The 144,179-nt window shown below is 47.3% G+C and overlaps 1 protein-coding gene across 1 annotated transcript; it reads right to left on the reverse strand.

Moving 5' to 3' along the window:
- Positions 1-4,904: 4,904 nt before the first annotated feature.
- LOC140429417 (CMP-N-acetylneuraminate-poly-alpha-2,8-sialyltransferase-like) lies at positions 4,905-108,078 on the reverse strand. Its single transcript, XM_072516368.1, has 6 exons — positions 107,820-108,078; positions 106,233-106,364; positions 96,172-96,429; positions 48,682-48,975; positions 8,486-8,830; positions 4,905-5,666 (listed from the first exon to the last, which is right to left on the reverse strand). Exons 1-5 carry the CDS (start codon positions 107,924-107,926, stop codon positions 8,554-8,556), a joined length of 1,068 nt encoding a protein of 355 aa, XP_072372469.1. The 5' UTR covers positions 107,927-108,078; the 3' UTR covers positions 4,905-5,666; positions 8,486-8,553.
- Between the last annotated feature and the right edge of the window lie 36,101 nt (positions 108,079-144,179).

Raw genomic sequence — 144,179 nt, forward strand, 5'->3', positions numbered from 1 at the left:
CGCCTCCCGGGGCGGCCCTTGACCCTGAGTCCCAAGTGATTGGATTATGTCCCCAGTCTCTGGGGTCGATGTGTCCAATGGCGAGGCGATTCCTTGATCGGGGGGTGGTCGCTCACCTGTCTTTGTTTCGGCCACTGCAGGCGCCGACAGGTCTGGCCCGGTATTCAATTGCTAATATGTTGCAATTGTTCCCGGGGATAGCCGATTTAGCTGTGGATGTCTGAGTTGATTAGGTGTAAACAGTCCTGAGTATCGATCTGGGCTACGTTCCCAGAGCTGAAATATGCAAACCTGCCTGCAGCTGCCTGCTTGTGTCTTCTTGGCTGCTTTTCCCAGCAGTCTTTCGGGTTAGCCATTTTAAACGGGGTTTTGGCCAGATTAAACGGAACGCAGCCATTTTACATGGCTACAGTGACCAATTATAAAGGGAATAATTGGCACCAAAGGACAGACACACTAGCCTCCCAGATATTAAACAAAGATAGTTACAGACACTATGCTTGTTTCTACAGAACTCCAGAAGCTCCAGGACCGGAGAAAATAAAGAGAACACAAAGAAAGAAAAGGACCAAGAACAGCCATGAGGACTTCCTTCAAGTGGATCACCCTTGTGCTTCTGGACATTTGGTTGCGCGTGACCGCGAACCTCATGACTTCAAACCCCCCAGCCGTTAATGTTTCACTGCCCCGCAGTACCCAGAGCCCAGTCACCAGCGACACTGCATCTTCCTGGTGTGCCAGGTTCATAACCTGGTACTCCCTGTCCTACGTGATCGAAACACTACTAGCGTTGGCGATACTCTGCTGTGTAATGCAGACTATGCGCCTACGTAAATGGAGGAGAGCCTACCGCGCTCGAACCCCGGTATATAGGATCAGATCCCCTATATTCGGTTACGACCAGACCACCGACCCCCGCGATCTATAATAAAATAATAAAGTGCATTCACTTGCGTTTATTGTTGTAAATAAAGAGATGTAAAAAACTTTTTCATGAACAAAAAAAACAATTTTTTTGATCCTGAGCTTGACTGCCAAGCCAGGACTGTATGAAATGTTGTGATTTTTGTTGTATGATTGAGGAAGGTAGGATAATGGAGTGTTTAGCCAGTGTAGTATATTAAGGAAAAATTAGAGGTTCCAAGTTTGTTATTTTGTAATGCATGTCCCTGTCTGACATAGCGCCCTTAGAATTGTTAGTTAAATTTTTTGTGCACAGCTATGATCAGTGCAGAGGCCATGTAGGAGGTGTCCCCCCCCCCCGGTCAGGGAATGGAAAGTAACAAACATGATGTGATCCTTCACGCTTCGCGTTAGGATCACAAGGAGGGAATGTAGCCATGTAAAATGGCTGACTCCCGATTAGAATGGCCAAACCCCGATTTAAAATGGCAAACGGAAGAGGCTTATGGGAAAATCAGCCAACAGGACTCAAACAGATAGCTGCAGGTAAAACAGTGTATTCGCCTCTGGGGAAGCCAGACCGAATTGACACCTGCAGCCATCAACATAACAACACCCCAGCCATCTGCATATTAATCAGCAATCCTCGGGAACAATTGATACAAAATAGACACACAAAGCCAACCCAGACCTTTCGCGCCAGCAGGAGCTGACACAAAGTGAGGTAAACGACCACCCCTCGATCAAGGAATCGCTCCAGCATTGGAGAAAATCGAACCAAGCGATTGGGACCAAGTCCAATCACTTGGAACCAGGTTCAAGGTCCGCCCCGAGAGGCGGGAAGCCCCTGCGGACTATAAGAATAGGGGCCAAGTTCAAATCGACCCTTCTTCTCCTCTCCGCACCCTTCGAGACCCTTCTGCAAGAGAGCGTAAGTTTTACTCCAACGATCGCTCCAGATAGACACTCCTGACTATCGACCTGAACCAGCTTTGAATCCCGCAGGCTCAGAACCCATACGAAAGGCCATTCGTTTCCCTGACCTGGTGGGCCATTTCCAAAGTTAAGTAGTGGCCTGTTGTAGGAAGTAGCTTAGAGGTAGAATTAATGTGTAAGTATTAATTGCTGTATATAATAAATGAGCGTTGATTTAACTCTTACTAAGCGGTGTGTTGGATTATTAATCATTACTCGGACTTGAACCACGTGGCGGTATCAGAAAGATACCTGGCGACTCAAGAGCAAATGTGACAGAATAAGAGCAATTAAACTGAGGCTAAAACGAGCAACACTGTTTAAAGGTGCAGCTGCAGGAGCTCCAAGACCAGGGTATAATCTCTAAAGTGACGGAACCGACTGAATGGGTCAGCTTGATGGTCTGTGTGAAGAAGCCCTCAGGAGAGTTGCGCATATGTATAGATCCCAAGGATCTTAACAGAAACATAATACGGCAACACTACCCGATCCTGAAGCGGGAGGAGCTAACCAGTGAGATGGCACATGCCAAATTCTTCACGAAGCTAGATGCATCACGTGGCTTCTGGCAGATACAAGTGGACGAGTCCAGCAGGAAGCTCTGCACGTTTAATACACCTTTCCCAGGATCATGGAACAGATGCTGGAGGGCATTGAGGGTGTACGGGTTTATGTTGTCATTATATGGTCCACGACCCCAGAGGAACACATATCTCGTCTCCAACAAGTCTTTAGACGCATACATGCCAATGGCCTCAAGTTGAACAAGGCCAAATGGTCCTTTGGCATATCATCAATCAAGTTTTTGGGTGATCAAATATCCCAGCAGGGTGTGCAACCAGACTCGGACAAAGTCAAGGCCATCAACACCATGAAGAGCCCAGAAGACAAAAAGGCGGTACTACGCTTGCTGCGTATGGTTAACTTCTTGGGAAAGTTCATTCCCAACATCGCATCACACACCACGGCTCTCAGGCATCTGGAGAAGAAGTCCACTGCCTTTCAGTGGCTACCCAGAGTGGCTCGAGTTAAAGGCAATGCTCACCACTGCTCCGGTACCAGCGTTTTTTGACCAAGAGCGGGACTCCAGCCAAGACGGCATTGTTGCCGTGCTCCTCCAGAGGGATGACTCCTCGTCCTGGGCTCCAGTGGCCTTTACGTCCAGGGCCATGACTCCCACTGAGCAGAGGTATGCTCAGACCCCGAGTCCATTTCATTCACAAGGACTTGGAATGACATGACGCCCAGGCTTCAGCGCATTCTTCTTCGACTCCGCAGGTATGATTTCGAATTGGTTTACACACTGGGTAAGGAGTTAATCATTGCGGATGCCCTGTCTCGCGCCATCACCCCACCCTGTGAACAAGTCGACTTCATCCGCCAAATTGAGGCACAGGTGCAACTGTGTGCCAGCAACCTCCTGGCTGCAGGCGAACGAGTCATCAACATTCGAGAAGAGACTGCCAAGGACACTCCTCTGCAGCGGGTCATACATCACCTTGCAAATGGTTGGCAGAAAGGGCAATGCCCCCAGTTCTTTAATGTCAAGGATGACCTAACAGTTGCCGAGGGGATCCTCCTCAAGCTGGATCGTATCATTATTCCTCGCAGCCTCCAGAGCTTAGTGCTCAAACAGATCTACAAGGGACTCCTCGGTATCGAGAAATGCAGGCGCAGGGCCCGGCAGGGTTGTTTATTGGCCTGGCATCAACGAGGACATATCCAACATGGTCCTCAATTGTGTGACTTGCCAGCGTTTCCAGCCTGCTCAGCCCAAAGTTCATCTGCATCCTGTTGCAGTCCGTGTTGCCCCAGGGTGAATAACACAACAGTATTGAGGAAGCAGGGGGCTGCAGAAGGACTTGTAAAGGCTAGGAGAGTGGGCAACAAAGTGGCAGATGGAATACAATGTGGAAAAGTGAAATGAAATGAAAGTCACTTGTCACAAGTAGGCTTCAAATGAAGTTACTGTGAAAAGCCGCTAGTCGCCACATTCCGGCGCCTGAGGTTATGCACTTTGATAGGAAGAATAGAGGCATATTTTCTAAATGGGAAAAAGCTTTCGAAATCAGAAGCACAAACGGTCTTAGGAGTCTCTTAAGGTTAACATGTAGGGTCAGTTGCAGTTAGGAAGGTAAATGCAATGTTAGCATTTATGTCGAGAGGGCTAGAATACAAGAGCAGGAATGTGCTGTTGAGGCTGTACAGGGCTCTGCTCAGACCCGATTTGGAATATTGTGAGCAGTTTTGGGCCCTGTATCTAAGGAAAGATGTGCTGGCCTTGGAAAGGGTCCAGAGGAGGTTCACAAGAATGATCCCTGGAATGAAGGACTTCTTTGAGGAGCAGTTGAGGTCTCTGGCTCTGTACTCAATGGAGTTTAGAAATATCAGGGGGACCTCACTGAAACTTACAGAATGCTGAGAGGCCTAGAGAGAGCGAACGTGGAGAGGATGTTTCCACTAGCAGGAGAAACTAGAACCCAAGGGCACAGCCTCAGACTGAAGGGACAATACTTTAAAACAATGAGGAATTTCTTCAGCCAGAGGGTGTTGAATCAGTGGAACTCTTTGCCGCAGAAGGTTGTGGAGTCCAAGTCACTGAGTGTCTTTAAGACAGAAATAGATAGGTTCTTGATTTAATCAAGGGAGCAGGAGTTATGGAGAGAAAGCAGGAGAATGGGGATGAGAAACATGATTGAATGGCAGAGCAGACTCGATGGGCTGAATGGCCTAATTCTGCTCCTATGTCTTATAGTCTGTGGTCTAAGATACTGGATAGTATCTTGAAAATGGAATTGTTTTTCAGCAAGGAGCAAATAGATGTTGCCCTCATTTTTGTCATGGTTGTAAATTCGGTGACTGTAGATTGGTTGCTTATTAAGAAAGTCTCATCGAGCACAATATACTTGTGGTGAATCCATAACTACTCATTTTCCATCCACACCAGTGAAAATCATTCCTGACCACTCTGGAAGGGAGAGAGGGAGAGAGGAAATTTGAAAGACAAATGCTGAACATTTGAGATGTTTGATAGTAAACCCTCATAAACCTTTATTTACTTTATTACAGAGTTGCAAACAAATGTAATAAAACTTCCAGGAATCATGAATGAAACATCGGTAAAAAAGGACATGAACCTGCAAAGATGAAGAATTTCTCACAGTTAGGTCACTCGCATTGCAGAAGGCAGTACACAACTGTGGAACAAGCCATGTTTGTCCTTTTAGCTGGACTAAGTACTTTCCTCAACATTTTCAAGTATGGTCATTACCAATGTATCGGTAACGAACTACAAGAATCTATGAGAATGCTTCTTACTCTATGATATTAAATTTATCCCACATTTGGTCACTTTGACAGTATAGGTCACAACCAACCTTTTTCATTGACTCATTTCTGATTTCTTCCAGAAACTTCCATGTCCAGCTGCTGAAGGTGGAAGCAAGAAGTTCCTGACACAAAACAGCCTGGAGATCTCGGAATATAGATTTCTGCAGGCAGAACATTTTTTTTTTTACAGCAGCTTGTTTGAGGGTCCGAGTTATTGGAAGTGGTTAGCTGCACATGCTGTACAGAAGACTCATATGACTGATGGCCTTCATGCCAGCTTGGCAGTACCTCCTATGTTCCATTGGTGTAATGCTACGAGGGATTAGCTGGAGATCTGCTATGTGCTGTTGTCCTGAGGAATTGCAATACTCTGCAGTTCTGACTGCTAGTTGGCTTGCTCCTCATCCTCTTCCCATCATCTTCCTCTTCTACCTCCTGTGTCCATTGCTGTTGTGGATCTGCAGGAAAGGAGGACAGAAGCTAAGAATATGTGAGCACCACCCTCTTGGGATTTAGACAGAGAATGTTGTGGAAGCTGGTGCTTCAGTGTGATGGCATGGTGACTGCTGAGTGGAACATTTGCTAATTTTCTGCCATAAGGCCTGATGCTAAAAGAGGTCAATGGCTAACATTGGGCCGTGAAGCAAGATGGTGAAGATGCCAACAGACTTGTCTGTGTGAAACTAATTGCTTCTCATCAGAACAACCTTTCTGGGAACGGGTTGAACAACTAGGATGAATGAGGCCTATGTGTGCTCCGGGATGTTTATATGAATTAAATATAAACTAAGAACTGAAACCTTATAATACATAGCACCACCGAGATTTTGTTAGTGATAGCCCCAGGGATCAACCATCATACAATCAGACCTGATTTTGAAGGCTCACAACGCACACCTCCTGAGAAAACTGGCCAAGTGCTCTCCATTGGGGGAGTATATTTTTCAAGTCGTGAGTCTTGAAACTTTTGTAACTGTTTAAATAAGCACATAGCTATAATAAACTTGTATTAATTCAACTGGCAGTGAGTATTCAATTTTGTCTGCATTCGTCAATTGGTGCTCCACATTGGGCACCAACATGACAGTGCAAGGTGCTCAGTGACCTGGTGTCAGTTAGATGCAGCCATGCTGAACATTTTGCAAGGCAAGAACTGCATGTCTTCTCCTTGAAGGTCATGATGTACCACAATTAAGAGAAGTACATTCTCTCCTCTCCCCTCTCTGTCCCAGTGCCCTATGATAGAGAGTGAGTGCCGAAAAAAGGCTAGCAATTGAACATCGTGCGGCATGCAGTATGGAAAAGGTGAAGTAAGAAATTTGGGAATATGAGGCTGTTAAAGTTGAGGGAGCGGTTTGAAAGTTTGACATGCAATTCCAGTGAGAGGAGCTGGATAGCCATAGTACAAGCTGAAGCCCCTTAACAAGACAGCAGTGTGAAGGATTCATTGGGCAAATGCTGTATTAAGAGGGTGATAGGAAAAGGGGGCGGTTTGAAACAGTTTTTTTTCCTGACTAGTTAAGGTTGTGGAATTTGTGTGGCACTGCTCCGTGGTCTGGGGATGAAAGAGTTGATAAACAGTGTCAATGCCACTTCTCATCAGTTAGTGGCATTCATACTTTGGGGCCTGTTCACCTTGCTGAATGGCTCAAGAGGCCTGAATGGCATAAAACTGTACATTCCTAGTCTCTGGTTTGATTCTCCATCCTGCTGCCTTCTCTGTACAGATGGTTTTAAAATAGTCAATATTCTGTTCAAGGAAAAAAAATTGCTAAGACAGACAGTGAAATTATTTGAAAGTGAAAAGAGCCAAGCATCATTCCTCACTTGTCTGTTCATCGTCCAGTCTGTTCAAATTTGTTTTTAAAAGCTGTGCAGAAGTTTCCAGGCAGTTCAGTTGCTTACAACTCTTTTGTATTTTCACATCAACCAGTGGGAATGTAAACGACTCAGCTAATGTATGTATAACTGTCTCTAGAAGTTTCCAGTGTACATATTTTCAAAGGAGCAACAGCAGTGTAGCTCAGTGGCATTCCAAGAGACCAGATACTGTGGTTCTATTCCAACATTTGCAGAAGACAATCTACAGAAATAAAATTAAATGTTGTAGGGCTCCAAGTCTGGGAAGGTCCTGAGTCACTCCTGCCATTTCCCAGGTCTGCAGGCAGGGCTTTGTGGCAACCGCAGTTCTGTTTGGTATTGTGCAGTCAGGAAACCAACTTCAACATTAGGAACTGGAATGAATCAGGCACAATTAACCTGGGATCCTCCTGGGTAGATTTTAAAGAATTGCATGAACAAATAATTTAAAAGGAAGCAGAACATTTACAATGTTACCTCAGAATATACATTACATAATATTTACAGAAAGGAGAAATGGTGCTGATGCAGGCTGCGTGGTGAATGGGAAATTGCAAGGTAAGAAGTATGATTTTTCCACTCAGCTTGGATTCAGAACATTTAGTAGAGGAACGTGTTAGTGAGTGAACTTTTCAAATGTACCAATTTTATTTAAAAAAATTAGAGTAGAATTCCCCGTGTTTTAAGGACCTGGTAATCTGTGCTTTTATTTAAATAAGACTTGTGCTTTTTACTCTGTCCAATCTTCCTTTTTCTCCAGATTCCTCCTGCTGAAACCACAAATGTAGTAATTGCACAAAACACTTTACCCTATAATTTCCAAAATGTCAGTCCTTACAAGCAACTTCTAACATGGTCAGTATATAAAGATCTTTGGTACCAGCAGAAAGGGCACCTTTAACTTTTTACAGTTCACATTCAGCACACCACATAAGACAACTTCTTTACATTCATTGAGCTATAAAACTACCAACAACACCGAGCTGGGGTGCTATCAGACCTTCAGTCCTCTCATGGCCTTTTAATTTTTATAACTGATAACCCTTGGCTGATTCACATATGCAGACAATAACAGTGTATCTATGACTCAGTCGTGTTACACTCAGAAAGCACTTTGGCATTGATTGCTTGCTGAGATAGCTTCTCAAGACAAATACTGACCTCGAGTTAACACCAAGTCTGATTAGTCCTCAGGACTTCGGCGGCTACAATAAATGCAGATCCCTACTGATGGTGACAGTGCTCACAGACCTGAACCATTCTGTCAATCAATATTTAATCATTTTTAACACATCACTGTTTGATCTTTGCTCCTAACAGTGAGATTATATTATTTCATCACAACAATCTGAGGCTGTAAAAGTAACTGGGCAATGGGTACTTTACAGCACTGTTGCAATTATCACCAAGGAGTTACCTTTTCACATAAAATCTACAGTGTGCAAATATCGCACCAACTCTGCTTTTCAGCTTTGGAGTCTAGGGTTACACACATTTCCCTGTTGTTAGTTTCAGAGCTCCTTTGTCGTGTAAAGATTTTAATGTTTTGAACTCCAGTGGCATTCGGTGTGGTCCAGCATTAGAAAAATATCTGTACTTTAAGTTGTCATAGTAGTGATATTTAACTGGTGTCCCCTTTGAATCTTTTGGGAAAGGCCAGTATCCGTAAAGGTGGATCTCATCACAGAATCGAGTTGAAAGTGTATACATCAGTAAGCCTGTGCTTGGTCGCTTGATGTAAATCTTGTTTGTCAGCCAGTATCTGGAAGAAAAACATGCAGTGGTATTGATAAGTTCAGAGTAACCTCCTTTGTATTACAATTTCAAAACGGCAAGTAGATTCCAAACAAAAACATAATAGCATACAACAGTGACATGCTGAACTCCACCTACCCATCTATGGTAACCACTAAGTTATAATGACGCAATCAAATACCTCCAGATATTGACTGCATTTACATGGCACATCCTGGGATTGACCTTGGTTTCTGGGAGGCTAAACCAGCATATTGCCTGGGAGGCTGCCTTTTCCAGCTGCAATATTGAGGCTACCGCAATGAACCCTACAACCAAACTTCAGACACTGAATGGGTGTTACATCATAGTTCACTAGTTTGGGTCACAGCAGTACCAGCTGGTTGGGACATCAGTTCTATGTGCTGGTATAAACCCTTGGAAGGGGGGAAGAGTTGGCGAGCGTGCCCAGCCCAGGCCAGCAGCAGACCTTTTTGTGGGGACCAAAAGGGCAACCCTGCTCCAGCTGGCCCATGGAAGCGATTTAAATCTCCCATTACCAGGATCTCTTTGGCTGCATTGCTAGCTGATACTGTACAGAGTGACTGTCCTCAGCGTCAAGCTTCAACATTCAGTCTGCTAAATCCACCAACACTTCCTAAAATGAGTTGCCATGACGTGGAGATGCCGGCGTTGGACTGGGGTGAGCACAGTAAGAAATTTATATATATAGATTAAATCTGTAAAGATTTAATCACCTGCTGATGCTCGTATTCCAAGCATTGTCTGGCAACTTTGATTCTGTCTACATATGTTTCTGGAACATACCTCTTCATTCACCTGAGGAAGGAGCAGCGCTCCGTAAGCTAGTGACATCGAAACAAACCTGTTGGACTTTAACCTGGTGTTGTAAGACTTCTTAAAATGAGTTGCACACAGATCATGTGGTAAGGTTTACTTATTCTCTGTGCTCAATATTCTCTGGGAAAGCTATGGAAATCTACAGGGTTAACTTCTTCACAAGGTGATCAAATTGAATATGAAGACTGTACAGAAAGATGAACAATATTTAGCAGGTAAGATAAAAGACAGTCAGATTTGATTTTTGGGATGGTTTTGCCTACAGTAACATGCAGTTTTGTTAACTTTTAATTAAGTGCAGTAGTGAGACCCCTGCAGAGATCAGTTAGCTAAACAGTTGATGATTCATATGATTTCAAGGGTGTCAGTGTTTTCTATTTTATTTAACTGTAGTCATGGCCTTAGAGATGATTAATTTTCTTAACCTGAGATAGATGAAGCTCAATGTAAATATCTGGTTCCACCATTTTATTTTATTGAGATTCACAGGGTGTTTACACTCACCAACAATGGTGTTTCAGACTTGATAATGATTCTTCATCACACACTGCATCCACCAATTATATCACAGTCTTGATCTCTATAGATTGCTTTATTTACAATATATTTACATAGATTAATGTGCATTATAAGATCTATTTAATTTGAACCAAACAAATCCATTATTTACTAATTAGAAAGAAAGTAATTAAACCATTAAATCTCGGCATTTAGATACATGATCATAATACAGGATGAGAGTTACTGAAGAGAATTAAGGACAATTACGATTAAACTGTCAGACTTCAGAAAATTAAATGTTAATACTGCGACAAGAAATCACAAAGGATTAATTGGAAAAATACATTGGATGATAATGTAATTGAAGAGAAATTGCTTTTAGAATGAAATGCGGAAAGATGCAATTAAAATACACACCACTGAGAAACAAAAGAATAAATAGGATTTTGTGAAAATCTGTAATAGACACAGGGCCTTGCTAGCATCAAGCATGGGTCAAGGGAGTTGGGTTCATACTGTTCTAACTCTACATTTGACCTGTGCTAGCAGTGGACTCTTGCAAACAGCCCCTAATATTTATACTTAAACCACAGCAGTTGAACAAAAAGTAACCGAGATGCCAACATGCACTCGCGTCATAGAACTGGGCCCACAAATTTTTCAAATTTTGAAACAAAGTTGAAAAGGTAAGGAATAATTAAATCAGTGTAAAGAATAAGCAGTATTTCTGCTGCTAACCTGCTGTTAGTGACAGGGACAGGATACTCGGCCTGCAAAATGATCCAAAGTCATTTTTGTGCCATTAAAAGGCAGAGGAAAAAGTGATATGTGGCTCCTCTCGTCCTCAAAAAGATCCAATAGAAAGAAACAGCGGGATGGTAAATTAGTAAAAGAGTTGTCTTCAGTTACCAGTATCTGCTGTCGTGCACCATTCTGGCTGCCTGCAGATATCAATAGGAAGCTGCCCAACAAGTAACAAAGGAAGGACACTTAACTGGCAGGAACAGATTACCTCCTTGGCATTCTCTTCTGTGAATGCAGCACTAATTATTCAAATCTCTCATTATAATCGTAACCTCTCACCAAATCATTCAAATGAATATAATTTGCACCTATTCCTTTGCCTCAATACCCCTTCTGTTAGGGTACTTTAAACTACAAATAATACCCTACTGGTGCCCAACAAGCTTGTCAATGAAAAGGAAAACTGGGCATGGTGCCAACCGATCTACAATCACCAGCTTTCCACCCGTGCCACAAATCAACATGATCCCAAATCTTTTGTACAGATATATCATCAGTTCCTTACCTTTGTGCTCAATGTCCTTCTTTAAAAAGGCAGAATTTGATTTGCTTTTTGTTTTCATCTGCAATCGCCCTTCAATTTCAGTCATCCTTAAATTTCTCTCCTCTTCCAGCCGACTGAGAATTTGACTATTTTGAGCATATTTCACTCTCTGTTATTCTCACTCAAGTGTACTTCATGGGCGAGAGCTTCCAAAATGTGGCAATCACAGTCGGATTTGCCCTCTGCTCCCTCTTCACTACCTTAGTCGGGGACTGCACCTTTGTTGTCTGACCTTCCAACTTTGGCCGGATGAGAAAAGTGTAGCACAACGGGTTCCCAAGGCCTTCAGTCAAGGACAGCAGAGTTGGATGAATGGAAACCACGCTCCCTTTCTTACTGTATTAGCTGCTATAAAGTAGGTAGGTATAAAGGTCCCAGCAACTTTCAGAAGTCAAAATTCTCCATTTACTGTTTTGAACACACCATCCCCACCCTCCCCATCCCCACCTTCCACTCATGGCCTTAACTATGAGATGGCTGCAGCTGTGGCCACAATATCCCCTTCTTAGAAACAGCCTGACAGATGTGCCCTCTTTTTACTTTCAATTTTTTACGAAGACTTCAGAGAGCACCTCCATCCTGAGGTATATGGGAACTGCCAGCTCTGATGGTGCGCCTGCCAACCTTTCAATGCTGGAGGGCCTCCAACGGGTCCTCCAACCTCAGTAGTCTGCCTAACATCCTTAATTGGACAGTAAGCATCCAGACTGACCACTAATTGACCTGCATGTTACAAATGGCACCAGGCATCACATGATGTGGGTACAGAACCCTGATATGCATCCAATGCCGGGGTCCCAACCCCAGAACAAACATGCAACCTATGGTGCCAGGCATTTCTTTCATTTAGGGAGCCCACAGACTTTCAGTGGGGTCTAGCACTGGAACTTGAGACCACAAAGGGTCTGAACCAGGCAGTGTAAATAAGAGCAATGCAAAATGTTGCTGACTGATTACACTTAAACAATAGATTCATAGAGTTTTACACCAAAAAAGTAGTAAGTAGTTTTACACCTACTTACTCTTAACAGTTTACAAATCTCTAATTCAATTTTCCAGCACTTGGCCCATAGCCTTGTATGTTATGGAGTTTCAAGGGCACATCTAAATGCTTCTTAAATGTTGTGAGCGTTCCCGCCTCTACCACCCTTTCAGACAGAGAGTTCCAGATTCCCACCACCCTCTAGGTGAAAAAGATACTTCTCAACTCCCCTCTAAATCTCCTGCCCCTTACCTTAAATCTTTGCCTGGTTATTGACCCCTCCACTAAGGGGAAAAGTTCCTTCCTATCTATGCCCTCATCGTTTGATACACCTCGATCATGTCCGCCATCAGCCTTCTCTGCTTGAAGCAAAACAACCCCAGCCCAGCTAGTCTCTCTCTTCATAACGATAACGTTCCAGCCCAGGCAACATCCTGGTGAATCTCCCTTGCACCCTTTCTAGAGCAATCACATTTTTCCAATAGAGTGGACCAGAACTGCACACAGGGCTGCAGCTGTGGCATAATCAGCATTCAATACAGTTCAAAAATAACCTGACGACAATTATATTCTATGCCTCAGTCAATAAAGGCAAGTGTCCCAAATGCCTTCTTAACAACCTTATTTACCTGTCCTGCTGTCTTTGGACACGCAAATAATGGGCAATGCTGTTAGCTACATCTACAGTGAAATCCAACCCACTATGTTTTCTTATGGGGTAGAGAGGAAATTGCCAATTGAGTCCTATAAGCTTTTATTTCCAATGGATAGGTAGAAATTGTGCATGTAAGTATACAATCAAAGAACCAAGAAAACTAAATCTTCATCAAGGTCTCCACTAATTGAGTTTTGATTTCAGCTCTGTGGAATCAGTTGTATTCTTTCCATCACATCTGAATAATTTCCAGACTTCTTCATGAATACTGGGGAAGATTTTCTTACAGACTTCGGGACCCCAAAGTCATCAAGTGAGACAGATCAGGGAACGATTTGCCCAGAGGCAGCCTCCTGTTTGGCTGCTGCTGAGCTTTCCATTTAATTAAGGATGGCGGGTGAGCTCATGATGCAGCTGGCCCAATCTGAGGCCTGTCAGCTCGGACGAACTACTAGGAGAGTTGAGCATTGCTGAGGCAGTGTGAGAATGCAAGGGTATTTTCATATGGAGGCGCCCTTTTGACGGTTGATAATTAATATATGTTTTCGGAGGGCCAAGCAGGCTGGCTCCTCCACTCATTCGGGAATCCCCTCCGGTCACAGCGATTGGCCATAGAACGCAGCCGTTGTTGCCAGCGCTTCCAGCTTTGGAGGTCGAAGCTGCCGACTGTGATGATCCCATACCCAGACTGCTGCAGTAGTGCCAACGTCAATTAGGTTGGCAGGCTGATGGTGCCAGATGATCAACATGACGGTCTGACTCCAGGAAAATGCCGTCTTTCTGGCCCCCACCACTTCAGGATCGGGAAATGTTACCCTCTGCTTCTGAGGAAAGTGGTGTTATTTGCAATGCTCACTTTTGTGGTTAAGCTGAGTTAGCAACAAATGAAACAATATTGAAGACAATTTAAAATGAATTCTTGGAGGAAAAAATAAAAGCCAATATTGGATGGATCAAAACAGCTCTTTACTGTCTGCCGAGCAGCCTGTTAGTAAGACTCCTGGAGTCTCACTGGTTCAACAACTACCAGTTCAATGATTCCATGAGCACTTTGCTGCTGTTGTATTTTAATGGCCTTAATAGAGCATGAAGGGAAATGTATCTCCTTCTAACTCTGCCACGCTTCTTTCATTAATGACAGTGAAACGGTACAATCAATGTTTAGTCTGCCCAGCTTGCTGTTGATCAAATCTCCAATTAACACTAAATGAATTTGAGCTACCACACATAATCATTTTTGTATCTGTCCACATCATCCCTCTGACAAACCTGAGTTTATATTGATTCATAATTACAGAAAGATGAAATTATTAGTCTACAGTAACTGCTGCTGAAACATTATTTCAGTGGCTCTTAAGAACTCTGAAATTATCTCACTTTGATCTCCTACATTCTTCATGCGAATGAAAACTTTTTCTGATGGATGAAAAGGAGGCTTGGCTGGGTTTCATTGCAAGTGCATTGATCAGTGATGAGGCCATTATTCCTTGCTTCGAGTGAGGAAGGAAAATTGTTTCCTGAAGACCCTGTGTGGATGTAGCCTCCTGTTGAGAGCACTTCCCTCCCAACTCCCTTTGGGCAGCTTGTCCTCCGCTGAACAACCATTCATCAATGGTTGTATACTAGTGTCAGGAGTCTGAGTTAGGAGAAAAGATAAAGAAACCGGGGGCTTTGATGGGTGATTTCCTAAACAATATGCAGGATTTCTAAAGAGTATAGAAAAAGTTAACTTAGAATACTGCATTTCTTCAAATTAAAATATAGGAGGAGGATAAGGAGGCATTTTAGTGACAGTTTAAGACTAACATCAGGAAATTCCTGCAGATGTAAAGAGTGATTTTAGCTACAAGTTTAGGTCGGAGACGTTTGTTCTCCTTGGAGCAAATGAGATCGAAGGGAAATTTGGGCCGAAATTCTCTGACGTTTGGAAGTCCCTGAATATTCTGGCAGTGCACCCCTGCCTGCAGATTCCCTGGTGGCGTTGGGTTGCTTCAATGGGAAATCCCATTGCGTCCGAGCTGACAGGCCTCAGATTGGGCCAGCTGCATCATGAGAAATAGCGGCTGGGGGACTGGAGAGTTCAGTCCCTGATAGAGGTCTACAAGATAAGTTTGGGTATAGTAGTCAAGGAAAAACAGTTCCTATTAGCATATGGAACAAGGACTAGGGGACACAAGCTCAAAATTTGGGACAAGAATCGAAGGGATTGTGAGGAAGAATATTGCGAGTGGTAATGGAACTCTCTTCCCATAAGGGTGGTAGAAGCAGAGATAATCAATAATTTCAAAAGGAAATTGGATGTGCATATGTAGGAATTAAACTTTACGGCGCAAAGGGGACCAGGCAGGTGAGTGGGACTGACTGGATCACTCATCAAAACTGACATAGGCATGGTGAATGGCCTCCTTCTGTGCCATAAATGATTCTATGATCAATGTTGTATAAATGTTCAGAAAGAGCCATGAAAGTAAAATTGTGGGAGTTATTTAAGGAACAATTCAATGCAGTATGGAAGGGTGATAGGAACTCCCTGATTAATAAATTAATATGGACTAAACAGTGTTCTTCCTCAGCAAGTATCTAAGATCCTGCAAGCATATGCTTCCAGAGGCTAGCTTGCAACATGGTCTTGTTTCCTACCAGTGTCATACAGGGATGAACACTGCGTTTGCCTTTTCATTCCAACCATGTGTCAGTCCACTCAAGGCAACAATGCGATTTTCAGAAATTTGCCTCCATTGGCTTTCCCAGTCACTGGAGACGCTCAGCAAGAGGAATGGTAACATTTCTAAAGTGACTTTAAGGCAATATTAAATGCAAACCCTTTCCTTGCAGAGTTATTCTGACATTGCCACTGATGTTCTGATTCTCCCCATGCTATAAACATCAAAACATTGAAGAACAGGAAGACGATATTGCAAATCTCTTCCACTTGAACAACTTATGCTACAATGAGCCTGGTTCACTAAATAAAAGCACGAAGCAGTTGATAAATACTTGATATCAAGGTTTGCAGTTACACATTTTATATTAACATGCGTGTTCACCTTTTCCGTGTTAAAAGTATGCATCAACTTATTCATTTTTTAAAAATAAATTTAGAGTACCCAATTCATTTTGTTTCCAATTAAGGGGCAATTTAGCGTGGCCAATCCACCTAGACTGCACATCTTTGGGTTGTGGGGGCGAAACCCACGCAAACACGGGGAGAATGTGCAAACTCCACGCAGACAGTGACCCATAGCTGGGATCGACCCTGGGACCTTGGCGCCGTGAGGCAGCAGGGCTAATCCACTGCGCCACCATGCTGCCCTCCACTTATTCATTTTAAATCCTGACTTAATTTGGCCGACTCAATTCATTGACCCAGGCGATATCCTTGTTAATTTTGGTTTTGGTCACTGGCTATTTAATGGAGAAACAAGTTGTATTTGCGGAACATTATGAGAACGAAACCGATATAGAAGATTGCATCAGTGAAGGAGTCCCAGAAACATAACAATAAAATACTTATTCTGTGTTATGAAGCAATTCTTTTTTCAGTTAAGAAATATTTAAAACCTCTGATCAAGGGACTCAAAATACAAAACTGATTAGAATTAATTGTTTGTGTGCTGAACACTTAACATTTGTCATCTGTACAGCTGAAACCTATGTGGCATTATTTATACTGACTTTATTGGTTAGTGAAGGTTTTATTTTCCTCAAATCCTGTATTTTCTACAGTAATAGCTGAGCTATCAGACTTGAAATGATGTGCTTGCCACAGGATCTCATAAGATAGCAGAACTCTTGAAATTATGCCTCAGGTTGGAAGATTTATAATGTTTTATCTTTTAAGATAGAGTAGCCTTTGAGAGGGAATTGCAAACAAAAAATCAGTATGAACTATCTGTCCTGTCAGCATCCTACCATCTAAAAAAGATGATGGACAAGCAGCAAGCATTCCATTTTAGATAGGGTGTCTTCATATGCTGCACCATTGCTGACGGCTGAAGAGGCAAACCCTTGAGCAGCAAGTTCTGCCAAAAGTGCCACACATGAAATTCCTATAAGTGTTGTTGTGGGTTGTTGTTTTTGATGCTGGCATCTGCTGCCAAGTCTGTAGCCACTGGCCATCGTGATGGTGCATGTCAGCCTACTGGAGGTGTTGCCATTTTGCTCTGTCATCAGTCAGTGAATCCCAGGAATGATAATTGATATGATGTAGGGCCTTCATGGCATGCTTGCTAGAGTCCTTGAAGTCCATGGCATTGGGTGTAGTGCTGATCAGTCAGCTCTGGCTACCTCACCGTATAGAAGGTCCAGAGTACACTATCATCTTCCATGCTGCAGCTGTGACTGAGCCAACAAAGCTGCCTCTATTTGATAAATGCTAACAAATGTGAGGGCTCTGCCTTTGAGAGAATTGCCCCATTCATGGAGAAGAAGATGTCAAACAGAGTGGGGGCGAGGACACAGCCCTGTTTCACTCCATTCTTCACTCTGAAACTGTTGGAAGTGGAGCCATCAAGCTGGACAGTGCAATGTATATTGTCATGGAAAGAGGGATGAGACTGAGGAGCTTTGCTGGATGGCCAATTTTCCCCCAAAACATTGTTGTAATAACCCTCACAAGACCCAAGGAGATGAACCAATTGATCTCCTCGTGGATCTCATGGAATACGAGTTCCCTCACTAATGGGCGGAGGCCTATTCTCGGGTCTCCTAAAGATTTTATACTGGCGATGAGGAAAACAGCTGCGATTCTGGACATCCAGACCACATTTAAATTCCTCAGCGCGAGGGCGAGGTCAGAGAGAATTTAAAAATACCGCTTTTTGGCAGGCTTGAGGCCTTTGATGTAGGCGTGGAAGATTGGGCGTAGTATACTGAATGGATGTGGTATTTCCTCCAGTCGAATGCTATTGTAGGAGACAACCGGCAAAAGGTAATACTCCTGAATGCCTGCGGAGTCCCAACCTCAAGTGTGGTCAAAAGTCTTACCTACCCGGCAGCCCCAGATTCGAAGACCTTTAATGAGCTGGCAGCGCTTGTTCGAGACCATTAAATCCCAAAATATCGGTGATCGTGCAGAGGTAGCAGTTCAATATGGCCGGGGGCATCGGTCACAGAATTCCTGGCACGCCTTTGCAAACTGTCCAAGCATGCGGCCATCCCTCCCAGCAGAGATGTTGCGAGACCACCTAGTGTGAGGCATTAACAACATGGCGCCCAAACGTAAGTTGTTGGCAGATCCTTCCTTGGACCTAAAAAGGGCCATAGAACTATATCTCTTGTGTGAAAATACAGAAATGGGAGTCCAGGAACTCCAGGGCTCCATGTAGATGGTTATACATAGCATTAGCTGCCCCACATTCCGGCTTATGGGACTCAATCATCACTTGAGCAATGTTGTGGTCGGACCCATTGGCCAAGAGCTACCGTAGCCCAATGACAGTCGCTACGGTGCTGCACTTGTGCTCGCAGGATCCACAGGGGGCCAGGAATGGCAAAATCAACAGCGAGTGCATTGCCCTGGTCGGATAACACAACTGCCCTGGGCCAGAGCTCTACACTTAGCCCAGCCCGATGAGGATGATTGTATTCAACTAAGTTGAATTACGGCTCCGAAAGCAGCTCCATCAGGGTAACCATTCAGGTGAATGGCCACCCCCTGGATATGGAAATAGATCCAGGGACTGATGTCTCAGTCATTGAACAACAAACGCACCGGAAAATTTCCACGGGGATCCAGCACCTGAGCCTAAGGATTACCAAAGCACAGCGAATATTGGAGAACCATTAATCAGTATGAGAACAATGATACTCTGGTCAACTATGTGCTATTAAATCTTCAGGAGGCCCGAGAAGGTGAACTAAACATAGGTTTATTTTCTAGTCTAAAGAAATGGCCGTAATGTGGCATACAGCACAAAATTCCAACCAGAACGACAAGCCATGCCGCCCCAATCCAGGCTGGCTTTTTAGTGTTGGTTTCACGAGCCCCAGCTGATAGGCCCCCGCCAATCAGTGGAGGGAGCACGTATTCTATGAGCCCCATGGGGAGATCAATTGGGTCGGCCCCATGGGTCTTGTGAAGGTTATTAGACTTGTAGAGACCTGCTCTGCTGACAATGTTGAACACCTCAGTGAGATTTATGAAAGTAAGGTAAAGAGATAAACCCTGTTACCTACACTTCTCTTGTAGCTAGTATGTGGAGAAGATTATGTTGACGGTCAATCTATCAGCTCAGAATATGTGAGGCTTGGTTCCTTTGCCTTTCTCTGCTCTGGCCTCTTTGTCCTGACTCGGAGCATACTCCAGTAGAGTGTCAATAAGTTTAATGTTGGTCAGGTATGGATTCCAAAGAACAGACTTAGCTATAATAATAATTTTTATTGTCACAATTAAGCTTACATTAACACTGCAATGAAGTTACTGTACAAAGCCCCCAGTCGCCACATTCCGTCGCCTGTTTGGGTACACAGAGGGAGGATACAGAATGTTCAAATTACCTAACATCACGTCTTCTGGGACTTGTGGGAAGAAACCGGAGCACCCGGAGTAAACCCACGCAGACACAGGGAGAACGTGTAGACTCAGCACAGACAGTGACCCAAGCCAGCAATCGAACCTGGGACCCTGGAGCTGTGAAGCAACAGTGCTACCCACTGTGCTATCGTGCTGCCCTTGTGTTTTGTCACCTTGCTATTGGGCTGCCCTTAATAAGATTGACTGATTGATATACATCTATAGATAGCTACTCAAATTTAATGCTAGATTGCTAACAAGATGGCAAGAATTCTAACTGCTTTAGGACTCAACTTTCAACGAATAGTAACACCTGTGGCCCCGCATCTCAACTTTAAATGAAATAGCAAATTCAGCATTCTCCAGGTGCAGTGATGTTATCCATTCGAGGAGCACAGCACAAAGGTCTCTATTTAAACTAATGAGCATTAAAACTAACATTACAAATATTTTTTTAAAAATATAGAGTGCCCATTTCATTTTTTCCAATTAAGGGGCAATTTAGTGTGGCCAATCCACCTACCCTGCACATCTTTGGGTTGTGGGGGTGAATGTGCAAACTCCACACGGACAGTGACCCAGAGACAGGATCAAACATGGGACCTCGGCGCCGTGAGGCAGCAGTGCTATCCACTGAGCCACTGTGCTAGTTTACAAAAATTATGACATTCTGATGTCTGGCCTGTGCATTCCTGCTCTTGAAATCTGAAGTCTTCCATTATTTATGCTAATAAGTGGCAATTGATTATCTTTGAGTTTTCCTTTGCTCTGCCTTCTCTAGATACGTGACACCGATCAATTGCAGCGATTCAACAAACGCTATACTTTTTCTTTGATCACAGATGTCAAATGAAGCAGCAGTGCTTAATCTTGAAAACAGAAATTGGGAACGCAACCAAATCTGGAATTCCAGGAATAGGTGAAAAAGATGGGAATCTCAATTACCAACAATATTTAAGTAAACAACAGTTATAACAAACTGCCTTGTAGTATAGTTGCTTAAGACAGATTTAGAAGGAGGGTTTTAGACAAGGGAACCTGTACAGGAGCATTTTTGTAGGAATAGACATTGCATAAACCCGAATGTGTGTAATATATTCTAAGAATCGCTATATGATCAGAAAGGCTCCACTATGTTAACAGCCATGTTGACAAGAACCCAGTTACTAAAAACACAAAATGGCTGTTAGCTGAGTTAGCCACATTCCTGAACATAATTAGCTGGGTAAGTCGCAAGCTGGTAAAAACAACAGAAACAATTACAAGCAGAAGGAATGATCAGTGAGATAATAGTAGCAGATATTAGCAGATGGTCCAGAGTCTTAAATGGAAAAAAGACATGTGGGATTAAGGGATGCATTCACAAAGAAGTGATAACAAGGCCCCAGAACAAGGAGCATTGTAAACCCTGTCGACTCAAGGGCCAGGATTCTCCGAGTCCGCGCCGGGTTGAAGAATCGCCGAGGGGGGGGGGGGGCGTGCGAGAATCCCGACACCAGGCCATCGATTCTCCGGCGACCGGAGAATCGGCGGCAATCGCTCCCAAGCGGTCGGCGTGGCACCCGTTGAAAGTTGGCCCCGCGGTGATTCTCTGCTCTCGACGGGCCAAGTGCCTGCCGAGTTTCGCCGGCGTGGTTTACATATGGTCCTACCCGGCAGGACCTCGGCGTTTTCACTGTGGGGGCCGTCCTGGGGGGGGGGGGGGGCCTCCACGGTGGCCAGGCCCGTGATCGGGGGCTACCGATCGGCGGGCGTGCTCATTCCGGGGAGGGGGGTCCTATGTTCCTCCGCGCCGGCCCCTGTAGGGCTCCGCCATGTTGCCCGGGGGCCAGTGCGGAGACGACAACCACGTGCATGCGTCAGCGCGGACCCGCGCCTTCTGTGGCGCGAATGTGCGGACCCGCGCCGGCCGTGTAGGACCGGCTTTTGGTGCTGGAGCAGCACACAGCACTCCGGCGCCGTTCTAGCCCCCAAAGAAGAGGAGGATTTTCTGGGCCTGGAGGCCCGTTGACGACGGCGTCGCTCGCGCCGGTTTTGATGCCGGTGTCAATGTTTGGCCGCGATATCGGTGAATCCCGGCCAAGGACTCCAGATGGAGACAGCGAAGATAATTTTCACATGGTACCATGACTCATGTTCCTGGGGTCATGGGCTGATCATGTACCAACTCACTTTACGTAATTCAAATTTCATTGGGTATATAACTGATGTATGTAATCTATAATTGATATTATTAGACAAGGTCCAGCCGTAATGGGCTGTCTAGATGTTTTGAAAAATGTATAAGAACGGATGTTTTTCCTTTGTTCGGTGGAGTCAGTGGTTTTAACAGACGGCATCTCCCCACCGGCGTAATAAACCATTTGATGGGAGTACCAGTCCTGAGCGTTGAATGATTTCTTTGAGATTCTCTCCCACTAACAAAAGTGATTCAGGTACTCCTTGTACATCATTTTTTTTGCGAGTGTCAGTCAACAGTAAATAAGATTGTTCAAAGAAACGAAAATACTGGTGTTTCTTCAATGCCGTGTTTCACTTTAATGAAAAATGGTATTAGGCCAACCAGTACAAGGCAGAGAGCTGATGCCAAAACTATGCAGCTCAAGTTGACTGGATTCAAATAAAACTGCAACAATATACAATGTATATTTCCCTAGAGGTGTTTTTGTGCAGTAAACATACCAAGGGATATGGATGGATCAGCCATGACTTAATTGAATGGCAGAGCAGGCTCAAAAGGCTGAATGGCATGCTGCTGTCTCTAGGTTCCTAAATGCTTCATTTATTGCAGCACCAGAACAACAAGACACTCTCAGTTCAATCTTTATTCTGTGCTGAGTTAGTAACATCACAGTCAGTCAACTGGCAGGGTACTGCCAATGCAAATTGGAGGAACAGCGCCTCATTTTCCGATGAGGCATGTTACAGCCTTCGGACTTAACACTGAATTCAACAACGCCAGAATGTGAACTCCCTCCTCCACCGTCACCGCATTTTTATTTCTATCAATTTATTTTCATTTCTTCCATTGATACGTTTTTCCCATCACCATTGTCTCCCCTCTCCCCACCCACCCTACTGGGTCCATCTGTTCCCTGTTCCAGGTTGTCCTTTGACACACTGCTTACCTTTGTTTTGCCACTAACACATTCTAATCTCTTAATGTGCCACTATCAGCACCCTTCTTAGCCATGATCCCCGCCATTTAAATTTCCATTGTCTTTTTGTCCAGAATATCTTTGTCAATCTCTACCTATCGCAGGCCCGCTATTCAGCCCCAACACTGCACGCTCCCCCCCCTCACCCCCAACAGCAGCATAAATCTGACCCTATTTCCAGTTCTCTGCAGCTCTGAGAGTCATCCAGACTCGTAAAGTCAGCACCCTTCTCTCTCCAGATGCTGTCAGACTTGCTGAGATTGTCCAGTATTTTCTGTTTTTGCTTCAGATTACAACATCTGCAGTCATTTGCTTTTATACTATGGCAGGGTAAGAGTGTGGAGTAACTGCCTTTAGCACTCTGAGGTAAGAAGAAAGACTGGCCAGGTTTACCAGTCCTCAACATTATCCTGGAAACTTAGAACATAGAACATAGAAAATACAGCACAGAACAGGCCCTTCGGCCCACGATGTTGTGCCGAACCTTTGTCCTCGATTAATCATAGATTATCATTGAATTTACAGTGCAGAAGGAGGCCATTCGGCCCTTTGAGTCTGCACCAGCTCTTGGAAAGAGCACCCAAACTCAACACCTCCACCCAACACCAAGGGCAATTTTGGACACTAAGGGCAATTTATCATGGCCAATCCACCTAACCTGCACATCTTTGGACTGTGGGAGGAAACCGGAGCACCCGGAGGAAACCCACGCAGACACGGGGAGGATGTGCAGACTCCGCACAGACAGTGATCCAAGCCGGAATCGAACCTGGGACCCTGGAGCTGTGAAGCAATTGTGCTATCCACAATGCTACCGTGCTGCCTTTAAGAACAAATAAATCTACACTATATCATTTTACCGTAATCCATGTACCTATCCAATAGCTGCTTGAAGGTCCCTAATGATTCCGACTCAACTACTTCCACAGGCAGTGCATTCCATGCCCCCACTACTCTCTGGGTAAATAACCTACCTCTGATATCCCTCCTATATCTTCCACCTTTCACCTTCAATTTATGTCCCCTTGTAATGGTTTGTTCCACCTGGGGAAAATGTCTCTGACTGTCTACTCTATCTATTCCCCTGATCATCTTATAAACCTCTATCAAGTCGGCCCTCATCCTTCTCCGTTCTAATGAGAAAAGGCCGAGCACCCTCAACCTTTCATCGTAAGACCTACTCTCCATTCCAGAGGTAGCTAAACAAATGAAATGGCCACAGGACATGTGGGTGTTACTGATTCAAACAAAGCTGGTAGGAAGGGCTGGCGAAGTGTTTGCATCACTACCGGAGGAGGTATCTGGAACGTATGAGGAGGTGAAGAAATCCATCTCAAGTGCATATGAGCTAGTGCCTGAAGCTTACAGACAAAGTTTAGAAGTTTAAGGAAAGAAATTGGTCAAACATACATGGAGTTTGAAAGGCTCAAACAGAGTAATTTTGATAGGTGGATAAGGGCTTAGATAATAAACCAAACGTATGAAGCTCTCTGAAAAATTATACTTTTGGAGGAGTTTAAAAATTCAATTCCTGATGTAGTGAGAACTCATGTGGAAGAACAGAGGGTTAAAACTGCGAGATTAGTAGCGGAAATGGTAGATGATTATGAATTAGTTCATAAATCAAAAATTGGTTTCCGACATCAGTTTCAGCCTGTGAGGGATACAGACTGGGGACAGAGAAATACTCAAGTGGTAAAGGTAAAGGTGATCTGATGGGAGACAATAAAGAGAGTGTACCGCAGATTAAAAAAGAAATCCAGGAGAGTGGAAAAGAAATGAAAACTTTCAAATGTTTTCACTGTATTAAACTAGGCCATGTAAAGTCACAGTGTTGGTGGTTGAAGAAAAGCACTGGGAAGGCTGATGTGGTAAAACAGGATAAGACAGTGGGGTTTGTTAGAGTGGTAAAGGAAAGCCCAAGGGAAGCGAAGGCGGTGCAAACGATTGTACAGCCTGTTCAAGACGTAATTGTTAAGAAGGTGCCAGATGTATTTAAAGAATTTACTTGTGTGGGTAAAGTTTGCTCATGTGTATCAGGAGGAGCAGGTAAAGAAGTCACAATTTTAAGAGATACAGGGGCTCGTCAATCTTTAATGGTAAGAGATGAGAAATTATGTAGTTTGGGAAGAATGTTGCCAGAAAAGGTGGTGATATGTGGAATTCAGGGTGAGAGGAGTAGTGTTCCATTATATGAGGTAAGGTTGGAAAGTCCAGTGAAGAGTGGTAGTAGGAGTAATAGATAAACTATCTTGTCCAGGAATACAGTTTATCTTGGGTAATGATACAGCTGGATCGCAGGTGGGAGTGATGCCTACTGTGGTTGATAAGCCAGTGGAATATCAGACAACTGAAGTGTTGAAGGACGAATATCCTGGGATTTTTCCGGATTGTGTAGTAACAAGGTCGCAAAGTCACAGGTTAAGACAAGAGGAGAAATCAAAGAGTAAAGATGAAGTTGAAGTGCAATTATCAGAAACGATTTTTGATCAGATGGTTGAAAAAGAACAAGAACATGTGGAGTATGAGGCGGACATTTTTAGTTCAGGAAAATTGGTGGAGTTACAACAGAAAGATGTAGAAATAAAACGGATATATCAGAAAGCATATATGGAAGAGGAATCTGAGAGTATACCAGAGTGTTAATACCGTAAAAGTGATGTCTTGATGAGAAAATGGAGAACTGTACATATGCAGGCGGATGAAAAGTGGGCAGAAGTTCATCAAGTAGTATTGCCGGGAGGGTATAGAAAGGAGGTGTTGCGAGTTGCACATGAGGTACCAGTGGGAGGTCATTTGGGAATAAGGAAAACTCAAGCTACAATCCAGAATCATTTTTATTGGCCTGGAATACATAAAGATGTAGTTAAATTTTGTCAATCATGTCACACATGTCAAGTGATAGGGAAATCTCAAGCACTGATAAAACCAGCACCCTTAATACCCATTCCAGCATTTGAGGAACCTTTTACAAGGGTCCTAATCGATTGTGTAGGACCGCTTCCTAAAACAAAAAGTGGGAATCAATATCTTTTGACTGTAATGGATATGTCTACTAGGTTTCCAGAGGCCATTCCAGTACGTTATATTACAGCTAAAAGGATTGTGGGGGAGTTACTTAAATTCTTTACTAGACATGGACTATCCACAGAAATTCAATCAGATCAAGGAACAAATTTTACTTCAAAGTTATTCAAAGAAGTTATGGATAGCTTAGGAATAAAACAATTTAAATCAACTGCGTACCATCCAGAATCGCAGGGAGCGTTAGAAAGGTGGCATCAGACATTAAAGACAATGTTGAGGGCGTATTGTCAAGATTATCCAGAGGATTGGGATAAAGGAATCCCATTCGTATTGTTTGCAATTAGGGATGCAGCTAATGAGTCTACCAAATTTAGTCCTTTTGAACTAATTTTTGGTCATGAGGTAAGAGGATCACTTAAATTGATTAATGAAAAATTGGTGGGTGAGAAGTCGGAAATTACACTATTGTTGGAAGTTGGAAGGGACTGGTTTAGCACAGTGGGCTAAACAGCTGGCTTGTAATGCAGAACAAGGCCAGCAGTGCGGGTTCAATTCCCCCACCGGCCTCCCCGAACAGGCACTGGAATGTGGCGACTAGGGGCTTTTCACAGTAATTTCATTGAAGCTTACTTGTGACAATAAGCAATTATTATTATGAGTCATGATGTGGAGATGCCGGCATTGGACTGGAGTGAGCACAGTAAGAAGTCTTACAACACCAGGTTAATTCACCTGAGGAAGGAGCAGTGCTCCGAAGGCTAGTGATTCGAAACAAACCTGTTGGACTTTAACCTGATGCTGTAAGACTTCTTACTTGTTGGAAGTGGCAATGAGGACTGCTTCAGGTCTGACTGTGATGACTTCCGCTCACCACGGCCAGACCTGAGTATCTGAGTAGGTTCCTGCTGTCTGTGGAACCATAGAACTACCATGTGTGCTTCAGAGCAAAACAGAAATGAGAAGATCAGGAAGAAGAGAACACTAGGCTAACACATGAAATAGTTTGCACAGTCAAATCGATTAGTTTAGAATTCATTTTGTTCAAGAAGAATTCAAATGATCAGTGAGTTCAAGTTAAGCATTTTTTATAAGCTAACCCAGTCAAATGTGAAAGAAACTTTACAGGAAATTTAATACACGTAATAAAACATCAAAAAAGCGATTGAGATGTGCATGATAAAATTCTGAGTGCCATACAAAATATACAAGGTACAGTACAGTCATTTCAGAACAGGCTATGTGATTGTGGCTTGCTTCCTGTCAACATTTCATCCATAATACTATCAATTATGTCTAGCTGAGAGAAATGCAGTGAGATTGATAATCCTCTTGCCAAAGACAACATTTCTGTCTCAGTGGTTAGCCATTTCCTCTTTAATTGTACAGAATTACAATCTATGGCGATGGAGGTGGCGGCTGGTGGAGGGGGAGAGTACGTGGGACTCAGTTCCTTTGCCTTCATCTGTTTTGGCCTCTTCTTTAATCTGCCGAGCAGCATTCTTCAGCACAACATCAATAATTTCTTTGTCGGTCAGCTACCTGGAATGAGGACTTCAGTATTTCCAGCATTTTGGGGTTTTATTTCAGATTTCCAGCATCCGCAATATTTTGCTTTTATTTCACCAGGGAAGGTGGATTAAAAACTCAAGGTTCCAAGACAACCCACTGTAGAAAGCTCTCAAAATCAGCTGTAGGTGCCCCTGTAAGGTCCGCAACTATGTCAGATGAGGCTGCTTCCTCTGTTGGTGGTCTGAATTTGCACTGCTCTTAGCAATGGATTCTGTTCTCACTTGTTGCAACAAGTTCCACGACTCCTGTTCATACTAGTCTTTCTAGTTCTAGTTCAACTTTTAGCCTGATGGCGTATGGTATGGTTAAAACATTGAGGCATTTGGGTATGCTTTCCAGCTTGATTTTTAGATGTACCTCAGAATGTAACAAACCTTCAAACACCTTTCCATACTTCATTAGATGTTGTTATTTGAATCCATTAGTTGATATATTGTTTCCAAGTTCAGCCTAATCTTTGCTAACTATGCTTTGGCAAATAGAGCATGAAAATTTCCAGGTACAACATGAAGAGGCAACTTCGCCGTCTGTACATTTGTTTCTAATTTTACCATAATGTATCCTTTTAATGTTATAACCTCTTCAGTGTATATCCTCAGGATCACGTTTGAGGTTGCAAAGGCAGATGCTTCACCTTTTGATGATAAATTGCCTCAGGTATTAGCGATACTGCTGTGCTCGTACGCACTTCCATTTTAATTTCATGACCTTTGAGTTTTGGATATGCCCAAATTGGATATGCGAAATGTTCCCATTTCACACAACTCAGTAAGTTTTAAAACTGGTTGATTGACACAACTAGTCTGTTTGGACGTGTTTTTCTTCCAAATTCCTAGTATAGAAATTTTCTGAGCCCAACATGCCTTGGTGAGATGGCCCTTCGTGGCACAGTTCTTTCATGAATTTGTTTTACTCCAGCATTCCCCACCGAATGTCCAACCTCGTACATTGGTGACATGGTTGCACCTTGCAGTCTTATTCCTTATGGTAACCATTTTGTGGATCTTTACACCAGCCTCGATCTGTGAAGCTTCTTTTATTACTAGCTAGGTTTCACAGCAACTTCTAGAGTTAAATAAATTACAGTAAGCAGCTTTGTCTAAATAGCTCCACGACAGAGTCCACAAACCAACCTATCATGAAGAGTATCATCAAGTCTTGCATCAAATTCAATATTTTGCTAACATTCTTAAAGTCGCTATGAATTGTAAAATCTTCTTCCTGACAATGGCTGTGTAAACAAAAACCTTCTGCAATCAGTAATGGTCTAGGATAAAAAGTCCCTCCAAGATTTTCATTAATTCAATGTAGGACTTAACTCCTGGTTTTACAGTGTGAACTACATTTTTCAGCAACATAAAATTTCACACCCTACGAGTTGAGAAATGTTGTAACCTTTAAGTCCTCCAGAGTTTGATTCACTATGAGATATCATTGGAATCTTTCCTCTTATGAGTTCCAAGTCTCATAGTTTTTATCAAATGGACCCATGCCGTTCGTTTTTCTCGCCATTTGAGATCCCGGCTTCGAGGGTTTATATTCAACCAACTTCTTCCCTTCCGATTCTTATGGAAAGTATGGCATTAATGATTCCCTTTATTACAAGCAAATAGAATTTTTTTCCATTTTGTCTGACTGTAGTTCGACTTTTTTCCCCGCTTAATGGCCCATGCAGAGTCAGCAGACTTCAAAATCTGGCAGCCCCTGCTCTCAGACCCCACTCACGTCAACGCAAGCACGTTTTTCCCGGCTGTCAGTCTTCTTACTCACAGTTTCAGTCAAATTTTTTAAAATCTTCAACATCGGCCGCAGTGCTTTACTCGCATGTGTGTGTGTCCAGACCAGAGAATCTTCCTTTGTGCCCAATGTTTCCACTGTTTAGTCAACAAAATCCAAAGATTTTTCCTGCCTCAAACCTCATCGCCAGTTTCTCTTCTGTAATATTTCTATGTTGCCGCAAAGAGAAAGGGTATGGAGGTGCCCATACTCTGGATTCTTTCAAAACACGATGAGGCGTTTTGATAAGAGGTGTTGCTCATACAATTGTTGTATTGTTGTTGTTGCTATTATTACAGAGACCTTGTTGAAGGAAGGACAGGATTGGCAGCTGAACGTTCCAGCATTTAGATGTTTCAGGCGGGATAGAGGGGGATGTAAAAGGGATGGAGGAGTTGCGCTACTGGTTAGGGAGAATATCACAGCTGTTCTGCGGGAGGACACCTTAGAGGGCAGCGAGGCTACATAGGTAGAGATCAGGAATAAGAAGGGTGCAGTCACAATGTTGGGGGTTTACTACAGGCCACCCAACAGCCAGCGGGAGACAGAGGAGCAGATAGGTAGACAGATTTTGGAAAGGAGTAAAAGCAACAGAGTTCTTGTGATGGGAGACTTTAACTTCCCCAATATTGACTGGGACTCACTTAGTGCTAGGGGCTTGGACGGGGCAGAGTTTGTAAGGAGCATCCAGGAGGGCTTCTTAAAACAATATGTAGATAGTCCAACTAGGGAAGAGGCTGTACTGGACCTGGTATTGGGGAATGAGCCCGGCCAGGTGGTAGAAGTTTCAGTAGGGAGCATTTCGGGAACAGTGACCACAATTCAGTAAGTTTTAACGTGCTGGTGGACAAGGATAAGAGTGGTCCTAGGGTGAATGTGCTAAATTGGGGGAAGGCTAATTATAACAATATTAGGCGGGAACTGAAGAACCCAGATTGGGGGTGGATGTTTGAGGATAAATCAACATCTGACATGTGGGAGGCTTTCAAATGTCAGTTGAAAGGAATTCAGGACCAGCATGTTCCTGTGAGAAAGAAGGATAAATACGGCAAATTTCGGGAACCTTGGATAACGAGAGATATTGTAGGCCACGTCAAAAAGAAAAAGTAGGCATTTGTCAGAGCTAGAAGGCTGGAAACAGACGAAGCCTGTGTGGAATATAAGGAAATGTGGAAAGAACTTAAGCAATGAGTCAGGAGGGTTAAAAGGGGTCACAAAATGTCATTGGCAAATAGGGTTAAGGAAAATCCTAAGGCTATTTACACGTACGTAAAAAGCAAGAGGTTAGCCAGGGAAAGGGTTGGCCCACTGAAGAACAGGTGAGGAAATCTATGTGTGGAGCCAGAGAAAATGGGCGAGGTACTAAATGAATACTTTGCATCAGTATTCACCAAAGAGAAGGAATTGGTGGATGTTGAGTCTGGAGAAGGGTGTGTAGATAGCCTGGGTCACATTGAGATCCAAAAAGAAGAGGTGTTGGGCGTCTTGAAAAATATTAAGGTAGGTAAGTCCCCAGGGCCTGATGGGATCCAACCCAGAATACCGAAGGAGGAAATTGCTGAGGCCTTGACAGAAATCTTTGGATCCTCACTGTCTTCAGGCTCGGAGGACTGGAGAATAGCCAATGTTGTTCCTTTGTTTAAGAAGAGTAGCAAGGATAATCCAGGGAACTACAGCCTGACGTCATTGGTAGAGAAATTACTGGAGAGAATTCTTCGAGACAGGATCTACTCCCATTTGGAAGCAAATGGACGTATTAGCGAGAGGCAGCACGGTTTTGCGAAGGGGAGGTCGTGTCTCATTAACTTGAAAGGGTTTTTCGAGGAGGTCACAAAGATGATTGATGCAGGTAGGGCAGTGGATGTTGTCTATATGGACTTCAGTAAGGCCTTTGACAAGGTCCCTCATGGCAGACTGGTACAAAAGGTGAAGCCACACGGGATCAGAGGTGAACTGGCAAGATGGATACAGAACTAGCTAGATCATAGAAGGTAGAGAGTAACAATGGAAGTGTGCTTTTCTGATTGGAGAGCTGTGACTAGCGGTGTTCCACAGGGATCAGTGCTGAGACCTTTGCTGTTCGTAGTATATATAAATGATTTGGAGGAAAATATAACTGGTCTGATTAGTAAGTTTGTGGACGAGGACATAGGTTGGTGGAATTGCAGATAGCAATGAGGACTGTCAAAGGATACAGCAGGATTAAGATCGTTTGGAGACCTGGGACGAAATTCTCCGATCCCCCGCCGGGTCGGAGAATCGCCGGGGGCTGGCGTGAATCCTGCCCCCGCCGGTTGCCGAAGTCTCCGGCACCGGATATTCGGCGGGGGCGGGAATCGGGCCGCGCCGGTTGGCAGGCCCCCCCGCGCGATTCTCCGGCCCGGATGGATCGAAGTCCCATCGCTAAAATGCCTGTCCCGCCGGCGTAGATTAAACCACCTACCTTACCGGCGGGACAAGGCGGCGCGGGCAGGCTCCGGGATCCTGGGGGGGGGGTCGCGGGGCGATCTGGCCCCGGGCAGTGCCCCCACGGTGGCCTGGCCCGCGATCGGGGCCCACCGATCCGCAGGCGGGACTGTGCCGTGGGGGCACTCTTTCCCTTCTGCCTCCGCCACGGTCTCCACCATGGCGGAGGCGGAAGAGACTCCCTCCACTGCGCATGCGTGGGAATGCTGTCAGCGGCCGCTGACGCTCCCGCGCATGCGCCGCCCGGAGATGTCATTTCCGCGCCAGCTGGCGGGGCACCAAAGGCCTTTTCCGCCAGCTGGCGGGGCGGAAATTCGTCCGCCGCCGGCCTAGCCCCTCAATGTTGGGGCTCGGCCCCCAAAGATGTGGAGCATTCCCCACCTTTGGGGCGGCGCGATGCCCGTCTGATTTGCGCCGTTTTGGGCGCCAGTCGGCAAATATTGCGCCGTTTCCAGAGAATTTCGCCCCTGGGCAGAGAGTTGGCAGATGGAGTTTAATCCGGAGAAATGTGAGGTAATGCATTTTGGAAGGTCAAATGTAGGTAGGGAGTATACAGTGAATGGTAGAACCCTCAAGAGTATTGACAGTCAGAGAGATCAAGGTGTACAGGTCCACAGATCACTGAAAGGGGCAACACAGGTGGAGAAGGCAGTCAAGAAGGCATACGGCATGCTTGCCTTTATTGGCCGGGGCATTGAGTATAAAAATTGGCAAGTCATGTTGCAGCGATCTATAGAATCTATATGTATAGAACCTTAGTTAGGCCACACTTGGAGTATAGTGTTCAATTCTGGTCACCCCACTACCAGAAGGATGTGGATGCTTTAGAGAGGGTGCAGACGAGATTTTCCAGGATGTTGCCTGGTATGGAGGGCATTAGCTATGAGGAGCTGTTGAATAAATTTGGTTTGTTCTCACTGGAATGACGGAGGTTGAGGGCCGACCTGATAGAGGTCTACAAAATTATGAGGGGCATAGACAGGGTGGATAGTCAGAGACTTTTTCCCAGGGTAGAGGAGTCAACTACTCAGGGGCATAGGTTTAAGGTGTGAGGAGCAAGGTTTAGAGGAGATGTACGAGGCAAGTTTTTTACACAGAGTGTACTGGGTGCCTGAAACTCGTTGCCTGGAGAGGTGGTGGAAGCAGGGACGATAGTGACGTTTAAGGGGCATTTTGACAATACTTGACTAGGATGGGAATAGAGGGGTACAGACCGCGGAAGTGTAGAAGATTTTAGTTTAGACGTGCAGCCTGGTCGGCACAGGCTTGGAGGGCCGAAGGGCCTGTTCCTGTGCTGTACTTTTCTTTGTTCTTTCTTTATTCTTTGTTCAATCTAAGATGGAAAACTGAAAAGCCCGCATACTTTGCTGCTGTCACCACACATCACATGATACTTAACCAGCAGTGATTTATTTTGAGATTTAACAGCCGTTTATGGGAGGTTCTACCCTCAACAGTAGTGAGTTCCTTACAGTGAAGCCTATCCCTCACTCAGTTCTTCCTCTGAACTCTTCCCTGGCCAAATGTTTTTCTTTCAGTGATACGCTCTTGGTCAGCCTCTCTTGTAGGAAGCTATGTTGGTGTTCAGCCTATCAAGTTCCATATCTTGTGCATGTTATTGACCAGCTATCAATCCTGTGCAAATGGTCCCTAAATCTATTCATGTCTCTAACTCTTTTTTTCTCCTTCAATCAACTTCTTCAAACAGTTTGACCAAGCTTTTGGTCATTTGACCTAATATTTCCGCTTGTGGGTCAAGTCAAATGTTTTGAAAACAATACTTGTATTGCACTTTTAACATATTATATCAAAGGAGAAAAGGTTACACAGTACAACAATACCAACACATATATCAGAAAAAATAAGCAACGGTAACATGAACCCCAACACCCATAATACTGCCCAGAATAATGACCCCCCTCTCCCCTACCTCCCACGAACAGCTAACAGTGACAAAATCTTTAAAGTGCAAAATCAACTGCCGCCATCTACGATAGAACCTGTCAATTGACCCCTTATCGTGAGATACAAAAGCCTTCTTCAGGTACAAAACTTCCATTTAATCATCCAGCCATGCTTGGGTGGCGTCGCCTGCCTCCAGCTCAGCAGAATTTGTCACCCCGTGCCACCAGCGATGCAAATGCCAGAGCACCCATCCTCCCCCCCGCCCCCAGTCCTCAGCGCTGGTTGGTCTGACACTCCAAATATAGCGACAAACGGGCATCTCGAAGTTAATATTCAGGATTGCTGAAATAGTGCGGAACAAGGACCTCCAACAGCACACCAATTTAGAAAGGACCAGAACATGTGCGTATGATGAGCAGGCCCTTTCGAGCATTGGTCACACTTATTCTCGACCCCCTTAAAGAATCGACTCATCCTGGCCCTGGTGAGGCAAGTCCGAAATACTACCTTTAGCTGAATCAGGCTCAACCTCACACAGGATGATATAGCATTTATCCTGCAAAGGGACTCACTCCACACCTCCTCCTCCAAAATGGGTCTTCACTCCTCCTCCCACCTGGCCTCCATCTCATCCTCCAGAACTTGCTCTTCTCCCATAATCCATCTATAAATCCCAGACATGCAGCCCTCCTTTCACCATACACACGAGAGTAACCTTTCCAGCAAAGTGGACGGCAGTGCCTCCGGGAAAGTCTGAAATGCTCACCTGACAAAGTCCCGCACTGAAAATATCTGAACCTATCTGATCTCCCAAGCTCTGCTTTCTTCTTCAAATTCTCCCAACTCGCAAACCGCCCATCTAAAAACAATCCCTACTCTCCTCTCCAGCCCCTTATGTTTCCATCCCGATTGCAGCATCCAACCTAGTTGGCTCAAATAAGTGACTCCTAGAGATTGGGGCCCACCTTGCGAAGAAAGTGCCTCCGTGGTTTGGGGATCAAGAAGTTAGTTGGGTATAGATGGAGTCTGGGTCATGTAGAGGAATGGGTATGGAGGTCCTGGTGATGGCATCCTTGCCTTTTTTGCCGGCGAAATATTCTGTGAATTGGTAGTAGTCTCCACGTTAAAAGTATGGCGGCAACTACGTCAATGCCAAATTTAAAGAAGAATTGAAGACCAACGTTCAATTTTCTCAGTAAATTAACTTCTTTTTCCCTGCAAGACAAGGTCAGGTAGGCCTGAAAGATTAGCTGTTCTGGCCTATTTAAAGGAGGCAGCATAGGTTTAACAAGTTGGATGGTAAATTGTTGTTTTTCAGCTGGAAAGATTTTGCTATTAACCCGCAATGATTCCATTCTTTTTTAGAGAAGCAGAGGGAGGGATGTTATGTTTCTATGTCATAACGTTCTTCATCTCTCCATGGTGCTCCACAACATGTTTAATTAACTTGGCTTGGAAGTTTCAGCAGCAGCATTGCATGGACATGTGACAGAGTGAAAGGTCTACTGGGTCTGGTCTTACATAGAACATACAGTGCAGAAGGAGGCTATTCGGCCCATCGAGTCTGCACCGACCCACATAAGCCCTCACTTCCGCCCTATCCCCATGTGGTAGTAGAGGTATTATGGTACCTGGTAATGCTGGAACACCATCGGTAGAAATTGTATGCTTCCTATTGGTCAAGCTGCATGGTAGCTCCACCCTGCTAGGCGGGGTATAAGAGCTTGTGCTGGCCCAGCAGCCTTCATTCTGTACCTGAGCTTTTTGGACACCAAGGGCAATTTAGCATGGCCAATCCACTTAACCTACATGTCTTTGGGCTGTAGGTGGAAACTGGAGCACCCGGTGGAACCCACGCAGACACGGCGGGAACGACTTTGGTCCTGTTCCAAATCCTAGTGAGATTTCAGTGCAACACCTTTCCGTTCCATCCAGTTAACAGTGTTGGGGATGAGGTTGACCTGCCTAAAGATTGAAGACCTCACAACCACTTTCTTGATGCTCCTATTTAAATTGCCATCTATCCCTCTTGAATTGACTGCCAATTTTTGAAATGGGAATTGTGCAGCTCAGGTATTTTATGAAGATGTACAGTTGGTGGAATTTCTGGGGAATTCTATCAATCATCCCTGAAAGAAGGGTGCTGGGACCGTGAAATTGGGCAGGCGGGTTTCCCTTGGGAAAACATTATGATGTCTGTGATCCAGCTAAAGGAGTGTTGCTGTCAAGGTTTATGTGAGAAAATGCTGCAAGAAATGCAAGGGCAGCACGGTAGCATTGTGGATAGCACAATTGCGTCACAGCTCCAGGGTCCCAGGTTCGATTCCGGCTTGGGTCACTGTCTGTGCGGAGTCTGCACATCCTCCCCGTGTGTGCGTTGGTTTCCTCCGGGTGCTCCGGTTTCCTCACACAGTCCAAAGATGTGCAGGTTAAGTGGATTGGCCATGATAAATTGCCCTTCGTGTCCAAAATTGCCCTTAGTGTTGGGTGGGGTTACTGGGTTATGGGGATAGGGTGGAGGTGTTGACCTTGGGTAGAGTGCTCTTTCTAAGAGCCGGTGCAGACTCGATGGGCCGAATGGCCTCCTTCTGCACTGTAAATTCTATGATAATCTATGAAAAAGTTTGACGCTGAAAGTGATGACTAAGCATGTTATATTTGGATGCTTTACAGAGAAAACACTTGATCTGATTCTCATAAGAAGAACAGAGAGCAGAATCCATTGCAAACAACAAAGTACAAATTCAGACCACCAACAAAGGAAGTGGTTTTATCTGACACAGTAGACACCAATCTGTCTCTCTCCCCCCCCTTTAACACAGTCCCTGAAACCTATCCCTCAAACAAACTTTTAGTCACTTCTCCAAATGTGTTCTTACATGGTTCAATGTCAAATTTAATTTGATAACACTCGAGTTTATCACCTTAGGATGTCAATTACATTAATGACATTACAATAAATAGAACTTATTGTTTGTTCATCTGAAGAAGCAAATGCTTTCCATTGTATGCACTTCAACTGTTGAGATCAACAGTGATAATTAGGAGCTAGCACGTGGATAGCCATCGTAATCCTGGAGGGATCAATGACAGTGTTGTTTGCATATTAGTACTGATACTTTTTTAAAATTTAGAGTACCCAATTATTTTCTTTTCCAATTAAGGGGCAATTTAGCTTGGCCAATCCACCTAACCTGCACACCTTTGTGTTGTGGGGGTGAAACCTGTCATAGTATACACACAAGTCTATGGTGGTGCACAGACAGATAGTGAGTGACACAAAGGATGACCAATGAACATACAGAACACAGCAGCCAATCAGCAGACAGAACATGGCCACTATATATTCAGGGGGCACTAGTTTTCCCTCTCTCTTGGGATGCAGCCTCTGAGACAGTCAGAGCCTGTGAGCAACAACTCGAACATCCACCATGTGGTCGTAAGATAGTCTGGTCAGGTTAGCCTCAGGTCTCCAGTCAACTCAGCATAGTGTCAACCCACAGTTCAAGCATGTTTAATAGTTAAGAGTTTAATAAAATATAGTTGCATTTCTTCTTTGGAAGCCTGTCTCTCTCTCTGCTACAGTAAATGCAGTCCTCGCAGACCCAGCTTACCCAACACATCATGGCAGTGAGTTATGTTTGAGTTTGACGGACCCACCTTGAGATAGTCTACCCTTGACCAGCGACCAGCCATCCGGTAACATGGACAGCGTCCGCCCTCCCCCGCCGCTCCGCATCGCCGGCAACCTCGGTGCGAACTGGAAGATTTTTAAGCAGAAATTTCAGCTATACCTTGAAGCCATCAACCTCGAGGCCGCATCAGATAGCAGAAAGATTGCCCTCTTCCTCTCTACAGCTGGCGACCACGCTATCCACATTTTTAACTCCCTCACCTTTGCTCAAGGTGAGGACAAGACAAAGTTCAAAACAATCCTGCTGAAGTTCGACAGCCACTGTGACATCGAAGTCAACAAGAGCTTTGAACGCTGTGTGTTCCAGCAGAGGCTTCAGGGTAAGGATGAACCTCTTCAGTTCTTCTTAACCGATCTCCGTATCCTCGCGCAATCATGCAACTACGGCTCCACTTCCGACTCCATGATCCGCGACCAGATCGTTTTCGGGGTCCATTCTGATCCCCTTCGCCAGCAACTCCTCAAAGTTAAGCAGCTCACCCTCACCATCGCCATCGAAACCTGCGTCCTACATGAGCATGCTAATGACCGGTACTCCCATATCAAGACGGCAGAGACGGCGCGCGGCAAGGCCCCAACGATGCGGAGCGGGTGCAGGCCGTAAATCAGCTCCAGGACATGAGTCTGGATGAGGGCAGCCATTTCGCGCGCTTTTCCCGGGCTCCTGCGCATGCGCACAATGACCGAGGGGACGGCGAGGCCGAGGATCGAACTGCGCATGTGCGCACATCTTTCAACCGCACCGCGCATGCGTGGTGGCGCATGGAACGTCCCGACGTTGGCGTCATGATGTGCAACAACTGTGGCTCCGCCCACTTAAAGCGTCAATGTCCCGCGAAATCTCGACACTGTCTCCAGTGTGGCACGCTTGGCCACTACGCAGCCCTGTGCAGATCTGCTCAACTGCCCACCACACAGCGATCCCAGTCGCAGCGCAGGAACGTCCGGTCAGTACAGCAACCCATTGCAGACTCCGACAGGGGTCCAGATCCCGACACCGAGGATCTTACATCCCCATTCCGGGTGAGCATCATCACCAAGCATACGATGCTTTCCAAAAAAAAGGCTAATCCACTCCCAGTGCTGAGCACTGATCCGGACGACGAGTGGTGTGCCACCCTTACGGTCAATGAATCTCGCATACGCTTCAGGCTGGACACCAGCGCTTCAGCGAACCTCATTTTGAAGTCTGACCTGGATACCATCCACGTCAAGTCGAGCATTCTTCCATCGGCCTGCCAGCTTATCGACAACAATGGCAATGCCATTGCTGCCAGTGGCTCATGCCATCACGTGGTTTCTAATTGTTCCTCAAGAGTCCAACAAAGCTTCCTTGCTCGGTGCTCAGGCCTGCAAAATCCTGAATCTTGTGCAGCGGGTTCACTCCATGTCGCCCGCTGAGTCAGCAGCCTCGCCAGGTGCCAACTTTCAAACCCAATTAGATGACATCATAGCACGATACCACAGCGTCTTCGAGGGTATGGGCACACTCCCCTACACATACAAGATACTTCTGAAACCGAATGCCATACCCGTGGTTCATGCACCGCGTCGGGTGCCGGCACCCTTTAAGGACCGCCTCAAGCAGCAGCTGCAAGACCTCCAGGACCAGGGTGTAATTTCTAAGGTCACGGAACCCACGGACTGGGTTAGCTCCATGGTTTGTGTCAAAAAACCTGACGGTGGCTGGTCTGCCACAGCTGTGGTGGTCAAGCAAGTGGCCCCCAGATCATTTCTCGTTCGCATGCATGATGGCTCTTTTCTTCACCGTAATAGGCGGGCACTGCGGCTGCTTCCACGCTCGCCATCTGAACGTGATGTCCCGCCTCGTCTGCTGATTCCTCAGGACACACCCTTCCAAGAGGTCACCGATCTGCCGCTTCTTTTGCCACCGTCTACATTGGACACAGCTCCGCCCATTCCAGTGAAGGCGGCCCCTGACCCACCCTTGAGGCGGTCAACCAGAATTTGTCGCCCGCCACAGAGACTGAACGTATAGACTGAATGTTGATTGCCTTGTGCTTCGTTTACACATCTGTACATATTGTTTCTTCCTAATTTGTTGTATGCACTCTGTCTGCACCAGACACCTTCCCATGTAAATATGTTCACGTATTTTGTATATAGGTCAGCTCCTACTCATGTAAATAAGCTCACATACTTTGTACATAGTCAGGCTCATACACACACCCACTATTTATTGACACATACATACATTTTCTGAAAGGGGGGAGATGTCATAATATACACACAAGTATATGATGGGGCACAGACAGATAGTGAGTGACACAAAGGATGACCAATGAATATACAGAACACAGCAGCCAATCACCAGACAGGACACGGCCACTATATAACCAGGGAGCACTAGTTTTCCCTCTCTCTTGGGATGCAGCCTCTGAGACAGTCAGAGCCTGTGAGCAACAACTCGAACATCCACCATGTGGGAGTAAGATAGTCTGGTCAGGTTAGCCTCAGGTCTCCAGTCAACTCAGCATAGTGTCAACCCACAGTTCAAGCATGTTTAATAATTAAGAGTTTAATAAAATATAGTTGCATTTCTTCAAGTGTTGGAAGTCTGTCTCTCTCTCTGCTACAGTAAACGCAGTCCTCACAGACCCAGCCCCACGCAGACGTGGGGAGAATGTGCAAACTCCACACGGACAGTGACCCAGGGCCGGGATTTGAACCCGGGTCCTCAGCGCCGCAGTCCCAGTGCTGTCCACTGTGCCACATGCCACTCTAGTACTGATACTTTTAGTGAGAATCACGCCTAGCACAAAAAAGACTGTGGTTGAGGGGGTCAATCATTTCATTCCTGGGTGGAGATCTTCAGGGTACCGCCCTAGGCGCAACCATCTTCAGCTGCTTCTTCAATGATCTTCTATCCATCATAAGGTCAGAAGTGGGAATGTTAGCCGAAGATTGCACAATGTTTGGCACCATTTGTCACTCCTCAGATACTGAAGCGAATGCAGTAACACCTGGGCAACATTCAGTGTTGGGCTGCTCAGAGGCAAGTAACATTAGCACCACACAGGTGCCAAGCAATGACCATCTCCAACAAGAACAAATCTACCCATTTTTTCTTAACATTCAATGACATTACCATCACTGAATCCCCCACTATCAACATCCGAGGGGTTACTGCTGACCAGAAACGGAGCAAGATAAGCCTTACAAATACTGTGGCTGCAACAGCAGGTCAAAGGGTGGGAATCCTGCAGAGGGTAACACACCTCCAGACTCCCCAAAGCCTCTCCATCGTCGACAAGACATAGGAAAGGAGTGTGATGGAATACTCTCCACTTGCCTGGTTAAATGCAGTTCCAGAAACAATCAAGGAATGAGACACCACTCACGACAAAGCCATACACCTGATTGGCACCCGATCCAATATTCACTCACTCCACCACTGATGTACAGTGGCAGAAGTGTGTAGATGCACTGCAGCAGCACACCAAGGCTCCTCAGAGAGCACCTTCCTCTGCCATCCAGAAAGACAGGGTCAGCAGGTGCATGGGAACACCACCACCTGCAAGTTTGCCTCCAAGCCACACACCATCCTGACTTGTAACCATATCACCGTTCCTTCACTGCGCTGGGTCAAAATCCTGGAACTTCTTCCCTCACAGAACTGTGGGTGTTCCTACAAAACATAGACTATAGCGATTCAAAAATGCAGCTCCTTCCCAACGGCAATCAGGAATGGGCAATGCTTGTGCAGAATCCGTACAAAGTAGCACACATAAACGGCAGGTAGAGAATATTGAACATATGTTTATTAGCAATATAACACGTCTCCACTCCCCCAAGGGTCTCCTTCTCCAACCTGCACCCAGGTCGGGAGTTTTTTACAAGTACAGGCTCTCCTTGTTAAAGGGGAAGCCGTGCCCCGTTACCGGGGAAGTGTATATTCTATAGAGGTCACAGGAAACTGGATGGTCCTTATCCCTTGACCTCCATGGGGGTTATAACACCTAGTCTAGCCTGTGACACCCACATCCCATAAATGACTAAATAAAAAATTGCTATAATCTTTTAATTTTTAATGTGGTTGTGTTTGAAGTTTGAATGTTGTTGAATTGTTCTTGAACACACATTCAGTGGTTTGGTAATCTTTTTTGCTTTGTGCTTTTTCACGCTTAAATATTATTGGGGAAAGGTTTTCCAACATAACTTATTTTAGTTTCTTGGTATCCTTCAGGCTTCCTGTGAAACTTGCAAATAAGCTATGGCTGTAATATGATATTTGTTGTGCATTGTTGTTAAGAATTCAAAACTACATGTGTTTCGGAACTATTGATGTGAACAGCTAAATTATTAATGTGCCACTTTATCTCCCAAAGAATGTTTTTATGAGCAATATCTTTCATTCCCCAGTATTCCATTTTAGTAGGTCTGTCTGTCATGGTGTTGCTCATGGGCAGTCAGTAACCTGGATTGTGGTTTCATATGTTTACTGTAGTTATTCCGAAGCCAAAACACATTAGTGGTTTGTTCTAATGTAACAGTTCCACTGAAGCAATATATCCTGACTGGCATGAAGATATTACTTGTATATTGGTAGCATCATGTCCAAGTTATTAGACTTGTAATCCTGAGATCTGGGCTAATAAGTCAGAGAAAGTGAGCATGCAGATGCATCCACAGCAGTTTAAGAATGCAATCACGAAAGAAAGTCTGAAGATAATAAGTGACCGTGAAGCTGTTGGATTGTCACAAAGGATAGCTGATTCACTGTTTTTTTAAAATAAATTTAGAGTGCCCAATTCATTTTTTCCCATTAAGGGGCAATTTAGCATGGCCAATCCACCTACCCTGCACATCTTTGGGTTGTGGGGGTGAAACCCACGCAAACAAGGGGATAATGTGCAAACTCCACACGGAGAGTGACCCAAAGCCGGGATCGAACCTGGGACCTCGGCGCCATGAGGCAGCAGTGCTAACCACTGCGTCACCATGCTGCCCTCGATTCACTGTTTGTTTTAGGGAAAGGAAACCTGCTGCCCTAAGCTGGTCTGGCCTATGCCTGATTCGAGTCTAACATCAATGTGCTTGACAACTACAAAGCCAAATACTGTGGATGCTGTAAAGCTGAAACAAAGGAGAAAATGCTGGAAATATTCAGCAGGTCAGGCAGCATCTGTGGAAAGAGTTAACTTTCAGGTAAATTACTTTCATCAGTAGTCTTGATGGAAGTTCTGATGAGAGGTCTTGGAAGTTAAAAGTTAACTCTCTCCTTCCAGAGATGCTGACAATTCGGCCAAGTATTTCCAGCATTCATGACTGTCCTCTGAAATGTTGTGTCAACATCATCTCAAGAGCACTTGCTGAACATTCCTGATAGATTAGTATTGATAGATCCACCAACAATAAATTTCAGATAATCAACAAAGTTTTTAACATGTGTCATATAAGCTTGCTACAAGTGACATACATTCATATGCAGGGACCCCTTTGCCTTGTTTGAATTATCCAGTAGCATGTGGACCCTATAGTTAGTTCCCTGTTTTTTTTTAACATGGCAATGCATTGGCCAATCAGAATCAACTTGCTAACTGAGGAGTTCCTCAGGGTAGTGTCCTCGTTCCAACCACCTTCACCTGCTTCATCAATGACCTTCCTTGCATCGTAAGGTCAGAAGTGGTGATGTTTTCTGATGACTGCACAGTGTTCAGCACCATTAGGCAATTGAAACTAAAGCAGTCCGTGTCCATATGCAGCAAGATGTGGACAATATCCAGGCTTGGGCTGACAAGTGGCAAGTAACTTTCACGCCTCACAAACCAGAAAGTGACCATCTCCAACAAGAGAATTTAACCACTGCCTCACAACATTCAACGGCATTACCATCACTGAATTCCCCACTATCAACATTTCGAAGGATTACCATTGACCAGAAACTGAACTGGACCAGCCAATTAAATACTGTGGCTACCAGAGCAGGTCAGAGGCTGGGAATTCTGCAGCAAATAACTCACTTCCTGACTTCCCAAAGCCTGTTTATTACCTGCAAGGCACAAGTCGGGCATGTGATGAATACTCTCCACTTGTCTGGATGAGTGTAGCTCCAAAAACACTCAAGGAGCTTGACACCATCCACGACAAAGCAGCCTGCTTGATTGGCACTCCAACCACCACCTTCAACATTCACTCCTTCCACCAATAATGCACAGCGGAAGCAGTGTGTACCTTTTACAAGATGCACTGCTGCAACTCACCAAGGCTCTTTTGACAACAGCACTGAAACCAGCAACCTTTACCACCAAGAAGGACAATGGCATCAGATGCGTAGGAACAGCATCAACTTCCCCTCGGAGTTCCCCTCCAAGCCACATATCATCCTGACTTGCAACTATATCACCTTCAATGTCACTGGATAAAAATCCTGGAAATCCCTCCCTAACAACACTGTTCATGGTCCTACAACTGGACTGCTGCAGTTCATGAAGGTGACTCACCATCACCTTCTCAAGGAAAATTAGGGATAGGCAACAAATGCAGCATAGCCAGCAACGCCCACATCCCATGAACAATTGAACTTTTGCAAAGCACCCTCACCTCTTGCAACATAAATTGTTGTGATTGTTGGAAATTTGGCATTCTTACATTTGTCCTGATGTGACATGGCAAAAAGCTTTGGCAGCATGTTTGTCTTTTCAGCAACATTCAACTTCTGTGGTGTTGGATGAGACCTACCGACAGTTCACGCAGGCTGGATCTTCCGGTGCCGCCGATGGCACCCCCCCACTGTGGGGTGGATTCAATGGGAAATACCATTGACAGTGGTAGGAGTTCTTGGCCAGGATTCTCCGAGCCTGCGACCGTTTGGAGAATCACTGGCGGGGGGGGGGGGGGGGGGGGGGAACACGAAAATCCTGCCATGCCACTCCGATGCCGGGCCGCCGATTCTTCAGGGCCTCCACGGGGTCCAGGCCCGTGATCGGAGGCTTCCGGTCGGCAGGCGGCCGTGATCTGGAGCGGGCCTACCTCCTTCCGTGCGGGTCCACTCCGGTGTTTATGCCAGCGTCAACACTTGCCCGGGATTTCGGAGAATCCCGGCCCAGGGCGCGATTCTCCGAAATGGAGACAAAGTGCCGATGCCGGAGTGAAAACCGGAGTTTTTCAATCCGGCGTCGGAGCCCGCTCCCAGCACCCTATTCTCCCGCCCCCAGGGGGGGCTAGGAGTGGTGTCGCGTCGCTAGGCGGCCACCCCGCAAGAAGATGGCGGATGGATCTTGCGGGGCAGCGGAGGAAAGGAGGTCCTCCGTAAGAGAGGCCGGCCCGCCAGACCCCATCGGAGGCCCCCCCTCCGGGTGCAGGAACCCCCCTCCTCCCCCCCCCCCCCCACCACAGGTCGACCCCCCCCCCCCCCAGCGTTCCCGCGCAGTTCTCGCCGGCAGCGACCAGGGGCGTCATTCTCCGACCCCCCAGCGGGTCAGAGAATGGCCTTTGGCCGCCGTGAATCCCGCCCACGTCGGTTGCCAAAATCTCCGGTACCGGATATTCGGCGGGGGCGGGAATTGGGCCGCGCCGGTTGGCGGGCCCCCCCGCTGGATTCTCCGGCCCGGATGGGCCGAAGTCCCGCCGATAAATTGCCTGTCCCGCCGGCGTAAATTAGAGTACCTATTTACCGGCGGGACAGGGCGGCGTGGGCAGGCTCCGGGGTCCTGGGGGGGGCGCGGGGCGATCTGACCCCGGGGGGTGTCCCCACGGTGGCCTGGCCCGCGATCGGGGCCCACCGATCCGCGGGCGGGCCTGTGCCGTCGGGGCACTCTTTCCCATGGTCTCCACCATGGCGGAGGCGGAAGAGACTCTCCCCACTGCGCATGCGCGGGAAACTGTCAGCGGCGGCTGACGGTCCCGCGCATGCGCCGCCCCGACATGTCATTTCCGCGCCAGCTGGCGGGGCAACAAAGGCTGTTTCCGCCAGCTGGCGGGGCGGAAATCCCTCCGGCGCCGGCCCCCAAAGATGCGGCCCCCGTTTTGGGCGCCAGTCGGCGGACATCGCGCCGTTTGGGGCGAATTTCACCCCAGATGTGGACAGTGCCAGTGGGAACCTGTCATGTCGGAGCGGCCGCTCGGCCCAACCGGGCCGGAGAATCGCCGCTCGCCGTTTGCAAAAGGCGAACGGCGATTCTCCGAGCGGCCAGGCGTGATTCTCGCGGCGCTGGTTTGGGGGGGTGGGAGAATCGCGTGCAGGTGTCGGGGCTGCGTGGTGGGACTTGCGCGGCGCCCCGCCAATTCTCTCACCCAGCGTGGGGGGGGGAGAATTCCGCCCCATGCCTCTTTTTTATAAAGCTGAGGAATGCCTATGAGGAAAGATTAAGAAGCCTGGGGCTGTTTTCCATAGAGCAGAGGAGGCTGATGGGTGACTTGATTGAAGTGTACAAAATTAGGAGGAGCCTAGATAGAGCATACAGGGAAGGCTTGCTTTCTCAGCAGAGAGGTTGCCAGATGGCACCGATTTAAAGCGACTGGTAGAAAGATTAGAGGGGATATCAAGAAAAACCTTTTCACTCGAAGGGTGGCAGATGTCTGGAATTTGCTGCCTGGATTGATGGTTGAAGCAGAAACCCTCAACTCATTTAAAAGGTACATGGATCTGCATCTGAAATGCTGTAACCTGCAAAGCTATGGATCAGATGCTGGAAGGTGAGATTTGAATAGTTGGCTCCTTTTTCCTGTGCCGTAGCCTTTCTATGGTTCCATGATTCCGGGATCTCTCATATCATATGACTTCCTTTCTCAACATTCCCTACCACCTTCGATGGCTTGTGTATATATTCCCCTCTGCTCCTTTTCGAATTGTGCCTTTTATTGTCCCACTTTTTTCATCCCACCAAAATGTATCACTTCTCAGTTTTCTCTGTATTAAATCTGCCGCGTGTCCACCCAATTTGCCAGCCAGAGTATGTCCTCATGAAGTCTATCACTATCCACCTCACAGTTCAGAATACTTCCAAGTTTTGTGTCATCTTCAAATTTTGACATTTCCAGCTTTGTATCTTTGCTGCCATTGTCCTTTTTATCTCATTAGCTTTGACTTTGTGACAAAGTTGTGATGTGAAATTTTATCAAACGCTTTTTGGAAGTCTATGCATACCATATCAACCGTGGGCGTGATTCTCTGCTAACAGGCGGGGCGGGCCGTACCTGGTGCCGAGGAGTGGCATGAACCACTCCGGCGTTGAGGCGCCCGGAAGGTGCGGAATCCTCCACACCTTCAGGGGCTAGGCTGGCGCCGGCGGGGTTGGCACCGTGCCAACTGGCGCCGAAGGGCCTCACCTGGCCGGCGCGAGTTGGCGCATGCATGGGAGTGCCAGTATGTTCCGGCGTGATCCCAGCGCTTGCGCAGGGGGGTACTTCTCCGCGCCAGCCATGGCGGACCGTTACAGCGGCCTGCGCGTATTGAAAGAGTGCCCCCACAGCACAGGCCCGCCCGTAGATCGGTGGGCCCTGATCGTGGGCCAGGCCACCGTGGGGGCCCCCCGGGGCCAGATCCCACCGCGCACACCACCACCCCCCCCCCCCCACCACCACCACCCCCACCCCCGAGGCTGCCCGCAGAGCCAGGTCCCGCCGGTAAGGACCTTGTTTGATTTACGCCGGTGGGACTGGGCGAAAACGGGCGGCCACTCGGCCCATCGCGGAGCGGAGAATCGCCGGGAGGGCCACTGCCAACTGCCCCTGACCAGCGCGACGCGATTCCCGCCCCCGCAGAAAAACCGGCGCCGGAGAATCCGGCAGCAGGGTCGGGGCGGGATTTACGCCGCCCCCGGCGATTCTCCGGCCCGACGGGGGGAGGGGGGTGGGGGGGGGGGGGGTCAGAGAATCCCGCCCCACATTACTATATCCCACTGTTACCTCATCAGTAAACTCAATTAATTCGATTAAAACAAATTTTGCCTTTGTCTGATCAATAGTTGAACAACCTGGATCATGATCACATCTATATTATTTGGAAAATACATACAATGATTACGTTGCACCATTTATAGTACATACAGCAGAATTAAATTTTGGAATTGTGTCTAATTTGTCAAACATTACAAATGCTTCTGCTTCACTATAGTGGTCTGATGTTCAACCTGCATCTGAGCTGTCAACATGTTCTAGTACCTAGTTCATTCATCAATACCATTGCTGTATCCTTATAAATAAGCAGTTAAACGGGAAACTGCATTCCACTGAGTTGCCTCACTGTCCCTCAAGATTGTAAAAGGAAGACTTTTGCCTATTTTCTGGATTCTCTCTGGTCACGTATTACAGTGTTTTATGTTTTAGAGGCAGTATGGGAATGGAAACTTTGTACAGAAGTTCCCCTCATCAAACATCATGACTCCCCAAAGAGTGGAATGAAAACTGTGGGTTGAATGACGGAAACCTGCTGCTACTCAGCAATTTTAAAGTATAAAGAGTATAAAGATAACGAGTCATCGCTGAGAAAAAGTACGCAAGTATCTTCCCTCATCTCATTTAGGGACTTTGAGGGAATTTTATCCAACATACTTCCTCTTTGAACCAAATAACTTTCTGAAAAACATTTTAAAATATAAATACAGGCAGATTGACAAAATAATTATCAGGAACCATGCGGCCTATGAAACCCAATTATGTATAAAACATTATTTATTTATATTATTTGAGATAGGGATATGATATTTATTACTCATACCACAACTATTTTTAATGCCAATTAGGATTATATGCAGACTAAGTTCATTACTAGTCCATACATCTTCATGGAGGCAGACATTCATCAGACATAATGGAGTATGTATGGCGGAGTGGTGTATGGCTATTAACTTTTCATAGTAATCTTCCAATTTTCACAGCCTCTGAACATAGTTGATAAATGAGTTTATGGTCAGGAAAGTTTCCAATTGCAGAAAATTTAAATTATGTTATCAATCATAAGCCCTTTGCCCACTATTTCACTGAGAATGGATTAGTTTTTGTGCATTATTCAAAATAATGCCAGGTTCCAATCAGAGTTTCCTTAACGTCGTCTATTCTTTATCTCATTTGATGTTGGGAATGCTACTGATCGACCCTTTTCAATTCAAGCACTATATATAGAGGATGATTGGTTTGAATGGAGGTGATATATTATTTATACTTCACAGGTCAAGCAGGCCTCATGTGGTAAAACTTTTCAAGATCCCAGCACTTATTAATCCAAACATTAAAAAAAGAAATTGCCCGGATTATACAAATTGGGGCAGATCTGAGGAAATGTTTAAATACTTTTTTATACCCTAATCATTTGTCTTAAAATTGAATTCATATTGATAGCTGAGTGTTTAAAGTTTATGGATCAAAGTTATACATCCCTGCCAGCGTATGTTCAAGATGCTGTCTGTTTCATGGTCCAAAGCATACAGCTAACCTAGTCTGAACCATGGAATGATACTTACCCTCGGACAGCATGTATGAGTCGTAAGGATGGATAGGCTGTCTGAATGTTCAGTCGGTTCTTCAAGATCAACTCGTTTACATATTCAACATGTTTTTCTCCACCTTTAACCATGAACGCTGGGATCCACAGAACACTGTCATTCAACACCGCTAGTCTGTCGACAAATTTCTCCCTGTCTGTCTCACTTCGAAGACTTCCAAAAGCTCTTTGCACGACTGATGGATTCATTGTGACAAAATCAGATTTGAGTCCCACATCATCAGCGTATTCCACAAGGGGTGCGAGATTACACCTACAATATACAAAACAATTTTTAGCAGAAGATTTTGTTCCCAATCAACATATTTATTTTTATTCAGGAATAAATTACAGATTTAAACAACCAATATTCTTTCATATGAGTTCTATCATATTTTGTGTCAAAATTAATAGTCTGCAGAAAACAATGGACTAGAAATACATTTGTGCCGATATTTAGGTACAAAGGTCATGATTTGCGATCTATCCATGCTGGTTTGATTCGAGGTGAGTAGTAGGTTGAATTTGCATACCCAACTTATTTCTCTGATTATAACATGGCCACAAGTGGCTTCACGCTGGTTTGGTCTGCTGCTGGCAGTCTCTGCACAGGGCAAGCGACTGAGTATTATCATTATCATCATAGAATTTACAGTGCAGAAGGAGGCCATTCGGCCCATCGAGTCTGCACCGGCTCTTGGAAAGAGCACCCTACCCAAGGTCAACACCTCCACCTATTCCCATAACCCAGTAACCCCTCCCAACACTAAGGGCAATTTTGGACACTAAGGGCAATTTTGGACACTATGGGCAATTTAGCATGGCCAATCCACCTAACCCGCACATCTTTGGACTGTGGGAGGAAACCGGAGCACCCGGAGGAAACCCACGCACACACGGGGAGGATGTGCAGACTCCGCACAGACAGTGACCCAAGCCGGAATCGAACCTGGGACCCTGGAGCTGTGAAGCATTTGTGCTAACCACCATGCTACCGTGCTCTGGAGAGACCAGGCCAGCAAGCAGTCTTTCTGTTTTAAAATTGCAGAGTTCCCTAACTATGGAAAGCTGTGGTGCGCTACAGACATTGAAGCATTGAGGGAGAAGGAGGATGTCACACCAGGCCTTTGAAACAGCTCCCTACTTTAATGACTCTGCCCTGGATGCCAGGGTCAGAGAGCTGGAAGCAACAAAGAAGGCCATGTTTCCAGAGGGAATGATGTGGAGATGCCGGCGTTGGACTGGAGTGAGCTCAGTAAGAAGTCTTACAACACCAGGTTAAAGTCCAACAGGTTTGTTTCGATATCACTAACTTGCGGAGCACTGCTCCTTTCAGGTGAGTGTCTTATTTTCCTATTCCAGAGAGAATAGGAACACAAGATGAGGGGGTTTAATGCCTGGAGTGTGACACCCAAGACATAGGAGCAGTACAACTAAAAGTTTAAATACCTCATCCAGGTGGCTAAGGTGAGCAACTGTATCTGCATCTACACATCACATCTCACATTGCCCAAATCATCTTCCTGTTACACTGTCCAAAGCACCATATCCCCATCACTCACCCAGTCGCACACCCCTTAACCAGACACTCGAGAGTCACTCCCAGCATTCTTACACAGCTCAATGCTGTCCATCACATTGTTGTCCCATTCAATGCTGTCCCTTACAATTCTGTCCCTAACAATGCTGTCCCTCACACTGCTGTCCCTCCAACGCTGTCCCTCCAACGCTGTCCCTCACAATGCTGTCCCTCCAATGCTGTCCCTCCAATGCGGTCCCTCACAATGCTGTCCCTAACAATACTCACACTGCAGTCCCTCACAATGCTGTCCCTCCAATGCTGTCCCTCACAATGTTGCCGCTGTCTGTGGCCCCTCACAATGCTATCTCTCACAATGCTGTCCCTAATACTCACAATGCTGTCCCTCACAATGCTGTCCCTCTCAATGTTGTCCCTCCCAATGCGGTCGATTTATGTGCTGTCCCTCAAGATGCTGTTCCTCACAACGCTGTCCCTCTCAGTGCTGTCCCTCTCAATGCTGTCCCTCACAACGCTGTCCCTCTCAACGTTCTCCCTCACAACACTGTCCCTCACAACGCTGTCCCTCAAGATGCTGTTCCTCACAACGCTGTCCCTCTCAATGCTGTCCCTCTCAATGCTCTCCCTCACAATGCTGTCCCTCTCAAAGCTGTCCCTCACAACGCTGTCCCTCTCAACGCTCTCCCTCACAACACTGTCCCTCACAACGCTGTCCCTCAAGATGCTGTTCCTCACAACGCTGTCCCTCTCAATGCTGTCCCTCTCAATGCAGTCCCTCACAACGCTGTCCTCTCAACGCTGTCCCTCTCAACGCTGTCCCGCTCAATGCTGTCCCTCTCAATGCTGTCCCTCTCAACGCTGTCCCTCACAACGCTGTCCCGCTCAATGCTGTCCCACTCAATGCAGTCCCTCTCAACGCTGTCCCTCACAACACTGTCCTCTCAATGCTGTCCCTCACAACGCTGTCCCTCTCAACGCTCTCCCTCACAACGCTGTCCCTCACAACGCTGTCCCTGAAGATGCTGTTCCTCAAAACGCTGTCCCTCTCAATGCTGTCCCTCACAATGCTATCCCTCTCAATGCTGCCCCTCACAACGCTGTCCCTCTCAATGCTGTCCCTCACAATGCTGTCCCTCACAACACTGTCTCTCAAGATGCTGTTGCTCACAACGCTGTCCCTCTCAATGCTCTCCCTCACAACGCTGTCCCTCACAATTCTGTCCCTCAAGATGCTGTTCCTCACAACGCTGTCCCTCACAAGGTTGTCCCTCACAACGCTGTCCCTCACAATGCTGTCCCTCACAACGCTGTCCCTCTCAATGCTGTCCCTCACAACACTGTCCCTCTCAATGCTGTCCCTCACAACGCTGTCCCTCACAACGCTGTCCCTCACAACGCTGTCCCTCAAGATGCTGTTCCTCACAACGCTGTCCCTCTCAATGCTGTCCCTCACAACGCTGTCCATCTCAATGCTGTCCCTCACAACACTGTCCCTCACAACGCTGTCCCTCTCAACGCTGTCCCTCACAACGCTGTCCCTCTCAATGCTGTCCCTCTCAACGCTGTCCCTCACAATGCTGTTCCTCACAACGCTGTCCTTCTCAACGCTCTCCCTCACAACACTGTCCCTCACAACGCTGTCCCTCTCAACGCAGTCCCTCACAACACTGTCCCTCACAACGCTGTCCCTCACAACACTGTCCCTCACAAAGCTCTTCCTCACAACGTTGTCCCTCACAACGCTGTCCCTCAAGATGCTGTTCCTCACAACGCTCTCCCTCACAACGCTGTCCCTGTCAACGCTCTCCCTCACAACGCTGTCCCTCACAACGCTGTCCCTCAAGATGCTGTTCCTCACAACGCTGTCCCTCTCAATGCGGTCCCTCTCAATGCTGTCCCTCACAACACTGTCCCTCTCAATGCTGTCCCTCACAACGCTGTCCCTCTCAACGCTGTCCCTCTCAACGCTGTCCCGCTCAATGCTGTCCCTCTCAATGCTGTCCCTCTCAATGCTGTCCCTCACAACGCTGTCCCTCTCAATGCTGTCCCTCTCAATGCTGTCCCTCACCACACTGTCCCTCTCAATGCTGTCCCTCACAACGCTGTCCCTCTCAACGCTCTCCCTCACAACGCTGTCCCTCACAACGCTGTCCCTCAAGATGCTGTTCCTCACAATGCTGTCCCTCTCAATGCTGTCCCTCACAACGCTGTCCCTCACAATGCTGTCCCTCACAACGCTGTTCCTCAAGATGCTGTTCCTCACAACGCTGTCCCTCTCAATGCTCTCCCTCACAACGCTGTCCCTCACAATGCTGTCCCTCAAGATGCTGTTCCTCACAACGCTGTCCCTCACAACGCTGTCCCTCACAATGCTGTCCCTCACAATGCTGTCCCTCTCAATGCTGTCCCTCTCAATGCTGTCCCTCACAATGCTGTCCCTGACAACGCTGTCCCTCTCAATGCTGTCCATCACAACACTGTCCCTCACAACGCTGTCCCTCTCAACGCTGTCCCTCACAAAGCTGTCCCTCACAACGCTGTCCCTCACAACGCTGTCCCTCTCAATGCTGTCCCTCACAACGCTGTCCCTCTCAATGCTGTCCCTCTCAACGCTGTCCCTCACAATGCTGTCCCTCACAACGCTGTCCGTCTCAACGCTCTCCCTCACAACACTGTCCCTCACAACGCTGTCCCTCTCAACGCTGTCCCTCACAACACTGTCCCTCACAACACTGTCCCTCACAACGCTGTCCCTCACAACACTGTCCCTCACAACGCTGTCCCTCACAACACTGTCCCTCACAACGCTCTCCCTCACAACGCTGTCCCTCACAACGCTGTCCCTCAAGATGCTGTTCCTCACAATGCTCTCCCTCACAACGCTGTCCCTCTCAACGCTGTCCCTCTCAATGCGATCCCTCACAACGCTGTCCCTCAAGATGCTGTTCCTCACAACGCTGTCCCTCACAATGCTCTCCCTCACAACGCTGTCCCTCTCAACGCTGTCCCTCTCAATGCTGTCCCTCACAACGCTGTCCCTCTCAACGCTGTCCCTCTCAACGCTGTCCCTCTCAATGCTGTACCTCACAACGCTGTCCCTCTCAACGCTGTCCCTCTCAACGCTGTTCCTCACAACGCTGTCCCTCAAGATGCTGTTCCTCACAATGCTGTCCCTCTCAACGCTGTCCCTCTCAACGCTCTCCCTCACAACGCTCTCCCTCACAACGCTCTCCCTCTCAATGCTGTCCCTCACAACGCTGTCCCTCACAGCGCTGTCCCTCTCAATGCTGTCCCTCACAACACTGTCCCTCACAACGCTGTCCCTCACAACGCTCTCCCTCACAACGCTGTCCCTCACAACGCTCTCCCTCACAATGCTGTCCCTCACAACGCTCTCCCTCTCAATGCTGTCCCTCACAATGCTGTCCCTCAGAACACTGTCCCTCACAACGCTGTCCCTCACAACGCTATCCCTCACAACGCTCTCCCTCACAATGCTGTCCCTCACAACGCTCTCCCTCTCAACGCTGTCCCTCACAATGCTCTCCCTCACAATGCTGTCCCTCGCAACGCTCTCCCTCAAGATGCTGTTCCTCAAGATGCTGTTCCTCAAAATGCTGTCCCTCACAACGCTCTCCCTCACAATGCTGTCCCTCACAACGCTGTCCCTCAAGATGCTGTTCCTCACAACGCTGTCCCTCTCAACGCTGTCACTCTCAACGCTGTCCCTCACAACGCTGTCCCTCTCAACGCTGTCCCTCTCAACGCTCTCCCTCACAACGCTGTCCCTCACAACGCTCTCCCTCTCAATGCTGTCTCTCACAACGCTGTCCCTCTCAATGCTGTTCCTCACAACGCTGTCCCTCTCAACACTCTCCCTCTCAACGCTCTCCCTCACAACATTGTCCCTCACAACGCTCTCCCTCTCAATGCTGTCCCTCACAACGCTGTCCCTCACAACGCTGTCCCTCACAACGCTGTCCCTCACAATGCTCTCCCTCCTAATGCTGTCCCTCACAACGCTGTCCCTCACAACGCTGTCCCTCACAACGCTGTCCCTCTCAATGCTGTACCTCAAGATGCTGTTCCTCACAACGCTGTCCCTCACAACGCTGTCCCTCACAATGCTGTCCCTCTCAATGCTGTCCCTCAAGATGCTGTTCCTCACAACGCTGTCCCTCACAATGCTGTCCCTCTCAATGCTGTCCCTCTCAATGCTGTCCCGCTCAATGCTGTCCCTCACAACGCTGTCCCGCTCAATGCTGTCCCTCTCAACGCTGTCCCTCACAATGCTGTCCCGCTCAATGCTGTCCCTCACAACGCTGTCCCTCATAACGCTGTCCCTCACAATGCTGTCCCTCTCAATGCTGTCCCTCAAGATGCTGTTCCTCACAACGCTGTCCCTCACAATGCTGTCCCTCTCAATGCTGTCCCTCTCAATGCTGTCCCGCTCAATGCTGTCCCTCACAACGCTGTCCCGCTCAATGCTCTCCCTCTCAATGCTGTCCCTCTCAACGCTGTCCCTCACAACACTGTCCTCTCAATGCTGTCCCTCACAACGCTGTCCCTCTCAACGCTCTCCCTCACAACGCTGTCCCTCACAACGCTGTCCCTGAAGATGCTGTTCCTCAAAACGCTGTCCCTCTCAATGCTGTCCCTCACAACGCTGTCCCTCTCAATGCTGCCCCTCACAACGCTGTCCCTCTCAATGCTGTCCCTCACAATGCTGTCCCTCACAACACTGTCTCTCAAGATGCTGTTCCTCACAACGCTGTCCCTCTCAATGCTCTCCCGCACAACGCTGTCCCTCACAATTCTGTCCCTCAAGATGCTGTTCCTCACAACGCTGTCCCTCACACGGCTGTCCCTCACAACGCTGTCCCTCACAATGCTGTCCCTCACAACGCTGTCCCTCTCAATGCTGTCCCTCACAACGCTGTCCCTCACAACGCTGTCCCTCACAACGCTGTCCCTCAAGATGCTGTTCCTCACAACGCTGTCCCTCTCAATGCTGTCCCTCACAACGCTGTCCATCTCAATGCTGTCCCTCACAACACTGTCCCTCACAACGCTGTCCCTCTCAACGCTTTCCCTCACAACGCTGTCCCTCACAACGCTGTCCCTCAAGATGCTGTTCCTCACAATGCTGTCCCTCTCAATGCTGTCCCTCACAACGCTGTCCCTCACAATGCTGTCCCTCACAACGCTGTTCCTCAAGATGCTGTTCCTCACAACGCTGTCCCTCTCAATGCTCTCCCTCACAACGCTGTCCCTCACAATGCTGTCCCTCAAGATGCTGTTCCTCACAACGCTGTCCCTCACAACGCTGTCCCTCACAATGCTGTCCCTCACAATGCTGTCCCTCTCAATGCTGTCCCTCTCAATGCTGTCCCTCACAATGCTGTCCCTGACAACGCTGTCCCTCTCAATGCTGTCCATCACAACACTGTCCCTCACAACGCTGTCCCTCTCAACGCTGTCCCTCTCAATGCTGTCCCTCTCAACGCTGTCCATCACAATGCTGTCCCTCACAACGCTGTCCGTCTCAACGCTCTCCCTCACAACACTGTCCCTCACAACGCTGTCCCTCTCAACGCTGTCCCTCACAACACTGTCCCTCACAACACTGTCCCTCACAACGCTGTCCCTCACAACACTGTCCCTCACAACGCTGTCCCTCACAACACTGTCCCTCACAACGCTCTCCCTCACAACGCTGTCCCTCACAACGCTGTCCCTCAAGATGCTGTTCCTCACAATGCTCTCCCTCACAACGCTGTCCCTCTCAACGCTGTCCCTCTCAATGCGATCCCTCACAACGCTGTCCCTCAAGATGCTGTTCCTCACAACGCTGTCCCTCACAATGCTCTCCCTCACAACGCTGTCCCTCTCAACGCTGTCCCTCTCAATGCTGTCCCTCACAACGCTGTCCCTCTCAACGCTGTCCCTCTCAATGCTGTCCCTCTCAACGCTGTCCCTCTCAATGCTGTCCCTCACAACGCTGTCCCTCTCAACGCTGTCCCTCTCAACGCTGTTCCTCACAACGCTGTCCCTCAAGATGCTGTTCCTCACAATGCTGTCCTTCTCAACGCTGTCCCTCTCAACGCTCTCCCTCACAACGCTCTCCCTCACAACGCTCTCCCTCTCAATGCTGTCCCTCACAACGCTGTCCCTCACAGCGCTGTCCCTCTCAATGCTGTCCCTCACAACACTGTCCCTCACAACGCTGTCCCTCACAACGCTGTCCCTCACAACGCTCTCCCTCACAACGCTGTCCCTCACAACGCTCTCCCTCACAATGCTGTCCCTCACAACGCTCTCCCTCTCAATGCTGTCCCTCACAATGCTGTCCCTCAGAACACTGTCCCTCACAACGCTGTCCCTCACAACGCTATCCCTCACAACGCTCTCCCTCACAATGCTGTCCCTCACAACGCTCTCCCTCTCAACGCTGTCCCTCACAATGCTCTCCCTCACAATGCTGTCCCTCACAACGCTCTCCCTCAAGATGCTGTCCCTCAAGATGCTGTTCCTCAAAATGCTGTCCCTCACAACGCTCTCCCTCACAATGCTGTCCCTCACAACGCTGTCCCTCAAGATGCTGTTCCTCACAACGCTGTCCCTCTCAACGCTGTCACTCTCAACGCTGTCCCTCACAACGCTGTCCCTCTCAACGCTGTCCCTCTCAACGCTGTCCCTCTCAACGCTCTCCCTCACAACGCTGTCCCTCACAACGCTCTCCCTCTCAATGCTGTCTCTCACAACGCTGTCCCTCACAACGCTGTCCCTCACAATGCTGTCCCTCTCAATGCGGTCCCTCTCAACGCTGTCCCTCTCAATGCTGTTCCTCACAACGCTGTCCCTCTCAACACTCTCCCTCTCAACGCTCTCCCTCACAACATTGTCCCTCACAACGCTCTCCCTCTCAATGCTGTCCCTCACAACGCTGTCCCTCACAACGCTGTCCCTCACAATGCTGTCCCTCACAATGCTGTCCCTCTCAATGCTGTCCCTCTCAATGCTGTCCCTCACAATGCTGTCCCTGACAACGCTGTCCCTCTCAATGCTGTCCATCACAACACTGTCCCTCACAACGCTGTCCCTCTCAACGCTGTCCCTCTCAATGCTGTCCCTCTCAACGCTGTCCATCACAATGCTGTCCCTCACAACGCTGTCCGTCTCAACGCTCTCCCTCACAACACTGTCCCTCACAACGCTGTCCCTCTCAACGCTGTCCCTCACAACACTGTCCCTCACAACACTGTCCCTCACAACGCTGTCCCTCACAACACTGTCCCTCACAACGCTGTCCCTCACAACACTGTCCCTCACAACGCTCTCCCTCACAACGCTGTCCCTCACAACGCTGTCCCTCAAGATGCTGTTCCTCACAATGCTCTCCCTCACAACGCTGTCCCTCTCAACGCTGTCCCTCTCAATGCGATCCCTCACAACGCTGTCCCTCAAGATGCTGTTCCTCACAACGCTGTCCCTCACAATGCTCTCCCTCACAACGCTGTCCCTCTCAACGCTGTCCCTCTCAATGCTGTCCCTCACAACGCTGTCCCTCTCAACGCTGTCCCTCTCAATGCTGTCCCTCTCAACGCTGTCCCTCTCAATGCTGTCCCTCACAACGCTGTCCCTCTCAACGCTGTCCCTCTCAACGCTGTTCCTCACAACGCTGTCCCTCAAGATGCTGTTCCTCACAATGCTGTCCTTCTCAACGCTGTCCCTCTCAACGCTCTCCCTCACAACGCTCTCCCTCACAACGCTCTCCCTCTCAATGCTGTCCCTCACAACGCTGTCCCTCACAGCGCTGTCCCTCTCAATGCTGTCCCTCACAACACTGTCCCTCACAACGCTGTCCCTCACAATGCTGTCCCTCACAACGCTCTCCCTCACAACGCTGTCCCTCACAACGCTCTCCCTCACAATGCTGTCCCTCACAACGCTCTCCCTCTCAATGCTGTCCCTCACAATGCTGTCCCTCAGAACACTGTCCCTCACAACGCTGTCCCTCACAACGCTATCCCTCACAACGCTCTCCCTCACAATGCTGTCCCTCACAACGCTCTCCCTCTCAACGCTGTCCCTCACAATGCTCTCCCTCACAATGCTGTCCCTCACAACGCTCTCCCTCAAGATGCTGTCCCTCAAGATGCTGTTCCTCAAAATGCTGTCCCTCACAACGCTCTCCCTCACAATGCTGTCCCTCACAACGCTGTCCCTCAAGATGCTGTTCCTCACAACGCTGTCCCTCTCAACGCTGTCACTCTCAACGCTGTCCCTCACAACGCTGTCCCTCTCAACGCTGTCCCTCTCAACGCTGTCCCTCTCAACGCTCTCCCTCACAACGCTGTCCCTCACAACGCTCTCCCTCTCAATGCTGTCTCTCACAACGCTGTCCCTCACAACGCTGTCCCTCACAATGCTGTCCCTCTCAATGCGGTCCCTCTCAACGCTGTCCCTCTCAATGCTGTTCCTCACAACGCTGTCCCTCTCAACACTCTCCCTCTCAACGCTCTCCCTCACAACATTGTCCCTCACAACGCTCTCCCTCTCAATGCTGTCCCTCACAACGCTGTCCCTCACAACGCTGTCCCTCACAATGCTCTCCCTCTCAATGCTGTCCCTCACAACGCTGTCCCTCACAACGCTGTCCCTCACAACGCTGTCCCTCTCAATGCTGTACCTCAAGATGCTGTTCCTCACAACGCTGTCCCTCACAACGCTGTCCCTCACAATGCTGTCCTTGTCAATGCTGTCCCTCAAGATGCTGTTCCTCACAACGCTGTCCCTCACAATGCTGTCCCTCTCAATGCTGTCCCTCTCAATGCTGTCCCGCTCAATGCTGTCCCTCACAACGCTGTCCCGCTCAATGCTGTCCCTCTCAACGCTGTCCCTCACAACGCTGTCCCGCTCAATGCTGTCCCTCACAACGCTGTCCCTCACAACGCTGTCCCTCACAATGCTGTCCCTCTCAATGCTGTCCCTCAAGATGCTGTTCCTCACAACGCTGTCCCTCACAATGCTGCCCCTCTCAATGCTGTCCCTCTCAATGCTGTCCCGCTCAATGCTGTCCCTCACAACGCTGTCCCGCTCAATGCTGTCCCTCTCAACGCTGTCCCTCACAACGCTGTCCCGCTCAATGCTCTCCCTCTCAATGCTGTCCCTCTCAACGCTGTCCCTCACAACGCTGTCCCGCTCAATGCTGTCCCTCTCAATGCAGTCCCTCTCAACGCTGTCCCTCACAACACTGTCCTCTCAATGCTGTCCCTCACAACGCTGTCCCTCTCAACGCTCTCCCTCACAACGCTGTCCCTCACAACGCTGTCCCTGAAGATGCTGTTCCTCAAAACGCTGTCCCTCTCAATGCTGTCCCTCACAACGCTGTCCCTCTCAATGCTGCCCCTCACAACGCTGTCCCTCTCAATGCTGTCCCTCACAATGCTGTCCCTCACAACACTGTCTCTCAAGATGCTGTTCCTCACAACGCTGTCCCTCTCAATGCTCTCCCTCACAACGCTGTCCCTCACAATTCTGTCCCTCAAGATGCTGTTCCTCACAACGCTGTCCCTCACAAGGCTGTCCCTCACAACGCTGTCCCTCACAATGCTGTCCCTCACAACGCTTTCCCGCTCAATGCTGTCCCTCTCAACGCTGTCCCTCACAATGCTGTCCCGCTCAATGCTGTCCCTCACAACGCTGTCCCTCATAACGCTGTCCCTCACAATGCTGTCCCTCTCAATGCTGTCCCTCAAGATGCTGTTCCTCACAACGCTGTCCCTCACAATGCTGTCCCTCTCAATGCTGTCCCTCTCAATGCTGTCCCGCTCAATGCTGTCCCTCACAACGCTGTCCCGCTCAATGCTCTCCCTCTCAATGCTGTCCCTCTCAACGCTGTCCCTCACAACACTGTCCTCTCAATGCTGTCCCTCACAACGCTGTCCCTCTCAACGCTCTCCCTCACAACGCTGTCCCTCACAACGCTGTCCCTGAAGATGCTGTTCCTCAAAACGCTGTCCCTCTCAATGCTGTCCCTCACAACGCTGTCCCTCTCAATGCTGCCCCTCACAACGCTGTCCCTCTCAATGCTGTCCCTCACAATGCTGTCCCTCACAACACTGTCTCTCAAGATGCTGTTCCTCACAACGCTGTCCCTCTCAATGCTCTCCCGCACAACGCTGTCCCTCACAATTCTGTCCCTCAAGATGCTGTTCCTCACAACGCTGTCCCTCACACGGCTGTCCCTCACAACGCTGTCCCTCACAATGCTGTCCCTCACAACGCTGTCCCTCTCAATGCTGTCCCTCACAACGCTGTCCCTCACAACGCTGTCCCTCACAACGCTGTCCCTCAAGATGCTGTTCCTCACAACGCTGTCCCTCTCAATGCTGTCCCTCACAACGCTGTCCATCTCAATGCTGTCCCTCACAACACTGTCCCTCACAACGCTGTCCCTCTCAACGCTTTCCCTCACAACGCTGTCCCTCACAACGCTGTCCCTCAAGATGCTGTTCCTCACAATGCTGTCCCTCTCAATGCTGTCCCTCACAACGCTGTCCCTCACAATGCTGTCCCTCACAACGCTGTTCCTCAAGATGCTGTTCCTCACAACGCTGTCCCTCTCAATGCTCTCCCTCACAACGCTGTCCCTCACAATGCTGTCCCTCAAGATGCTGTTCCTCACAACGCTGTCCCTCACAACGCTGTCCCTCACAATGCTGTCCCTCACAATGCTGTCCCTCTCAATGCTGTCCCTCTCAATGCTGTCCCTCACAATGCTGTCCCTGACAACGCTGTCCCTCTCAATGCTGTCCATCACAACACTGTCCCTCACAACGCTGTCCCTCTCAACGCTGTCCCTCTCAATGCTGTCCCTCTCAACGCTGTCCCTCACAATGCTGTCCCTCACAACGCTGTCCGTCTCAACGCTCTCCCTCACAACACTGTCCCTCACAACGCTGTCCCTCTCAACGCTGTCCCTCACAACACTGTCCCTCACAACACTGTCCCTCACAACGCTGTCCCTCACAACACTGTCCCTCACAACGCTGTCCCTCACAACACTGTCCCTCACAACGCTCTCCCTCACAACGCTGTCCCTCACAACGCTGTCCCTCAAGATGCTGTTCCTCACAATGCTCTCCCTCACAACGCTGTCCCTCTCAACGCTGTCCCTCTCAATGCGATCCCTCACAACGCTGTCCCTCAAGATGCTGTTCCTCACAACGCTGTCCCTCACAACGCTCTCCCTCACAACGCTCTCCCTCACAACGCTCTCCCTCTCAATGCTGTCCCTCACAACGCTGTCCCTCACAGCGCTGTCCCTCTCAATGCTGTCCCTCACAACGCTGTCCCTCACAACGCTGTCCCTCACAACGCTCTCCCTCACAACGCTGTCCCTCACAACGCTCTCCCTCACAATGCTGTCCCTCACAACGCTCTCCCTCTCAATGCTGTCCCTCACAATGCTGTCCCTCAGAACACTGTCCCTCACAACGCTGTCCCTCACAACGCTATCCCTCACAACGCTCTCCCTCACAATGCTGTCCCTCACAACGCTCTCCCTCTCAACGCTGTCCCTCACAATGCTCTCCCTCACAATGCTGTCCCTCACAACGCTCTCCCTCAAGATGCTGTCCCTCAAGATGCTGTTCCTCAAAATGCTGTCCCTCACAACGCTCTCCCTCACAATGCTGTCCCTCACAACGCTGTCCCTCAAGATGCTGTTCCTCACAACGCTGTCCCTCTCAACGCTGTCACTCTCAATGCTGTCTCTCACAACGCTGTCCCTCACAACGCTGTCCCTCACAATGCTGTCCCTCTCAATGCGGTCCCTCTCAACGCTGTCCCTCTCAATGCTGTTCCTCACAACGCTGTCCCTCTCAACACTCTCCCTCTCAACGCTCTCCCTCACAACATTGTCCCTCACAACGCTCTCCCTCTCAATGCTGTCCCTCACAACGCTGTCCCTCACAACGCTGTCCCTCACAATGCTCTCCCTCTCAATGCTGTCCCTCACAACGCTGTCCCTCACAACGCTGTCCCTCACAACGCTGTCCCTCTCAATGCTGTACCTCAAGATGCTGTTCCTCACAACGCTGTCCCTCACAACGCTGTCCCTCACAATGCTGTCCTTGTCAATGCTGTCCCTCAAGATGCTGTTCCTCACAACGCTGTCCCTCACAATGCTGTCCCTCTCAATGCTGTCCCTCTCAATGCTGTCCCGCTCAATGCTGTCCCTCACAACGCTGTCCCGCTCAATGCTGTCCCTCTCAACGCTGTCCCTCACAACGCTGTCCCGCTCAATGCTGTCCCTCACAACGCTGTCCCTCACAACGCTGTCCCTCACAATGCTGTCCCTCTCAATGCTGTCCCTCAAGATGCTGCTCCTCACAACGCTGTCCCTCACAATGCTGCCCCTCTCAATGCTGTCCCTCTCAATGCTGTCCCGCTCAATGCTGTCCCTCACAACGCTGTCCCGCTCAATGCTGTCCCTCTCAACGCTGTCCCTCACAACGCTGTCCCGCTCAATGCTCTCCCTCTCAATGCTGTCCCTCTCAACGCTGTCCCTCACAACGCTGTCCCGCTCAATGCTGTCCCTCTCAATGCAGTCCCTCTCAACGCTGTCCCTCACAACACTGTCCTCTCAATGCTGTCCCTCACAACGCTGTCCCTCTCAACGCTCTCCCTCACAACGCTGTCCCTCACAACGCTGTCCCTGAAGATGCTGTTCCTCAAAACGCTGTCCCTCTCAATGCTGTCCCTCACAACGCTGTCCCTCTCAATGCTGCCCCTCACAACGCTGTCCCTCTCAATGCTGTCCCTCACAATGCTGTCCCTCACAACACTGTCTCTCAAGATGCTGTTCCTCACAACGCTGTCCCTCTCAATGCTCTCCCTCACAACGCTGTCCCTCACAATTCTGTCCCTCAAGATGCTGTTCCTCACAACGCTGTCCCTCACAAGGCTGTCCCTCACAACGCTGTCCCTCACAATGCTGTCCCTCACAACGCTTTCCCTCTCAATGCTGTCCCTCACAACGCTGTCCCTCACAACGCTGTCCCTCACAACGCTGTCCCTCAAGATGCTGTTCCTCACAACGCTGTCCCTCTCAATGCTGTCCCTCACAACGCTGTCCATCTCAATGCTGTCCCTCACAACACTGTCCCTCACAACGCTGTCCCTCTCAACGCTGTCCCTCACAACGCTGTCCCTCTCAATGCTGTCCCTCACAACGCTGTCCCTCTCAATGCTGTCCCTCACAACGCTGTCCCTCTCAATGCTGTCCCTCTCAATGCTGTCCCTCTCAACGCTGTCCCTCACAACGCTGTCCCTCTCAACGCAGTCCCTCACAACACTGTCCCTCACAACGCTGTCCCTCACAACACTGTCCCTCACAACGCTCTTCTTCACAACGTTGTCCCTCACAACGCTGTCCCTCAAGATGCTGTTCCTCACAACGCTCTCCCTCACAACGCTGTCCCTGTCAACGCTCTCCCTCACAACGCTGTCCCTCACAACGCTGTCCCTCACAACGCTGTCCCTCACAACGCTGTCCCTCAAGATGCTGTTCCTCACAACGCTGTCTCTCTCAATGCGGTCCCTCTCAATGCTGTCCCTCACAACACTGTCCCTCTCAATGCTGTCCCTCACAACGCTGTCCCTCTCAACGCTGTCCCTCTCAACGCTGTCCCGCTCAATGCTGTCCCTCTCAATGCTGTCCCTCTCAACGCTGTCCCTCACAACGCTGTCCCGCTCAATGCTGTCCCTCTTAATGCTGTCCCTCTCAATGCTGTCCCTCTCAATGCTGTCCCTCACCACACTGTCCCTCTCAATGCTGTCCCTCACAACGCTGTCCCTCTCAACGCTCTCCCTCACAACGCTGTCCCTCACAACGCTGTCCCTCAAGATGCTGTTCCTCACAATGCTGTCCCTCTCAATGCTGTCCCTCACAACGCTGTCCCTCTCAATGCTGTCCCTCTCAACGCTGTCCCTCACAATGCTGTCCCTCACAACGCTGTTCCTCAAGATGCTGTTCCTCACAACGCTGTCCCTCTCAATGCTCTCATTCACAACGCTGTCCCTCACAATGCTGTCCCTCAAGATGCTGTTCCTCACAACGCTGTCCCTCACAACGCTGTCCCTCACAATGCTGTCCCTCACAATGCTGTCCCTCTCAATGCTGTCCCTCTCAATGCTGTCCCTCACAATGCTGTCCCTGACAACGCTGTCCCTCTCAATGCTGTCCCTCACAACACTGTCCCTCACAACGCTGTCCCTCTCAACGCTGTCCCTCACAATGCTGTCCCTCACAACACTGTCCCTCTCAATGCTGTCCCTCACAACGCTGTCCCTCTCAATGCTGTCCCTCTCAACGCTGTCCCTCACAATGCTGTCCCTCACAACGCTGTCCGTCTCAACGCTCTCCCTCACAACACTGTCCCTCACAACGCTGTCCCTCTCAACGCTGTCCCTCACAACACTGTCCCTCACAACACTGTCCCTCACAACGCTGTCCCTCACAACACTGTCCCTCACAACGCTGTCCCTCACAACACTGTCCCTCACAACGCTCTCCCTCACAACGCTGTCCCTCACAACGCTGTCCCTCAAGATGCTGTTCCTCACAATGCTCTCCCTCACAACGCTGTCCCTCTCAACGCTGTCCCTCTCAATGCGATCCCTCACAACGCTGTCCCTCAAGATGCTGTTCCTCACAACGCTGTCCCTCACAATGCTCTCCCTCACAACGCTGTCCCTCTCAACGCTGTCCCTCTCAATGCTGTCCCTCACAACGCTGTCCCTCTCAACGCTGTCCCTCTCAATGCTGTCCCTCTCAACGCTGTCCCTCTCAATGCTGTCCCTCACAACGCTGTCCCTCTCAACGCTGTCCCTCTCAACGCTGTTCCTCACAACGCTGTCCCTCAAGATGCTGTTCCTCTCAATGCTGTCCCTCACAACGCTGTCCCTCACAGCGCTGTCCCTCTCAATGCTGTCCCTCACAACACTGTCCCTCACAACGCTGTCCCTCACAACGCTGTCCCTCACAACGCTCTCCCTCACAACGCTGTCCCTCACAACGCTCTCCCTCACAATGCTGTCCCTCACAACGCTGTCCCTCACAATGCTGTCCCTCAGAACACTGTCCCTCACAACGCTGTCCCTCACAACGCTATCCCTCACAACGCTCTCCCTCACAATGCTGTCCCTCACAACGCTCTCCCTCTCAACGCTGTCCCTCACAATGCTCTCCCTCACAATGCTGTCCCTCACAACGCTCTCCCTCAAGATGCTGTCCCTCAAGATGCTGTTCCTCAAAATGCTGTCCCTCACAACGCTCTCCCTCACAATGCTGTCCCTCACAACGCTGTCCCTCAAGATGCTGTTCCTCACAACACTGTCCCTCTCAACGCTGTCACTCTCAACGCTGTCCCTCACAACGCTGTCCCTCTCAACGCTGTCCCTCTCAACGCTCTCCCTCACAACGCTGTCCCTCACAACGCTCTCCCTCTCAATGCTGTCTCTCACAACGCTGTCCCTCACAACGCTGTCCCTCACAATGCTGTCCCTCTCAACGCTCTCCCTCACAACATTGTCCCTCACAACGCTCTCCCTCTCAATGCTGTCCCTCACAATGCTGTCCCTCACAACGCTGTCCCTCAAGATGCTGTTCCTCACAACACTGTCCCTCTCAACGTTGTCCCTCTCAATGCTGTTCCTCACAACGCTGTCCCTCTCAACGCTCTCCCTCTCAACGCTCTCCCTCACAACATTGTCCCTCACAACGCTCTCCCTCTCAATGCTGTCCCTCACAACGCTGTCCCTCACAACGCTGTCCCTCACAATGCTCTCCCTCTCAATGCTGTCCCTCACAACGCTGTCCCTCACAACGCTGTCCCTCACAACGCTGTCCCTCTCAATGCTGTACCTCAAGATGCTGTTCCTCACAACGCTGTCCCTCACAACGCTGTCCCTCACAATGCTGTCCCTCTCAATGCTGTCCCTCAAGATGCTGTTCCTCACAACGCTGTCCTTCACAACGCTGTCCCTCTCAATGCTGTCCCTCAAGATGCTGTTCCTCTCAATGCTGTCTCTCTTAATGCTGTCCCTCTCAATGCTGTCCCTCTCAATGCTGTCCCTCACAACGCTGTCCCTCACAACGCTGTCCCTCACAACGCTGTCCCTCTCAATGCTGTCCCTCTCAATGCTGTTCCTCACAACGCTGTCCCTCTCAACGCTGTCCCTCTCAACGCTCTCCCTCACAATGCTGTCCCTCTCAACGCTGTCCCTCGCAATGCGGTCCCTCACAATGCTGTCCCTCACAATGCTGTCCCTCACAATGCTGTTCCTCACAACACTGTCCCTCACAATGCTGTCCCTCTCAACGCTGTCCCTCTCAACGCTGTCCCTCACAATGCTGTCCCTCACAATGCTGTTCCTCAAGATGCTGTTCCTCACAACGCTGTCCCTCTCAATGCTCTCCCTCACAACGCTGTCCCTCACAATGCTGTCCCTCAAGATGCTGTCCCTCACAATGCTGTCCCTCACAATGCTGTCCCTCTCAATGCTGTCCCTCACAATGCTGTCCCTCACAACGCTGTCCCTCACAATGCTGTCCCTCTCAACGCTGTCCCTCTCAAAGCTCTCCCTCACAATGTTGTCCCTCTCAAAGCTCTCCCTCACATTGCTGTCCCTCACAACGCTGTCCCTCTCAATGCTGTCCCTCAAGATGCTGTTCCTCACAACGCTGTCCCTCACAACGCTGTCCCTCACAATGCTGTCCCTCTCAATGCTGTCCCTCAAGATGCTGTTCCTCACAACGCTGTCCTTCACAATGCTGTCCCTCTCAATGCTGTCCCTCAAGATGCTGTTCCTCTCAATGCTGTCTCTCTTAATGCTGTCCCTCTCAATGCTGTCCCTCTCAATGCTGTCTCTCTTAATGCTGTCCCTCACAACGCTGTCCCTCTCAATGCTGTCCCTCTCAATGCTGTTCCTCACAACGCTGTCCCTCACAACGCTGTCCCTCTCAACGCTGTCCCTCACAACGCTGTCCCTCACAACGCTGTCCCTCTCAATGCTGTCCCTCTCAACGCTGTCCCTCGCAATGCGGTCCCTCACAATGCTGTCCCTCACAATGCCGTTCCTCACAACACTGTCCCTCTCAACGCTGTCCCTCTCAAAGCTCTCCCTCACAATGCTGTCCCTCTCGAAGCTCTCCCTCACATTGCTGTCCCTCTCAACGCTGTCCCTCTCAAAGCTCTCCCTCACAATGCTGTCCCTCTCAAAACTGTCCCTCACAACGCTGTCCCTCTCAATGCTGTCCCTCTCAATGCTGTTCCTCACAACGCTGTCCCTCACAACGCTGTCCCTCTCAACGCTCTCCCTCACAACGCTGTCCCTCTCAACGCTGTCCCTCGCAATGCGGTCCCTCACAATGCTGTCCCTCACAATGCTGTTCCTCACAACACTGTCCCTCACAATGCTGTCCCTCTCAACGCTGTCCCTCTCAAAGCTCTCCCTCACAATGCTGTCCCTCTCAAAGCTCTCCCTCACATTGCTGTCCCTCTCAACGCTGTCCCTCTCAAAGCTCTCCCTCACAATGCTGTCCCTCTCAAAACTGTCCCTTACAATGCTGTCCCTCACAATGCTGTCATTCACAATGCTGTTCCTCACAACACTGTCCCCCTCAAAGCTGACCCTCTCATGTCCCTCTCATGTCCGCACTGATTCTTACCAACTTTTACAGATGCACCACAGAAAGCATCCTATCTGCTGCATCACAGCCTGGTATGGCAACTGCTCGGTCCAAGACCTCAAGAAACTTCAGAGAGTCGTGAACACAGCCCAGTCCATCACACAAACCTGCCTCCCATCCATTGACTCTATCTACACCTCCATCTGCCTGGGAAAAGTGGGCAGCATAATCAAATAACTCTCTCACCCGGCTTACTCACTCTTCCAACTTTTTCCATCGTGCAGGAGATACAAATGTCTGAGAACACGCACAGACAGATTCAAAAACAGTTTCTTCCCCGCTGATACCAGACTCCTAAACGGCCCGCTTATGGACTGACCTAATTAATACTACACTCATGTATGCTTCACCCGATGCCAGTGTTTATGTATTTACATTGTGGACCTTGAATTGCCCTATTATGTATTTTCTCTTTATTTTATTTTCTTTCTTGTGTACGAAATGATATGTTTGAGCTGCTCGCAGAAAAATACTTTTCACTGTACCTTGGTACACGTAACAATAAACAAATCCATCCATCCAATGCTGTCTCTCACAATGCTGTCTCTCATAATGCTGTCTCTCACAAAATTGTCCCTCTCAATACTGTCCCTCACAATGCTGTCCCTCACAATGCTGTCCCTCTCAATGCTGTCCCACTCAATGCTTTCCCTCGCAACGTTCTCCCACTCAATGCTGTCCCTCACAATGCTGTCCCTCTCAATGCTGTCCCTCTCAACGCTGTCCCTCACAACGCTGTCCCTCTCAATGCTGTCCCTCAAGATGCTGTTCCTCACAACGCTGTCCCTCACAACGCTGTCCCTCACAATGCTGTCCCTCTCAATGCTGTCCCTCAAGATGCTGTTCCTCACAACGCTGTCCTTCACAACGCTGTCCCTCTCAATGCTGTCCCTCAAGATGCTGTTCCTCTCAATGCTGTCTCTCTTAATGCTGTCCCTCTCAATGCTGTCCCTCTCAATGCTGTCTCTCTTAATGCTGTCCCTCGCAACGCTGTCCCTCACAACGCTGTCCCTCACAACGCTGTCCCTCACAAGGCTCTCCCTCACAACGCTGTCCCTCTCAATGCTGTCCCTCTCAATGCTGTTCCTCACAACGCTGTCCCTCACAACGCTGTCCCTCTCAACGCTCTCCCTCACAACGCTGTCCCTCTCAACGCTGTCCCTCGCTATGCGGTCCCTCACAATGCTGTTCCTCACAACACTGTCCCTCACAATGCTGTCCCTCTCAACGCTGTCCCTCTCAAAGCTCTCCCTCACAATGCTGTCCCTCTCAAAGCTCTCCCTCATAATGCTGTCCCTCTCAACGCGGTCCCTCTCAAAGCTCTCCCTCACAATGCTGTCCCTCTCAAAACTGTCCCTCACAATGCTGTCCGTCACAATGCTGTCATTCACAATGCTGTTCCTCACAACACTGTCCCCCTCAAAGATGACCCTCTCCTGTCCCTCTCATGTCCACACTGATTCTTACCAACTTTTACAGATGCACCACAGAAAGCATCCTATCTGCTGCATCACAGCCTGGTATGGCAACTGCTCGGTCCAAGACCTCAAGAAACTTCAGAGAGTCGTGAACACAGCCCAGTCCATCACACAAACCTGCCTCCCATCCATTGACTCTATCTACATCTCCATCTGCCTGGGAAAAGTGGGCAGCATAATCAAATACCTCTCTCACCCGGCTTACTCACTCTTCCAACTTTTTCCATCGTGCAGGAGATACAAATGTCTGAGAACACGCACAGACAGATTCAAAAACAGCTTCTTCCCCGCTGATACCAGACTCCTAAACGGCCCGCTTATGGACTGACCTAATTAATACTACACTCATGTATGCTTCACCCGATGCCAGTGTTTATGTATTTACATTGTGGACCTTGTATTGCCCTATTATGTATTTTCTCTTTATTTTATTTTCTTTCTTGTGTACGAAATGATATGTTTGAGCTGCTCGCAGAAAAATACTTTTCACTGTACCTTGGTACACGTAACAATAAACAAATCCATCCATCCAATGCTGTCTCTCACAATGCTGTCTCTCATAATGCTGTCTCTCACAAAATTGTCCCTTTCAATACTGTCCTTCACAATGCTGTCCCTCTCAATGCTGTCCCTCTCAATGCTTTCCCTCGCAACGTTCTCCCACTCAATGCTGTCCCTCACAATGCTGTCCCTCTCAATGCTGTCCCTCTCAATGCTTTCCCTCGCAACGTTCTCCCACTCAATGCTGTCCCTCACAATGCTGTCCCTCACAACATTGTCTCTCTCAACGCTGCCTCTCTCAATGCTGTCCCTCACAATGTGTCGCTCTAAATGCTGTCCCTCAGAATGCTGTCCCCCTCAATGCTGTCCCTCTCACTGCTGTGCCTCTCAATGCTGTCCCTCTCAACATGAAGTAAACTAAACTATGGCCTCAGACCAAGTGATGGATAGATAGCAGGTGATTAACCTGACATCTTAGATGCCTGTGCTGTATTCATTGGTAAGAAAGTTTCAAACAAGTGATTGACACAGAGTAAACTGCCTGCCCTTAGAAATAAAGTACATTAATGAGTGCTCGGGCACAGGGGACTGTCCTTGTCAAATGGCTGTCCTCGTCAGGCAACCATCTTCTTCATATGGAAGAGCAGGGATGATGGAGGGGGGGCTCTGAGGAAAGAGTTCCCCAATACTTTGGCTGGAGCAGAATGCTGCCACCACAAGCTACAGTGATCAACTGTGCCAACCGTCTGTACGTCCTCTGAGATCAGCGAACCGCTCTCATATCTGCCAAGGATCATTTGTTTTTCCTGTCTATTTAGTAATGCATTGGGGAGACAGTGGCGTAGTGGTATTGGCACTGCACTAGTAATCCAGAGACCCAGGGCAAGACCTGGGCATGGCTTGTGGTGGAACTTGAATTTAGTAAAGAAAATCTGGCAGTAAAAGTCTAATGATGACCATGAAATCATGTTAATTGTCATAAAACCCCATCAGGTTCCCTAATGTCCTTCGGGGAAGGAAACCTCCCATCCTTAACTGCTCTGGCCAGATGTGACTCCAGATCAACAGCAATGTGGTTGACTCTCAAATGCCCTCGAAAATGAAGGGCAGTTGGGAATGGGCAATAAATGCTGGCCCAGTTCTATGTTTCTATGTTCAAAAATAGCAGGGATCAAAAGGGTTGAGATGAATCTTTGCTGCCGAGGTTGTAGTCTTTGTAATCGGCGATCTTGAAATCATCGGTTGGCTTGGATCTTTTAGAATCTGGCTTCAGTTAGACCTCATAGTCTTCAAGAATTCTCTGGAGAGTCACCTTCACTTGGACAAGATCGACTCTTAGTCTCACTCAGATAGCACTCGAATTCTCTACCTGAGAGTTTAAAGGAGGGGGTTTCTGTCCACTCTGCCTCCGCTCTTTGTACAGAGTTTCCGGTTGTGGTATAGGGAGAGAGAAAAGGACCTGGATGGCAGGACTCTTTTTAGATTTTAAGGAGAGATATCAGCCTGAGATTTTCCCAGCCTTTCTCACAGAGGTTTAACTTGCACAGGGCTGGCTGGAAAGAATGATTGTAGCATTTAAATCAAGTGTTCAGCCTTCCCAGGTCTGGCTGGATAGAGAATGCTTACAGTATTTAAATCAGGAGTTAAACCGTCACAGGACTGATGATGTGTCCAAACCTGGTCACTCCAGCCGAGATATCAGAGAGAGAAATTCCAGCCTTTCCGGAAGAAATATTTAACAGGCTTCTGCCCAGTACCTTCTTAGAATTAAACTGAAAGCAAAAATGGAACCTGCCTTTTACTCTAGAATTTTCTGAAAAGTTCTACCAATCCCAATGGAAAACAGAAAATGTCCCAGAGTTCAGGAGAGGCCAAGTCCATCAAAATGACACCACAAGCTATGCCACGGAGAAATTGTATTAAGGGGTGTGCTTGGGCCAGTACAAATTGCAGCCTGCAGCAGGGGGCGGGGGTGGGGGGGGGGGGGGGGGGGCGACTTCTGTTTAAAAACAGAAGTCTGTCGTTTTAAAAACAGCCAGCAGGACAGGCGTTAAAAGGAAGCCATATTCAGACGAGGATTTAAAAGAGGTTCCTTACAATATCAAAATGGTTGCTTCTAATCAACTACCTTAAAATTATGTAAGAATATGCGACTGCATAGGTATCTATGGCTCCCAAACTCAAAATCTTAAAATTGGCATGAGAAGTGAGATCTACAGTGGTCGAGGTATCATTGGTTCAAATATTGTCTACTTTCTTAGCCCCTGCTTTTAATACAATGAACCCCATCTAATACAATTAACCATAAATCACTCTGAGATAAGCTGTAACTCTCTAGAAAAGTTGTTACAAATGACAAAGCCATTCTGCATTTTAAACAGTATAGTAAAATTCACTTATCAACCTTAATATCAGCAAGTACAAGTACTTGTATTTGTCTGTGGATTCAAAATCCTGGACGAGCCCCTAAAATATGTTAAGAACCTTGACCAGATCATCAGGGTTTTTGGTGCAAACGAATTACAGACCAATAACATTTTGGTTAAAGTAGATAAGGTTTGAGGTTCAAGACACTTGCTAAGTGAAAAAAGCCACATGATTCCACAGGTTTTGAACAAACAAAAATGAACTTTACTTTACAAGGTCAGGAGGATAAAACAAATTACCAGATCTATCTTATACATTAATATTCAGGGTTAACATGAGGTACTTGTAAATTAAAAAGCAAACTATATTCGAACACACCACACTGCAAAATAAATTGCAAATACAACCAAGACAGATCCCACGGATTTCTCAACAGCATACGCAGAAGTCAACCAATCAGGTTGGGCCTCTGATTCGCTCACAAAGGATTCCAATTTTTGTCTAAAGTATCTCACTTTGGAATTCTCTCCAAAAGGCGCCTCAACTCAGACTGCTTCAATTGAGACTCCATTCCCCTAGATTTCCGAGCAAAGCAAATGTCCACGAACTTCAACAGGACTGGAAGATCTCGCCGTGTGGCCAATGGCAAGCTGCATCTTGTCGCCGGAAAACATGCCATGGGGGGGACCCTCAAAATTCCAGCCCTCATCCCCAATTCTCCAACTAAGTAAACCAGCCTGCTTGTTTTACAATCTTACCTTTCCAGCTGTTAACCCTTGCTCATGGTCCAACCTTTTAGTTTAATACTTTTGAAGCTGCCTTAGTTACCTTTATCCCAATTTTTATGCTTAAACTTTATTCTTAAGTTTCCCAGAACTTAAATTTGCCTCCAAAATATTACTATGAACCAGGAACTAGTTATTTATATCAGCTGTATTTAAATGCAGGTGGAGTAGTTGTCAAGCGAGGCCAAGAGTCACAATGCCCTGTATAAGCTAGGGAACGATAGAGGGTCTAAGAAAACAGACGTGTTTAGATGGAGGGGTATCCTGAAAGCTATAGAAGAGGGCAGCGGCGATTATGGGGCGAAATTCTCCGGAAACGGCGCGATGTCCGCCGACTGGCGCCCAGAGCGGCGCAAATCAGTCGGGCATCGCGCCGCCCCAAAGGTGCGGAATGCTCCGCATCTTTGGGGGCCGAGCCCCAACCTTAAGGGGCTAGGTCGACGCCGGAGGAATTTCCGCCCCGCCAGCTGGCGGAAACGGCCTTTGGTGCCCCGCCAGCTGGCGCGGAAATGACATCTCCGGGCGGCGCATGCACGGGAGCGTTAGCGGCCGCTGACGGCATTCCCGCGCATGCGCAGTGGAGGGAGTCTCTTCCACCTCCCCCATGGTGGAGACCGTGGCGGAGGCGGAAGGGAAAGAGTGCCCCCACGGCACAGGCCCGCCTGCGGATCGGTGGGCCCCGATCGCGGGCCAGGCCACCGTGGGGGCACCCCCCCGGGGCCAGATCGCCCCGCGCCCGCCCCAGGACCCCGGAGCCCGCCCGCGCCGCCTTGTCCCGCCGGTAAGGTAGGTGGTTTAATCTACGCCGGCGGGACAGGCATTTTAGCGGCGGGACTTCGGCCCATCCAGGCCGGAGAATCACGGGGGGGGGGCCCCCCAACTGGCGCGGCGCGATTCCCGCCCCCGCCGAATCTCCGGTGCCGGAGAATTCGGCAACCGGCGGGGGCGGGATTCACGCCAGCCCCCGGCGATTCTCCGACCTGGCGGGGGGGGTCGGAGAATTTTGCCCTATGTGTGGGTTGTTGAGAGACTTTCGAAAGAGATTTAGAAAGGCAAGGTTAAGTTAAAGAGGGTGAGGAACAAGTTAGCCTAAGGTGCATATTGACATTTTGGCATGTTCAGTCGGCCTCAAGAAAAGGTTCAGAGTCTTATATGGTCGAACATTTAAGTATTTGTTGACAACACACAGCTACATACATATGAGCAAGCAGTAAGCTAACTCCATGCTTGCTTCGACACAGTACTCTTACCCAGCTGAGAGTATACCAATATTTGAAACCACAGAAAGTCATTGTTAAAGCGGTTTTCTTCATAAACATAGTGTTACTGGGTGAAAGAAAGAATTAAAATTTACTTCTACAGCTATGAAAAGGCTCCAGTTTGTTTTGCAAAACAGAAAGATAAATCTTGAAGAAGTTTGAAAGAAATCCACTTTGGACTTTCAAAATATTTGCAGCAAAAATTAAAGAGAAAATATTAAAATTTAAATTAAAGACACAATTTAATGACTTTTTTTTTCAAATTTGGTTAAGTGGCAAGCATCAAAAATTGAAATTATCTGAAAGGAAAAAAAGGATAAACAAGGCATAAATGGGAAAGATTGCGGCCGCATTTGGAGTATTGCGTGCAATTCTGGTCGCCGCTTTATAGGAAGGATGTGGAAGCATTGGAAAGGGTGCAGAGGAGATTTACCAGAATGTTGCCTGGTATGGAGGGAAGATCTTATGAGGAAAGGCTGAGGGACTTGAGGCTGTTTTCGTTAGAGAGAAGAAGGTTAAGAGGTGACTTAATTGAGGCATACAAGATGATCAGAGGATTGGATAGGGTGCACAGTGAGAGCCTTTTTCCTCGGATGGTGATGTCTAGCACGTGGGGACATACCTTTAAATTGAGGGGAGATAGATATAAGACAGATGTCAGAGATAGGTTCTTTACTCAGAGAGTAGGAAGGGCGTGGAATGCCCTGCCTGCAACAGTAGTGGACTCGCCAACACTAGGGCATTCAAATGGTCATTGGATAGACATATGGACAATAAGGGAATAGTGTAGATGGGCTTTAGAGTGGTTTCACAGGTCGGTGCAACACCGAGGGCCGAAGGGCCTGTACTGCGCTGTAATGTTCTATGTTCTATTCTCTTCTGCAGTTAGTTTGTATGATTGTCATGTTATCTTTTAAAGAAGCTGGGGTGAAATTCTCCGCAATTGGCGCGATGTCCGCCGACCGGCACCAAAAACCGCGCCAATCAGTCCCGCATCGCGCCGCCCCAAAGGTACGGAATCCTCCGCATCTTGAGCAGCTGAGCCCTAACCTTGAGGGGCTAGGCCCGCGCCGGACTGATTTCCGCCCCGCCAGCTGGCGGGAAAGGCCTTTGGTGCCCCGCCAGCTGGCACGGAAATGACTTTGCCGGGCGGCGCATGCGCGGGAGCATCAGGGGTCGCTCACGGCATCCCCGTCCGTGCGCAGAGGAGGGGTGTCTCTTCCACCTCCGCCATGGTGGAGACCGTGGTGAAGACGGAAGGAAAAGAGTGCCCCCACGGCACAGGCCCGCCCGCGGATCGGTGGGCCACGATCGCGGGCCAGGCCACCGTGGGGGCACCCCCCGGGGCCAGATCGCCCCGCGCCCCCCCCAGGACCCCAGAGCCCACCCGCGCCGCCTTGTCCCGCCGGTAAGAGAGGTGGTTTAATCCACGCCGGCGGGACAGGCATTCCAGCAGCGGGACTTCGGCCCATCCGGGCCGGAGAATCGCCGGGGGGTGTCCCGCCAACCGGTGCGGCACGATTCCCGCCCCTGCCGAATATCCGGTGCCGGAGAATTCGGCAACCGGCGGGGGCGGGATTCACGCCAGCCCCCGGCGATTCTCCGACCTGGCGGGGGGTCGGAGAATCCCGCCCCTGGTGTCTCTCTTTAACTCCTTTGGTTTCAAAATCCTGGGTGTACCAAAAATAAATCTTATAGAATATCATAGAATTTACAGTGCCGAAGGAGGCCATTCGGCCCATCGAGTCTGCACCGGCTCTTGGAAAGAGCAACCTACCCAAGGTACAACCGCCACTCTATCCCCATAACCCAGCAACCCCACCCAACACTATGGGCAATTTTGGACACTAAGGGCAATTTATCATGGCCAATCCACCTAACCTGCACATCTTTAGACTGTGGGAGGAAACCGGAGCACCCGGAGGAAACCCACGCACACACGGAGAGGATGTGCAGACTCCGCACAGACAGTGACCCAAGCCGGAATCAAACCTGGGACCCTGGAGCTGTGAAGCAATTGCGCTATCCACAATGCTACCATGCTGCCCTCATCTTGGGTGAGAAACGTCTTACAAACTCTAAAAGGTTTTGAAACAATTAGAATCTAAAATTGGACAAAGTTGAAGACAGAGTTCAAAATGAAATTTGCTTCTTTTGATTGGAAGTTTTTATTGTGTTATGCTGCTTCGGATAACACAGGCTGCTACTTGATGCAGTCTTATCTAAAGGATACTCCAGACTCTGAAATGAGTTCAACGTGTTTATTGAACTATTAACACAATTCTCAAATGAGTTCGACTCTCTGCTAATCTAATTGTAGTAACTCAGTCTAACTCTACCAGCTTGCTCTAAGCCACGTGCTGGGGTGTGATGCTGCTGATCAACCCTGTCTAATTCTCTAGATGTCTGTCTGTGGAAAGAGGCAGGGTGTGAGTGCCTCATCCCTTTTATAGTGTTTATGTCATGCCCCCTTGTGGTGATGCCACCTCTGAGTGTCCTGACTGCCCTATTGGTTGTGTCCTATTCTGAGTGTTCATTGGTTGCATGTCTGCATATCATGACATCTCCCTTTTTGTTTAGATGTATATACATGTGAATGTGACTGTCTAATGTGACTGACTGAGGAATACAGAACAGAACAAACAAAACAAATGCTCATAAGTCCAGTCTCTGAGGCTTGCGTCTGATCCTCGTTGACCACCGGAGAGGTGGTGGAGGGGATGACGGTGTCTTGACAGGCGAGTGGGAGGCACGACTGGTGGCCTCGTGGTTCGAGGTGTCTGGAGTTGGCAATTCGACATGTGGAAATGGAGGGGAAAGTGGTTGTGTGCAAGCAACTTTTCGCAGTGCCCTTCGATTCCTTCGCACAATGGAGCCATCAGCCATATGTATAACGCCCCCCCCTGCGCATGCGCGGGGATGACCCCCCCCCTGCGCATGCGTGGGGATGACTGTTTGCCGGGGATAGCATGTCCAGATTGGTGGCATGTGCGTCATAGCCTGCTTCTGGCTGTCACGAAGCTGTTGCATCTTCTGCAGCACCGGGAGGTGATCAAGGTTGGGGAGGTGTATGGCTGGAAGTGTCGTCCGTAGGTCCCTGTCCATCGCCCGGTACGCAAGTAGTGCAAGGTGCCTGTCGGAAGTGGAGTCCGAGGCCTTGTGGATGAGCTCCGTAACAATGTGCACCTCTTTTTCGACTTTGCCATTGGACTGCGGATAGTGCGGACTGGAGGTGACATGCCTGAAATTGTAGCTCTTGGCAAACGTGGACCATTCTCGACTGTAGAAGCACGGGCCATTGTCGCTCATGACGGTGTTCGGGATGCCATGCCATGAGAATGTCTCTTTACACGCTTTGATGATGGTCCGTGAGGTGAGGACCGTCGCCCGGCGCAGTCCCTTCGGCCCCGGATGGCGTGGCGCCAAAGACCTTTCCCGCCGGCTAGCGGCGCGCCAACCACTCCGGCGTGGGCCTAGCCCCTCAAGGTGAGGGCTTGGTCCCTAAAGGTGCGGAGAAATCCGCACCTGGTGTGCGGCCCGACGCCGGAATGGTTCACGCCACTCCAGCCCGCCGGGACCCCCCCGCCTCGCCGGGTGGGGGAGAATCCCAGCCATAGTCGCGACCATTAGCGTGGAATAGGTCAATGCCAACCTTGGACCACGGAGAGATCTCTAGGTCACGTGGTTGGAGCGTCTCCTTGCTCTGCACTGGTTGGAACCTCTGACAGGTTTCACAGTTCAGGACCATGTCCGTGATGTCCTGGTTGATGCCGGGCCAGTAGACAGCTTGCCGGGCCCTGCGTCCGCACTTTTCTGCGCAAAGGTGTCCCTCATGAATCTGCCGCAGCACCATGCTCTGGAGAAGTAGCGGGATGACTATCCTGTCCAGCTTGAGCAGGATGCCGTCGATCAGCGTCAGGTCGTTCGTGGCAATGTAGAATTGAGGGCATTGCTCTTTCTGCCAGCCATTGCTGAGGTTGTGGATGACTCACTGCAGCAGGGGGTCTTTGGCCGTCTCTTTTCGGATGAGAACGATCGTCTCATCTGTTGCCGGGAGAGTGCTTGCACACCCAGCGGGTCGGAGAATGGCCGTTGGCCACCGTGAATCCCGCCCCCGCCGGTTGCCGAAGTCTCCGGCACCGGATATTCGGCGGGGGCGGGAATCGGGCCGCGACGGTTGGCGGGCCCCCCCGCTGGATTCTCCGGCCCGGATGGGCCGAAGTCCCGCCGATAAATTGCCTGTCCCGCCGGCGTGGATTAAACCACCTTTTGAAAGGTGGGACAAGGCGGCGCGGGCGGGCTCCGGGGTCCTGGGGGGGGGGGGGGGGGCGGGGGGGCGATCTGGCCCCGGGGGGTGCCTCCACGGTGGCCTGGCCCGCGATCGGGGCCCACCGATCCGCGGGCGGGCCTGTGCCATGGGGGCACTCTTTCCCTTCCGCCTCCGCCACGGTCTCCACCATGGCGGAGGCGGAAGAGACTCCCTCCACTGCGCATGTGTGGGACGCTGTCAGCGGCCGCTGACGCTCCCGCGCATGCGCCGCCCGGAGATGTCATTTCCGCGCCAGCTGGCGGGGCACCAAAGGCCTTTTCCGCCAGCTGGCTGGGCGGAAATTCCTCCACCCTCAATGTTGGGGCTCGGCCCCCAAAGATGCAGAGTATTCCGCACCTTTATGGCGGCGCGATGCCCGTCTGATTTGCGAAGTTTTGGGTGCCAGTCGGCGGACATCGCGCCGTTTCCGGAGAATTTCACCCCTGGTCTCAGTGGGTGTCATTGCCCGTGACGCGTATGCTACTGGTTCCCAGGATGACGTGTCGTCTCTTTGAAGCAACACTGCCCGAATGCCATCCTGACTTGCATCTGTGGATATCTTGGTCTCTCGGTGTGGGTCAAAGAATGCAAGGATTGGTGCAGTGGTAAGCTTGGCTTTCAGCTCCAGCCACTCTGTTCGGTGCTCCGCCTTCCACTCAAAGGCGGTTGATTTTTTCACCAGGTTGCGTAGGGCCGTGGTGTGTGTGGCCAAATTCGGGATGAACTTGCCAAGGAAATTGACCATTCCCAGGAAGCACAGTACTGCCTTCTTGTCCTCGGGGACTTTGATTGCCTCGATGGCTTTAATTAATCTGTGTCTGGGCGCACACCGTGTTGCGAAATCTGATCGCCCAGGAACTTCAGCGTGGATGTCCCAAAACAGCACTTGGACCTGTTTAGCTTGAGGCCATGTTCATGTATGCGTCGGAATACTTTCTTGAGTCGTGACACATGTTCCTCTGGGACTGTGGACCAGATTATGATATTGTCAACATAGACACGAACCCCTTCTATTCCCTCCATCATCTGTTCCATGATTCGATGCAAAATCTCTGATGCCGAGATGATGCCAAATGGCATTCGGTTGTAGCAGAATCTGCCAAAAGGCATGTTGAAGGTGCAAAGCCTTCTGCTGGATTCTTCAAGTTGGATTTGCCAAAATCCTTGGGATGCGTCCAATTTTGTGAAGAAGCGCGTGTGTGCCATCTCACTCGTGGTTTCTTCCCTCTTCGGGATGGGGTAATGTTCCCGCATAATGTTTTTGTTTAGATCCTTGGGGTCAATGCAGATGCGTAGGTCCCCCGAAGACTTCTTTACGCACACCATCAAACTGACCCAGTCGGTTGGTTCAGTGACCTTGGAGATGATGCCTTTTTGTTGTAGACTCGTGAGCTCTGCCTTCAGGCACTCTCTCAGTGGAGCAGGGCCACGTCGTGGTGCGTGGACCACTGGCTTGGCATTGGCTGCAGTAGAATCTTGTACTCGTACGGCAGCGTGCCCATCCCGCTAAATACATCTGGGTACTGGGTTAGGATGTCGTCGTTGCTGGCCTGAAGATCCGAATGGGACGGTGTCGTGGTGTAGACCTTTTGAATGAGGTTCAGTTGCTTGCAGGTGTGCGCACCTAGCAGGGCCGCCCTGTCTGGTTTAACAATCTCGAAGCGTAAACTTGCTTGTGTGTGTCGGCTGGACACTTGCAGGTTGCAGGACCCCAGTGACTTGATTGCGTTTCCATTGTAGTCCAGGAGTTTGCAAGCAGCTGGAAGGATTGTGGGGGGCTTCTTGATTCTTTTGAAGTCCAGCTGCGAAATCAGGTTGGCGGAGGCACCCGTATCCAGTTTGAACTGGAAGGGGCAGTGGTTGACCGTTATCACTGCATGCCATTCGTCCTCGAAATCCACGGCCAGGATTGATTGGACTCACGAAGTGTCCGGTGTGATGTATTTGCACTTTGTAATAATACCCACTCAGTAAGTGTTGTCCGGGTATTCATCATCTGGATCCGTCGCACTGCCTGGATCAGGGTCATGCATTCGGTGTTGCATACTTCTGATGCGCCGCTGTCGAAATTGGGAGCGCTAGCTTCTGACTGGTGGTGTATCTGCACAGGGCTGCATAGTGGTTTGGTTTCCCACAGTTTAAACAGCGTTTGCCTCTTGCAGGGCAGTCTTATTTTTTAAGTGGGCGGTGCCGCAGTTCGCACACGTCATGATGTTGGCGTCATGACGCTCAGTGTGTCGTTCTGCGGTGCGGTTCTCGGAGGTCTGCACCTGCGCAGTGCGGTTTTCGCCCGCTTTGTGTTCCCGATCGCATTGCGCATGCGTCGGGCCCCCCGAAGAGCGCACAAAATGGCCGCTTTCGTCAATGTGGAGGCGCTGCATCCGGGAGATGGCCTGAACACTCTCCACCTCTTGAGAGTCTTGTTTTTCACTTTCTGCCGTTTTGTACTGTGAATAGCGATTTTTAGAGTGCTCATCAACTGGGAGGGTCAGGTGCTTGATTTTCAACAATTGCTCTCGCAGAGGATCAAAGTGGACTCCAAAAGCGATTTGGTCTCTGATCATGGAGTCAGTGATATCATCAAAGTTGCAGGATTCCGCTAGCAGTCTAAGGTTAGTTAGCTAGGAGATGAAGGATTCGTCATTACCTTGCATCCTCTGCTTGAAGATGTAGCGCTCAAAGATTTTGTTGGTGTCCAACTCGCAGTGGCTGTCGAATTTGTCCAGGATGGTTTGGTACTTCGTTTTGTCCTGCCCTTCAGAAAGGTGAAAGGAGTTGAAGATCTCTATCGCATGGTCACCCGCAGTGGTGGGTAGAAGGGCTATCTTCCGAGCATCGGTCGTGCCATTGAGGTCGGATGCATCCACGTATAGTTGAAATTTCTGCTTGAATGATCGCCAGTTGCCACTAAGATTGCCGGTGGTCCTGAGCTGATGAGGAGCCTGAATCTTGTCAATTGTGCCTGTATGCAGGAGCTGGTTGTCACGGATCTTGCTGAGTTGAACTAAATAGATTGAACAGTCACACCTGGTATCATGTTGTGTTATGCTGCTTTGGATAACACAGGCTGCTACTTGATGCAGTCTTAACTAAAGGATGCTCCAGACTCTGAAATGAGTTCAACATATTTATTGAACTATTAACACAATTCTCAAATAAGTTCGACTCTCTGCTAATCTAACTGTAGTAACTCAGTCTTACTGTACCAGCTTGCTCTAAGCCACGTGCTGGGGTGTGATGCTGCTGATCAACCCTGTCTAACTCTCTAGATGTCTGTCTGTGGAAAGAGGCAGGGTGTGAGTGCCTCATCCCTTTTATAGTGTTTATGTCATGCCCCCTTGTGGTGATGCCACCTCTGAGTGTCCTGACTGCCCATTGGTTGTGTCCTATTCTGAGTGTTCATTGGTTGCATGTTTGCATATCATGACAGTTTTCTTAATAGGTAACAGCCCAGGAAACCCATGGTGGGGATCTGCCATCAGTGGGACCGGAAGATCCAGTCGGCGGGAATGGTAGAAAATTCCGACCGTAGAATGGTTCCAACACTTAAGGTGGCCATTCAACCCATGAATTCTGTACCAGATTACTGCAAGAGAAATATAGCTGGAAGCACTTTTCTCTGTGGCTCTGCAAATATTTTCCTGTCAGGTGCTTCCCAATCTCTTTTCAAATAACGATTGAATCTGTCTCCAACATGCTTTCAGGCACTGCATTCCCAATCCTAACCACCCTCTGGATTTTTCCTTGTCTTTCTGTTGGCTTATTTTGCTCATCATTATTGATCCATGTCCTTTGATTCTTGACCCTTCTGCCAATAGGAACTGTTTCTCTGTATCTGGCCCACTCAAGATTTTGAACATCTCTCCAATATCTCCTACCAACCTGCTCTTCCAGTTTCTATTCACCTAACGGAAGTCCTTAATCTCTGGACTAATTTATGTAAATATTTTCTGCACCCTCTCTACAGCCTTCAAATACTTCATAAAATCTGATGCTCAGCTTTGGGCAAATACTTCACTTGAGGCAGAACCAGTGTTTTATAAACCTCTTTGCTTTTGTAACCTATTTATAAAGCTCAGGATCTCACATGTCTTGTTGACCAAAGCCAACCTGCCCTGTCACCTTCAATGATTTGTGCACAAAAACCTCCAGGTCTCTTTGTTCCTGCATTTCCATCAGAATTGTATATTTTATTTGGTATTGTTTTGACAGGTGCTTCTCTCAGTTTTGACAGTTGATTTTGAGAGGTCTGTTGACAGTTGCAATGAGCTTGACAGTCATGGGTTTATGCACTTTTTATGTATATTTATGGCGACATTTCACAATTCCAAAAGGCCCCTAACATACCCCAAAGGACACAAGGCAGGTAGTAAGGTGGTCAAGAAGGCACACTGGATAATTTTGTTTTATTGGTCGAAGCCTAAAATATAAAAGCTCAAACTTTGTGGAGCCCACACAAAGGTGTTTTCGCCAGTCACTTGCCTAGACATGGATAGATTTGGCTCAGTAGAGAAGGAAAATTGTGCTGTGTAAAGTTTTTGCAAAAAAAAAAGTTGAATGCCAAGATGTCTCAAACATTTCCAGTGGTTATGCATACTTAAGTTGCATCCACAAGAGGCAATGTTTTGGCATTATCTAAACTACTATATCTTCCGCTGGAATATGGCAGCACGGTAGCACAGTGGTTAGCACAGTTGCTTCACAGCTCCAGGGTCCCAGGTTCAATTCCTGGCTTGGGTCACTGTCTGTGTGGAGTCTGCACGTTCTCCCCGTGTGTGCGTGGGTTTCCTCCGGGTGCTCCGGTTTCCTCCCACTGTCAAAAGATGTGCAGGATGGGTGGATTGGCCATTCTAAATTGCTCTCAGTGTCCAAAAAGGTTTGGTTGGGTTACGGGGATAAAGGGGATAGGGTGGAGGCGTGGGGCTTAAATAGGGTGCTCTTTCCAAGGGCCGGTGCAGACTCGATGGGCTGAATGACCTCCTTCTGCACTGTAAATTCTATGATTCTATGGTGTATAAATAGAAGAAACATTGCAACAGCTGGTACCGACTCATCAGGAGTCACAACCAGCTGGGTCAGTGCCACCACAGGAGATGCTTTGGCCATAATGGCAAAGCCAGGTCTGGATACATCTGTCCAGCAGTGATGATCAAACATTGTTTTCTTCAGCATGGAAAGAATTAGCTGCAGCTAATAAATGAAGAATAGGGATTATGCGCACAGCCCATAGATTGGTCTTATTCATAGCATAGCAGTAGACGTCACTTCAACTACATGCTTATTCAGTAGATCTTAAGAGAATAGCATCATGAAGAATACTGGGCGGGATTCTCCGACCCCGCGCCGGGTCGGCGAATCGCCGGCGGGCCACGCGAATAGCGCCATGCCGCCCCGACGACGGCACGTGATTCTCTGCAGAGCATTGGCACCGGCGTGGTTGACGCGGCGCCGGTCGCGGGCCGCTCTATGTGGCCGGCCCGCCGATTCTCCGGCCCGGCCATAGGAAGATAGGTGAACTTGGAGCATGGATTGGTACTTGGGACTATGATGTTGTGGCCATTACGGAGACATGGTTAGAACAGGGACAGGAATGGTTGTTGGAGGTTCCGGGGTATAGATGTTTCAGTAAGAGTCGGGAAGGTGGTAAAAGAAGTGGAGGAGTAGCATTGTTTATCAAGGATAGTTTAACGGCTGCAGAAAGGCAGTTCGAAGCGGATCTGCCTACTGAGGTAATATGGGCCGAAGTTAGAAATAGGAAAGGAGTGGTCACATTGTTAGGAGTTTTCTATAGGCCCCCAAATAGTAATAGAGATGTGGAGGAAGAAATTGCAAAACAGATTATGGATAGGTCTGGAGGTCTCAGGGTAGTTGTCATGGGTAACTTTAACTTTCCAAATATTGATTGGAACCTCTATAGGTCGAACAGTTCGGATGGGGCAGTTTTTGTACAGTGTGTGCAGGAGGGTTTCCTGACACAATATGTGGATAGGCTGACAGGAGGGGGGGGGGGGGGGCACATTTGATTTGGTACTGGGTAATGAACCGGGCCAAGTGTTAGATTTGTTTGTGGGAGAGCACTTTGGAGATAGTGACCACAATTCGGTGTCCTTCACTATTGCAATGGAGAGGGATAGGGCCATGCGGCAGGGCAAGGTTTATAATTGGGGGAGGGGTAATTATAATGTGATTAGGCAAGAATTAGGGAGCATAAGATGGGAACAGAAACTGTCAAGGAAAGGCACAAATGAAAAGTGGAGCTTGTTCAAGGAACGAATACTGCGTGTCCTTGACAGGTATGTCCCTGTCAGGCAGGGAAGAAATGGCCGTGTGAGGGAACCATGGTTCACAAAAGAGGTTGAATGCCTTGTCAAGAGGAAAAAGTAAGCGTATGCAGGGATAAGAAAACAAGGTTCAGTTGGGTCGCTTGAGGGTTACAAGGTAGCAAGGAATGAGCTTTAAAAAAGGGCTTAGGAGAGCTAGGAGGGGGCATGAGAAGTCCTTAGCTGGTCGGATCAAGGAAAACCCCAAGGCTTTTTACTCTTATGTAAGAAATTAAAGAATGACCAGGGTGAGGTTAGGGCCGGTCAAGGACAGTAGTGGGAACTTGTGCATGGAGTCAGAAGAAATAGGAGAGACGTTGAATGAATACCTTTCTTCAGTGTTCACCAAGGAGAGCGGCCATGTTTTTGAGGATGAGAGTGTGATACAGGTGGGTAGGCTGGAGGAGGTAGATGTTCTGAGGAAGGATGTATTAGCAATTTTGAAAAACCTTAGGATCGACAAGTTCCCTGGGCCAGATGGGATATATCCAAGGATTCTTTGGGAGGCAAGGGCTTTGATCTTTGGGCCCTCACTGTCCACGGGGATAGTGCCAGAGGACTGGAGAGTGGCGAATGTTGTTCCTCTGTTCAAGGAAGGGAAAAATTATAGGCCGGTCAGTCTTACTTCGGTGGTCGGTAAGTTAATGGAAAAGGTCCTGAAGGGTAGGAGCTATGACTATTTGGAAAGATGCAGCTTAATCCGGGATAGTCAACACAGATTCGTGAAGGGTAAGTCTTGCCTCACAAATTTGATTGAATTCTTTGAGGATGTAAGTAAGTGTGTAGATGAAGGTAGAGCAGTTGATGTCGTATACATGGATTTTAGTAAGGCGTTTGATAAGGTTCCCCATGGTCGGCTTATGAAGACAGTAAGGAGGTGTGGGATAGAGGGAAATTTGGCCAATTGGATAAGTAACTGGCTATCACATCGAAGACAGAAGGTGGTGGTGGATGGAAAATTTTCAGACTGGAGACCAGTTACCAGCGGTGTACCACAGGGGTCAGTGGACATGAACCCCAAGATCTCTCTGTTCCTCCACATTCCTCCGAACCCTCTGCTATTTGTGATTTTTATCAATGACTTGGAGGAGGGGGCTGAAGGGTGGGTCAGTAAATTTGCTGATGACACCAAGATTGGTGGAGTAGTGGATGAGGTGGAGGGCTGTTGTAGGCTGCAAAGAGACATTGATAGGATGCAGAGCTGGGCTGAAAAATGGCAGATGGAGTTTAACCCTGATAAGTGCGAGGTGATTCATTTTGGAAGAAAACAATTTGAATGCAGATCACAGGGTCAACGGCAGGATTCTGAGGAATGTGGAGGAACAGAGAGATCTTGGGGTTCATGTCCACAGATCTCTGAAGGTTGCCACTCAAGTGGATAGAGTCGTGAAGAAGGCCTATAGTGTGTTTGCGTTTATTAGCAGGGGCCTTGAGTTTAAGAGCCGCGGGGTTATGCTGCAACTGTACATGACCCTGGTGAGACCACATTTGGAGTATTGTGTGCAGTTCTGGTCACCTCACTATAGGAAGGATGTGGAAGCATTGGAAAGGGTACAAAGGGGATTTACCAGGATGCTGCCTGGTTTGCAGGATAGGTCTCATGAGGAAAGGTTGAGGGGGCTAGGGCTTTTTTTCTCTTTGGAGCGGAGGAGGATGAGAGGCGACTTAATAGAGGTTTATAAGATAATGAGGGGGATAGATAGAGTGGACGTTCAGAGACTATTTCCTCGGGTGGATGTAGCTGTTACAAGGGGGCATAACTGTAAAGGTTCAGGGTGGGAGATATAGGAGGGATGTCCAAGGTAGGTTCTTTACTCAGAGAGTGGTTAGGGTGTGGAATGGACTGCCTGTTGTGATAGTGGAGTCGGACACTTTAGGAACTTTCAAGCAGTTATTGGATAGGTACATGGAGCACACCAGAATGACAGGGAGTGGGATAGCTTGATTTTGGTTTCGGACAATGCTCGGCACAACATCGAGGGCCGAAGGGCCTGTTCTGTGCTGTATGGTTCTATGTTCTAAAAGAGCCAAGTCCCACCGGCGCCATTCTAACCTGCTCTGGGCCGGCGGGTCCTTGGTGTGGAACGGTCGGGTGGCGGCCTGAGGGGGGGGGGGAGGGGGGGTCCGAACCCGGAGGGGCCTCCGATGTGGCCTGGCCCACGATCGGGGCCCGCCAATCGGCGGGCCGGCCTCTCTGGCTATGGGAACATAGGAATTAGGAGTAGAAAGAAGTAGGCAATTCAGCCCTTTGAGCTTGCTCCACCATTCAATGAGATCATGGCTGATCTCTTCCTGGTCGCAAATCCACCTCCCCACCTGTTCCCCATCTCCCTTTAACCCATTTTCTAATCAAAAATATATCTATCGCTTTCTTGAAAACATTTAATGACTCAGATTCCACCGCAAGTTCCACAAATTTACCACCCTCTGTGAGAAGTGGTTCTTCCTCATCTCAGTTCTAAATCTACCACCTCTCAACCTATATCCGGGACCTCTTGTTCTAGATTTCCCCACAAGGGAGAACATTTGGTCTATGTTTACTTTATCAATACCATTTAGTATTTTATACAACTCGATCAGATCCCCTCTCTATCTTCTAAACTCCAGCGAGTATAAGTCCAAACTGTTTAACCTTTCCTCATACTTTAACTCTTTCATCCCAAAATCAATCTGGTGAACCTCCTCTGAACTGCCTCCAATGCCACCACATCCTTCCTCAAATAAGGAGATCAAAACTGGACATAATACTCCAGATGTGGTCTCACTATCACCCTATACAATTGCAACAATACTTCTCTACTTTTATACTCCAGTCCTTTTGTAATAAATATTAACATTCCATTTGCCTTTTTAATCACATGCTGTACCTGCATACCAACTTTCTGTGATTCATGAACAAAGACACCTAGATCCCTCGGCCCAGACGCATCTTGTATCTGTTTTCCATTTAGATAATAATTCGCATTTCTATTTCTTCAGCTAAAATGCAAAACCTCACACTTATCTATGTGGCCATCTAAAATGGCTGCCCGCAAAGGACAATGGGAACTGTGGTCAGGTTGGGACACAGACGATACACAGCCCCTGTGTATTGTGCAGAGGAAACCAGACCTACACAGAAACTTGCACCTGCTAAAGGTCAATCACCGATTTCCCCAGGACAATGGGACACAGATTGAAACATAGCAGCAGTAACAGACTCGGGGGCACCAACGTGCCTTGGACAATAACAACTAGGACCCTCCCAGCCATCGAGGTACCCGCCCCTAATTGGCCAGAATCGATTAGGGTGATCGAAATCCTATCGATCCACTGGATCCCGAGTTGGAACCGCCCAAAAGAGCGCAAAAGATCGGAGGATAAGAAGAACTGCGTGACCTGTCTGTCTCTTTTGGGACTGGCCTCTGCCTCACCAACTGCAGCACATCGACCAGCCAAGTTCAAGGACCTGCGATTGCTACCTGAAGGACGAGCCGCAGCCTCGATGTACCTGACGATTTCCAGCCGCCTCACGTGGGGATTCAGATAAAGGCCTTGTCTAACCTGCACAGAGCCGGTCACATGAAAGTTAAGTAAAGGTCATTTAAGCGGTTAGGTATATTTTAATGCGTAGCCGCGTGTAAATTATTACGCATAGAACCAAGCCTATGTTTAATAATAAACAATAATTGAACTAATATACTGGTTGAGTGGTTATTTGTCCAATATATGAATCATACTCGCGTCTTATGGTTATTATTAATAAAGATAAAAGAGCAACATTTACATTAAACTCCATCTGCCAAATTTTGGCCCAATCTCCTAGCCTATTTATATCCAACTATAAAATCTTTATCTCCTCTTCACTGCCTGCTTCCCCACACTATTTTAATATCATCCACAAATTTTCCTATATTAGATTCTGTCCCTGCTTGCAGAAAATTCATATAAATTGTAAACAGTTGAGGTCCAAGGACTGATCCCTGTGGCACCACACTAGTTACAGTTCGCCAGCCAGAGAAGGACCTATTTATCCTGACCCTCTGATTTATGTCAGTCAGCCAATTCTCAATACAATCCGGTACTCTACCCGCAATCCCCTGTGATTTCATCTTCTGAATCAGTCTTTTATGCGGCACCTTCTGAAAGTCTAGATATACCACATCTACAGGTTCCCCATTATCCATCTTGCTGGTTACGTCCTCAAAGGAATTAAGCAAATTTGTCGAGCATGACTTACCCCTCATACAACCATGCTGACAATGGTGGATTGAGCTTTGTCTTTCCTGATGTCCAGAGGTCAAGCTAACCAGTCTATAGTTTCCTCATTTTTGCCCCTCTCCCTTTTTGAATAGCCGCGTCACATTGGCATGTTTCCAATCCACCGGGGCCCTTCCAGAATCCAGGGAATTCTGAAATATCATAACCAATGTATCCACAATCTTGGCTGCCATCTCCCTTAATACTGAGGGTGCAGGCCATCTGATCTTGGAGATTTATATGCCCTTAATCCCATCAGTTTACTCAATACCGTCTCCCTAGTGATGGCTATTGCACCAATTTCCTTTGCATTAACTGCAGTTTTTGGAAAATGTTTATCATCTTCTACCGTGAAGACAGGCAAAATATTGGCTCAGTGCCTCTGCCATCTCTATGTTGCCTATTATTAGCTCACCAGTATCGTCCACTAAAAGGCCAACATTTACTTTAGCTATTCAGTTTCTCTTTATACTAGGGGCTTTTCACAGTAACTTAATTTGAAGCCTACTTGTGACATTAAGCTACTTTCATTTCATTTTCATATACTTACATAAGCTTTTGGTATCAGTGTTTATGTTTTCTGCGAGTTTCCTTTTGTAATTCATCTTAGCTCTTTTGATTTTATTTCTATTAGCCATTTGCTGGACCTTAAAATTCTCCCGACCCTCCAGCTTACCACTAGCTTTTGCCTTGATTCCTTCCTTGACTTCCTTGTTTAGCCATGGAACGTTTTTTTTCCCTTTTACAATTCCGCTTCCTCTCAGGAATATACTTTGATTGAGTGGTATTTAATATCTCCCTGAACATCCACCATTGTTCCTCAACTGTCCCACCCAGTCTACTTGGCCAACACTTTCCTCAGGCCTGTATAATTACTTCTGCCCAATGTTAAAACTGTAGTATGGCACTCTGTCTTCTCTCGCTCAATCTGAATTTGAAATTCTGGCATGTTGCGTTCACTCGTTCCAAGAGGATCCTGAACGACAAGACTATTTACCAAGCCTTCTTTGTTACATAATACTAAATCTAAACTACCCTGCTCCCTGGTTTGCTCCATAACATATTGCTCCAAAAAACAATCCCTGATACACTCTATGAAATCTCCCTCGAGGCTACTAAAAGGAAGAACCTTTTCTATGAGAAGAGAAGACAACACTCAAGGGAAGAGATTTAAAGTTTTCGCCAGAAGAATTAGAAGTGAGTTGATGAGTAATTTTTTCATCCAGCACTGTGTGGAAGACAAGAACTCACTGCCTGAAGGGTGGTGGATGCAGAAACATTCATTACATTAAATAGTGGTTGGATAAGTACATGAGGTGCTGACAGAGCAATGGGCCAAGTGCTGGTTGGTGGGATCAGGCAAGGGAGCTCTTCCTCATCTGACATGCACATGATGGAACGAACAACCTCCTCTTGTGCTGTAAATCTTTCATGTTTCTATTCTCAGGCAAGATAACCAACACTAGTTCAGTGAGACATGTAGGAGATCACGCCAGGAGCAGCAAAAGGCTAAATGTTGTGCCAACTTGATGAAGCCACAACACAGGAAATATAAGTGTTAAGCATGTGTTGAGGAGAAGCAACAGACTCTAGACAGAGCTAAGCGATCCCACATTCATGGAGTTCTTCCTCATCAAGTCATGAAAACTAGCGGACAATTCCGAATAAGGGGCGGGATTCTCCGACCCCCCACCGGGTCGGAGAATCGCCGGGGGCTGGCGTGAATCCCGCCCCCGCCGGTTGCCGAATTCTCCGGCACCGGAGATTCGGCGGGGGCGGGAATCGCGCCGCGCCGGTTAGCGGGCCCTCCCCCACGATTCTCCGGCCCGAATGGGCTGAGGTCCCGCTGCTAGGTTGCCTGTCCCGCCGGCGTGGATTGAACCACCTACCTTACCGGCGGGACAAGGCGGCGTGGGCGGGCTCTGGGTCCACCTACCTTACCGGCGGGCCCTCTGGGGGGGGCGCGGGGCGATCTGGGCCCGGGGAGTGCTCCCACGGTGGCCTGGCCCGCGATCGGGGCCCACCGATCCGCGGGCGGGCCTGTGCCTTGGGGGCACTCTTTTCCTTCCGCCTTCGCCACGGTCTCCACCATGGCGGAGGCGGAAGAGACTCCCTCCACAGCGCATGCGCGGGGATGCCGTGAGCAGCCGCTAACGCTCCCGCGCATGCGCCGCCCGGAGATGTCATTTCCGCGCCAGCTGGCGGGGCAACAAAGGCCTTTTCCGCCAGCTGGCGGGGCGGAAATTAGTCCGACGCGGGCCTAGCCCCTCAAGGTTGGGGCTCAGCCCCCCAAGATGCAGAGGATTCCGCACCTTTGGGGCGGCGCGATGCCCGACTGATTTGCGCCGTTTTTGGTGCCGGTCGGCGGACATCGCGCTAATACCGGAGAATTTTGCCAAGAGATGGTTCCATGAGTCATTTCATTCTCAATGATGATGGTGCCCAGCTAAAGTGCAAACCCTGAAGTGATCGGTTGGAGTCGGAAATGTTGAGTGGATAATCTATCCCAGCCTTCTCCTGAGGTCCCCACTGCCTCTGCTAATTTGACTTACTCCAGATGATAGCAGTAAATGGGTGAGTGCCAGAACAAATCTAACGCTATGGGTCCCAACAACATCCAAGCTGTAGTGTTGCAAACCTGTGATTCAGAGCTATTCACGCTTTCAGCCAAGCTATTGCAGTATAGTTTTAACACAGGCCTTTACCCAATAATATGGAAAGTGTTACAGGTAAAGGAAAGAAAAATCCAACCCAACCAATATTGGCCCTATCAATGTCATGTCAAAAAGGCCATAAGACATAGGAACAGAATTAGGCCACTCGGCCCATCAAGTCTGCTCCGCCATTCAATCATGACTGATATTTTTCTCATCCCCATTCTCCTGCCTTCTCCCCATATACCTTGATCCCCTTATTAATCAAGAACCTATCTATCTCTGTCTTAAAGACACTCAGTGATTTGGCCCCCACAGTCTTCTGCGGCAAAGAATTCCACAGATTCACCACCCTCTGGCTGAAGAAATTCCTCCTCATCTCTGTTTTAAAGGATCGTCCCTTTAGTCTGAGATTGTGCCCTCTGGTTCTAGTTTTCGCTACTAGTGGAAACATCCTCTCCACGTCCACTCTAATCAGGACTCAGTATCCTGTAAGTTTCTGTAAGATCGCCCCTTTGTGGGCAGCACGGTAGCACAGTGGTTAGCACTATGGCTTCACAGCGCCAGGGTCCCTGGTTTGATTCCCCGCTGGGTCACTGTCTGTGCGGAGTCTGCACGTTCTCCCCGTGTCTGCGTGGGTTTCCTCCGGGTGCTCCGGTTTCCTCCCACAGTCCAAAGATATGCCAATTAGGTGGATTGGACATGCTAAATTGCCCTTACTGTTCAAAAAGGTTAGATGGGGTTATTGGGTTAAGGGGATAGGGTGCAAGTGAGAGCTTAAGTGGGTCGGTGCAGACTTGATAGGTCAAATGACCTCCTTCTGCACTGTATGTTCTATGTAATCTATGTAATCATCCTTCTAAACACCAATGAGTACAGACACAGAGTCCTCAACCGTTCCTCATACGACAAGCTCTTCATTCCAGGGATCATTCTTGTGAACCTCCTCTGGACCTTTAACAATGCCAGGAGATGGGCTGATCAGTGGCAAATGGAATTTAATCTGGAAAAGTGTGAGATGATGCACGTGGGCAGGACAAGCAAGGCATGTCAATACATGGTAAACTGCAGGACCCTGGGAAGCACCAAGGATCAGAGGGACCTTGGTGTGCATGCACACCGGTCCCTTAAAATGGCAGGACAGGTAGACACAGTGGTTAAGAAGGCATATGGTATACTTGACTTTATTAGCCGAGGCATAGAGTTTAAGAGGGAGATTATGTTGGAACGGTATAGAACATTGATTAGGCCATAGCTCAGAGTAATGTGCATAGTTCTAGAATCCACATAATAGGAGGGAGATAATAGCACTACAAGGGAGGCTTGGTTGCTGCTTGTGGTGATGCCGAGTTTCTCAAGCTTCCTGTTCTTGGTGTGCATATAGGTGGCGTAGTATTTTTGTCTCATCTATTTGGCAGTGTTCCGCAGCTGGTCTGCTGCGTCCTGAGCGCAAGTTGAGAATATGGACTCTATCTTGGTTTCCAGTCTATCTTAGTCGCGACGTCTGCTGAAGAGCTGGTGTATGAGGTGGATGAGGAATGTGAGAGAGGTGCGACGGCAGAGTCTCTCAGTGTAGTCTGTGTTATAGGTCGTCTTGGGTGGATTTGTGATCTGTAGCCCTTTTGGGATCTTGTCAGACGAGGTGGGGCGCGGCAGACATCTACAGACGCTGAAAGATGCCCTCGTACGAACGGGATATGGCGCTTGACTCATCGGTTGACAGTTCCAACGCGCCACAGCAAAAAACCGCACCAACCTCTTCAGAAGACAAACACGGACACAACCTACAGAGTACCCTTCGTTGTCCAGTACTTCCCCGGAGTGGAGAAACTACAACATCTTCTTCACAGCCTTCAACACGTCATCGATGAAGACGAACATCTTGCCAAGGTCATCCTCACACCCCCACTACTTGCCTTCAAACAACCGCACAACCTCAAACAAACCATTGTTTGCAGCAAACTACCCAGCCTTCAGAACAGTGACAACACCACACAACCCTGCCATGGCAATCTCAGCAAGACGTGCCAGATCATCGACATGGATACCACCATTACACATGAGAACACCACCCACCAGGTATGCGGTACATACTCGTGCGACTCGGCCAACGTTGTCTACCTCATACGCTGCAGGAAAGGATGTCCCGAAGCATGGTACATTGTCGAGACCATGCAGACTCTGCGACAATGCATGAACGGACATCGCGCAACAATCGCCAGGAAGGAATGTTCCCTTCCAGTCGGGGAACACTTCAGCAGTCAAGGGCATTCAGCCTCTGATCTTCGGGTAAGCGTTCTCCAAGGCGGCCTCCAGGACGCACGGCAATGCAGAATCACCGAGCGGAAACTTATAGCCAAGTTCCGCACACATGAGTACGGCCTCAACCGGGACCTGGGATTCATGTCGCATTACCTTCACCCCCCATCATCTGGCCTGGGCTTGCAAAATCCTACCAACTGTCCTGGCTTGAGACAATTCACATCTCTTTAACCTGGGATTACCCCTCTCTCTGGATCTGTAAAGACTTAATTACCTGCAAATGCACGCATTCAAAGTATCGTCTTGCATCTTTGACTTTGTCTATATATATGTTTCTGGAACCTACCTCTCCATTCACCTGAGGAAGGAGCAGTGCTCCGAAAGCTAGTGACTTGAAACAAACCTGTTGGACTTTAATCTGGTGTTGTAAGACTTCTTACTGTAGAAAGAGTGCAGAAAAGATTTATTCGGATGCTACAGGGACTTGATGCTTTGAGCTATAAGGAGAAGCTGGATAGACTGGGACTTCTTTACCTGGAGCAGAGGAGGCTTATGGGTGAACTTATAGAGGTCTATAAAATAATGAGGGGCATATTTATGGTAGCTAGTCAACATCTTTTCCCAAAGGTAGGGGAGTCTCAAACTAGAGGGCATATATTTAAGGTGAGAGATACAGAAGGGTCCAGAGGGACAATTTTTTCACAGAGAGTGGTGAGTGTCTGGAACGAGCTGTCAGAGGCAGTGGTAGAGGGTACAATTTTGACTTTTAAAAAAGCATTTAGACAGTTATATGGGTAAGATGGGTACAGAGGGATATGGGCCAAATGCGGGCAATTGGGACTAGCTTAGTGGTAAAAACTGGACGGCATGGAGAGGTTGGGCTGAAGGGCCTGTTTCCATGCTGTAAACCTCTATGATTCCTTAATGGCAAATGTATAGGCTGTTTACTTACCTTTTCCTAATGTTTGCTAATACACTATTGATGAGGTGGCGATGGAACAAAGTTCAGTAGAGCTAAATACTTCACCAGTAGCTTCTACTTGCATTACTTCATTTTTTAAATTCATACTTTTTTCCCACTATAATTAACAAAATGTTATAATTTGCCCCCAAGTGTGAAATAATAACTCAGTTATAATTAATTCCTCTTTAAATGTATGTAATAACATGTCTGTTTCTTATTCTACGGATTAGATGGGGGGTTTCCACATCGACCCTGCAGTTTCCCATTGTAATTTCAAAAGCGTCAACTTAGCCTTTGGAAACAGAAACATATTTATGTCCTTTTGTTACTCTGTGTAAATCAAAGACTTAAGAGCTGGTATCACCCTTACCATTCCTATTGAGCACTTTCCAATGTTTCTACCATTATTCATAAAATGAATAATCAAACGGAGCGTAATACTCTCAGAGAAGTATATGAACCATTTTATAAATAAACATTTATATTTTATAAATATTTTTTAAAACATTGATTTATTTTTCTTAACCATATTACTGTGCCACTTTGTAACCCGCAACCCCATGAGGATTGAAGATCTGTCTCTCCCCATAACACTGCAGTTAAAATCAAGAACTCAACATGGAGGCGATAGCCTATGTGAACTTGCTTCAGACCACTACATGGCACGGTCTGTGAAACCTGCAATAGCCTGTGTCATTGCCCTGCAATCGAGTAATTTCAGCCCAGAAAGGAAGCACTTCACCAGACGTTATTCTCTTTTCATATTGGCTCAGATTTTTTCAAGGAAACACCACGTAATTTAATTCAAAGCGGGAAAACTGAAAACATTGCATTGGAAAAAATAACATTTTGTTTACAGAGTTTGTCTCTCTTATACAATGGATCAATTTTAACCCATTCAAATACCAACCACACATAAAGAATTACAGCCAGCCCCAATGCTTGTAGTATGCATAAGGTCAAACATCTGTGTTTTAGAAAACACTTTTAACTGCGAAGGTGTTAACTTCCTGTTATAGAGTGTGTCCTACCTTATTACAAACTCATGACTGTCAATCTCCTTTCCACATCCACTGCCCAGGAGAATCCCAGAGTTTCCAACAACTGCACAAGTGCTGAATCGCTTGTTCTTCATAGGGGACACGTCCGGGAGAAGACTGTGTAAATTGTGAGAGATGTTGAGGGTCCGGCGCCTGTCCAGCACATAATGAATAACATCCCCTGGCTTCAAACTGCTCTTCACTACTGATATATCTCTCTCTGCGTCTAAAAATCGAAGAATATCCTTCCTGCATTAGAAGAAATGAAATTGAGTAAGAAAGATAAATCACTCGGAAAATATGCTTCCACTGAACTAAGGCAACGTGATAACAAGTTAGATAGTATATTTAGAAATATCATTGAATGACACCATCAGAAATACCATATTCATTGGGATACATATTACTGTAGATTAAAAGTGTCATAATGGCACTACAAATGTATGGTCAATCACAGTGGGCTCCTCACTACTAGAACAAATATAATAGCCATGGAGAAAATCCAATGCAGATTTACTCAGCCGAAGGTGAGAATTCTGAGTCACAAGGAGTGGATAGAGCAACCAGAGCTTTGAACTGAGAAGACGTGGGGGTGGCATTTGATTAGAGGTTTTTCAAAATGATAAAAGAAACAGACACAGTAAACCTAGTTAAGATTATATTTCTTGGTCGATCAACTGAAGACAAGAGGTCTTAATGTAAGCTGGAACACATAAAAGGGGAAATCAGAGGCAATCATGCAACATGTCATCGGAATGTCGAATGCTTTACTGCAAGTGAAGGTCACTACTATTGAGTACAAAATTCAAAAAGATGCTAGATTATTATTTAAATGAAAAATAGAAAATGCCACTTGCCTGCTTTACAGAATCAGGATGTGGAGATGCAGGCGTTGGACTGGGATGGGCACAATAAGAAGTCTTACAACTCTCATGTGATGAAGGAGCTGCACTCCGAAAGCTAGTGACTCCAAACAAACTTGTTGGACTTTATCCTGGGGTTGTAAAACTTCTTACAGAATAGGGAATTGGGATTACTTTTGGAGAAAGTAGACAATTGAACTTTGTGAATTTGGTCCCCAAGAAACTGCTTATTAAATAAGAACAAGGAATGAATGACCTTTTTTTCCAGGAATGCTTCAATGTCGAAACTAAAATTGTCTATGTATAATTGTGTCAGTAAAGGTAAAACAGTACAGAAATTCAAATTGTGAAAATTATCTGTTCTGCGCCTTCTGATTTTTAAAGATCCAAAACACATGCAGTACATTATTACAATGCTTTCTGATAGTATTAGATCTCTCATTGAAAAGGCACTCATTGTTTATGGTTCCTTCTTTAAAATGAAGATTTTTGACTTAACATGCCATTTACTGGAATATTAAGATTTTCTTGTCACAAAGGTTTGCACTTGCAGGTTTTTCAGTATTATTTTGAAATGACATTGTCAACATAGTAAGTTCTTTGTAAAACACTTTGCTTTGTACATAAATAAAACTTGTAAAGACACAGTAAGTGGTATTATTAAATCACTGGTTACATCTGCCATACATTGTTAAAATAAATAATACTTTGAATAACAATTAAATCAGGGTTTGAAAATACATTCAAAATGTTAATATCATAGATATAGAACAGAGAACATTACAGCGCAGTACAGGCCCTTCGGCCCTCGATGTTGCGCCGACCTGTGCAACCAATCTAACGCCAATCTACATGATTCCCTTATCGTCCATATGTCTATCCAATGACCATTTGAATGCCCTTAGTGTTGGCGAGTCCACTACTGTTGCAGGCAGGGCATTCCACGCCCTTACTACTCACTGAGTAAAGAACCTACCTCGGACATCTGTCCTACAGCTATCTCCCCTCAATTTAAAGCTATGTCCCCTTGTGCTAGACATCACCATCCAAGGAAAAAGGCTCTCACTGTCCACCCTATCCAATCCTCTGATCATCTTCTGTGCCTCAATTAAGTCACCTCTTAACCTTCTTCTCTCTATCGAAAACAGCCTCAAGTCACTCAGCCTTTCCTCATAAGATCTTCCCTCCATACCAGGCAACATTCTGGTGAATCTCTTCTGCACCCTTTCCAGTGGTTCTGCATCCTTCCTATAATGCGGCGACCTGAATTGCACGCAATACTCCAAATGCGGGCACACCAGAGTTTTGTACAGCTGCAACATGACCTCATGGCTCCGAAACTCAGTCCCTTTACCAATAAAGGCTAACACACCGTACGCCTTCTTAACAACCCTCTCAACCGGGGTGGCAACTTTCAGGGATCTATGTATATGGACACCGAGATCTCTCTGCTCATCCACACTGCCAAGAATCTTACCATGAATCACCTCGCACTTTTCTGCATTAAACTCCATTTCCCACCTCTCAGCCCAGCGCTGCAGCTTATCTATGTCGCTCTGTAACTTGTAACATCCTTCCGCACTGTCCACAACTCCACCGACTTTAGTGTCATCTGCAAATTTACTCACCCATCCTCCTACGCCCTCCTCCAGGTCATTTATAAAAATGACAAACAGCAGTGGCCCCAAAACAGATCTTTGTGGTACACCACTAGTAACTGGACTCCAGTCTGAACATTTCCCATCAACCACCACCCTTTGTCTTCTTCCAGCTAGCCAATTTCTGATTCAAACTGCTAAATCACTCTGAATCCCATGCCTCTGTATTTTCTGTAGTAGCCTACCGTGGGGAACCTTATCAAACGCTTTACTGAAATCCATATACACCACATCAACTGCTTTACCCTCATCCACCTGTTTGGTCACCTTCTCAAAGAACTCAATAAGGTTGGTGAGGCACGACCTACCCTTCACAAAACCGTGTTGACTATCTCTAATCAAATTATTCCTTTCCAGATGATTATACATCCTATCTCTTATAAACCTTTCCAAGATTTTGCCCACAACAGAAGTAAGGCTCACTGGTCTATAGTTACCGGGGTTGTCTCTACTCCCCTTCTTGAACAAGGGGACAACATTTGCTATCCTACAGTCTTCTGGCACTGTTCCTGTAGACAAAGATGACTTAAAGATCAAAGCCAAAGGCTCAGCAATTTCCTCCCAAGCTTCCCAGAGAATCCTAGGATAAATCCCACCCGGCCCAGGGGACTTATCTATTTTCACACTTTCCAGAATTACTAACACCTCCTCCTTATGAACCTCAAGCCCTTCTAGTCTAGTAGCCTGAATCTCAGTATTCTCCTCGACAACATTGTCTTTTTTCCTGTGTGAATACTGGCGAAAAATATTCATTTAGCACCTCTCCTATCACCTCGGACTCTAAGCACAACTTCCTGCTACTGCCCTTGACTGGCCCTACTCTTACACTAGTCATTCGTTTATTCCTGCCATATCTATAGAAAGCTTTAGAGTTATTCTTGATCCTACCTGCCAAAGACTTCTCATGTCTGCGGCATTTCTGACACACAGTTGTTTAAACAGAGCTTTCAGAGTGAAATTATAGCGAGCTACAAAATGGTTGGCTGGCGCTGCTGCCCCAACAGGCAGATGTTTTGTTTCATTTGGTTTCTTCTCCGGTTGTAGAACCATGATGCAGTTTCCGGTGGGTGCAGCACATGCTCATAAAGGGACTGGCTAAACTGGAAAGAGCACAAACACGTTTTCTCAATAATCTTTAAGGTGTCAGAGGTCTCTGTTAAGAGTCATAACCATGCTCCCTCTGACACCTTTAAGATTATTGAGAAAACATGTTTGTGCTCTTTCCAGTTTAGCCAGTCCCTTTATGAGCATGTGCTGCACCCACCGGAACTCTGTTCAGAGTCACAATGACCTTCTGGTCTGCTCCGACCCTTCTGTGTTCCATCTCCTGCTGTTCTTTATCCCCTCTTTTAGTATGGGCGTCTGGTTTGGTGGGAAGATGGGCCACGTTCCCCCACTTCCCCTGTGAGCTGCTGTCACCAGCAATTGAAGTGGTTTAAACCACGCAAATGGTTTGTGCGCCTACTGATGACAATGGACAGTAGGGGCAGAACCTACCCTATCTACAACGTAGTAGAAAATAATTTTGAATACATTTGGCTTGAATTACATTAAACTATTGGCCATCTTCCATCTGATATTTCAATCCATTCGCAATTTAAATAAAGAATGTGCAATAATGGTGGCAGGGAAGTGAGTTAGTTCCCCAGTCTTCTATGTATTCAATCTCAACCATGCTGCTAAAAGGGGAAGGATGGAGAATACACATGAAAATCAGACAGGTTGCTCTTGCCTCTTCCCCAACAGCAACTGGAACCAGATCACTAGCCTAGACCAGCAAAAGGCTCAAGGAAACAAGAAAGACAATGGAGGAGCTCAAATCCTCACAGAACAAAATTGTGCCTTGCTGATGTTACATTCTGATGTACCATATTCACAAATTCAAATCAAACAACTCAGCACTCAGAATTCATTTTGAATTCACGATTTAGTTTTGAATGAGACTGAGTCTCAAATGGAATTTCTTGAAATTAATTAAAAAGAAAATCTCTACAATATTGAAATTCCATGCACTCTTGTTCCTGAACATGCTTTAACATCTCCACTTTTTTCCTAATTGTCTCTAAGTCCCTTGGTTGAAATGACTGATCACACTACCAACGAATACATCCTACTTGTGTTAGATGTATGAGTACCATGTCATTTATGTTACAATATATATATTTTTTCACATCTCACGTACAAATGAATTAGCCTGCAATAGCAGCAGGTGATTTTGAAAAATCAACGCAAGTTCAAATCTTTTCTGATTGTGTTTTCTCAGAATTTTATAAGTCAGTAGTACATCAGTACTAATGTGGAGAAATTATATCCTTAGAAGATGGAGCTTCTATTCGAGCTGCTCTACTACCAATTTAATGGATAAGAATATGGACTCGTAGCACGGCTGCCACACAGCACCAGGTACCCAGGTTTGATTCCGGCCTTGGGTGACTGTGGTGTGGGGTTTGCACTTTTCTCCCTGTGTCTGCATGGGTTTCCTCCGGGTGCTCTGGGTTCCTCCCAGTCCAAAGATGTGTAGGTTTGGTGGATTAGCTATGCTAAACAAATTGTCCCTTGGTGTCCAAAGATGCAGGCTAAGTGGATTGGCCATGCTAAATTGCCCCTTCATGTCCAGAAATGTGCAGGCTAGGTTAACGGGTTCTGGGGATGGGCAGGGGAATGGGCCTAGGTTTTGGAGAGTCGGTGCAGACCCGTTGAGCCTCCTTCTGCACAGTAGAGATTCTATATTAATATTTACAGTTGCTTCTGAAATCTTCTGCTATCCACTATTTTCTTATTTTTGAATATTTCAATGAGTTTTATTAATACTGAAGAGAACTAATCTCCAGCACAGATGAAATTCGAAACAATGAACCAAGAAAATGATTTTACTTTGCGTCATGAAGAGAGGAGTCAAACATATGACATCACAGGCGACCTGATTCTATGAGGAAAATATATTTCATATTTCCATCACTTGGTGTGAGTTGCAAATCAAGGCCACATCAAGAATCCAGTTCTCTCCGATTCTCTTGGCTGATGGTTTGCTGGTCTACAGACATAAGCAGGTTGATGTAACAATTTCTCTCATAAAAATCCGATAGCCAATTTTCAAAACTATGCACATTTTGTTTCTGAATTTTATGCACAACAGGTGAACAATAGGCAGCACTGCAACACAGTGATTAGCACTGTGGCTTCACAGCACCTAGGTCCCAGGTTTGATTCCCCGCTGGGTCACTGTCTGTGTGGCGTCTGCACGTTCTCCCAGTGTCTTCGTGGGTTTCCTCCGGGTGCTTCGGTTTCCTCCCACAGTCAAAAGGTGTGCAGATTAGGTCAATTGGCCATGACAAATTGCCCTTTGTGACCAAAAAGGTTAGGAGGGGGTTACTGGATTACGGGGGGGCTTAAGTGGGTCGGTGCAGACTCAATGGGCCGAATGGCATCCTTCTGCACTGTATGTTCTGTGTTCTAATGCTTGTATCAGAAGTTAGATCTATTTGTTAAACCGGGTACACCATGGAGAATGGTGAAATGTCTTTTTTATTTCACTTGCAAGAAAGATTTTCTTAAGTAATTGTCCAGAGGAGTTATGTGAATAAACAGGGAATTGCCATGTTCTCCTAATGGTTCACTGCACCACACATTAAGATAATGAAACATATCCTCCCAGTTTTGATCTTAGATCTGTCCTCCTGGTGATCTCATGGGCAATGGTGGTGATGGCTACGGTTAGTCTCTATAACCCTGGGTTCAAGGGAGGGAAATGCACCCTAGATTTCCACACCAGTCTTCTATCCATTGAAACCTACTGGAAAGGAATGAGCTACAGGATCAGAGTGAACTGTAATAGTGCCCATACACAAATATCTGCCAACAGCTTCCACCTGGACATGTATGTGGTACTCGTATGTGGCATAAGATCATGGAGGGCTGCTGGTATGTGCCCACAAATATTTAGGGCCTCCAAGTCTGTCAGGTGTAGAATTGAGGATAACATGAGTAGCATACTGTGTCGAGTCTACAAACCCTACACATACTTTTCGCATTTTTTTAAAAACAACATTGATTCCTATTTATCTTGGATAGAGTCAGTCATTCCAGATTTCACAGCTGGAAGGGAAATAAAACTTCCCAAAACTCCTGAGGATTTAGACGAGTGGTGTAAAAAACAGCATTTTACAATGCATTTGCTACTAATTTACATGTTTTCCTGTTTGCAAGTGCTTTTTGTAGACCACTTCCTTTAATTCTGTATTAATACAAAATGCAGTCATTTCTGAAATGCAACTGAGAACCTAAAGAATGCTCTAGCTGACCGCTAATACTGGAAGTCTCTCCAACAGGAACTTCCTCACCATTGTCCCTTAAAAAGGAGAAAATTTAAAGAAAGAAACAGCTGTTCAGTTTTTAAAGATCCAAGTCACCTTCTACTTTTAGCAGAAATGTTCAGCTATAAAAAAATCAAAATCAAAATGACCCTGTTAATCAATTTAGTTCCAGCCCCAGTGCCTTGTAAGTTTAAGTAGAAAAGGTTTTATAATATATTGCGCATTTGGCCAATATGAATAGCTCTCACAAAAGAAAAGTCACTTGTGTTCTGGGTACCATATTATTGCTATCATGGCCCAATATTTCTTGTTCAAGTAATATTTTCGGAGCAAATCTATCACATTTATAAACTTTTATTATAATGTACATACAGGCAGTAAGTATATCACTACGTTATGGCAAAAACTGCATCTGGGAATTTTGCTCTTCAGAAACTCAACTGAAAACACCAGTAACTAGTGTAACACCCGAGTGCTAATTCAACAAATAAATAATGCACAGCCATAGTAAATATGGGAATACTTTGAAATGTTAGAATTTTATTTGACATATGAATGTCGGTGGTATTTTCCATGAGTGTTTTAGCATGTCACCTCACGCCAAATTACAACTAATTGCAGTTACAAATAACAACTGAGAGCTAAAAGTATATTCTGTCCCCCAAACTTTCTGCCCTTCCACCCTGAATCTGCTGACTTAAGTTTGATGCAATTTTGAGGGCTTCAGCACCTCCTGGTGTGTTCGCATTCTGGATTTATGAGTCAGATGATGACAGCCAGAAATTTGAACTGAAGAGTGAGAGATGTTTAAAGTCAAGCCTGACACTTTCTTTGCTTGATAAACACATGCGCACTTTTCAACAGGAGTCACTGGGTAATGGCAGAGTCAAAGTCCTTCTATCCAACTAGACAGGTCAGGAAAATTGCAAACTCTGTTCCCTGTAAATGCTAAGTTAGCTGAACTTAGACAGGGAAGAAGCAGGAATATTGTTATGAAGAATTCTGTTATGAGAAAGGAAATTACAGCCAGAAATCCCACTCTTCATTGTGTCTTGTGACTCAGAAGGAAAAAAACAGTAAAATGGGGAAATAAGAAATCTGCTCCAAACTGCTTTTTTCTTCTCGATGGGAAATTCATATTGTGTGAACCTCCTCCTCCTTCAGGTACAATGTCTTACAAGATCATTGGCAGCCATGGACTTAAATTGGATTGCTCTATTCTTATGCTCCACAAACTATGCAATGGTTTGCCATTGCCTCCAGCAATATGGCTGACAAAGGAAACTCTTCCACTTTGTCTGACATCAGGCATACTGGAAGGATTTACAGGCTTATAATCAGCCTGTTGGGCCACATTGTGAATGCACCTTCCATCACCATCAAGACCTGAAGTAAAAGTTCAACAGGGAGCTTCTGGCCCAGAGGTAGAGGAAGGATGCTATCTGCTGCACCAGAGGTCCTCCTCTCGCTGTTACACAGAATTCTACTTTCATTGTCTAGACTCAGGCATTGCAAATGCTACTTGTGTAAAGAACTTATGGAATCATATTTATCCCTGCCTTCAGAAAAGGAACAATGAAAACTGAGAAAAATGAAAACAGAGAAAAAGAAATCCTAACAACAAGAGTATAAAAAGCAAATTGGGACAGTTTTACCTAATTAGAAGAAGAAATGAAATGTGCTAAACTGAAAAAAACACAAGGGATCTGTAATCCTCACTTTACTGCAATTGCAAAAAAACTTATGGGTGATTAATGCGCTATTTCTCAATTTCCTTATGGAAACATAACTAGGAATTAGGATTTTGCTGCTGTCCTATACAATAGACTCTTCCTGCAATTCACTGTCAAAAATTAATTCCAACTGCTCCATGTCTCATGTTCATTATTCAATTTAATTTCAGATTCTATGTCACAAATTCAATATTCCTGCAGGCCATGTGCCGAAAGTCAATTTTCCTTCAGGTTCGCTATGCCACATGGCTTCTTCAAACAGCAACAGAAATGCACCATGGCAATAAGGAACTTCTAAAAAGAAAATTCCCTACCTTGTGGACTTAAACTGTAGCATCTTACTGCAGTCAGTCAGTGACCTAGTCTCAACGTCCAGATGAGTAACTCCAGCTTTATTCTGTTTGTCTGAGCTTCTTAACACAACTACTGTCTTGCAACCCAGAGATACATCCACCATCTTCTCTCTCACATGCACTCTCTCATCTGTCACTGTGCATTTACATAGATAGAACATATATGCAAAGCAAACCCGCCTTTGATGACAAGATATTTCTGGAGATCTGCCCATTATTAAAGTTTCTATTCTGTACTGAGTTGGGGGAGGGGAGGGGGTGTTCATTTCTCTTTATTATGTCTTTTTGAAAACCTTGCTATCCAACTCAGTCCGCCTTGATTTTCACTGGATACCAACTGGCTGTAACTGTGAATAAACATCAACATTAGGATTTAATTGTAAAATGTATTCATAAAAAATTCTTTCTCCCTTATTGCGACCAAGAATAAACTAGAATGCCTGCTACACTGCTGCATTTCAGATTTAGTTCATTTTTCTGTTACACTTTTTTCACAGCAACAGTGCGTGTAAGAGAGTGCAGCCCTGTGGTCTTTCCTCTATTAATACCAACTATTGTCTGAGGAATACTCTTGGTTCATTAAACATTTCTATCATTAGTGCTCATATTACTCAATTATGTACATCATAAAATGAGTGCTGCCTATAATTTAAAATGTTCAGCTAAATGTCAGGTGGCTTGGGGCAGAGGAGGCCTGGTGACTAGTATAGTAACAGCAAACACTTATGCCAATACCTATAATAAAGATTTGAATAATTCTATCTTTGACATGTTTTATCTACTCTGACCTGTGACAGCTATATTGGCTGCAAAATTGAGAAAATAACTTGTACATCTTCTGGGTTTCAAGATCTCGCTGAAATCTTTACTGACCTTTACTGGATGATGATTTGGTGCAAAAATGTGGCCTCAACATACAGCAAGGGCTGAATACGTTACATTTCCTGTTTTGTTCAATAAGAAAAAAACTCCAGTTTTGTTCATCCCTTGCTGAAATTAATTATTTTGAAAGCTGCACAGCATAAAAGGGGTTAACCTAGCTGCATTAGCATGTTGGTTACACAATGTGAACATGATTGACCAATGTTTACAACATCAGTTGAGTTAATTTTGTCAGTTTAAACTTGTATACCTGATCTTGATCACTAGGGATGCATTGTTTTTCCAACCTTTCACGGTGTGCTCAAAGCGTGGAAGCACACTCTTCCTGTTTACTTTTCTGGAAGTATTAACCATCAGTCTGGTTGGGCTCGCTTCTCCATTCCTGAAACAGTTAAGGTTTAAAAAAAACAGAAAGTTACTGCAGAGGTTGTTTTCAACTATTTATCAGCTCCCAGTTCACGCCTGGCAACCACTAGACGTGCATCTTGTACATCGCAGGGAAACTGACCATTTTATGTTTCACACCGGATTGCTTCACCTCTCTCGCCAGACACGTACAGCTCGTGTTCTGTTTCTGACACAAAAGCCACTTTCCGAAGCGATCCAGCCACAGGTTAACTTGTGAGCTGTGTTTAGGGTGACTGAGCGCTCTCTCGCCTTGCCTTCACCATAGCTATCTCCCCCCTGATCCAGCGGATACTTTGTACATGACTTTCTGACAAATGCTGAGAACTGACTTTCCGCTCACACACACACACAAAACCGCAGCTTGCGTGTTAGGCTTTCGGAACTGAAAATTTGTTTTTTCACAGACCGTTTGTACAAAATTACTGAAAGAGTTGAGGAGGGGGGGAGGTCGATGGCAATCTAATATAAAATAATAACCCGTTGAATCATTATGGAGAGCGAAGTAAAACGTATCGAACCCGCAGTGACAGTTCCATAAAAGAAACAGGGAGGTGAAAATGTCGAATCGATGTTAGCAGGAGAATCGCTGAATAGTTCTGCAGCCTCACAAAGTCTGCTAAAAGGGACGCCGCTCCCTCCCTCCACACAAGAACACTGTGGTCTTTTTTTGCAGCGCTCGGCTGAATGTGACTTCGACTGCCACCCCAATCAGTCAAATCACAGCCATTCAGTGTGTATCAGACCAAACACTGGCGCCTTAACCACATCTGAGGTGTAGGCACAAGCCCACCTACTGGAGAGAAAAAGAGAGAGATTGCAACTCATTGAAACACAACAGAAAAAGACGGCACTGATTTGGAAGGGGGGGGGGGGGGGGATGCGAAATGCAAGATCGTTCTCAATATCCAGAGTTACCCCCATCACCCACCCCCTCCCCTCCCCCACTGACACCCCAGGGTCGCTATCAAAATCCCGGCACCTTTCGTTCGAGACGAGTTGTGTGGGAGAAGTGGCTGGCTGGCTGGACCTGGTTTTGTTTGGTGAAAGCTGAGACTTGTCTTTCTCACTGATTCACTTCCACAAAAGGTTTCCATTCCACCCAGCACTTTTCTTTTCTGAACGGAGAACGTTTCGCGAGCCACGTCGTCAGGAAAATGAACCACAAAAGATCGCAAGCGGCAAAACTAACTCGATTGAAAACGTACATTTAAAGGGAGGGGTGGGGTGGTAAACTCTTCTTGAAGCATTAATTAATTGTAGCTTTAAAAAGGTAGGAACACAAATATCACTTGTGGATTACAAATGCTAATTGTCGTTCTTTCAAAATAAAATTAATTTACCAAACCAATTGCATTTATTGATTTGCAGGCAAACTCCTTTAAAATATTTTCACCACTTTTTCATTTAAGACGAGACGAATGCACATTACCCCATTTGCGTTTGCTGGTGCTCCGATCTTGTTATGTCCTTTGTTTTAAAAAAAATGACTATGATACTTATGGTGCACAATGTCCAACATTTCCGAGGGAGACGCATTTTTTTTTAATATAAGTGTATATTTATATTAGTTATAATATAGAAATGACGGAGTCCGCTTTCCCTCCCAGTCTGGGAAATAAGTAAGGCGCAAAGGTTTCTGTCTGTGAGATTTCGAAACAGACACTTCACCACACGCCCCTGCTCCTCCTCCTCTCTCCCTCTCTCTGTGAATCTCCTCAGTGGGGAAGAACTAAACACAGCACCCTCTGACTGACATCTCCAGCCACCAGTAACAGCACGGATACTGCTTGGCCCCTCTCCTAATGGCCTTGAGGTTCACCAATAGGAAAGCGGAGCTGCTGTTCCAAGCGAGGTAAATGACTGACAGGAGGCAGGCGCTGTGTAGAGTGACTTTTAAAAAGATAGCGTGCGTCTGGGCAAATAGAAAAAGAGAAGCGAAAGGTGACGAGCTGATGGGGGTGAGGTATTTGAAGAACAGGGATGCTTTTGGCTTCGATCAAGCGTGAGATCAGGGTGCAATACCTGTTCCTGTCAGCTCGGACCTGCCATGTCCCGTGTCTGGGGACCACAGGTTAAAAAGAAAGCAAAATACTGGGGGCGCTGGAATCTGAAACACAAGAATATACTGGGGGGGGGGGGGGGGGCGGTTCTCATCAGGTCTGGCACCATCTGAGGAGTGAGAAAACAGATAACGTTTGCAGTCCGTATGACTTCTTCGGGGCTTACATATAAATATCTCAGAATGTGTTAATGGGAGAATAAAGGAGAATAAATGCAAAACTTAAGAACAAGTGACAGATGGGCTGCTGGGGAGGGGGCAAAATGTTTTACTATAACATCTATTTTAGTATCAAAACATTTTTGGCCGGATGCAAAGACCCGCCCCCACTTGTGTAATTTGTTCTTTAGTTTTGCTTTCACTGAGCACTGATTAACCTTTATTCTCTTTGTTGCATTATGCTTCTTCGTGTGGCATAAGCTGCTTCCTTGGTGTATGCTTTGACAAAGGAAGGTCCAGACCTTGCAATGAGTTCAATATGTTTATTGAACTACTAACACAGTTCTTAAATGAGTTCGACTCTCCTGCTAATCTAACTGTAGTAACTCAGTCTAACTAAACCAGTCTGCTCTAAGCCATGTTCTAGGTGTGATGCTGCTGATCAACCCTGATGTACTCTCTAGATGTCTGTCTGTGGAAAGAGGCCGAGTGTGAGTGCCTCGTGCCTTTTATAGTGAGATTCCATCCCTGACTGTCCTGCCTGCTTATTGGTCATGTCCTGTTCTCTGTGTTCATTAGCTGCCTGTCTGTACCGTCTGTATATCATTATCTGCATGTCTGCATATCATGACATCTCCCCTTTTTTTAATGTTTTATTGGCACATGGAAACATACTTACATATGGTGGCATATATTAACATATTTACAAGCGGTGGCATATATGAACGTATTTACATGTGAAGACAGCTGTCTAATGTGAGAAAATAGAACATAGCAAACAAAACAAATGTTCATAAGTCCAATCTCTGGGGGCTTGCGTCTGATCCTTGTTGACCGCCGGAGAGGTGGTGGTGGGGACGACGGTGCCTTGACAGGCGGGATGGAAACATGACTGGTTGCTTCGTAGTTCGAGGTATCAGGAGGTGGCAAAACAATGGACGGAAACGGAGAAGAAAGTGGTTGCGGGCAGGCAACTTTGCACAGTGCCCGTCTGTTTCGTCACACAACAGAACCATCAGCCATATGTACAACATACGAGCGGGGCGCAGCATGTCGAACAACCACAGCTGGAGCAGACCAGCCACCATCCAGTATATTGATCCTGACAGTGTCTGCCGGGGATAACACGGGCATATTGGTGGCATGAGCATCATAGCCCTGCTTTTGACGGTCTCTAAGCTGCTGCATCTTCTGCAGCACCGGGAGGTGATCCAGGTTGGACAAGTGTATGGCTGGAAGTGTCGTCCGCAGGTCCCTGTTCATCAGGAGTTGAGCCGGCGACATGCCAGTGGACAGTGGGGTCACCCTGTATGCAAGCAGCGCGAGGTAGATGTCAGAAGCAGAATCCGCGGCCTTGCAGATGAGCTGTTTCACAATGTGCACCCCTTTTTCAACCTTCCCATTGGTCTGTGGACAGTGTGGGCTGGAAGTGGCATGTTGAAATGGTATGACTTGGCAAACATAGACCACTCGTGGCTGTTGAAGCACGGGCCATTGTCACTCGTGACAGTGAGTGGGATACCATGGCTGGAGAACGTCTCCTTACAGGCCTTGATGACTGTCCGAGATGTGAGGTCTGAGAGCTTCACGACTTCAGGGGAATTGGAGAAATAGTCAATAATCAACACGCAGTCACGACCATTCGCACAAAAGAGGTCGATGCCAACCTTGGGTCATGGGGAGGTTTCGATTTCATGCTGCTGGAGCATCTCCTTGCTCTGCGCTGGCTGGAAGCGTTGACAGATCTCACAGTTGAGGACCATGTTCGAGATGTCCTGGCTAATACCGGATCAGTAGACTGCCTGGCTCTGCGTCTGCACTTCTCGACGCCCAGGTGTCCCTCGTGGATTTGGCGGAGCACCAAGCTCTGGAGACTGAGCAGAATGACAATCCGGTCCAGTTTGAGGAGGATACCATTTACATTGTAAAATTGAGGGCACTGCCCTTTCTGCCAGCCATTGGCGAGGTGGTGCTTGACACGCTGCAAGAGGGGGTCTTTGGCTATCTCCTTACGGATACGAACCACCTTCTCATCAGACGCCGGGAGGGTGCTAGCACACAGCTGCACCTATGATTCAATCTGCCGGATGATATCCAGCGGTTCACTAGGCAATGTGATGGAGCGGGACAATGCATCAGCGATGATGAGCTCCTTGCCAGGCATGTACACTAAGTCAAAGTTGTACCTTCTGAGTTTGAGAAGGATGCGCTGCAACCGAGGTGTCATATCATTCAGGTCCTTGTCGATAATGTGGACCAGAGGCCGATGATCTGTCTCGACAGTGAATGTCGGCAGACCGTAGACATAGTCGTGAAATTTGAGAATGCCAGTGAGAAGACCCAGGCATTACTTCTCTATTTGCGCATACCTTGTTTCGGTGGGCGTCATGGCCCTCGATGTATAGGCTACCGGTGTCCAGGATGAAATGTCATCGCGTTGGAGCAGCACCGCACAGATGCCATCCTGGCTCGCATCTGTCGAGATCTTTGTCTCCCTGTCTGGGTCGAAAAATGCCAAGACTGGTGCAGTGGTGAGCTTGACTTTCAGCTCCAACCACTCCGCCTGATGTGCTGCCTTCCACTAAAAGGCAGTGGACCTTTTCACCAGGTTTCGTAGGGCCATGGTCTGTGAGGCCAGTTTGGGATGAACTTGCCCAGAAAATTGACAATGCCCAGGAAGCGCAACACTGCCTTCTTGTCTTCAGGGACCTTAATGGCTTCGATGGCCTTAACCTTGTCAGTGTCCTGGCGCATGCCCTACTGAGAGATCTGGTCACCTAGGAACTTGAGTGTCGACATGCCAAAGCAACATTTGGATCTGTTCAGCTTTAGGCCATTGGCATGGACACGGCGGAATACCTGCTGGAGACAGGAAACCTGCTCCTCAGGGGTCGTGGACCATATGACGACGTCGTCCACGTACACACAAACCCCTTCGATGCCCTCCATCATCTGCTCCATGATGCGATGGAAGATCTCCGATGCCGAGACAATGCCAAACGGCATATGGTTATAGCAGTATCTGCCAAACGGTGTGTTGAAGGTGCGGAGCCTTCTGCTGGACTCATCCAGCTGGATTTGCCAAAATCCATGTGACACATCTAACTTGGTGAAAAAACGTGCGTGTGCCATCTCACTGGTGAGTTCCTCCCGCTTTGGGATGCGGTAGTGTTCACGCAATATATTCTTATTGAGATCCTTGGGATCAATGCACTTGCGCAGGTCTCCCGAATGCTTTCTAACTTACACCATCGAGCTGACGCAGTCAGTCAGTTCGGTTACCTTGGAAATAATGGCCTGTTGCTGAAGATCCTTGAGCTGTGCCTTCAGGGCTCCCTCAGCGGAGCCGGGACCTGGCGTGGTGCGTGGACCACTGGCTTGGCATCAGGTCATAGCAGAATCTTGTATCGATATGGCAGCGTGCCCATCCCGTCGAACACATCCAGATACTGAGTGAGGATGTTGTCAATGCCGGCCTGAAAATCCACATTGGAGGATGTCGTTGTGTAAACCCGCTGCACGAGGTTCAGCTGCTTGCAGGTATGCGCGTCAAGTAGGGATGCCCTGTCTGACTTGACAATTTCCAAACTTAACCGTGCATGGGTGCTCCGGTTGGAGACGAGTAGATGGCAGGATCCCAGTGCCGTGATGGCATTTCCGTTGTAGTCCAGGAGCCTGCAGGCTGCTGGAAGGACATTGGGGGGCTTCTTGATGCGTTTGAAATCTGCCTGTGAGAGGAGCTTGGCAGAAGCACCTGTGTCCAGCTTGAACTGGATGGAGCAGTGGTTGACCTGCATCACCGCACGCCATTCGTCCGCAGAATCCACAGCGAGGATGGTTTGAAGTTGTGATGAGTTGGATGTGGCATATTCACATTTGGTAATGATGCCCACACAGTAGGCGGAGTCCAGGCATTCTTCCTCTGGATCCGTTGTGCTGCCAGGATCAGAATCCTGTAATCGTTGTTGCACACTCTGAACGCGCCATCGCCGGAATTGGGCGCGCTGGCCCCTGACTGGTGGTGCAGATCTGCACAAGGCTGCATAGTGTCCAGGCTTCCCGCAGTTTAAACATCGCCTACCTCTTGCGGGCAGTGTTTCTTTAAGTGGGCGTTGCCACAGTTCGAGCACGTCATGATGTCGGCATCCTGACGCTCCGCGCAGCGTCGCACACGGGCAAATGGACTTTCCTTTGCTGTGCGTGTTTTTCGGAACTGTGTATGTGCGGCTCCTTGCGCAAGATGGCTGTCCTCAAAATTGCCGTTTGCTTCTGTTGCACCCCTACCTCTGCCTCGTGGTGAGTATCAGCGCCAGTTTTTCCGATTTCTGATGTGTTTACCTCGCAGTAGTTTTCAAACTAGTCCAGGACTGTCTGGAAGTCTTTTTTGTCCTGCCCTTTGGAGTATTTGAAGGAGTTGCAGATCTCTGTTACATGCTCACCCGCAATGGTGACTAGAAGAGCTATCTTTTTAGCATCGGCCACGCCATTTAGGTCGGCTGCTTCCAGGTAAAGCTGAAATCTCTGCTTGAATGCACGCCAGTTGGCACTAAGATTGCCGTGGTACCTGAGTTGCTGAGGAACAGGAATCTCGACCATCTTGCCTGGTTGCTGTTGCTGGTTGTCACGTATCTTGCTGAGTCGAACTAAATAGATTTAACAGGCACTACTGGTACCATGTTGTATTATGCTTCTTCGTGTGGCATAAGCTGCTTCCTTGATGTATGTTTTGACAAAGGAAGGTCCAGACCTTGTAATGAGTTCAATATGTTTATTGAACTATTAACACAGTTCTTAAATGAGTTCGACTCTCCTGCTAATCTAACTGTAGTAACTCAGTCTAACTAAACCAGCCTGCTCTAAGCCACATTCTGGGTGTGATGCTTCTGATCAACCCTGATATACTCTCTAGATGTCTGTCTGTGGAAAGAGGCCGAGTGTGAGTACCTCGTGCCTTTTATAGTGAGATACCACCCCTGATCTGTCCTGCCTGCTCATTGGTCATGTCCTGTTCTCTGTGTTCATTAGCTGCCTGTCTGTGCCTGCCTGTATATCATTATCTGCATATCATGACACTATTATTAACACATTCAGATATCTTAATGCAACTACTAGCACCTTCTCCTGCCATTAATGCTTCCTCTGTTCATGAGCCGTGCATCTTTGTGGCCGTCTCTCCTAGCTCCCACCAACTTGTTCGTAGTCATGCTATTCAAACAATTAAGTGCTCCACATAAATATTTCTAATGCTGATTTCCATATGCTGGTTTTCTGCTTTGAAGTTTGCCCTGTCGATTGAGTTTGTTATCCAATGAGTCTGTCATGTTATCCCAAGATTATTCGAGTTTCTGAACATACAAAGTTAGTGGTTTTAACTGGATCCTATTTAGTATTGTGATATTTACAACGGCCTCATTGCCATAGAGAAGTGATATGAGAACCAATGCCTGGTAGGCTTTGATCTTTGTTTTAAGACAAACCTCATGCTCTCTCCAAAGTCTGTTGTTGATGGAGACGCTGCTTGATCGGATTAGCCAGACACTAGAAAACACACACTGTCTACTGTAACTGTATTTGGGTATTACAATCTTCAAAATCAACCACAAAGAAAATGACTCAGGCTCACAGCTGAGCTCTTGGTATTACCCATACTAGTGAAGGGGGCTGGCCAGGCTATGATCACACGGGTGTTGATATCTTCTTCGCTGAGCTGAGGGCTCCTCTTCTGTCATTGTTGCTCCCAGGGGTTCCTGTGTTGTCGCTGACGATGTGTTCCGAAGTCCCTTCTTTTGTGCAGGTTTTGCTGAGTCATGATACACACACACACACACACACACCTGGCCTGAGTTCTATTGTCTCATCAAGACTTAACTCATCAATAGAAATAAACAGGATACTCCTGTTCAGCCAAGATGATTTAATCAAGATCCATTGTCCTCTGAAACACTCGTGTCTGACTAGCTATTAGCCAATTATGGAGTCTGATGGCTTCTTTATCGTTCTTCCTTTTGCAAAGTTGATCTCTACTGTCTCCAAATTAGTTACATGCTCATAGCATGGTACTTTCATCCTTTGTGTTAAAGTGATAAATACTGCAATTGAATGATTATAAAGTTCCGTTTAGCGATAATGATTTTCTGTGCTGACTTGAGTGGCCTGGCAGATGGCCTACACTGATTCTGGCCAGGACCTTATTTGGTAGTTCCTGTTTCCGACCTACATGTCTTTTCCTCTCTGTCAGCCTGTCCCCCGTGCTAAACTATGGACGAGTCAAATGAACACTGAGATTACTTCTGGCCGATTTCATCACATCCAACCTGGTGTTGTATAGAATAATAGAATTTACAGTGGAGTAGGAGGCCACTCGGCCCGTCGTGTGTGCATTTAGGCCCACACTTCCAGCCTATCCCCGTAACCCAGTAACCCCACCTAACCTTTTTGGACCACTAAGGGCAATTCTGCATGGCCAATCCATCTAACCTGCACATCTTTGGACTGTGGGAGGAAACCAGAGCGCCCGGAGGAAACTCACGCAAACACGGGGAGAACGTGCAGACTCCACACAGACCGTAACCCAAGCATGGGTTTTGACCCCACAACCCAAAGATGTGCAGGCTAGGTGGATTGGCCACGCTAAATTGCCCCTTAATTGGAAAAAATTAATTGGGTACTCAAAATTTATTTTCAAAAAAGGATAGGACATTCACAAGATAGCAGAACTTCTGAATTGTGTTGAGGAGTGTATTTGTATTGCTTTTACCCCTCAACTGTTATTAGGTAACAAACTTCTTTTAGTTTAGTACACTGTATAAGCTGCTCACAATGCGATTTCCTGTATGCCGGGGAGACCAAACAGAGGTTGGCTGAGTGCTTTGCGGAACGCATTCGTCCAAATCACAAGTGGAACCTAGAGCTTCCGATTGCCTGTCATTTTAAATTCCCCTCCCCACTCTGACTTTGACCTTTCTGTCCCCAGCCTCCTGTACTATTCCAATAAGGCTAAACTCATGGCACAACACCCCACTTTCAAAAAGGCACTTTACAGCCATCCAGACTTGAAGCTGAATTTAACAATTTCCAGTCATAAACTAACATCATTTTGGGCCAGGGGCTGGTAAAAGCTGTTACATCTCCAACATTGAATATTTTTAAGGCAGAGTTAGATATATTCAGGGGTAGGCAGGAATGTGGGGTTGAAGTTACAATCAGATTAGCCACAATCTTACTGAATGGCAGGCTCGACGGGTCAAGTGGCCTACTCCTGCTCCTAATTCGTATGTTCATTATGTACTTCTGTTCTGAGGAAAGTTCACCAACCTGAAATGTTGACTCTATTTCTCACTCCACAGATGCTGCTGACCTGCTGAGTATTTCTAGCACTTTCCGTTTCATTTAGTTGTATATGCTTATCACATCAGTTAGAGTTCCTTTCTAAATGATCATCTTCTTTGCGTGCTATAATCTTCCTCACATACTTTGTATAAATGTTAAGAAAGGATGAACTCGCATTTATATGATATCTTGCACATTCCCAGGACATCTGAAAATGTTTCACAGTTAATTCAACATTTTACGCTATAGTTATTTTTGGAATGTAGAAAACCGAGCAATCAGTTTGCCCAGAGCAAGACTATATGAACATCATAGAACCATACAATGGTTACCGCACTGTGAACAGTTTTGGACCCCTAAAAAAGGAAAGATATATTGGCATTGGAGGCAGCTCAGAGAAGATATGGTAGGTTCATCCCGGGTATGGAGGGATTTTCTTATGAGGAGAGGTTGTGTAGTTTGAACCTGTACTCATTGGCGTTTAGAAGAGAGAGAGGTGGCCTTATGAGGCATATAGGATTCTCAAGGGCTTGACATTGGAGATGCTGAGAGGTTGTTTCCTCTTGTAGGAGAGTCTAGGACCAGAGGGCATAATTTCAGAGTAAAGGGGTCACCAATTTAAGACAGAGATGACGAGGAATTTCTTCTCTCAGAGGGTAGTGAATCTTTGGAATTGTTTACCACAGAGAGCAAGAGAGGCTGGTTCGTTAAGTATGTTCAAGGCTGAGATAGACAGTAAGGGAATCAAGGGTTATTGTCTCAGCGGTCTTGGTCTTATTTAGCCCACTGGGGCCATGCTGGCCTTCTGCAATAGCACCTATGCTTGTCCCACTCCCCCTCTCTTTTCCCGTAGCTCTCTAAATCCTTTCTCTTCAATTGGTGCTCCAATTCCCTTTTGAAATCCCCGATTGAATCTGCCTCCACTGCACCCTCAGGCAGTGCACTGCAGATTCTAACCACGCATGTAAAATTGTTTTTTCTCATGTTGCGTTCCTTCTTTTGCCAATCACCTTAAAACTGAGTCCTCTGGTTCTCGCCATTTCACCAATGAGAATCAGTTTCTCTTTACCTACTCTCTAGACCCCTCTTGATTTTAAACACTTCGATCTAATCGCCTCTCAATCTTCTGTTCTCTAAGGAAAACAGCCTCTCTGTTACTTCATCAAAAAACCCAAGTCGGTTAAGCATGACTTCACCCTTAGGAAAGCCATGCTGGAGTTGGTCCATACCTGTCCAAATGAATGTTAATATTTTCCAGATCATCCTTTCTAAAAGCTTTACTACCACCAAGGTTAAACTAACCTGCCCTGTTTTCATATCTCATCTGAAAGATGGCCCCTCTGATAATGCAAAATTTCCTCAATTTTGTAATTCAGTGTCACCTGAGATTCAGTGCATGTGCAAGTGCTGAGTTCGTTTTTTTGAGTCCATTATATTCTGACTGAGAAACTGTGTACTGCTGCCTAGCCAGCTGACATTTTCATTGAAAGTGGAAGTAAGAACAATTTATGTTCAAAGAAATCGAAGCAAAATGACAGAAAGTTTACTATTATCTTGAATCTTTTTGAAAGGGACACAAATTATGGGATAGATTGCATGCCAATAATGGCAGTGTTCCCAACATTACTTCAGTGTAACTGGCAGCAGTCCACACATGCAAAACCCCTGAAATACTGCACTTCTCCACAAGGTGCACTGATGAGCCCCCCTCACCACCTCCACCAGGGTGCAAGCAATAGAAATCTACTAAACTAAACTGATGAGAACTTCTAACCTTAAGCCCTTGGAAAAGTTGAACCATGTTGAATGAGATATTATAGTGTCTTAGTTGCAGCACGGTGAGCCTGAAGAAGTCTTCATTGTCATATGTAGGTTAACTGCAAGTCTTTCTGGGCTCTTCGAACTACTTATGAATAAACAGTGAAATGTACAAGCAAGGAACTGTCTCCATGCTTGCTGCTATACACAGCTTTGTCCAACACTCAACTGATCCCAAAGCGTGAGTCTTGAGCCTTTTACATCACTTTGTGGTCGAACTGCACCTCCCTCTAAGTCTTCATCGAATGCATTTTAAGTCATTGCAGTTTACCTTGCATTTTACATTGTTATTACTATTATTCATTTACACTGTAATTACTAAATTATCACTACCCCATCTTCTCGCTTCAAATCCTTGCATTCAAAGGTTCAGGTGGTCTGGAGGCCTTATAACCCTTCCATATCTCACTCGCACTGCTGTCGAAGGAGTGGTAGAACATAGAACATAGAACATTACAGCGCAGTAGAGGCCCTTCGGCCCTCGATGTTGCGCCGACCTGTGAAACCACTCGAAAGCCCATCTACACTATTCCCTTATCATCCATATGTCTATCCAATGACCATGTGAATGCCCTTAGTGTTGGCGAGCCCACTACTGTTGCAGGCAGGGCATTCCACGCCCTTACTACTCTCGGAGTAAAGAACCTACCTCTGACATCTGTCCTATATCTATCTCCCCTCAATTTAAAGCTATGTCCCCTCGTGCTAGACATCACCATCCGAGGAAAAAGGCTCTCTCTGTCCACACTATCCAATCCTATGATCATCTTGTATGCCTCAATTAAGTCACCTCTTAACCTTCTTCTCTCTAACAAAAACAGCCTCAAGTCCCTCAGCTTTCCCTCATAAGTTCTTCCCTCCATACCAGGCAACATTCTGGTAAATATCCTCTGCACCCTTTCCAATGCTTCCACATCCTTCCTATAATGTGCCGACCAGAATTGCACACAATACTCCAAATGCGGCCGCACTAGAGTTTTGTACACCTGCAACATGACCTCATGGCTCCGAAACTCAATCCCTCTACCAATAAAAGCTAACGCACCGTACGCCTCCTTAACAACCCTCTCAACCTGGGTGGCATCTATGTATATGGACACCGAGATCTGTCTGCTCATCCACATTGCCAAGAATCTTACCATTAGCCCAGTACTCTGTCTTTCTGTTATTCCATCCAAAATGAAACACCTCACACTTTTCTGCATTAAACTCCATTTGCCACCTCTCAGCCCAGCGCTGCAGCTTATCTATGTCTCTCTGTAACTTGTAACATCCTTCCGCACTGTCCACAACTCCACTGACTTTAGTGTCATCTGCAAATTTACTCACCCATCCTTCTACACCCTCCATTTATAAAAATGTATCCTCATTTATAAAAATGACAAACAGCAGTGGCCCCCAAAACAGATCCTTGTGGTACACCACTAGTAACTGGACTCCAGTCTGAACATTTCCCATCAACCACCACCCTTTGTCTTCTTCCAGCTAGCCAATTTCTGATCCAAACTGCTAAATCACCCTGCATCCCATGCCTCCGTATTTTCTGCAGTAGCCTACCGTGGGGAACCTTATCAAATGCTTTACTGAAATCCATATACACCACATCAACTGCTTTACCCTCATCCACCTGTTTGGTCACCTTCTCAAAGAACTCAATAAGGTTGGTGAGGCACGACCTACCCTTCACAAAACCGTGTTGACTATCTCTAATCAAATTATTCCTTTCCAGATGATTATACATCCTATCTCTTAAAAACCTTTCCAAGATTTTGCCCCCAACAGAAATAAGGCTCACTGGTCTATAGTTACCGGGGTTGTCTCTACTCCCCTTCTTGAACAAGGGGACAACATTTGCTATCCTCCAGTCTTCTGGCATTATTCCTGTAGACAAAGATGACTTAAAGATCAAAGCCAAAGGCTCAGCAATCTCCTCCCTAGCTTCCCAGAGAATCCTAGGATAAATCCCATCCGGCCCAGGGGACTTATCTATTTTCATACTTTCCAGAATTGCTAACACCTCCTCCTTATGAACCACAAGCCCTTCTAGTCTAGTAGCCTGAATCTCAGTATTCTCCTCGACAACATTGTCTTTTTCCTGTGTGAATACTGATGAATAATATTTATTTAGCACCTCGCCTATCTCCTCGGACTCCACGCACAACTTCCCACTACTGTCCTTGACTGGCCCTCCTCTTACCCTAGTCATTCTTTTATTCCTGACATATCTATAGAACGCTTTAGGGTTATCCTTGATCCTACCTGCCAAAGACTTCTCATGTCCCCTCCTGGCTCTTCTGAGCTCTCTCTTTAGGTCCTTCCTAGCTAACTTGTAACTCTCGAACGCCCTAACGGAACCTTCATGTCTCATCTTTACATAAGCCTCCTTCTTCCTCTTGACAAGTGTTTCGACTGCTTTAGTAAACCACGGTTCCCTTGCTTGACCACTTCCTCCCTGCCTGACAGGTACATACTTATGAAGGACACGCAGTAGCTGTTCCTTGAACAAGCTTCACATTTCCATTGTGCCCATCCCCTGCAGGTTTCCTCTCCATTCGATGCATCCTAAGTCTTGCCTCATCACATCATAATTGCCTTTCCCCCAGATACAACTCTTGCCCTGCGGTATATACCTATCCCTTTCCATCACTAAAGTAAACGTAATCGAATTGTGGTCACTATCACCAAAGTGCTCACCTACCCCCAAATCTAACACCTGTCCTGTTTCATTACCCAGTACCAAATCCAATATGGCCTCGCCTCTTGTTGGCCTATCTACATACTGTGTCAGGAAACCCTCCTGCACACATTGGATAAAAACGGACCCATCTAAAGTACTCGAACTATAGCGTTTCCAGTCAGTATTTGGAAAGTTAAAGTCCCCCATAACAACTACCCTGTTGCTTTCACTCCTCTCCAGAATCATCTTTGCAATCCTTTCCTCTACATCTCTGGAACTTTTTGGAGGCCTATAGAAAACCCCTAACAGGGTGACCTCGCCTTTCCTGTTTCTAACCTCAGCCCATACTACCTCAGTAGACGAGACCTCTTCAAACGTCCTTTCTGCCACCGTATACTGTCCTTGACTAACAATGCCACCCCTGGTAGGCTCTGTCGTTGCTGTAGATTTGGCCTCAGGGTATGTTTTTATCCTTTTCTTCCATTCGTTTATGATGAACATAACTTGATGGCACTGGCTGTTGCACTGGTCAGTGGTTGTCACTCCAACCTGTTTCTTGGATGGATATAATAATAATAATAATCATTATTAGTGCCACAAATAAGCTTACATTAACACTGCAATGAAGTTACTGTGAAAATCCCCCAGTTGCCACACTCCAGCACCTGTTTGGGTACACTGAGGAGAGAATTCAGAATGTCCAATTCACCTAAAAATCTTGGGCGGGATTCTCCGACACCCCGCCGGGTCAGAGAATCGCTGGGGGGCGGCGTGAATCCCGCCCCGCCGCTCCGCGCCGGCTGCTGAATTCTCCGGTGCCGGTTTTTGGGCGGGGGAGGGATCACGTCGCGCCGGTCTGGGGTCGTTGGCAGCGTTCCCCCTGGCGATTCTCCGGGCCCCGATGGGCCGAGCGGCCACCTGTTTTCGGCCAGTCCCGGAAGCGTGAAATGGACATGGTCCATACCGGTGGGACCTGGCTTTGAGGGCAGCTTGCGGAGTCCTCGGGGGGGCGCGGGAGGATTCGGCCCCGGGGGAGCCCCCATGGTGGCCTGGCCCGCGATCGGGGCCCACAAATCTGCGGGCGGGCCTGTGCCGTGGGGGCACTCTTTCCCTCCGTGCCAGTCTGTGTAAGGCTCCGTGATGGCTGGCGCGAAGAAGAAACCCCCTGCGCATGCGCAGGAATCACGGCAACGGTGCTGCGCATGTGCCAACTCGCTCCGGCCGGCGGAGGCCGTTCGGCGCTGGTAGACGCGCCGCCAATCACTCCAGCACCCGCCTAGCCCCCGGAAGTGCGGAGGATTCCGCACCTTCCGGGCGGCACAACGCCGGAGTGGTTCACGCTGCTCTTTGGCGCCAGTACGGCCCGCCCCACCGATTGCAGGAGAATCCCGCCCCTTGTCTTTTGGGATTGTGGGTGGAAACCGGAGCATCTGGAGGAAATCCACGCAGACAGGGGGGGAACGTGCAGATTCCGCACAGACAGTGACCCAAGCCGGGAATCAAACCCGGGTCCCTGGCGCTGTGAAGCAACAGTGCTAGCCACTGTGATACTGTGCGCTCGTCATCTGGTCGCTATTTTTGCATCTTCTATCAGCATGTTGACCTTTGCAATATCCTCTGTGGATGAGGATGAACATTCCTGTAACTAGAGTGAAGTTTAGTGCTACACTCATCTCTGCATTTTGCTGTCAGCATAGGATGCCTGCAATGGGGGTTCCAGCATGTTTTGTGGCTTTGGCATGCTGGCTGGGAGTTGCAGAGTATGTTTGGTGGTTTCAGTGTTGACCTTCTGTACCGTCATCGGAGGTCGAAGCTCATCACATGTTTTGTCACACTCTTTCATATTCTACACTGGACGCATCGTGGTTGGTTGGTCTCACCATAGATGGTTTTCAAGCATCTGTAACGAGAATGCACAAACTTGCTCCGCAAAGAGAGAAGACAGTTCAGAGCTGAACACTTTCTTTTGTCTCAGTACTCAGGAAGTTTTTGGTTCTACATGATTAATAACAACCTGCCATTTTGTGGAGATTCATGGTTACACAGGCATCTCTGCTCAAAAGAGAGGCTGGTTACAGATGATGTACACCAGCTCAAAGATTTGTTTTCACCCTAACTTAGTGGTTCCAGAATCATGCCTATGACTGGAAATTGGACTCCTCCTGGCCCACAGACTGAAGTATCTGTTGTTGGAAGGCAGAGTCATGTAGCAACGGTTTCTTCCCCATAAGACCAGAGAACCTTAGAATACCTACAGTGCAGAAGGAGGCCATTCAGCCCATCAAGTTTGCACCAACCCTCTGAAAGAGCATCCTACCTAGGCCCAATCCCCGCCCTATCCCTGTAACCCCACCTAACATCGTTGGACAACAAGGGGCAATTTAGCATGGCCAATCACCTTGCCTGCACACCTTTGGACTTTGGGAGGAAACCGGAGCACCCGGAGAAGAAAGTGCAAACTCCATATAGACAGTCACCAAGGCTGGAATTGAACCAGGACCCCTGGTGCTGTGAGGCAGCAGTGCTAAACATTGTGCCCACCGAGTCACTGTGGCATCTCCTGTTGGACTTGTACGCTGTCTCCTGTATTGAATTTAAAATTTGTTAAGTGGCCATTAATTGAAATGTCTGTATTCCAAATGAGAAACCAAGATCTTTGACCTCCCTCTGCGTGTCTTCTGAACTTGCAGTATCGATCTCGTGGTTAATCTTTGAGCCTTCTGTGCATTTCAGAGTTTTTGTCTTGCAGTTTGCCGTAGTGTCCAATCCTGTTGCAGTGAATGCAGGACATCGATCTCACCTTGGGAACGCTTTTCTCTACAACGTTGGCATGTTTGCTCTGCTGGCCGGCTCGAGTATTGTTTCCCTGGCCTGGAGTCCCTGTGTCTACAGGAATAGGGATATCTTTCTGCAGTTATACAATGGCCTTGGTGAGGCCACACCTGGAATGTTGTGTGCAGTTTTGGTCTCCTTATCTGAGGAAGGATGTTCTTGCTATAGAAGGAGAGCAGTGAATGTTTACCAGACTGATTCCTCGTTTGGCAAGACTGATGTATGAGGAGAGATTGAGTCGCTTAGGGTTATATTCATTTGAGTTTTGAAGAATGAGGTGGGAGGGCAGGACCTCATAGAAACCTATAACATTTTAAAAGGACTAGACAGTGTAAATATAGGACGGATGGTCTCGATGGCAGCGAGTCCATACCTAGGAATCATAGTCTAAAGATAGGGAGTAATCCATTTAGGACTGAGATGAGGAGAAATTTCTTCACCCAGAGAGAGAGGTGAGCCTGTGGAATTCACTTCCACAAAAAGCAGTTGAAGCCAGTACCTATGTTTTCAAGGGGTTAGATATAGCTTTTGGGGCTAAAGGATATGTGGGGAAGGGTTCCTGAGTTGGATGATCAGTCATGATCATAATGAATGGTGGGCGGAACAGGTTCGAAGGGCCACACCTGCTCCTGGCTTTTATGTTTATTGCTTAACTCGCTGAACTGCGGGTTGGCCTCTGTACTATTGTTTGTTTTCTCTCCTTAAGATGGTTCTATGTCACTCATGAAGCTCTGACTGCCTAACTATCTGGATTGCCTTTTCTACGGTTAGATTCTTTGCCTGCAAGAGGTCAGAAAGTGCATTGTCTGCTACTCCTACAACGATTCTGTCTCTGATAATTTCTGATTTTAACATACATAATTGTAACCTCTGCTATCCTGCACAGATCATTGACGAATGAATCAACAGATTCTCCTGGCTGCTGGACTCACTTGTTACATTTAGCTCTTTCAAGCATTTTATTGCTTCTTCGATTGAAACAAAAGTCGAGTGATCCGAGTACTGCTTCAAGTTTAGCAATGATTCACTGATTCCCTGCCTTGAAATAACATCATCTTCAAAGGGTCTACCAAGTAAAGCAGAAGCTCTGCTCCTGTCTTTTTATCTGAATCAGAAACAATGCTGTAATTTAGGAATCTATTCCTCCAAAGGCCCCAATTATGGGATTGATCTTTGCCTTGGATTAGTCCAAATTGATGTGTGGAATTCTGATCCATGGTTCAATTTCTGAAGAGCAAGTTCAGCTTTAAGAAGTCACTGAAATTAAAGTTGATGCTGCCATTTGTTTGAAGACAAAAGGTTTAACCCTGCCTGCCAGCCTAGGTGGGCTTTACTACATCCGTGATCAAGATTAGCTGGGCTGCCTGGATTGACTGCCTGCAGAGTTCTCTTGTTCAGGGTTTTTCTTTAATGTCACACATTTATCAAATCCTGGCTTTCGCTTTCTCTCAACTGAATCTAGAAGTCACGATTATTTTTTGTTGTTTTGAAGTGATCTCAGACATGTTCAGACACAGGGCTCTGGTTTTAGCAAAGGTTTTTTTCAAACTGCACTTTTGACTGAATTATTTATAGATTTTTCAGGACTTGCTGCAGTCTGGAGTTTTAAAAGATTTCGCCCACCCCTGCTTGAACTGTTCACTCCACACTCTGAGATTTGAAGCTGAACTTCCAAAGAAGATTCGATGGAGTCTCCTGCTGCAGTAAGGAATTTAAAATTTCTGCCTTCAGCTTCCAAGCCTTTTGTTTGGGCTTTTGTTTCCTGGTGATTTTCCCTTTGTGCCTCTACTTCTGGTGCTTCTTTTCAGCTCAGACTGCTTTACTGAATTTTTTCTTAGTCTTCTAGCATTTTAGTTTTTCTCTGCATTTTCTGCAAGGACTTTGGTTTTTCCACGAGCTGCCACCAGGTCTGAAAATTAATTGTAAGTCTTTATTGACTCCTCAAACTATTTACAAATATGGAGGAAAGGGTACCAGTTAGAAGCTGACTTCATGCTGCTGGTACACAACTTTCGACTGACCTCCAGATGTGTCTCCTGTGCCTCTAACACTGTGTGGACAATACTGTACTCACTCACTCATTAACCCTATACGTGCCGGACCCTTATACAACAGTGTAACTTGTTTTTTAAAATCTGCTAGCTTCATAATTATTGCTATAAACCTTCATTGGTTGTGAGGAGCTAATTTGATATTTCTGGAATGTAAAGTTTTATACAATGTGAAGCAACCCACTTAAAAAGAAATGTCCTTTTCTCTAGTTTAATTTGTCTGTTAATGTAAACATAATGAATTTACAGTGCATCCCCCCTCATCCCAGCTCTCATCCCCGGGTTTAATGATGGGTGGGATAGGTGGGGTGGGGGTTGTTACAATATGACAGAAGTCGAAAAATCTGTTTCCAGCTGGCTTAAAATGACAGTGGGAATGTGCACTACTGGTCATTATGGTGGGTTGTTATTCCCACCAGAGGTCAATGAGAAACCGGTTTGCATCCCATTAATGGAATATAGGTGAAGGGCCGACCAAAATTTCCCACTCTGCCCAATCATCCGCGATGCTAAGAGGTTTTCACAGCAGTCGAGAACATGTCTGAATCAACTTAATGTGCAAATGTCGACGCTTACTTGTCAGACGGCTTGGGCAGCCCCCAGAGACCAGACGCTGGAACACCACAGGTAGCATGGGTTGGTGGAGCATAAACCACATGGATCTTCTCGACACGAGAGCTTCTTCCATGGGGTAAGCTCTCAAGCAGCAGATAGACAACTACAGGAGGTATTTTTGGGCAGTGCTGGTCTCTGCTAGGAGTGGGATTAGACAGAGAGGATCGGAATGGAAAGGTGGGGCAGATGTGGAGGCCGGGGGGGGGGAAGTAGGGGAAAGAGAGAGATGCTGTGGGTGGTATGGAATGGATGGGTGGGGTGGAGGGGTATGGTGGTAAGGAGTGGGTGTGGTGGTATGGAGTGGGTGTGGGTGGTATGGAGTGGGTGTGATGGTATGGAGTGGTTGTGGTGGTATGGAGTGGGTGGGTGGGCAGAATGGAGTGGATGGGTGGTATGGATTGGGTGGGTGGTATGGAGTGGTTGTGGTGGAATGGAGTGGTTGTGGTGGTATGGAGTGGGTGGGTGGGCGGAATGGAGTAGATGTGATGGTATAGAGTGGTTGTGGTGGTATGGAGTGGGTGGGTGGGCGGAATGGAGTGGGTGTGATGGTATAGAGTGGTTGTGGTGGTATGGAGTGGGTGGGTGGGCGGAATGGAGTGGGTGTGATGGTATAGAGTGGTTGTGGTGGTATAGAGTGGGTGGGTGGGCAGAATGGAGTGGATGGGTGGTATGGATTGGGTAGGTGGTATGGAGTGGTTGTGGTGGTATGGAGTGGTTGTGGTGGTATGGAGTGGGTGGGTGGGCGGAATGGAGTGGGAGGTATGGAGTGGGTGTGATGGTATAGAGTGATTGTGGTGGTATGGAGTGGGTGGGTGGGCGGAATGGAGTGGATGGGTGGTATGGAGTGGGTGGGTGGTATGGAGTGGATGGGTGGTACCGAGTGGGTGTGATGGTATGGAGTGGGTGGGTGTCATGGAGCGGGTGGTATGGAGTGGATGTGATGGTATGGAATGGGTGGGTGGGTTGTATGGAGTGGGTATGGTGGTATGGTGTGGGTGTGGTGGTATGGATTGGTGGGTGTTATGGAGTGGGTGGTATGGTGTGGGTGGTGTCATGATATGCAAACATGCAGCTAATGTAAACATAGAATAGGACACGACCAATGAGCAGTCAGGACACTCAGGGGTGGTATCTCACTGTAAAAGGGATGAGGCACTCACACCCCGCCTCTTTCCACAGACCAACATCTACAGAGTGAGACAGGGTGTATCCTCAGCATCACACCCCAGCACGTGGCTTAGAGCAAGGCTGGGTCAGTTAGACTGAGTTACTGCATTTAGATTAGCAGAGAGTCAAACTCATTGAGAACTGTGCTAATAGTTCAATAAAACACATTGAACTCACTTCAAAGTCTGGAGCATCTTTTACTCAAAACTGCATCAAGTGGCAGCTTGTGTTATTCCAAATTACATAACACAACATGATACCAGGAGTCTGGTCAATCTAGTTAGTTCAACTCAGCAAGATCCGTGACGACCAGCGAATGTATACCGGCACAATGGAAAAGATTCCGGCTCCTCACCAGCTCAGGACCTCCGGCAATCTCAGTGCCAACAGGCGGGCATTCATCAGAAATTTCAGCTTTACGTCAAAGCATCAGACCTCAATGGTGAAGAAGATAGCTCCTTTCCTCACCACAGAGTGTGATCATGCCTTGGAAATGTTCAGCTCCTTTCACTTCACCGAAGACCAGGACAAGACAATGTTTCAGACCATCCTGGACAGGTTTGACAGCCGCTGTGAGGTGGACACCAATGAAATCTTCGAACGCTACAAATTCAAGCAGCGATTGCAAGGTAAAGACGAATCCTTCAACTCATCATATTTAACTAACTTTAGACTGCTAGCGCAATCCTGCAACTTCGGTGATATCACTGACTCCATGATCAGAGACCAAATCGTTTTTGGAGTTCACTCTGATCCTCTGAGAGAGCAGGTACTGATGATCGAGCATATGACACTGCCAGTCACGATTGAAACATGCACAGTGCATGAGCACGCTGAAAATCGCTATTCCCAGTACAAAACGGCAGAAAATTATAAACGAGCCTCCCATGAGACGGAGAATGTGCAGGCCATCTCCCGGATGCAGCGCCACAACATTGACGAAAGAGGCCATTTCACGCGCTCTTCCCGGGGCCCAACGCATGCGCGATGCGAACGGGATAACGAAGCGGCCGAAACCCGCACTGTGCAGGTGCAGACATCTGAGAACGGCACTGCGCATGTGCAACGACACACGGGGCGTCAGGATGCCGACGTCATGACGTGTTCGAACTGTGGCACCGTCCATTTAAAGAAACACTGCCCTGCAAGAGGCAGACACTGTTTAAACTGCGGGAAGCCAGGCCACTATGCAGCCCTGTGCATACCTGCACCGCCAGTCAGGAGCCAGCGCTTCCAATTCCGATGACGGCACATCCGGGTTGTGCAGCAATGCCTACAGGATTCTGATCCCAGCAGTGCAACGGATCCAGATGATGAATGCCTGGACAACGCCTACCGTGTGGGCATTATTATAACGTGTGAATGTGCCACACCAGACTCATCGCAAGTCCAGTCAATCCTAGCTGTGGAATCTATGGACGAATGGTGAGCAGTGATGAACGTCAACCACTGCCCCATCCAGTTCAAGCTGGACACAAGTGCCTCTGCCAACCTCCTCTCATAGGCAGACATCAGATGCATTAAGAAGCCCCCCACGGTCCTCCCAGCTGCCTGCAAGCTCCTGGATTACATCGGGAATGCCATCACGCCACTGGGATCCTGCCACCTGCACGTATCCAAGCGACACACACAAGCTCGGTCACGCTTTGAAATTGTTAAGCCGGACAGGGCATCCCTACTAGGTGCGCACGCCTGCAAGCAGCTGAACCTCATTCAAAGGGTTTACACCATGACATCCTCCCATGTGGATCTTCAGGCCGGCATCGACGACATCCTCGCCCAGTATCCAGATGTGTTCAACGGGATGGGCACGCTGTCATATCGATACAAGATTCTGCTACGACCTGATGCCAAGCCAGTGGTCCACGCACCACAACGTGTCCCTGCTCTACTGAGAGAGCGCCTGAAGGCACAGCTCAAGGATCTTCAGCAAAAAGGCATCATATCCAAGGTCACCGAACCGATGGACTGGGTCAGCTCGATGGTGTGAGTAAAGAAGCCTTCGGGGGACCTGCGCATCTGCATTGATCCCAAGGATCTCAATAAGATTATCATGCAGGAACACTACCCCATCCCGAAGCGGGAGGAACTCACGAGTGAGATGGCACACGCGTGCTTCTTCACCAAATTGGATGTATCACAGGGATTTTGGCAAATCCAGCTGGAACAGTCCAGCAGAAGGCTCTGCACCTTCAACACGCCTTTTGGCAGATACTGCTACAATTGCATGCCATTTGGCATCATCTCGGCATTGGAGATATTCCATCACATCATGGAGCAGATGATGGAAGGCATTGAAGGGGTTCATGTATACGTGGACGACATCATCATATGGTCCACAACCCCTGAAGAACATGTGTCCCGTCTCCAGAAGGTATTCCGCCGTGTACATTCCAACAGCCTAAAGTTAAACAGATCCAAATGTTGTTTTGGCACATCGACGCTCAAGTTTCATAGATAGATAGATAGAATTTACAGTGCAGAAGGAGGCCATTCGGCCCATCGAGTCTGCACCGGCTCTTGGAAAGAGCACCCCACCCACGGTCGACACCTCCACCCTATCCCCATAACCCAGTAACTCCACCCAACACTAAGGGCAATTTTGGACACTAAGGGCAATTTATCATGCCCAATCCACCTAACCTGCACATCTTTGGACTGTGGGAGGAAACCGGAGCACCCGGAGGAAACCCACGCACACACGGGGAGGATGTGCAGACTCCGCACAGACAGTGACCCAAGCCGGAATCGAACCTGGGACCCTGGAGCTGTGAAGCAATTGTGTTATCCACAATGCTACCGTGCTGCCCCCTTCAGGGAACAGACATTCCTCGGCGACCAGATCTCACAGCATGGTGTGCGCCCGGACATAGACAAAATCAAGGCCATCGAGGCGATGAAGGTTCCTGAGGACAAAAAGGCAGTGCTGCGCTTCTTGGGTATGGTCAGTTTTCTTGGCAAGTTCATTCCAAACATGGCCACGCACACCACGGCCCTACACAACCTGGTGAAAAAGTTGAGTGGAAGGCGGCACACCAGACAGAGTGGCTGGAGCTGAAAGCCAAGCTCACCACTGCACCAGTCCTGGCATTCTTCAACCCGGACCGGGAGACAAAGATATCCGCAGATGCGAGTTAGGATGGCATCGGTGCGGTGTTGCTTCAACGAGATGACTCATCATCCTGGGCACCAGTAGCCTACGCATCAAGGGCATTGACGCCCACTGAAACCAGATATGGTCAGATTGAGAAGGAGTGCTTGGGTCTTCTCACCGGCCTCCTCAAATTTCATGATTATGTCTACGGCCTGCCGACATTCATTGTCGAGATGGATCATAGGCCTCTGGTCCACATCATCCACAAGGACCTGAACGACATGACGCCTCGGTTGCAGAGAATCCTGCTTAAACTTAGGAGGTATGACTTCAACTTGGTGTACACACCTGGCAAGGAGCTGATCATCGCTGATGCATTGTCCTGCTCCGTCACCTCGCCCAGTGAGCCACTGGAGATCATTCAGCACATCGAATCGCAGGTGCAGCTGTGTGCTAGCACTGTCCCGGCGACAGATGAGAAGGTAGTTCTCATCCGTGATGAGACAGTCAAAGACCCCCTCTTGCAGCGTGTCACCCACAACCTCACCAATGGCTGGCAGAAAGGGCAGTGCCCACAAATTTACAATGTGAAGGATGACCTGAAGGTGATTGATGGTATCCTCCTCAAGCTGGACAGGATTGTCATTCTGCTCAGTCTCCAGAGCTTGGTGCTGTGCCAGATTCATGAGGGTCACCTGGGCGTTGAGATGTGCAGACGCAGAGCCCGGCAAGCTGTCTACTGGCCCGACATTAGCCAGGACATCACGAACGTGGTCCTGAGCTGTGCTACCTGTCAGCGGTTCCAGCCAGCGCAGAGCAAGGAACATGCTCCAACAGCATGACATAGTGACCTCTCCGTGGTCCAAGGTTAGCATCGACCTCTTTCATGTGAATGGTCGCGACTATGTATTGATCATCGACTATTTCTCGAATTACCCTGAGGTGCTGAAGCTCCTGGACCTCACCCCTCAGACCGTCATCAAAGCCTGTAAGGAGACGTTCTCAAGGCATTGCATCCCAATCATCGTCATGAGCGACAATGGCCCGTGCTTTAACAGTCGAGAATGGTCCACGTTTGCCAGGTCATACAATTTCCAGCATGTCACCTCCAGTCCGCACTATCCGCAGTCCAATGGGAAAGTCGAGAAAGGGGTGTACATTGTGAAACAGCTCATCTGCAAAGCCACGGACTCTGCTTCCGACATCCACCTTGCACTGCTTGCATACAGGGAGACTCCATTGTCCACTGGCATGTCGCCGGCTCAACTCCTGATGAACAGGGACCTGCGGATGACGCTTCCAGCCATACACCTGGCCAACCTGGATCACCTCCCGGTGCTGCAGAAAATGCAGCAGCTCAGAGACCGTCAAAAGCAGGGCTATGATGCCAGTGCCACTGATCTGGCCGTGCTATCCCCGGCAGACATTGTCAGGATCAAGATACCGGATGGTGGGTGGTCTGCCCTGACTGTCGTTGTTCGACAGGCCGCGCCCGCTCTTATGTTGTATGTATGGCTGATGGCTCCATCGTGCGAAGGAATCGAGGGGCATTGTGCAAAGTTGCCTGCCCGCAACCACTTTCTCCTCCATTTCCATGTGTTGAATTGCCACCTCCTGATACCTCGCACCACGAGGCCACCAGTCAGGCTTCCACCCCGCCTGTCAAGGCGTCATCGTCCCCTTCGCCACTACTCTGGCAGTCGACCAGGATCAGACGCAAGCCTCAGAGACTGGACTTGTGAATGTTTGTTTTGTTTGCTCTGTTCTGTTGTCCTCCGTCAGTCACGTTAGACAGACTCATTCACATATAAATACATTCACATACGCCAACAAAATATTTTTTAAAAGGGAAGATGTCATGATATGCAAACATGCAGCTAATGAACACATAGAATAGGACACGATCAATGTGCACTCAGGACACTCAGGGGTGGTATCTCACTGTAAAAGGGGTGAGGCACTCACACCCCGCCTCTTTCCACAGACCAACATCTACAGAGTGAGACAGGGTGTATCCTCAGCATCACACCCCAGCACGTGGCTTAGAGCAAGGCTGGTTCAGTCAGACTGAGTTACTGCATTTAGATTAGCAGAGAGTCAAACTCATTGAGAACTGTGCTAATAGTTCAATAAACACATTGAACTCACTTCAAAGTCTGGAGCATCTTTTACTCAAAACTGCATCAAGTGGCAGCTTGTGTTATTCCAAATTACATAACACAACAGGTAGGTGGGTGGTATAGAGTGGGTATGGTGGTATGAAGTGGGTGGTATGGATTGGGTAGGTGGTACAGAGTGGGTGTGGTGGTATGGAGTGGGTGGATGGTATGGAGTGGGTGGGTGGTACAGAGTGGATATGATGGTACGCAGTGGGTGGGCGGTACAGAGTGGGTGGGTGGTATGGAGTGGATGTGATGGTATGGAGTGGGTGGGTGGTATGGAGTTGGTGGGTGGTAAGGAGTGGGTGTGATGGTATGGAGTGGGTGGGTGGTATGGAGTGGGTGTGATGGTACCGAGTGGATGTGATGGTACGGAGTGGGTGGGTGGTATGGATTGGGTGGGTGGTATGGAGTGGGTGGGTGGTATGGAGTGGGTGGATGGTAGGAGTGGGTGGGGGTGGTATGGATTGGATGTGTGGTATGGAGTAGGCGTGGTGGTATAGAATGGGTATGGTGGTATGGAATGGGTATGGTGGTATGGAGTGGGTGTGGTGGTATGGAGTGGGTGTGGTGGTATGGAGTGGGTGGGTGATATGGAGTGGGTGGTGTGGAGTGCGTGTGGTGGTATGGAGTGAGTGTGGTGGTATGGAGTGGGTGTGGTGGTATGGAGTGGATGGGTGGTATAGTGTGGGTGGGTGGTATGGAGTGGGTGTGGTGGTATGGAGTGGGTGTGGTGGTATGGAATGGGTATGGTGGTATGGAGTGGGTGGGTGATATGGAGTGGGTGGTGTGGAGTGCGTGTGGTGGTATGGAGTGAGTGTGGTGGTATGGAGTGGGTGTGGTGGTATGGAGTGGATGGGTGGTATAGTGTGGGTGGGTGGTATGGAGTGGGTTTGGTGGTATGGAGTGGGTGTGACATTGTGGAGTGGGTGGGAAAGGATGTCCTGGAGTGTGGACAGGGTTGTTGTGCAGGTATTAACAGGCATGGAGGGGAGGGGAATGGGGTTCAGATGGAGGGGTTTGTAGTGTCATTTGATGAGTCCAATAGACATACGAAGGGAATTGGCGATTGGAAATGGTGGTGAGAATTTAAGTTGTTGATGGGAGCTGGTGGGGTGAAGGCTTGGAGATGGCGGGTGAAGGGCTGCTGAGGGTTGTTTGAGGGGCTGCAGAAGGAGAGGCGGATTCAGGGGGTTGGCAGAATGAGGAGGGGCAGATCTACAGTGACTGGTGGGCTCCTCTGAAAGCATGTGATGTCGACATTCATCTGAGAGGTGATGTGGGAGGGTTGTAGAGTAATCGTCAGAAGGTCAAATGTTGCACCTGATGGGGAGGGCAATGCTTATGAGGGGAGTGTTTTGGTCGTCGGGGGGAGGGGTAAAGGTATTCAACTGCACAACCATGACTGCTCTTTACTATGCTGCACCTTGTGGCGGAGATCTCGAGATGCTGCATGGGTGTTGGGTCATCAGGGCCTCCTTTTGTTCCCTTCCCCTCTTCCTGCTGACACTTGTCGGTGAGAGAGGAGAGTGAGTGACTGCATGAGTTGCCTCCAACATGGAGGAACACGTGACCCTTAGGTTTCTTTGTGACGTCCATGGACCCTTACTGAATAGAGGCTGCCTACCAACTTTTCCATCTCTGCAGGCTTGGTCAGGTTCCCCTGCCAGCCGGGGTGCCCGCTCCTTGAATTCGGTCTGGATCCTAAGGTCAGACTGGTCCCCTCCTGTCTTCTCCTTCTCTACGGTTGTGCCATAACATTTCCTGCACAAAGAGAGAAGCAGGGGTTGAGGGCAATTGGGTTTCATGTAGCTTTCTCATGCTTCCAGTCTTACAGATAACCCACTGGCTAGAAGCGGGGCAACATTATGCAGATGTGTCGGAGACCCTCAACAGAGCAGTGAGGTACATGCTCTGAATTGTGTGCTATGTGCTTGATGCACTACAGGTAGTTACCAGGATACTGGGGCAGAATGATCCAGAGCAGTGCGTCTATGCACATTGAACGATAAGGTTCACAGAGGTGTGTACTTAATGGATATTACTAGTGCCCTCAATGCCCATACCCCTCCCCCACCCAGAAAGCCACAAACAGTATCTGAGCTGTGCGTGTGGAAGGGTCAGAGACCCAAAGGTGGTCTCTCCACCTGGAGACTAGATGGACAGTAGCGGGGTTGTAAGGCATTACTTTATCATGTTGAGTAGCTCGTTTTTGCATGTGCCCCATGGATGGTGCCATTGCTATTGTGGCCCATGACCCTGATACCATTCAGGGGGCTGAGTATGAGCAGTTGAGGGTTTACTTACCCTGGCAGAGTTAAGGATGTTATTCATTCACTTGCAGCATTAGTGTGCAGCCCTCTGGTGGACGCCCTGGGCACAGACTTCTCTGGAGACTTCCTCCCATGTTGGGTTATTGTGATGTCTTGACCTCTTTCCATCCTTTGGGGCCCTCCAGACTTCCATTGCATTGAGGAGTACCCCCAGCAATGCATTGTTGGAGGTGGGGCCAGAGTTCCTTGTGATTGGTGAGCCATCTCCTTCAATGGTAGATAGGTGTGGTGTCCAGGTGCCTGTTAAATATGGCACCCAGATATGACAGCAGGGCATGGGACATCCAGCCCGCCGCACATTAAAAGTGTCTGGAAACACTCAACTCCATAATTAACAAGGCTGGCATCACACGATACAGCACAAATTCCCACCAGGAACATTCCCATCCCTGTCACCAGGCTTAGTCCTAGAATGGAAAATTCCACCCTGTTTTTTACCCCCATGTGGACCACTGGAAAACCATTGTTGATCTTCCCGTTGGACTTGTGGAGTATGAGCTTCCAGATAGGGGAGGAAGCCACCTAGCTGAAGCTCCTTACAAACAAACATAAAAGTCAGCCTAAAGCAGAGCCTGGGATGATTAGTCCTCCAAGTTGTGAGGGCCACAAAGAATCCAGCACGAGTTTGTAGTGTCAAACAGAAAGTATCTTTATTTACAACAGTATGCACACAGGGGCAGTAGTTCACTACTGACTCCCTCTCTGGCCAGTACCACACTCCCCAGTTCTATTTATAGAGCTGCACTGCTAATATTTTCCCCACCCATCTCATTGGGGGAGCTCATACTCCTCAAAAGTCACGGGGTAACCAATTTTCCCTGTTATATTACGTGATTGTAATACATTGTTACTCTTTTGCTTACTCCCAGAATGGTCTGATGGTTGTAGTTCAATGAAACTATCAGTCTTCAATGTAAAGAAAATGACATTTAATGAATAACGAATATAAATACTAATGAGTTTGTTCACTCTTCCACATCTATAACTGATGACAAAGTAAATCAGAAGTATTAATGATGTTCAACTTCATGTGCCAATTAAGCTATATCTCTCTCACACTCTACTATCTAGTCACTCCTCGATCAAAGAGGCGGGAAGATCCTCTGAGTTCAGTTTATATACATGGATCTGGTGCTGCCATCTAGTGGTTGTCTAGCACTATGATACAGTTGTTAACCCTTTACGTACCAGCAAATATGCAGATCACTCCATCCCCCTTTTTTTAAACATATTTTCTGTGTATCAGAGAAAATTGTGTAACTATATAACAATAAATTATGAGATGTATATCTGTACAAACAAAAATTGAGCAATGACTACACAAGAATTGATATTTTACAAATTCAGTCTGTTTGGTTTCCTTCGTCGTCTTACCGTTCTTCTGAGCTGACGAGGTGGTGAATGTGATGTTTTCACTGTCTTGTGCATGTAATCTGAATTTCTGGTATGCAGTAAATTGTCACAAAAATTTGTGTCTGAAAAGTTTAAATTTGGAAAAATTTGGTGGTGTAATTGAATTTTCTGTAATGCATGTCTGTTCCTGTGTAGAATCATGCCTTCCGCTGATTTTATTATGTAGAAGCGTGAAGCTGCTTGCCTTATGATTGTTGCTGGAGCAGACCAACCTCCATCTGGAATTTTTATTCTTACAAGGTCACCCGTTGTGAGTGGTTCCAATTGAGATGCATGCCTGTTGTAGTATGACTGTTGACGTGAACGTTGTTCTTTCTTCTTCAACACTGGCAAGTGATCTGGATTCTGCAGTCTGATAGATGTAAGGTGGTTCTGAGATCCCAATTACATAACATTTGAGCTGGCAAGAGTCTAGAAGATAGTGATGTAGCTCTATAAGATAACAACGCAAGATGGATATCCAGCGTCGAATCAATAGCCTTACTGATCAATTGTTTGACAATGTGAACATCCTTCTCTACCTTGCCGTTGGACTGAGGGTAGTGAGGACTGGATGTCACATGTGTGAAGTTGTATTTCTTTGCGAATTCGGTCCATTCAAAATTGTCAAAGCATGGACCATTGTCTGACATGACAGTATCCGGTATTTCATGCCTTGAAAATGTTTCCTTGATGCTTTAATAACTGATCTTGAAGTCAAATCTGTAAGTTTCATTACTTCTGGGAAATTAGAGTAGTAATCTATTATTAAAATGTCGTCTCGACAAGTTGAATGAATTAGGTCAATTCCTACTTTGGCGTAAGAAGAAATAACCAATTTGTGTTGTTGCAGAGTCTCCTTGCATTGCGCAGGTTGGTGTTTTTGACAAGTTTCGCAGGTGATAACCATGTCAGTAATGTCCCTATTTATTCCCAGCGAGTAGACTGCCTGTCTTGCTCATCGTTTACACTTTTCTATCCCGAGGTGTCCCTCATGAATCTGTTCAAGTATGTTGGAATTAAGACATTGTGGAATAGCGATTCGGTCCTGTCTAAAGAGTAGACCATCTATGATCGTCAAATCGGATTGAATGTTTCTATACTGAGGACTGTACTTATGGTCTTATAGATAGGTTCTTGATTAATAAGGGGATCAGGGGTTATGGGGAGAAGGCAGGAGAATGGGGATGAGAAAAATATTAGCCATGATTGAATGGCGCAGCAGACCCGATGGGCCGAATGGCCTAATACTGCTCCTATGTCTTATGGTCTTATGGTCTTATGGACATCGCCCTTCCGGCCACCCATTTTGAAGATGGTACATAATCCTTTGAAGTGTAGCGTCCTTCTTTATTTCTGACATGATTAAATTCAACTTTTGATCTGATGCAGGAAGGTTCTCTGCACAGAATTGACCCTGAGCATCGACATCACGTATAAATTCAAATGGTTAACTGTCAGTTGTGATGGAGTGTAATATCGTATCTGCAATATTTAAATCTTTCCCCGGCATGTAGATTAAATTGAAATCATAACGTCGTAATATCATCATTATTCTCTGAAGTCTTGGCGTCATATCATTGAGATCCTTGTCGATAATGTGGTCTAGCGGCCTGTGATCCATATCAACTGTGAAGGTTGGAAGCCCATAGACAGAATCATGGAATTTGAGTATTCCTGTCAATAGACCAAGACATTCCTTCTCAATTTGGGCGTATCTGCATTCCGTTGCTGTCATTGCTCTTGAAGCATATGTTTGGAACCCAATATGAATGGTCATCTCTTTGTAAGAGAACTGCGCCTATCCCATCCAGACGTGCATCAGTGGATATCTGGTTGCTCTTTTCGGATCGAAGAAAGCAAGTATTGGTGCTGCCATGATCTGAGTTTTCAAATCTTGCCACTCTTTCTGATAGTCCTCTGTCCATTCAAAGGTGTAGACTTTCTTATTAAGTTTCTTAAAGCTGTTGTTTTTGCTGACAAGTTGGAGATGAACTTGCCAAGAAAATTGACGAAGCCTAAAAATCTGAGTACAGCCTTGAAGTCTTCTGGAATCTTCATGTTCTGAATAGCTGCAATTTTTTTATTATCAGGTTGAACACCATGCTGAGAAATGGTATCCCCTAAAAATTTAAGTGATGACTGACCAAAAGTACAATTTGATTGATTGAATTTGAGGCCATATTTGCTGATGCGTTTAAATACTTGTTTTGGACGCTCAATGTGCTCTTCTCTGGTTGTAGACCATTATGTTGTCGACGTATACCCTCATACCTTCAATTCCTTCTGTCATTTGCTCCATGATCCTGTGGAATATCTCAGATGTGGATACGATATCAAACGGCATACGATTGAAACAAAATCACCCAACTGGCGTGTTAAATGTGCACAGTTGTCTGCTTGACTCATCGAGTTGCATTTGCCAAAATCCCTGTGATGCGTCTAACATAGATACGTAGATACATTGAAGATAGGAGCAGGAGGAGGCCTTTTGGCCCTTCGAGCCTGCTCTGCCATTCATCACAATCATGGCTGATCATCCAACTCAATAGCCTAATCCTGCTTTCTCCCAAATAGCCTTTGATCCCATTCGCCCCAAGTGCTATATCCAGCCGCCTCTTGAATATATTCAGTTTTAGCATCAACTACTTCCTGTGGTAATGAATTCCACAGGCTCAAAACTCTTTGTGTGAAGAAGTGTCTCCTTATCTCTGTCTGAAATGGTTTACCCTGAATCCTCAGGCTGTGACCCCTGGTTCTGGACACACCTATCATTGGTAACATCTTCCCTGCATCTACCCTGTCTAGTCCTGTTAGAATTTTATAAGTCTCGATGAGACCCCCCTCATTCTTCTGAACTCCAGCGAGAACAATCCCAACCTAGTCAATCTCTCCTCATATGACAGTCCCGCCATCCCTGGAATCAGTCTGGTAAACCTTCGCTGCACTTCCTCGAGAGCAAGAACATCCTTCCTCAGAGAAGGAGACCAAAACTTCACACAATATTCCAAGTGTGGCCTCACCAAGGCACTGTACAATTGCAGCAACACATCCCTGCTTCTATACTCGAAACCTCTTGCAATGAAGGCCAACATACCATTAGCCTTCTTTACCGCCTGCTGCACCTGCATGCTTACCTTCAGCGAATGGTGCACAAGGACACCCAGGTCCCGTTGCACACTCCCCTCTCCCAATTTACAACCATTCAGGTAGCAATCTGCCTTCCTGTTTTTGCTTCCAAAATGAATAATCTCACACATACAAATTATACTGCATCTGCCATTGGTTTGCCCACTCGCCCAACCTGTCCAGATATTGCTGTAGGATCCCTGCATCCTCGGCACAATTCACCCTCCCACCTAATTTGGTATCATCTGCAAACTTTGAGATGTTACATTTTGTTCCCTCATCCAAATCATTAATATATATTGTGAATAGCTGGGGTCCCAGCACTGATCCCTGTGGTACCCCACTGGTTACTGCCTGCCAATTTGAAAAGGAGCCATTAATCCCTACTCTTTGTTTCCGCTCTGCCAGCCAGTTTTCTATCCATCTCAATACATTTCCCCCAATCCCATGTGCTTTAATTTTGCACAATAATCTCTTATGCGGGACTTTGTCAAACGCCTTCTAAAAGTCCAAATATACCACATCGACTGGCTCCCCCTTGTTGACTATACTGGTTACCGCTTCAAAGAATTCCAAGCATGATTTTCCCTTCATAAATCCATGCTGACTCTGACTGATCCTGCCACTGCTTTCTACAGGTTCCGCTATAAAGTCCTTGATAATGGATTCAAGCATTTTCCCCACTACCGATGTAGGCTTACTGATCTATAATTATTTCAATAATTGCTTTCTCTCTACCTCCCTTTTTGAAAATTGGAGTGACGTGAGCTCCCCTCCAATCTGCAGGGACAGTTCCAGAGTCTATAGAATCCCGGAGGATGACCACCAACGCACCCACTATTTCCAGAGCCACCTCCTTAAGCACTCTGGGATGCAAATTCTCAGACCCTCGGGATTTATCCGCCTTCAATCCCATCAGTTTTCCCAGCACCATTTCTCTACTAATGTTGATCTCCCTCAGTTCTTCCCTCTCACTAAACCTTTCATTCTCCAACATTTCTGGGATCTTATTTGTGTCCTAATTTGTGAAGACAGAACCAAAGTATGTATTTAACTGCTCAGCCATTTCTTTGTCCCTTATTATGCATTCCCCTGTTTCTGTCTGCAATGGGCCTACATTTCTCTTTACCAATCTCTTTCTCTTCACATATCTGTAGAAACTCTTAGTGTCAGTCTTTATGTTCCCTGAAAGCTTCCTTTCGGATTGTACTTTCCCCTTCTTAATCAATCCCTTCATCCTTCTTTGCTGAATTCCAAACGGCTCCCAATCCTCAGATATATTATTTTGCTTGGCCAATCTGTATGTTTCTTCCTTGGATCAGATACTATTTCTAATTTCCTTTGTGAGCCATGGATTGGCCCTCTTACCCCCTTTGCTTTTGTGCCAGACAGGAATGAACAGTTGCTGTAGTTCCTCCATGCATTCCTTGAATGTTTGCCATTGTCTATCCACTGTCATCCCTTTAAGTAATTCTCCCCAATCTAGCAAGGCCAACTCACGCTTCATATCCTCATAGTTCCCTTTATTAAGATTCAGCACCCTAGTCTCCGAATCAACTACTTCACTCTCCATCTTGATAAAAAATTCTATCATGTTATGGTCGCTCATCCCCAAGGGGTGTCATACAGATTGGCAATGATTACCTTTTCATTACACAGTATGCAGTCTAAGATGGCCTGCTCTCTAATTAGTTCCTCCACATATTGGTCAAGAAAACCATCCCGTATACACTCCAGGAATTCCTCCTCTACGGCATTGTGGCTAATTTGATTTGCCCAATCTATGTGAAGATTAAAATCACCCATGATCACCGATATTCCCATATTACGTGCATCACTAATTTCTTGTTTAATGCCATTCCCAACCTCAACAGTACAGTTTTGGGGTCTATATATGACACACACTAATGTTTTTTGTCCCTTGGTATTTCTCAACTCTACCCACACAGATCCCACATTGTCACATCCTTTCTCACTATTGTGTTAATTTCCTCTTTAACCAGCAGTGCCACGCCACCACCTTTTCTTTTATGCCTGTCCTTCCTAAATACTAAGTCCCCTGGGGCATTCAGTTCCCATCCCTGTTCACCCTGCAGCCATGTCTCCGTAATCCCAATTCTATCATACCCATTTATATCTATCTGTGCGATTAATTCATTACCTTAGGAAAAATGCGTGCATTCACCATCTCACTTGTGATTTCCTCGGGCTTTGGTTTGGTATGGTGTTCCCTTCTTATGTTCTTATTGAGATCATTGGAATCAATGCAGATGCAAAGATCATCTGACTTTTTTTAACGCAAACCAATGAACTGACCCAGTCAGTCGGTTTTGTGACGCGCCTTGGGTTTGAAGTCGGTCTAGTTCTTGTTTTAACCTCTCTCGCAAAAGAGCAGGAATTCTCCGAGGCGGATGTGCAACTGGCTTGGCATCCTTCCTTAGTAAAATTTTATACTGGAATGGTAGAGTGCCCATGCCTCTGAAAACATCAGGGTGCTGATTCAAGATGCATTGGATATCTTCATCCAAACTTGTACATTCAGTTGCTGTGTACATATGCTGTACAAGCTGCAAGTCTTTACATGCTTGTGCCCCTAGAAGTGAAGATTTATCATTGTTAAAATCTCAAATCTTAAGATTTTCTTTATTTGTTTGTTCGAGACTTTCAAATGGCATGATCCTATTGAAGAGATCCGGTTGCTGTTATAGTCCTTCAGTCTGCAGGCTGCTGGAAGTATCTCAGGTTCCTCTTGAATCTTCCTGAGATCCAGTCTTGAAAGCAGATTTGCTGAAGCTCCAGTATCAAGTTTAAACAAAATTGGGCAGTTGTTAACTTAAACGACTGTGTTCCATTCATTATTCGTATGGACTGAATTAGTTTGCTGAGGATTGATTGTTGCTTCTTTTGATTCCTCACACTTTTCTATGATGCCAATGAAAAATGTATTTTCCAGTGAATAATTGTCATTGTCTGATGAAAAGTTCCCTTCAATTTCTTTTTCTGTTGATTCGACACTCCGAACATTAATCTGCCTGTAGTTTTGTTCAGCACGTTTAAATGGGAGCGAAGTTCTGCACTGCGAAGCAAAATGATTAAGCTTGCCACACTTGGAGCATTGTTTCCCATGTGCTGGACATTTATTCTTTAAATGGGTGGTTCCACATCGATAACGTGTCATGATGACGATGTTGTGACGCATGACACACCTTCGCGCATGCGCAGAATGGCTTTCGTCCGTCTCGCATTTTTTGACAAAGTGTACATGTGCAGAGTTCGAGTGCACATGCGCAAGATGGCTGCCGTACAAACCATGCTTCTTCATCGATTGCGACACCATTTTTACACACTCAACCACATGGTGGATTTCGCTCCTTTTTCACAGGTATAATATTCATTGTATTGACTTTTGCTCTACTGATGTGCTAGGCATTTTTCAATTGCAATTTCTAATGTTAGGTCTTGTTGTCTCAAAAACCTTTCTCTTAGGTGCTCATCATTTATCCCAAATACAATCTGGTCACAAATTAACGAGTCATACAGTGCTGCAAACTTGCATGATTGAGCTAGAAGTTTTTAAGTCTGTTACAAAGCTAGTAAACGATTCCCCTGTTTTCTGAAATCCCTTGTGGAAAATAAATCGTTCAAATGTTTCATTTGTTTGTACCTTGCAGTGGTCATCAAATTTACTTAAAATCATATCAAATTTAGCTTTGTCCTGACCATCAGAATATTGAAAGGAATTATATATTTTGATTGCATGCTGTCCTGCCATTAATAAAAGCAATGCAATTTTTCTAGCATCAGTTGCGGTAGTTAAACCTGTAGCCTCCAAATAAATTTGAAATTGTTGTTTAAACAGTTTCCAATTAGTGTTCAAATTACCAGTAGTCTTGAGGTGACGTGGAGCTTGTGCTTCGGTTGTCTTCGAAGGATTTGTTTGCTGCGACGCTTCTCCAGTCGAATAGCTGCTACGGATTTCTTCTGTTTCTGATTTAACTAAATCACTCTAGCTAGTTTTTTCGAAGCCAAAACCTGGTACCATGTAATATTATGTGATTGTAGTCTGGCATTACTCTTTTTCTTACTCCCAGAATGGTCTGATGGTTATAGTTCAATGAAACTATCAGTCTTCAATGTAAAGCAAATAACATTTAATGAATAAAACAAATATAAATACTAATGAGTTAATTCACGCTTCCACAACTATAACTGATAACAAAGTAAATCAGAAGAAGCATTAATAATTTTTAACTATACGTGCCAACTAAGCTATATCTCTCTAACACTCTGCTATCTAGTCACTCCTGGATCGAAGAGGCGGGTAGCTCCTCTGAGTTCAGTTTATATACATGGATCTGGTGCTGCCATCTAGTGATTGTGTAGCACTATGATACAGTTGTTAACCCTTTACATACCAGCAGATATACAGATCACTATAGTCCCAAGCCAATAGGACCTGGCCAAGTTATAACGCCCAGTAAGGACAGTACTGGGAGCGAGTTGCTGCCTTAAGCAGAATATTGTATAATTAAATAAACCTCTGTTCTCTTACTGCTGACTTCCTCAAGTTACTAAACGCCCTTAATTATTTATTTTGCTATCTGAAACCTTAAAGTAAAAATGATGGGAATGATGAGCTTTCAGCTTCCTGGTTTAGTGTCTGTGGCTACTTCAGCGTGACTGGTACGTTACCTACCTACTGATTTCATTGCTGCTATGTGCCTGGAGGTTCCCTTAACGAGGCACTAAATTTAAACTGATGTCCAGGCCACCGAGATCACTAATCTTTAAAGGAGGCTTTTTTTGAGATCGGGAGCGAGCATCAGCAAAATCCAGTCCAAGAAGACAAAAAAGATGTATTCAAGACTTTCATACACGAAATGTTTGAAGCCCAATGTGCATTCAACTGGCTGTACAAGATGCTTTGGAAATGGTTTCGACTTGCACATGAAGGAAACAATAATGCAAAGACAGA

The sequence above is a fragment of the Scyliorhinus torazame genome, chromosome 9 (assembly GCF_047496885.1).
Source record: "Scyliorhinus torazame isolate Kashiwa2021f chromosome 9, sScyTor2.1, whole genome shotgun sequence".
Classification (NCBI taxonomy): domain Eukaryota; kingdom Metazoa; phylum Chordata; class Chondrichthyes; order Carcharhiniformes; family Scyliorhinidae; genus Scyliorhinus; species Scyliorhinus torazame.

What these genes read in the sequence shown, in the direction of transcription:
- LOC140429417 (XM_072516368.1), bottom strand. Translation starts at nt 107,926, where the DNA reads ATGCGTCTCCCTCGGAAATGTTGGACATTGTGCACCATAAGTATCATA. An exon ending in AGTCATGAGTTTGTAATAAG is followed by an intron (nt 48,976 to 96,171) that starts GTAGGACACACT and finishes TGTATATTGTAG; the next exon opens with GTGTAATCTCGCACCCCTTG. An exon ending in CTCATACATGCTGTCCGAGG is followed by an intron (nt 8,831 to 48,681) that starts GTAAGTATCATT and finishes TTTTTCTTCCAG; the next exon opens with ATACTGGCTGACAAACAAGA.